Source organism: Colossoma macropomum, unplaced genomic scaffold, assembly GCF_904425465.1.
Source record: "Colossoma macropomum unplaced genomic scaffold, Colossoma_macropomum, whole genome shotgun sequence".
NCBI classification, from domain to species: Eukaryota; Metazoa; Chordata; class Actinopteri; order Characiformes; family Serrasalmidae; genus Colossoma; species Colossoma macropomum.
Genome location: NW_023494806.1, coordinates 20,670,753 through 20,814,931, shown reverse-complemented (window position 1 = coordinate 20,814,931; position 144,179 = coordinate 20,670,753). Strand labels below are relative to the sequence as shown.

Sequence of the window (144,179 nt, the reverse complement as noted above, 5' to 3'; positions counted from 1 at the left end):
CTAAAGCTAGGTCTAAGTTTAGGCCATAAAGGCCAAAGCTCTGTCAAAAAATACCCACCTTAACAATAATGCTAATTTCTAGCACCCATATGGGGTTTCCAATAGTATGTTAGTGCTAAGCAAACAGTGGTACACATTAACTTTTGAAAGACACTATGTTTTTACTTTGAGTTTATAACAGACATTAACGCATATTTGAGTTTGTATCAGTTTTAGAATTGCCACCAATGTTAGACTATGATATATCTAGAACTTGCAGAAAGCCTAAATCAAACTCTGAATGTTTGATTCTACGTTCACTTCCAAATGATGCTGGTAGTTAATCTAAGACTTTCGGTTCAGCTCCTGAAGTCTTAACCAGTGAGAGAATCTGCTTGGCTGTATCTACTGAGATACCACAGAGAACAAACATCCTGACTGGATAAATTTCCGGTGAGTATTTCAGTGAAATAAGGGCAACAAGCATGATGCTTCTATGGAATACAAATTAATTGAAAGTTGGAGGCCTTCTCTAAACACTCTTAGGCTTCCCCACTGCTCAGTTCTTTAATTAAATGAATAATAAACAAGCCAAAATAGATAAACACTATATATTCATAGTGGCTCCCTGTTTGCCCATGAGCCTCAATCAACTGCTTATACTCCTTATAGCAAGAAACGGCCCCATCCGGAACCATAAACAGAAACGAGACTAGTTTAAATTGTGTCTGAACGTGGTCTCACACTCCAAAAGGAGCATCCAGCATCCTCTCAACTGTAAACGATAGTTGAGATTGGCAGTCAGATTATTGTTATTCACTCCAGAGACTAGCATCCACTCTCACATGTTACCAAGGTCAGTTACAACGCTACTGTAACTCACTCCATCTGCAAACAGACAGCTTGCTGTCTAAACAGACTTCAGCATTTAAATTCGAGAATATAACTGGGAAATGTATGACTGTGTACAGAGCTTGAACAACAAAGCTAATTTATGTACCTCCCTGTTAACTCCCTGTTTTTTTTTACTCATTGCCTAATTCGCTGCCATATGGGTGCAAGCTCAGCGGGGGACTGCGTCGTGCCTGCCTGCCCCAGGCGAATCCACGGCTCTGTTTAGCATCCAAAATTCTCTCCGGCTCTTTCCATGGAGCTATGAGGTCATCAGCATGTACACATGGAGCGCCCGGATGGTGCTGGTGGAAACTGCTCTTTTCGGAGACCAGTTGGGTTGAGTTTGTAAAGGTTAACAGTACGGGTCATGGGGAGCTGCTTGCTCTGTAAACGCTCTTCAGGGTTCTGAGATTTAGGCCCAGATTGGGGACGAGATGACTTGCAGTCGACAGTTCCAGTGATTGAAAATCTAAGGCATTAACACCAGCTAACAGGAAGGTAGAAGACTCATACAGCTAATGAGACACGATACATTCTACCAGTTGATTTCTCAATTATGTTATATGATACTGTAGCATCAATATGTGAGGTAGCAGTGAACGGTGCTGATTGTAGCGTGTCTTGAGTAGGTAACACAACACAACAACTTTCCAATAAGCTCTCATTAGATCACTAACACAGCTAACTACAGAACCTGTAGCCTAAACTGAGCAGATATTAAAAGTAGTCTAAAGCTCATTCAAATAGCAACATGGTCTAAATAAAAGACAAGCTATGGGGTTAGCATTTTACAAGTGGCTGTGTTAATTACCCTCATGAACGCTAACATTTTTATCACAGCTCCATTGTATGTTAGCCTATAGTATGTGAGTCGCTCTGTTGTATGTTAGTCTATAGTATGTGAGTCGCTCTGTTGTATGTTAGCCTATAGAATGTGAGTCGCTCTGTTGTATGTTAGCCTATAGTATGTGAGTCGCTCTGTTGTATGTTAGTCTATAGTATGTGAGTCGCTCTGTTGTATGTTAGCCTATAGTATGTGAGTCACTCTGTTGTAAGTTAGCCTTTAGTATGTGAGTCGCTCTGTTGTATGTTAGCCTATAGTATGTGAGTCACTCTGTTGTATGTTAGTCTATAGTATGTGAGTCGCTCTGTTGTAAGTTAGCCTGTAGTATGTGAGTCGCTCTGTTGTGTTATCCTGTAGTATGTGAGTCGCTCTGTTGTATGTTAGTCTATAGTATGTGAGTCGCTCTGTTGTATGTTAGTCTATAGTATGTGAGTGGCTCTGTTGTATGTTAGCCTATAGTATGTGAGTCGCTCTGTTGTGTTATCCTGTAGTATGTGAGTCGCTCTGTTGTATGTTAGTCTATAGTATGTGAGTCGCTCTGTTGTATGTTAGTCTATAGTATGTAAATCTCTCTGTTGTATGTTAGCCTATAGTATGTGAGTCGCTCTGTTGTATGTTAGTCTATAGTATGTCAGTCGCTCTGTTGTATGTTAGCCTATAGCATGTGAGTTGTTACCTGTACATCTGAAGAAGTCACTCTGGGTAATGTAGTGTCTCATACAGAGATACCTCAGCTGACTGTCTCATCACTGTTTCCACACTGACTCTCATAAAACCCCTCCTGAAACTACTGAGGTCCAGACCTCGGTGTTCTCATGCTAGTTATGGCCATGGTAACGCTGGCCACTATGCTGTGTTTTTGTTGTTTTTGTTAGAGTTTCTGGACCATATGTTATCAAACACTATTCAGTTTGTTAGTCATCTTTCTCTTTCAAAACTCATTTTCTACATGCAGTTGAAAGTACTGACCACAACAGCTTGGCAAATAAGATGCAACAAGGCTCTTGTATGTTGTCCATTGTAGGACATTTTCAGACCTGAGAGTCAGTATTTAGACATCAGACACCACAAAGCAAATGGTTCCTCAAAGCAAATGGCTTCAGGCCTCAGGAAAAACACTGTCATGTTGGGCTTCACGACAAATGGACACAGACATTAAGGCCAAGTGGCGCAAAGGATGCTTATTTGTGTGAGGCGGTTTCACCTGATGCCAAAGCCATTTTACCTGATCCCAAATCTGATGTATTCAAACCACTTTTTAGTGTAAAATAGTGGCTGATATTAATAATCTCCCTGCAAACGGAAAGAAATGCAACTGGTTTTCCAGTATTATGCTTTCACCATAGCTACATTTATATGGCTGAATGCCACCATTGCGAAACGTACCGTGAATCTTACATGCTGCAGAAGTGATTTAACATCTTCTCCTCTGTACTCACCATGTACATAGAGATATTTTGACCAAAAGTGTGAGTTACTTTGTGGATTTTGCCAACATTCTCTACAGCTTGTCCAACCTAGCATCCGTTACTATGCAATATATTTGCTTGGTTGCTGTGTCCTCTGGAACTGCTGGAAGTGAAGGGCCTGGAAAAGAGGACATTCCATGCTGATTGTAATTAAGCTGATTGGGTTGAACGTCTGCAGCATTTGTGTCTCACTCTGGCAGCGGGTAGTAAGAGAGAGCGAGGAAATATAGGTAGCAGCGCATACTCGCTTCCAGGAAGCCTGGCTACAAACAAGCACACGCATACACATTAGAGCGCCCCACCACCCCCTTTCCTGCTGCCTCTCTCCCCTCTGTAATTAAGAAAAACATTTTGTGAGAGATTACAGGGGAACCCAGCGTGCCTTTGTGCCTCTCTGCCTGATTAATAAAAGGCGGCTAATTTCAGGCACGGACGGCAGCGCTCCAAAATGCTTCCTAATTACACATTAGCGGTGTGAAAGACCCGTCCCCCCCTCCCCAACTACTGCCCCCCGCTGGAGTGTGCTCACCGTCACCCTAATGCCTTCAGCAGCCAGATCAGGCCGGCCTCCCTCCATCCCCCCCAACGCATACCAGCAGCAGCTGTCAGAAACGAAGCATGATGAGTTATGAATGCGTCAGACGTGGCGATTACCGAGAGAATGATGGAGAGATGGCAACCTCAATGACAACCAAGAAAGCAAAGAGCACAGTGCTTTTCTTTTCACTCTGTTCCGTTCTGCGGTTATCTGCTAACCAGCGGCCAGATAAGGCAAGAGATCCAATTAATCTATCGTTTAGAGTCTTCAACTGGAAATGACTGACCACTCCGGGTATCACAGGCCCAGCGCTGTTGGGGAGTAGCCTGTGATAGAACTACTTAGCTTACATGCTGATAAAGATAGTAATTTAACCGTGACTGGTCAACGCGGCTAACAATAAAAGGGAGCTGGCGACGTATGAAAGCCAGCAATTAGCGAGGTCACGTATCTGTTGTGCAGCTTGTGCTGTCTTATTATCCACCACAGTGTTTTCAGTTTGTAGAGCTTATCATTAAACTCTAGCACATTTGCTAGTAATGCTTACTATATATTTAATTATTAGGGATGCGCATTTATCAGCATTATATCATTGCTGCCCAAAAAAGCTCATTTGAGCTACTGCTGAAAATTGCAGTATGAATGGATCAATAGAGACGCTCCAAAATCACTTGGAATAAAGTCTTTTATATTCACTTGCATTAAATGTTTGCCTTCTCTTGTAAAGTGACCATTTTGGGACAGCGACAATATCATTAGGACTGCTTAAAAACAACGGATAGATATTTAGATTTGACAGATATTTCAAACCAGGATTTGACAGTGTGTTTGTTGTACTGAAGAGCATAACGTTTAGGTGACCATGTGCCCTAAAACAGGGGTTCTCAACCTTTTCCACCCCAAGGCCCAGCTGTTTATACACACAAAGCCTAGCAGCCCACAGGAAAACTAAGATTGGCTTTTTTAAATACAAGTTTCTTTTTCTTTTCTTAAGTGCTGACACTGAAAACCTGAGAATTACGGTATGAAAAAGATTGGGCTGATTTAATCACAGAAACCAAAATTACAGTTATGTTTACAACCATAACGTACATGGTTACCGTGATGTTACAAAAAGTTTGGGGAATAGAAATGTACGAGGTAGATGTGGAGCTGCAGTCCATTGTGTTTTCACTGAAAATAATCCACAATCCACAAGTAATGTTCCTGAGATGTCTCTTTTGAGGGTTTTTGTGGTTTATCTGAAATCACAATCGCCAAATCACACTCCTGTGTGTGACATTGCTGGACCAGTACGGACTACTGCTTCCCCCCTGGTTACTGGTGGACGACTGGTGGTCTGAGGCCCACAGGTTAAGAAACCCTGCCCTAAAATATCCACTTTTTACTTGTTTGAATGCATTTGTAACCCTAAAGAAGCCAACATATTTCTTTGTAATGTGATTCAAGGTCCCAATTTCTACATTTTATAAATGTTTATGTATTAGCAGATATGCAAGCAAAATATATCAGATATCGGCATTGGCCCACAATTACCATATCAGGACATCCCTGTTAACTATGTGGTGAGTTCTGCAATGAATTGCATGTAGACATGATTCAGATTAAAGTTGGTCAATGACAATTGTGGCAAAAACATCAAGCACAATAATAACTTTTCATCAAGTTCAAATCATAACACAATATCTCCAATTCTAAGCATGAAGAGAAATTGAAAGATATGAAAGAATATGCGCTTTCCACACAATTTCTCCACTTGCTTCAGTGAGCATTGAGTGAGATATAATTCATATAAAATGCTTGTTATAACTAAAATTTCGAAGTGTGATCACCGCCCTTCGTTTCTCGTGCCCTCTGGTAAGCGTTTCAGTTCTAAAGGGTTTTATGAATCCAAAATGTGGCTGTTTGGCGAGTGACGTGCTCTTGCCTCATCTGACTGCGGTTTTAGGATAGCCTTACCACTCATCTCTCATCTCCCTCCCCGTGGGCGGTCAATCAACATGCACATACACACACGCACACACTTGAGTCCTGACAGCTGGAGATGATGCTGGTGATGTGGTTATGTGAGCCTCTCGCAGGGGCGTATTTGCATGGGAGCATTATTACATCTGAAAGGCGGGGGTGACAGGAACAGCTGTGGCCGAGACGAAAGCTCGTCTGAATTCCGCAGATGTGCATCTGCCTCGGCTTGGCTACAGCAGGTAGCGTCAAGGGAAAGCTATGTGTGTGTAATTAAAGAAGTAATTTCACAAAAAAAGCAGTACTTTTAAAAGCAAAGCAATTTACGTTTTGATGAGGGTGCTTGTGGCATTGGTGATTAGCATGACAGCTTTCGCTTTACTTTATACACCTGACCATCAAACATATGGGCATTTTGGACATCCCATTCAAAAACCATAGGCATTAATACGGAGCTGCCCCATTTTGTGGCTATAACAGTCTCCACTCTTCTGGGAAGCTGTCCACAAGATTTTGGAGTGTGTCTGTGGGAATTTGTGCCCATTGAGTCTCCATTCCAGTTCATCCCAAAGGTGTCCAGTGGGGTTGAGGTCAGGGCTCTGTGCAGGCCACCAGAGTTCCACCACACCAAACACATCAAGCCAATGTGGTACGATGAATGGAGCTTGCCTAACTGAATGGTATATTATAGCAGTTTACATTATGCTTTCAATAGGCACTGAACTTTGACCGTATTAAGCGAGCAAAAGGCTTCTTATCATTGATTGATATTGTCTATAATGGCTTTATCTATTTTTTTAATCTAACATCACAGTGTTTAAAAATGTCATGTTTGGATTAGTCTCCCCTGATTATTTAATATATATATATATATATTTTATTTTAGCACTTTTAGCTGTCTGTAAAAGCTACTGTAGCTATATACTATAACATGTGTCAGGCTCCAGTCCTCATGGGCCAAAACACTGCAGACTTCAGGGCACTGCATCATTAAACACACCTGATTCCGCTCCTTAGCTAATTAGCAAGGCCTTTGTGAACTGAATTCAGAGTGTTAGATGAGGGTAAACACTAATATCTGCAGCACTTTGGCCTGGGAGGTCATCAGTTTGACATGCCTGGACTATAACTAGGCTAAATTAAAGACTTAAAAATGCTAAACCTTCAGCCTCAGGGTTCTCAAAGACTGTGTATGTAAAGACGCACAGCAAATCTAGATGAGTTTTGGCTTCAGAATTTGTTTATATTGAAAAATAGAATACAAAAGGTTCATTAAATGTTTATGTTTAAAAAATGAATCCATTCAATTATGACCAGAATCTGTAAGCATGACTAGCTCAAGCACAGGTTACCCACATCCAACCTGCGGCCCACTACTATATAACGTGTTCATGCACTGCATATATAATCTAATGGTAATTGTACCACACAGTTTGTTAAATGATTGAGTGAATTTTAAATCAAAGTGAGCCGTTTCCTTTCTAGCATCTCACATATCAAAGAAGTGATGAGGTGGGTCTTGTTTCTGCTAGACACCCTTCTCCGGTCAAATTCACTCTGCTTCGCTGTTAAAGTGCCTGATGTCATTGCTTAAGTCAGTGACAGCTGGGACCGAGGCTGTGGTGTTCTTCGCAGTCATTTTCCATGAGATTCCCGCATTGTGCTGTGTTCTGGCAGGGGGGAGCAGTGACCGGCCGGCTGGATCACACCGCTCCCAGACTCTGCCAAACACGATGATTGGATCAGACACCTTGTCAAATCCAATGCCAAGCCCATGATGTTTTCTGATGGAGGGGCGACAGGTGGCTGCAGGTGTGTGTGTGTGTGGGGGTGTGTGTTTTCATACATTTTCAGGACAAAAAACATCCTGCCTACAATAAAACTAGCAAAAAAAACAAGGCTGACCTACAGAACCAAAATCTACTTCATAGATCTAAAGCACTCCACCAACAGAAAGGCACTGAATGTCTGATGTGAACTGCACGCTAAAATCACCACAGCTCTCTGAATCTCACCTCTCATAGAGAATGTAAACTGGCTCTGGCTATCTGTGCTTCCGTGAACTGGTCTTATCAGTCAAACGACTGTTTATTAAGCTAAATGCTAGTAGCAAGCAACTGCATCTCTACTGCATCTCTACCAGTAAGACTTTCAGAGTGAGATACAGGCCTTATCACTGAACCAGGAAACATCCATGCTGGCCTGTTTTAGAAAGTCATTCCTAAATTGTTTTTGAAGTTGAAGGTAGAAAGTAATCGAGATACCCTTGTGTGTTTGCTGGGCGTTACTCCACAAATGTGAGTATGCTTGTTATACAGACATGTTGTGCTAAACAATCTGTGATTGATCCATTCTCATGTCAGTCAAATGACTCAGTGAGATTCAGCAGTCCTTGAAACCTCCCCAGTCTGGCTTACAAGCCTGTATTTCAGTCCAATCATAAGCAGCTTGCAGTGGAACTGGATTCATTTCATGTAGTGCACAAAGTACTTTAGGCTTTGTGTTTAGCAGAAAACCTGATTTCTGTTCTGTCCTCCTGCCTGTTTACTTCAGTTTTTACTGGTGCTGTATTTCAGGCACTGCCCCCAAGGATTCGACTGCTGCCCACAGTGTCCACTAGAGGATTTATTAGTCAACTTGTTGACTAGTCCTAGTCTACACAACTCCTGCTACATATAGGTACTTACATATATACAATGCATGTATATACACACCTAATAACGTCCCGTATATGTATATATATATATATATACACACACACATACATATATATATATGTATATATGTACACACACACACACACACACACACACACAAATACATACATATATATATATATATATATATATATATATACACACACACACAGTTACTTACATACATATAATGCATATGGTACACATTATTACACGTAGATATTTACATATATAATACATATGGAGCATATTATTAATACATATAAGCAGTTTTTTATATATATCTATATGGATAAAATATAAACTAAATATTATATAGATAATACTTCAGAATGTATAGCATTACACATACATTCATAGCATTATACATACATGTATATAATACTTATGGGAGCAACACATATGTATATATACATAATACATATAAGAGATTTTATTGTTATTATTATTATATAAGTACTTACATATATATAATACACATGATTTATATGTATGAGCCATGACATTGCATGAAAACAACTCTGTGTGCAACTGGACATATTAGAGGTCACATAGAGGGTAGTACTGGCAAGAAAGAGAGGTCAACTTAACCCCTTGAACTGTATTCTCTCTCTCTCTCTCTCTCTCTCTCTGTCTCTCTCTCTCTTCCATCAGAGGAACATGACAGCTGGAATGGTGCTCTGAAGAGGCTGTAGGAAGCGGTGGATAATCTCTTTCTTCGCGTGTGCTGATAGACTGTGTGTTACTCCAGAGTAATGAATTTAGCTCAGGAGCGCTCGCAGGGAGAAAGAGCGGATAATTGCCCTTGTCTGTCACCGGCAGTAACACCTCTGCAGTCACTCACGCCTTCTGCCGTTTCTGTTCACTACTCTCGCTTCTTTAGTGCAATTTGGGTTCTTTTTTCTCTGACTGGGGGCCATTTCCAGCCTTCTTCAGACAGCAGACAGCAATTTTAGTTTGGCTTCAACTGTGAGAGGCTAAAAATAGTCAAAATACTGATTTTTTAACTTCCAGGCATTTGGCCTAGAATTGTTCACTGGGTGATTCCACAATAGTCGGGGCCAGATCTTTTTTTATGGGACCTGAGGTTATTTTACTCTTTCATCCTATATTATTCTATTATGATCTTAAAGCTCCACATCGCTGGTTCACAGTTAGAGACTGTAGCTCATCCAACGGTGCACAGTTTGAGTTTTGAGTTAGCCATCCTTTAACCTTTCATCAATGGTCAGTTTATGCTGGGAATTGTCCACCACACAATTAATATATCATCTACAGCCTTTAGACCAGACGCTGACCAATAGGGTGTACAGCAGGCTGATTAACTGTGCATATATAGTGGACCTCTAAGGTAATAAAGTGGCCAGTGAGTGGAAGCACAAGGTGGGTGTTTCTAATAAAGTGGCCAGTTTGTGGAAGTGCAAGGAAGGTGTCTCTAATAAAGTGGCCTGTTAGTGGAAGCACAAAGCAGGTGTTTTTAATAAAGTGGCCAGTTAGTGGAAGCACAAAGCGGGTGTTTCTAATAAAGTGGCCAGTTAGTGGAAGCACAAGGTAGGTGTTTCTAATAAAGTGGCCTGTTAGTGGAAGCACAAAGCAGGTGTTTTTAATAAAGTGGCCAGTTAGTGGAAGCATAAAGCGGGTGTTTTTAATAAAGTGGCCAGTTAGTGGAAGCACAAAGTGGGTGTTTCTAATAAAATGGCCAGTAAATGTACAGACTGGAAAAGAAGGGAACAGCGCGTCATAATGCTGCCTTTTAGCTTGATGTAATTTGCTGCGGGCTGCCGTGGCGAGTAGGTCAATGCTAACGCCTACATGTGTTTGGGTAAACAGCGTGGTCAGCAGTAAAGTGGCCCTCCTCACACACTTCAGCAAATTCTCCATCAAAAAAAGAACAAGAAAACAGCTTTCCTCAACACATTGTCTTTTAATTACATCTTACTGTGGGAGTGTGTCTCATGTCGAGGAACATCGAGTCATTACCCTTAGAAAAATGAATCAATTAGATGAATTATACATTCTCCCCTGCCTGCTCTTTCCTCCACGCTGTCTGGCAGAAGAATGATTTTATTTGAGTAAGTTATTCATTTTTTTCATTATTTTGCTCGCCCTTTAATTCCCGGCCATGTAGAAGTTATGAAGCTGCTGTGAAACCTGCGGCCACACAACTCTGAGATTATGACTTGGCATAGCTGTGTTATAGCAGTGACTAGGCCTGAGGGTGGGAGAACTGATGATATGCGATCATTATCATGATCAATTACATCACAATACACTTTTCTGAGTATGCGATGGGTAAGGTCAGTGTATGGGCATGGATCATTCAGAGCAATTATAGAGAGCCTGTGAACAACAACAACCAGTGTACAGCAACTGTGTAAACTGCATAGTAACAAGTAGCTGTAGCAAGCAGCCCATCTTATTGAATTTGTTTATTTTTACCAACTTTTTGATGTATTTTTCTCTTTTTATTTCTTAAATCGTTTGTAAATGTTCACTACATCTAAAAAGATATGTGCAATATGTGCCAATATATGTGATATTTTAGCACCAAAATGCCAAGTGTAGAAAAATATCGCTGCTGTCGAAACAATACTATGTATCTTAATTTTTGTTGTTTTTCAGTTTTTATCATAATTTGAAAACACCTGTTGCCCTTTACATTGTACATAAATTTCATGATGAACGGACCAAAAGAAATGGCCCAGAATTACTTGGAAAAAATCTGGCTCCATTGACTTACATTAAAAGTAAAGTAGTTTTTTATCTTCTCCTGTAAAATTACCATTTTGGAGATGCAAGGTTTTGTTCTGACAGCAGTGATATGTATGTATATTTGTTCACACCCAAAATATATGGAATAAATGCTAATATGTGATCTCCAATTTTGTCATTCTTATTTTTTTGCATCATTTGAAAACTTGTTACTATCTCATTGTGTTGAACTTCCATGATGACCAACAGAAATGGTCCAAAATTACTTGGAAAAAAAATCTTGTTACATTGACTTCCATTATAAAGTTATATTATGTTTTCCTTCTTCCATAAAATAACCGTTTTGGGGGTACAAGATTTTGTCCCAACAGCAACCGTATATGATGTCTTATATATGTACATATATATCTGTATATATAACCCTAAACACATATTTCTTCACAGTTCTTCATGTTTAAAATATGTCTATATTAAAAACTGGCACTACTACATTCACTTAATCTACATATATTTTAATATATTTGCATATATGTCTATAAATTTGCATACATTTAAACGCTATAAAATGACACAGGGCATGAACTCTACTCATGAGGAAAATGAATTAAAATTAAATTAACATTATAGCATTTAAATATATGTCACTAATAAGAGTCAGAAATATACATCAATATATTTTGAAATTATGTTGACACATATTTTGAAAACATTATGTAAAGCAGTTCCTTTTATGAAAGTATGACGCTGGTGCATTTTTGCCATATCGTTTAGCTTTAGTTAGCACCTCCACTGGTACATTTAAAGTGGACTTGCGTGTATATAAAACATCTTGAATTGAAAACATTTTAAAATAGGGGCACGTTGACCCAGAGGACACACACTCATATTTAGACTGCATCAAGGGTGTGTTCACACTTGTCTAAATAAACCATATTTAGCGTGCATGTACGTGCTAGAAAACATATCAGGTTTACCGTCAGCTTCACCTGAGCTCTGGTGACTGACCGGCCTGTTTGGGGTCATGTAAGTGAATGCACTTGTTGAATGTGTAAATACTGAAATGAGCCTGCGTGTCCAAATATAAAACCGTTGGTGGGATATTGTGGCCACATCAACACGTCCTAGGCTCATTAGCCTGACCTTTATAGTCCACTTTGAGCAAATCCGGTTTGCTGTAAACACTTTAACGGCCTCTGCTCCCACATCCTTCAGCAACTGTGAACTGACACCCAACAGCTTTGCGGATCTGTATGGAGTCAGTTATAAACAGAATATTGTGGCTGTCATAACAAAATTTGACTTAATTTGAAATGCTAGGGTTCCTTTATATTCAGCGTATGTTTCAGGATGGACAGACTGAAAGAAATGGACAAAATTTACTTGGAAAAAAGTCTGGTTACATTGACTTACATTACAAGTATGTTTTTCCTTCTCCTGTAAAGTTAGATGTGGGGTTTTCGCTCCGACAGCAGTGATATACAGGCCTGTAACCTTTCACAGTTCCATACACAATATGCATTTCTGTTAATTCAGTTCAGTTCCACTTCATCCAAAAAAAAAATATTGAGCTTCAAATCAAGTCACTACTAGCATTCAGTATTACACAGTTTCTGAATGGAATTTAAATGAATTGTAATTTAACACTGTAACACTTTATTTGGAGTGGTCCTTTGTAGATGACTGATAAACTTTTAACAGATTATCAGTAACATATCAAAGAAGTAGCAGTAGCATCTGAATACAGTAAATATCTTGTAGATGTTCTGTTGATACATTACTTACATTAAGTAGATGTGTTGTTAATATGTTACTTTCATTATGCAAAACTTAACCTTACCTAACCTTACCCAACACCTAACCCTAACCCTGGCTCTAATCCTAACCCTAACCTTAACCTCAACTCAGAACCTAATCCTAACCCTAACTTCAACCCAAAATCTAATCTTAACCCTAACCTTAAACTTAACCTAAAACCTAATCCTAACACTCACCCTGGGCCTAATCCTAAACTTAACCTCAACCCAAAACCTACTCCTAACCCTTATCCTGGCCCTAATCCTAACCTTAACCTTAACCTCAGCCCAAAACCTAATCTTAATCCTCACCCTGGCCTTAATCCTAACCTACCACAGTGAAGGCCCTGCGTGATTGTGCAGCTAAAAATGTCAGAAAAATGGCAAAAAAACTTTCAGTTGGTGTTTTCAGTCACCAAATGATTATTAATTGTTTTAAAATAAAAGTTGATGTAATACAGTGGTAAACAAACTCCTGTCTCAAATTTTTTGGAATGTGTTGCAGGCATCATATATTGAATGATAATGTATTTACAAAACAAAATGCTCCTTGGTTGAAACAATCATGGACGTTCCTGAAAAAGACGTCATCTAGAAGGTAACATGTTGCACCAAAATCTTGGGAGAGGCCATTGTTTGTGCTACAAGAGGTGCTTTATTATTGAAATCAAGCAGAAAAGGGGGCTTGAAAAACAGGACAGCAGGTAGGTCATCACTAGCTATATAGTTTAACCTTGTGGTAGACACACTAACCCTGCAGCCCAACACAATGACACACACTGACACAACACATACACACATGTCAAACCAACAACAAACCATATAAGCACCAACATAGCAACAGCAATTATCTTTTCTAATGGGGGAGGGGGCAGCGTGTGCCGCACTGCCATGACTCTGAGGCCCTCCTGAATTGTGGAGCATGTGGTGGACACCGCAATATTTTTGAGTGTTAATAGTGCTTTTACAGACATGCAAGTTACCCACTAATACGCTAGGATAGACCCTGGATTTTGAACTTTACGCTGGTAACATTCTGGATGGCCCTTCTATGTTTCATATTTACAAAAACCCCAATGTTGATAAGGTAAAACATCATTTTTGTCAATGTTGTTTTCAAGGTTTTCAATTGAATATAGGGCACACAGGCTTTATTCTGTTTTCATTGGCATTAGCATGGTTTGTACAATTACAGCATGTTTTTGCTTCCGCTGGTGATAAACGTCACAGTTAAGAGTTAGTCTGTGTGAAATCAAGGAGAGGTACATGGGAAGAGAGAAGAAGGAGGCCTCGTTTTTCTCCATGTTATGTGGCTGCTGTCCTCAGCCCCTCTGGATCATCTGACCGCACAAATAGCTACTACCCAACACACCAAAAACCCACCATCAGTGTCCCCACCAAGCCTGTGATTTATGGCCCAGTGTGTGCAGAGTGCTCCTGTCTGAGTAAGAGCAGTCCATAGTCCTGTCATGCTTCACCTCAGGCTCGTTAAAGCCAGTGGGCAGTCTTTTATTTCAGCAGGTGAAGATTGGTGGCCTTGGGTGAGGGACCATATATGTACAAATTGATTTTCAGCACAGAGCCCTGAGCCCCGGACTACACAGTCTTCTGTCTTTCTTTCTGTTTCCCACCATGAGCTGCCAGAACAGTGCTGATGTGCATTGGTATTGATCCCACAGGTCTGTGGAACTGTACCGGACAGATGAAACAACATTCTTCCAAAAGATGTTCCCTCAACTGGTATTTGAGTTGACATCTAGTGACGGTGGAGGTCATAGCATGTGATTTACATCATTTTCATACTCATCAAACCATTCAGTGACCCCTTGTGCTCTGTGGATGGGAGCAGGAGACCACTCCCATCAAGATATAAATATTTCATCATAGGGTAAAGGTGATCAATCAAAATAACTTTGTATTGATTTGTTTCCTCTAAGAGGAAAGGTGGACCCAAACTAGGCTGAGCAAAATGTCCCTCTACAGCATAACACAGCCATCGGACCCCCTCACTGTCGAGGTCAAGTCTTCAGGCCTGTCCTGTTCTCTTCAAGTACGTTGCACATGCACCCTCCCACTTGTGGAGAATGCAGATTTTTTTCTTTTTTCAGGTCTGTAGACAAGTGCTGATGATTTCTACTCCACTGCCCTCTCAGATGGTCATTCGTCTTTGGAATGCTGAGTTTAGGCACTGCTGTTCTTGCTGACAAAGTCTGATCATGCCTTGGAACAATTACTCTACATATCGTACAAATGCACAAGCATTACGATCACTAAACATGCCCTTTTGGCCACAACTGCCAGCCCTTTTACCAACGTCTTTCCCACAGATCCAGATGGCCCGTCAACAAGCCAGTAGAGCAGTCTTTGTAAATGAAGCTCCCGCTATCCATGCCCCAAGGATGTACCCTCTTTTAAAGTCTCTTGGATCTTTTCCTCTTGAACATATTGCTTTAAACTTGAGGTAAACTGGACCTGCTTAGTGTTTTTATACATCCCACAGAGAAGGGTAGGATATTAACTGCTAAATATCTTTTTGCAGGCCCCCTAGTGGCCATTTTGCCTATAAAATAAATAATAAATAAATATTCGTTCCCTGTAACTCTGTTATCAGATGAACTAGGACACTGTTAGCTCTCTGTGAAATGTTGTGAGTCTGTGTTGAGCTGCTAGTGAGCAATGAGTGGTGAAAGGGGAGGAGTGAGAACTATCTGCCTGCTATGAAAAATTAAGTACTATTAAAATAAATGTGACTCAGTGGTAAAGATGTTCCTCTCCCAACTTTTATGGAACGTGTTGGAGGCATTATCATATATCATATAGTCATATTTGCAATGAATGTATATTTACAAAAACAATGTGGCTTGGCATTGGAATAAGCATGGACGTCCCTGAAAAAGACGTCGTCTAGAAGGCTGCATGTTGCTCCAAAATGCGTAGATATCTTGCAGTGTTAATGGTGCTTTCACAGATGTGCATGTTACCCACTAATACCCGCCTCCATACCATGACAGACCCTGGATTTTCAACTTTACACTGGTAACATTCTGGATGGCACTTCACTTTTTTTGTTTCGAATGTTAAAAATATAAGATAAGATAAAAGATCATTTTTTTTCAATGTTGTTTTTTAGTGTTTTCAATTTAATTCAAATAGACTCACTGCTTTCTCTTTTTATTAGGATTGTGAATTGTCCTATTTTTTTTAATAGTTTGTAAAGTTACAGCACACTTTTGCTTTGTCATCCATCTGTATGCTAACATACTTTAGTCCATGTATAAACTTGCCATCAGCTCCTTTTTCCTTGTAGCTCCAGTGCTAAAACTAAAGAAGCATATTCAGACACCAAATGTGTCTCGGCTGTTGGGCTACATTTGAGGTAAGAAGGACATTTTTTTCAATTTAATTTTATCTCCAAATGTTTTCTTTAATCCATCCATCAGTTCCTGTAATATAGCTTTATCCTAACAGCATTCTCTCTCCACTCCCTCAATCTGTGAGTGTAATGTGACGTGACTATGTGGGCAGACTGGCCGCTGTGTGTCTGCCGGAGTCTGACCCCTATCGAGGCTGGGCAGGGTGCAGGTCGGGGCAGGCGAGGTTGCGTCCCGCTGTCTGGCAGGATTAGGGCTACGTTGCATGTTTGATTCATGAGGAGCCTGCAGCGGGGCTGGGGGCCGTCTGCCAGCGCTGGCCTTTTACTGCAGAGAGAGAGAGTGAGAGAGAGAAGCTCACAGCTTGGAGGATCACGCTAATGTGGATGTGAGTGGCCCCTGCGGTCACACACTCAGAGCGGCTCTCACTGTACATTACTGGGGCCGAGGCTACTGTCCACTTTCAGCTTTTCTTCATTCATCATCGAAAATCCACATTTAGCCCCGGATCAGAGTTTACTTTTGCTCCAGCTTAACCCTTCAGGCAGGGCTGCCTGTTTTTGCAGTTTTGAGAGACTCCAGCATTTGTTAATTGTTAATATTATTTAGTACTACATAGTATTACTGACAGAAAATACAGTCTTCCTATTTCACATGCTCACTTCTGTTGGTCCTAGTTGCACAATGGTCCTACTTTTATGATCACTATTTATGCAGTGCAATTTCATCTCAAATCTTATTAACATTGTCTGTCCGCTGTTGCATTGCAGAGTTCCAAACTGCTGCTATAAGCAACACTAGCACAAGAAATGGGAGCTTCATAAAATGGGTTTACATGGATGAGCAGCTGCACACAGGCTTCAGATCACTATGTGCAATGCCAAGTGTTGGCTGGAGTGGTGCAAAGCATGTCGCAACTGTGGAACAGTGGGAGCACGGTCTTTGGAGTGACGAATCAGGCTTCACTATCTGGCAGTCTGATGGATGAATCTGGGTTTGGTAACAGAATGCATAGTGCCAATAGTAAAGTTTGATGGAGGAGGGATAGTGGTCTGGCCCCTCTTGTCCAAAGTCAGTGTCTGACCTCACAAATGCTCTTTTGTCTGAATGGGCACCAATTCCCACAGACACACTCCAAAATCTTGTAGAAATCTGCAAAGAAGGGGGCATTCATATAGATGTGATGATATGGAGGTCATTTAGGTGTGAGGTCAGGTGTCCACATACTTTTGGCCATATAGTGTATATTTGTAAAAAGGGAAAGTTTGTAAATGAACTTTAAGTTGGCTTTACAAAGCCAGGTAATGCTTTGAAAGTTAAAACAGCTGCAGAACACCCTTGATTGTTAAATTGGGTTTTTACGGTAATTCCAGGTAGTTGCTATGGTATTCCAGCTTGTTGTTTGGGCTTTGCTTGGTGGTTGCTAAAGTGTTGGTAGGCTGTTGCTTTGGTGTCCCAGGTGGTGGTTAAGGTGTTGTTAGGCCATCGTTATAGTATCCCAGATGGCTGCTAAGGTGTTGCTAAGCCATTGCTATATCATCCCTAGTGGTCATTACGGTGTTGCTAGGCCATTGCCGTGGTATCACAGGTGGCTGCTAAGGTGTTGCTAGCATACTAGCATGACTTTACAGGTGTTCAGATTATTGTTAGACCTAAAAATGCATGAGAAATATCAAGTGTTGCATGAAACTATGAGATTAGGCCAAATTGCGTGTCATGTGGCCAATCCATCATTTGACATACTTGCCTTAAGGGTAGTGTAGCGTTATGTAACAGTCATGTCACTGAAAGATCTTTGATAACCATCAAGATTGTTTTATATACTATTTGTACAGATTTAATCGAATCAAATGTAAACGTGCTATTTAGCCATTTTACTTGTCACTGTCCATTTCTAAAACTGGAATTCTGAAGCCATTCCAGGCGTTTTTTCCCCTTTTCCGTATTAAAGACGACCCACCAGGAAGGAAAGGATATAGAGGGTCTTGGAAATTTCTGGTTCCGTCCTGTGTCTCCGCTCCAATTCCCATAGCATGCAGAGAAGGATTACACAGCTCTAATCCTGACAAATATGCCGTCGACTCAGGCAAACAGACCCACAGATCTGTTAGCATATGCAGAACTTCATGTGTGGAGCACAGATTTGGAGAATATTGTCTTCTATCTTTATCTCCAAACTCTCTCTTAGGCCAAAGCCTTTGTGTTGAAGGAATACTTAAGTCAGAATACTGTAAAAAATGAATGAAAGTGAATAGTCATAAGTTAGCACCATCCAAATGAGACCATGCTAATTGGTTATTACTAGCTTCCATTTGTTTTTAGCCACGTTAGAATATGTGGCTGAGCTGGTCCTGAAGTAAAATGGGTTGAGTAGGGCAGTACCCCTCTCTGAAAGGGTCTGCAAGTGAATTCAAGGAGCACAAGTGTAGCAGGACCACTAAAGAGTCTTCAAATGTCGATGAAAGCTCCTAATCAAGAGTGGAATGGTTTATTATTGGGGACGTCAAAATGAGAAGGCATGGTTGGGGCATTGGAGTCATAGGTGAACATTTAGGTGGATGGACCAAAATATGAAAGTAAGCATACGTGCTACGCTCCCTAAAGGTGTTATTAACAAACATCAAATAAACGAACATCATTCGCTGCCGCACTCTAAAGGTGTTATTAGCAAATATACAACAGTTAGTTCCGGCCATGCAAGCTGATTGGTTGAGAAGCGTTCTAACTGTGCTGATATTTCACCGTGACATCACAGGTTTTTCACAAACACTGTATCACTCCGCTGAGACGCCGTTGCTAAGCAACGACTTTGACAGCTGCCGGAGATGCTCAGACCATTTGAACGTTTTTACTTCTTACTTTGCCACAAACAGAAAATGGACACTTTTAAGATCACATTTGACCAACAGCCGATTTGGTCAGACTCTGAAAATGAGGCTACACTTAATTCCCAAACTGTCATCACCACTGAGCAGCTTTTCAGTCGGCAGCTGTGACAGAAGAACAGCTGAACAACCTGGAATCAGCCAGAAATGAACCCAACACCATTCGCCAAACTAAATGGGCTGTAAGATGCTTTACAGACTGGCTGGAACAAAACAACATTAATACTGATCTGGCAAAAAATGACAAAACTGAGCTAAACCTGATATTGCGGCAGTTTTATGGCTCAGTCTGCACTTCAGAAGGCGAGGTGTACAGCAGACTGAGCAGCGAGTGGACGGTGTTCATTACTCTGACGTAGCAACAAGCTGCTTGTTAAGGAGCTATAATTTGGAGGAAGGAATTGCGAACATTAAAACATATTAAACGCCGTGTTCACGACCCAATTTATTAATTTATCACTTTATTTATTTAACTGTTGTATAAAAGCATAGAACACTGGAGGTTGTGTGTTATCACACTCCCTCTCGTGTTCTATTGCTTAAACAGCAAATAAACAAACGTCACTCACCGCCGCCCTCTAAAAGCATTAACAAACCTTAAATAAACGAATGTCACTCACTGTCGCCTTCTAAAGGCATCATTAACAAACATCCAATAAACAAATGTCACTTGCACGACCTTCAAAAGGCATGATTGAAAACATCAAATAAATGAACGTCACACGGCGCCGCCCACTAAAGGTGCTATTGACAAACATCTAATCTCAGCGCTGCCCTCTAAAGGTGTTACCAAACATCACATAAACAAATGCTACTCATCACCACCACTCGTCATTAACAAACATCAAATAAACAAACGCTGAATGTGCTTTCTCCATTAGCTTACTTGTATTTTAACCATCTTAACTGAGTCATATCACACACTGCATGAGGTTACACAAGAAAACAAGCTCAACAAGCTGCTTAAATCAACATTCGAAAATGCTACTGTGTTGGTAGTTTTCTATGGACATTCAATATGGGCTCAAATCCTGCCGTTAGTGACGTGTCTGTGGTGTAAACGTCTTTGTAGTGTTGCCATGCTTTTCTGTTGACAGCCCCCATTCATCTGCATCTGCTCCTGTTATTAAATACACTCTGCTGCAGTCTAGTGTAATAGGCTTTGACCTCTGACCCTTTGTTCTGACTGCCGGTCCCGTAGAATAGGAGCTGTGACCCCTGAGTGCTAGAGGTTGGGGTCAGGAGGGTCTGTGTGTGAAAACATTCCTGCATGGCTGTGGTGTGAAGAGAAAGTGAAGGTCAGCTGACCCCATTAGAGCAGTGGAGAGCGAAGGAATCTGCAGCACATAGTGAGGCCAAAACGTGTATGGGAGACTGAGGGTCTTTATAGCTGTAGTAAAGAGTAAAGCCATAAACAATGTTATCATAAGAGATTTCTCCGCCAATATCAACTGACACAAATAATAATAATAATACAAATAATAATAATTCATTGTTATTAATAACTGAACTGAAGCAAGATGGGTGCTTGATTTTCTTCTCCCTCACAAAAATGAAAGCATAAAGTGCTGTTTAGTTGATGGGGTCAGTTTTTGTGTCTACCAAGTCTTCCAGGTGGTTGTTATGAGCCCCATTTTCTCTGAAGCTTTTAATAATTTTCCAAACTCCTGTTTTTTAGGGTTCAAGCATGCAGTGCAAGAACCCTATTGCTTTTGCTCTGATTTTTCTTCTTTTTCTCCTGAAAAACATGTTGTGGAGAAGAGACCGTAAGTCCTAGAAACACCAAACTTGGTGGGTAGGTGTATTTTGTGCGCATCTAGCCAGGCACCCAAAAATACCCCGAATGGCCAATTGGGGGTGCTATAGCGAAGCAAAACATGTTTTGCTATATAACTCCTAAACCAATTTTTTTGAGAGACAAAATTATTTTTTTCTGATTACTTGGCTCAAGACAAACTAATTTGCAATTTGGACCATTTAGCTCCGCCTACTTATATTAGTCTGTAAATTACTGTACATATTGGGAGTCTGATGGGGTCAAATTTTGGTCCCAACTGACCTTCAGGGGGCGCTTTTGCACTCAAAAACTCTTAAAAATCATTCAAAATGTTATTATAATGTCATTACCAAGTCTACCGATAAACAAATAGTGTCATTTGATTCAGTTCAATGAGCTGAATAAGTTTGTAATTACATGTTATATCAGAAGTTTCGCTTCTTGTCTGGTATTTTGGCTTAAATTTGTTTGGCACTTTGTACTTTTCACCATGCTTACCTATTAGGCCTAATTGGGCTGATGCATGCTTGGACCCGCTCATTGCCGCTTGCGGCTATACTTCCACTTATTCTTCTTTTGACTTTCTCCATCCTCACGCTAGTGGATTATCTTATATCTAATCTCCTCTTAAATATCTCCTTTAGCTATTTTAGATGCAGCATGAGAAAGAAAATAAGTGAAAAGGTGGTCTCTGACTTTTGCACAGTACTGTACTGGCGGGGGTCCTGTGCTGCCCTCGACCCGCCTCCGTTATCTGCAATCATGTCAGAACGTCTTTACAGTCTATTCATCTGAACACAGAGAGACCGTCTATGACAGTGATTTAAGAAAAATACCACCTGTGCCTCATGGGGGGGAGAGAGGGAGAATGGTTCTATATGAGCTCTAGGTCTCCCGCCCTCTCTCTCTCTCATCTGTCCTCATCAATGCAATTTAAATCGAAAGGCTTAGTCATAATTAAATTCCAGCGGGGCTTTTTTCTCTTTTTTGATGAAGGAGGTGGGGAGGGGTGGGGGGGCGCAGACATGTGAATGATGGGATGAAACGGGACGGGTTAAAGTGAAGGACACCGAGCGAAAGGTCAAAGTTCACAGCACAACCCCCCAACAACACCCCTACGGTACTCTATAATGGTACAGTCCGTCTGGCAGCACTAAAGCCTTCTGACATTTAAAGAAATGAATTAAAACAAGCAGGAGAGAGAGAGAGAGAGAGAGAGAGAGAGAGAGAGAGAGAGATGGGGAAAGAAAGAGATATATAGAGAGATAGAGAGAGAGCAAGAAAGTGAGAGAAAGAGAAAAGAGAAAAAGAGAGAAATCTATTATCCCAGACGTTCCCCAAACTGACCTTTTCTATTGAGCTTTTAAGGAATTTCAAAATAATTTTAATTAAAAAAATAAATTAAATCTGAGAGAATGAAAAGGAGAGAGACAGGCTGTAAAGGAGAGACGGAGAGAGCCAGTAAAAGAGAGAGAAACGAAAGAGAAAAACTAAAATAGAGAAAGAGATAAAAGAGATAGACAGAGAGAATGAAAGAGAGACTAAAAGAGAGCAAGAGAATGAATGAAAGAAAAAAGACAGACTTTAAAAAAGACTGAATAAAAGAGTGAATGAAAGAGAACAAAAAGAGAAAGACAGACAAAAAAAGACAGACTGAAGGAAAGAGTCTGTAAGAGAGAGACAGACTAATAGAGACAGTGACAGACTGAAATAGTGACAGACTGAAATAGTGACAAATTGAAAGACACAAAGACTGATAGAGAAAGACTGAGACAGACAGACTGAAAGAGACAGAAAGATTGATAAAGAGACAGACTGAGATGGAGAGACAGACTGAAAGAATAACAGATTGCAAGAGAGACAGACTGAAAGAGACAGTCTGAAAGAGAGACAGACTAAAAGAGAAAGAAACAGACTGATAGAGAAAGAGACAGACAATCGAAAGAAAAAGAGAGAGACTGAAAGCAAGAGACAGACTGAAAAAGAAAGAGAGGGGAGAGAGGAGACAACAGTAAGTGAGAGAGATGGGGGAGAAGAGGGGGAGAGAGAGAGAGAGAAAGACAGCCTGAGAGAGAAACAGACAGCCTAAAGACAGAGACAGATAGACTGAATGAGAGAGAGAGGGGAGGGGATAAAAGAATGAGTGAGACTAGGAAGAGAGGGGGAGAGAGAGCAAGAGAGAGAGGGAGAGAGCAAGAGAGAGAGGGAGAGAGAGAGAGAAATCAATTATTCCAGACTTCCCCAAATTGACCTTTCCTCTGCCAGCTGTTTGTTGGCTGAAGTTCAAAAGCGCCACCGAGGTCGAGCCTCATAGCTTGCCAACAGAGAGAGAGAGAGTGAGAGAGATAATCCCACACTTCTCTCTCTCCCTCTGTTCAAACCCATTCTCATCCGTCTTTCTTTCTCTCTCCGACTCAGTGTCACTCGCTTCTGCTCACACTAATCCTGTTACTGCATTCACAGACAGACCCCCCTCCCCCACTCCCACCGCCCCTCAGGTCCTTTCTCTCTCTTTCTCCCTCCGTCTCACATTCTCACCATCCCTCCTCCCTCGTCAGACCCTCAGAGACGGGGTCAGGCCAGAGTGACCGTCGAGAGGCCTTGACCTCAGCACAGAGTGCAGCAGACAGACAGTGCTGTGGTAGGTCTGTTCATTACATGTGACTTAGGACCAAAACCTGTAATCATAAACATCATAAACATAAACTGATATTATATTAATATTTACTTAGAAGAGCTTTTGGAAAGTTTTGCTCACGTAAAAGATCACTGACACACAAACACTCAAAACAATAGACACTTTCATTACATATGCTTTATTATGTATTAGTTAATACAGTTCATATGAAGTAGCAACCTTTTAACTTTTCACCACTCATAAAGGAGAATTCCACCACTTTTTAAAAATTTCTGCATAATTAAACGTTTAAGATGTAAACAGAGTCATTCAGAGTGGTTTGGTGGGAAACGCTCTGTTCTAGAGAAACTGACTGACTCAGAATTGTTCACAGTGGTGGTGATAGGAACCAGACGTCCACCTCTAAAAGCTCCCTCACAGAAAGTTGTTACATGAAATGGTTATGAAGTCTGAGACGATTGTTTGGAAAAGATTTTGGCCTAAAACAAAATGATTTAAACCCATTCATGGTGGAGGGATACGTGCAGGACATTGTGAGGCAAAATAGTCCTAAAAGAAAACTTTTTCAGATTTATCACTATTTTACCATCATCATCATCATTCCATACACAAACTCGTGTAGGTTCACTGGTGGTTTTGGATAGTAAATAAAATGTCTATATTAGTGTTGTAGTCATGGTGACCCCTGGTTCCTATCACCACCACTGTAAAGACATCTGAGTCTCTACATTGAACCATTTCACACCAAACCTCAAACTTCTGAATGACTCTATTTACATCTCAAGCTCGGAAATATTCTGTGGAATTTCCCTTTAAAGACATACTCCTAGTTTTGTATGCGGTGTGTTTATGTGAATGTGCAGAAACTGGACCTGAGTCAGAGACATTTCCTTCATTATTATGACAATATAAACATGTTCAAAATGGCCAGATTGTGTTGACCTGTGTATTAAAGAGTTTCCTCCAGGCCGTCACTGCTTTGTGCTTTATTTGTAATATTTTACCAAGAAAAGCTCCAGCAAAGTCCCCTCTCTGGCTGCGCTCTGTTAAGTGGTCCATTTCCACTCTGCAGTCCACAAATCAGCTCTGCTGGTCAACAGCCAGCAGACTCCCTCATTGCTCTCCTGGCACGCACTGACCGTAAATGATGCCGACTCACTGAATGACCAGCAGTTTATTAGCAGCACTGATAACTGAGGACACAGAGGCATGTTTACATTATAATGTAAGTGCCATAACCAAATGGTATTTTTGGTCAATATGTTCATGTGCATTGATACATATTCATATTTTATGACTGTGTTTTGTATTTACTATTTGTACTCTGTGTTGTCCATTCATGTCTCAGGCACATTATTCACACTTGGTCAACAATAAGAGAAATATTGTTGTCATTACAACAATTGCGCAAAAATATAAATTAAAACAATTAATTTAAGAATTTGTTCCATTACCGTTCATTGAAACCAAGATCAGCTCTGTGCATTTATGCGCTTGATCAGCAAATTAAAATCTTAATAATAGATTTTAATAGGCAATAATATCGTTATTGAGCTTCTGCTGCCATCTAGAGGCTAAACTGTGTCAAAGCAAGTCAGTTAGGATGGGGCACGATAAAAGGATCTAAATGTGACTGTAATCGTATCTGAACTTGAATACTACATATGTTAAAGGGGAATTCCACCAATTTTCCAAAATTTCCATACTGAGATTTAAACAGTCATTCAGAGTGGTTTGGCGTGAAATGCTCCGTTCTAAAGACACTTACCCACACAGAATTTTCAAAGTGGTGATAGGAACCAGACTGTAAAGCAAAATATATTCACTGGTGGTTTTGGGTAGTAAATAAATGGCTATATTTGTGTTGTAGTCATGGTGTCCCCTGGTTCCTATCACCACCACTGTGAAGAAATCTGAACCATTTCACACCAAACCACTCTGAATGACTGTTTACATCTCAACCACTGAATTCCGTGAAAATTTTGGAAAACCGGTGGGATTCCCCTTAGTTAAGTCTACAGTTTGTACTCTGCATTAACTAAAGGCTCTGGATACCAGTGATCCACTTGCCTTGGTGGATGACAAAACCTTTAGCAGTTCCTCTTCAGAGAATATGCCTGTAACGTGTAGCAGCAGTTTCTCTGAAACACATCCTGAGTGACTGGATTAAAGGTACACTCTGCGTTTACGTGTTACACCCATACATCACATTATGTCCATTTCTCCAGTGGCAGGATGCCCATGACCCTTCATAACCTAATGCTAACCATCACACGCTCCATAAATACCAGAAAACTCTCCAACACTCCGTCCGGTTGCAGTGGACCTTTCCCTCATTGTACCTTTAATGTCTGTGTTAGAGGTGCAGCTGCTCAGTAGCTGGTGAGGATGCTAAGTGTGTCCTGAGTGATTGAGTTAGAGGAGTGCAGTAGGACCCCCGGTCCGCCTAGGAGGGTCTCCCAGCAGTCAAACCCTGTTTCCTTCAGCTCCTGCACTGCCGCCTGCACCACCGAAGGCTCTGTTTCTAAAAAAAACAAAACAAAAAAAACAAACAAAACATACTTCAAGGTTAATGATGTTCCAGGTGGTTGCTAGAGTATTGCTAGGTGGCTGCTATGGTACCTTTGCTGGCTGATAAGTGATTGCTAAGGTATCCCAAGTGGTTGCTAGTAAGTATGTGAATTTTAATGTAACATCAATGAGGGTCAGTGTTGGAGGTGTCTATAGTGAAATTTCGGGAACATTCTGGAGTTTCACTTCCTCCATCAGACTAAAAGCAGAGTTTTAATGTACAAACCCCTGCTGTCGTGTCTCGCTCATCATCTGTACGTGACAGCCAGCCTCTTAACTGCACTGGTGCTCCCGAAATGACAACCGTGTATGTTATTGACAGCGTGCAGGTGGTCCTACAGTTTCCAGCCTGCAGCCCCCAGAGCCCATGGGACAAAGCACTAAATGTCTGTAAGTGTCTCTGCAGTCGTCTGGGAGCTTTTAAATGCACAAAGAAGTGTGTCGTTGTCAGGGAAAGCTCTTAAAGCCTCCTGCTGAGTTTGTTGAAAATGTGACAGGTGCCAAGCTTGTTTCAGTCTGAATACAAAAGCACTGAGAAACAGTTTGGATGAGCACGAAGAAGGAAACCACAGATCGATGGAGAAGGGCAGAACTGACGTTGTCCATTTTTTGTCCAGTTTGATGAAATGAACATTACACAGTTTCTGCTCTTACCCCAAATGTAGTTGATCAGCCAAGACATGACTGGTGTCTGAAGCTTCTGTAGTTGAGCTGGAGCTACAAGGCTAATGTAGCTCATAAATAATGGAAGCTATGACACATGTAGGCCAACAACAAGGAGAAGGTTTGTGGACAAACAGTAAGTTGGCTTGACTAAGCCAGATAAAACGCTTGAAAAGTTAAAGCACTTATACACAGCTGTTGATTCTTTAATTAACTTAATTGGGTTCATATAAAAATTCCAGGGGGGTTTCTAGGGTGTTGCTATGTAGTTGCTATGGAATTCCAGCTAGTTGTTAGGGCGCTGTTGCTAAGTAGTTACCAAGGTATCCAAGGTGGGCGCTGGGATGTTGCTAGGTGATTGCCATGTTATCCCAGGTGGTTGCTAAGATAGGGTGTTGCTATGGCATCTTAGGCCTCTATGGTATCTTGGGTGGCAGTTAGGATTTTGTTGTGTGTTAATTAACTTGACTGGGTTTATATAGAAGTTTCAGGTGGTTGCTATAGTGTTGCTAGGTGGTTGCTATGGTATTCCAGGTAATTGCTATGCAGTAGCTATGGAATTCCAGGTGGTTGTTAGGGCGTTGTTGCTAAGTGGTTACTAAGGTATCAAAGGTGGTTGCTGGGATGTTGTTAGGAGATTGCTATGTTATCTCAGGTGGTTGCTAAGACAGGTTGTTGCTATGGAACCTTAAGTTGCTATGTGTATCCTATGTGGAGGCAATGGTTTTGCTGTGTGTTCCAGGCTGTTGTTTCAGTATTGTTAGATAGTTGCTATGGTATCTCTGGTGGTTGCTAGGGTGTTGCTATGTGGTTGGTTTTTTCCTGAAGTTGACTGCTAGAGTAGCTATTCTGGTTTCTCTCAAGGTTGCTAATTGGTTGATACGGTGTTCCAGGTGGTTGCTAGTGCATTGCTAGGTGGTTGCTATTGTGTTTCAAGTGGTCACTAGTAAGTATGCAAATTTTTACTAAATGTCTATGAGAGGTGTATATTATGAAATAATTTGTGGCAGTTAGATTAAAATGTTCTGGACAGTCCACCTTTCATTTTCTTTCACTGGGGAAAATATTGTGAACAAATGTTGTATGAAAACATCTGATTCGTTCAAAAATGAAAAGCACACCATTGAATGGGTCTAGCTCACAAGCTGAAAGAGAATAATAATAACAATAATAATAATAATATGCCAACTTAATACTGAGTTTAAAAATGAGAACAGAAAAATGCATTTCAGACTTTGACAATGAACACATGTATATTAATGGCATCTTTTAAATAAAGAATGAAAGTGACAGCCTGCAATGTTGTGTAAAATTAGGCTGAGTTTTTGTTTTACAGAGGCATTAAATCAGACAAATGAGAGCTCTGTTGTCATGGTTGCAGTCCAAGCAAATCTGAATGATGGTGAGTACCCTAATCTAAAATAGCGACTGCTGCATTGGACTTGATGTGAAGCTTCCACTGCGTTAAAAATCAAGTTGTTGTTTTTTTTCATTAAAAAAATTGGTGTGAAGAGGCCTTCAATCATTACATTTTTAACAGACTTTAATAGACTTAATTATGTGATTTCTGACATGCTAGTTGGTGGAGCATCATGCTTTGAGAACATCGGCTTGTTTGAGATATAAAAATTGTAAGTAAACAAAGCAAATTACATTGTCATTTTTGTATTCATGGAAACTTTTTTCAATTATGCCATTGGTCATACACCAGAGACAACAATGATTAGTCCAGAAAGTTGATATCACCTGTGAAAGTTCACAAAGATCAAACAAGCTGATGCTCTCAAAGCATGATGCTCCACCAACTAGCATCTACTGCTACCCTAAACGTTCACATCACACTGGCTTTTTAAGATCTCAGACGTATAAATAAAGAATGTACGATGTCAGTTCTGCCTGGATAGTACAGATCAAAGTTGGTGAGGTATGTTTTAAAGAACTTGGATCTTTCTGAGAGTCAGTGTCAGAGTCTGTCAGTCTATACATGATAATGAGGAACTTAGGGGGCTCAGTTGCTCCGGCCCCCTCTGCGCGATGGGCCCCAGTGCCCCCACTGCAAGCCAAAATTTCTGACAGATGTCAAAAAGGGTAAAGCAGAAACTCGTTCTAAATTTTTATTTACCAAACTATGATTTAAAGCTTAATGGCGTGTTCTGAAATGACAGCTGTACATGCAAAGCTCACGCCTTTCAAACTTCACACTCCCTCGGCCCCCCGCCACTCCGCGCTCCACTCTAGACTTCTCCTGATTATAATTCCTCATACTACTGCCTTCAGGCATAAACAAAGAGAAATACAGCCTGTTAGCTCCATCAGTCGAGTGACAAACAGCAGCTGAGTCTCTGCTGGGTGCCACCTTAACGTGACACACACTCCAGACAATAAACAATCAGTCAAAAACCCATTAACACCTGCTAATCTGCTGTCAGCGTCTAATATCGGACAGTCATGAGGCCACCACGCTACATGCTAGAACATTTTTTATGCTAGAATGAGAATAGATGACTTGGTAATTAAATCTCAGTAATAGAATTTTAAATTAGTCTGGCCACTTTATTAAAAACACCTACCTTGTACTTCCACTTACTGGCCACTTTATTAGAAACCCCTACCTTCAGCGGCTCTGTGGTCAGAAACTGAGCCTTGATGAAGGACTAGAGGATAGCAAACACAAAGAGCGCATGACCAGATGAATAAGAAGAGGTTTCTGATAAAGTGGCCACTGAGAGATTATGTTTGTTCACATTATGATTCTCCTATGAATGCATTGTGTGCGAATATATTATAGTGTGAATAAACGATTAGTATTTATTATAATGCAAATGTTTAAGATATTAAAATATATGGTGCATATGTTGCTCATGTTGTGAATACACATGGCAGCTAACATTACCTGGTCGAAGGAGGGTGATGCCGCAGCCCCCTCCGCCCGCTCCGGTCAGCTTGCTGTGCAGCCCGTGGGCGAGTGTGACCCGACACAGGGTGTCCAGAGACGAGTGACCCACGCCCATCACGTTCAGGTGGTGCTGGTTGATGTCTATCAGGTCCTGAGGGAGAAAAATGCACATTCTGTCGCTGATACAGCTGCAAATGATTATTCTACAGCTAGCACACATGCTAACAGCTACGCTAAAGCTAGCAAGTCAATAACCAACAAGGCTCGTTCTGAATTAAACAGATGCGATGGCTCCTTTAAGCTAGCTAACAAGCTGGCTAATGTTAGCAGCGAAAGAAGGTTTTCCACAGAATAAACAACTACCTAAAATCTGACCATATAGGAGCACTTCGTAGTTCTACAATTACAGACTGTAGTCCATCTGTTTCTCTGATACTTTGCTAGCCCCCTTTGACCTTCCGGGCCAAAGTACTGCAGAGATTAGCTTTTACCCTCATCTAACGCTCTGAATTCAGTTCATGAAGGCCTTGCTAATTAGCTAATGAGTGGTTTTAATGCTATGGCTGATTATGTGTATCTTATAATTTCTAGACCACAACATGAAATAAACAAAACATAAGTGTTTAAAAGATGGCACTATGAGGGCGTGCAACACTTCTAACAATGCTAACTTTGTATAGTGGCGTATTTGTACCTCCAGGGTGTTGTAATGTTTGGCTGAGGCTCCCTCCGTGGCCATCTCAGCCAGAGTCTGCTCACAGGTCTGAGACACAGCGTCCACCGAGTCCAGCACCGGGGTCATTATAGAGGGATACTAGGGATTAAAAGTGGAGTGACTTATAACAACATTCATATACACATCGCCCAACATTTAAAGTGAGGAATAGTTGATAGTTGATCAGCCAGTACACATTTGGCTTCTTTTAGTTTTAGCACTGGCGCTAGGAGGCTAATGTAGCTAATAAGTAATGTAAGCTTACACACCACCAATTAGCATGATGCTAACTGCAGGCCTAAATCATCACACTTGCCTCAAACCGTGTGGAGTTAAGAAATCTTTACTGCACTTCCTGACACTGTACGACAGTGTTCTCTGTATAAATGGACTGAAGTATGCTAGCACTGCTAAAAACAGTAGCGGCAGCAAATAGCCTGAATTTTGTCTGTACTTCTGTCCATATTTATCGATTTTTGGTTTCATCAATTAAATAAGCACATCTGTTAAGGATTACTGAGCAACTCCACACGGTTTGAGGACAACGTATGATGATTTTTGCTCATTTGTATACAGGCTTCTGTTACTTGTTAGCTACATTAGCCAAACTACTGAAGTAAACTGCAGACACCAAACGTGTCTTAGGTTACTGGCTACATTTGGAGTTAGGGTACAGTTGTCTATATGTGATTTTTTGGGCAAATTATTGTTTAAAGGAATGCTAAATGGTATTAAACTCTGATTACTGGGGACGTTGTTCAGCTAAATACACAAAACGTGTAGTAAATAACTACTTCTCTGCACTGGTTAAATAAAGACTTGAGATTAACACATACTAACTACCAAACCATGGCAAACAGCACAGACCAGTGTGAATTCCATGCTGGTTTAAGCTGTTTTTTTGCGAGTCTAAACCTGGTGCTGGTTTAGCTGGACACCCAGCATGGTCATGCTTGTTGACCAGCAGACCTGCATCCAAAACACAACATATGCTGATTGCACTGCTGACCCTCCATGCTGGTCCATGCTGTTTTTTCGAGCAGGGAAGGCTGGGGCGTCTGATTTAGTTATTTATTTATTTTTCTTTCTCCACCCCAGACATCACAGAAGCGAAGTCGACCCGCAGACTACCTGCTGCTGTTACCAGGGCAACAGGGCACAGGGGGCTCTGTCTGGAGCTTTTCTAAAAGGCACACAGGAGCCCCTGGAGTGCCCCCCACCCCCCCGCTCCCCACCACACACACACAGAGCCGCAGGTGATTATGCTAATTGCAGTGTAAGGGTGTGAAATCACAGGAGGAAGCTCGAGGGTCTTCAGCACCTTGTTAATTTTGTCCTTCACTCCAGAAACCAGAACCTTGGTGCTGCGTGGCACTTTAGTGTTGGTGAGGAGGATCCTGAGCGTGGGCACCCTGAGGACGGAATTAAGAGCGATTATCAGGAGAACATGCTGAGGGTGAAATGATGTCAAAACAGAAACAAACTGCAGTGAAAATCAGTGTGTGGAACGGTGGACTGAAGCCCATCACTCTCTGAGGAGGGCCATTTACTGGCCTTCATCGAAAAACACTGTCAATGATAAAAACTAGTTATCTGGCTGCAGCCTATCAGAGTTAAGTGAGCTGTTAGGGGGCGGGGCCTAAGCTGTGGACACAGCCACACTCAAATGACTACTTTTTTCTGAAGAGCTTACAAATGATACAGGTTGTGATTTTTGAGGTTTATTTTTGAAACAAGACATTTTTAACAAACAAAATATCAACAATTGAATCGAATTTCAACCTTTATGATCAGTAAACGTATCAAACCTGAGGTGATGTATTGTTACATCACTAATACACACACAAACACACATGCACGCATACATACATACACACATGCAAAGGTTTTGACACCCCATGTCAAATTACGTGTTGTTGAGTTTCTAAGTGTAAATGAGTTTCTCTACACATTCTCTACAGAGAACACACTTCTGCACATTTTAATACAGGATTGCTTTTTATTTACTGAATTTAACAATGTGGCCTGTGCAAATGTTACGGCACATTTTATATTTTATATATTTTTCCAGCAAATAGAAATTGTGCTGAACATTTGCAGAAAACTCATATTTAAGTTTGTCCCTTGTGGAACTTAATTTCCCTTAGCAAATCAAAAAAACATGTTATTTGACTAGGCTGTTCAAACTTACGCATACAATCAGATATTAGAAACATTTTGGCTTATTCTGAACAGAAACTGTATTTTTCAGTACTCCTCTCCATTTGTTGGAACATAATAATAATAAATAATACATACACATCCAGAGTTCTTAGTGCTGTTCTGCTTTACAATTTAAATGTAATTACCGATTTAAGCCTCTTACCTGCTCAGTGGAGTTATCATCCCAGCATGGTACCTCAAAACACCCCCTAAAACACACACATACAAACACACACACACACATACAGCATGAGGCATCGGCACACTTTCCAAACACACATAATGCTGACATAATTATTACAGCAAATCACAGCATATTACAGCATAGTTGCTGTTATTATATAAAAAGTTGCTGTTTCAGATTCAACAGCAATAAATAGCAGCCTTAAAAGAGCTGCACCAAAGCTCACGCCTCACCAGCTGTTCAAGACTGCCTGTTGGTCAGGGCAGTTCAACTGATGTTTTACTTTTAAGATGCTTGTTTTGTAAATGAACTCACACATAGGCATTAAATCCACCATTTATATTTTAGATATCGCTGCTGTCCGAACAAAACTTTGTATCTCAATTTTTGTCATTTTTAAGCCAACTGACCTTTATAATGTGTTAAAATTTCAGGATGATTGGACCCACAGAAATGCTCCAAAATTACTTGGAAAAAAAATGCAAATGGTGGAGCACAAATTCTATTTATTTGCTGAGTTTGACATATCAAATACCAAATTTGCTTAGAAAATCAACTAAATATAATTTGACCTGATGCACCCAAAGTTTTGCATACAAATATATAATTAAACTGGAAATTAATAACTGATTGTTTAAATCAGTATGTGCAGCTTTATTTTATCCATTTTTAGTGCATAAGATGCCCACTATGTCTGTAATAGGAACCTCTGGGACAGCTGGGACCACTATATAGCCTTCCGTATCAATCCTGGTATTGTGCACATGTTTGTGCTGTGCCTACTCTACAACATCTGATTCATGAAGAGTTCAACCAAAGATCTAAACATGCAAAAACATAGCAATATGAATTGAAGGAGTTCCCCAGGGTTTAGTACTAAGAACCCCTGAGTTATTATGCTAGCAGCATGCAGCCTCACCCCATGTGCCCACTGCATTATCCACTCCAGACGGGTTCCCGTGGATGATCTTCTCGCCCTGAAACGCCCACTTATTGATCAGCTCCAGCTCCGCATCGCTCCACCTTCAACATACACAGCCAACAGGACCACATCACACACAGCCAGTCTGAATCTGCTTTTGTGATGGTCTTTTGCAGCCGGATTAGTTTGAAATGGGGAGGATCTATATTCAAACTTATATGTAATAATTTGAACGATTAATAATACGATACATAATTTGATTAATATTTGTAGAGTAATTTTAATCCAGTATGAATCTGCAGTGTGTGTAGTTTTACAGTCTGACAGTAATAATTGTGGAGCGATTTTAATCCAGTATTAATCTGCAGTGTGTAGTTTTACAGTCTGACAGTAATAATTGTGGAGCGATTTTAATCCAGTATGAATCTGCAGTGTGTGTAGTTTTTACAGTCTGACAGTAATAATTGTGGAGTGATTTTAATCCAGTATGAATCTGCAATGTGTGTAGTTTTACAGTCTGACGGTAATAATTGTGGAGTGATTTTAATCCGGTATGAATCTTCAGTGTGTGTAGTTTTACAGTCTGACGGTAATAATTGTGGAGTGATTTTAATCCAGTATGAATCTTCAGTGTGTGTAGTTTTACAGTCTGACGGTAATAATTGTGGAGTGATTTTAATCCAGTATGAATCTGCAGGGTGCAGTAATAACTGTAATGTGTGTTACCTGGCTGTGTTCTGCTGCTGGATGAGGGGGGTGGAAATGGTTCCTCTGGCTGAAAGCAGAGCAGCAGAGAGACACACACTGAAAGCGGCACTGGAGCCCAAACCTGCACCTGTGGGCAGCTCTGACCACACACACACACTCAGACTGGGCAAAACCCTCAACACAACACACACACACACACACAACATACTGCATAAGTATGACACATTTACATTTATTCAGAACTATTACAGAAGCAATGTGTCTTTTTAAACTATATAAACTGAGTCTGTTCTACAGTTTCTCGTTAGGTTGAATGAATAACTGACTCTAAATGTAGGTATTGTGATATAAACTGAGTCTGTCCGACAGTTTCTCATTAGGTTGAATGAATAACCGACTCTAAATGTAGGTATTGTGATATAAACTGAGTCTGTTCTACAGTTTCTCATTAGGTTGAATGAATAACCGACTCTAAATGTAGGTATTGTGATATAAACTGAGTCTGTTCTACAGTTTCTCATTAGGTTGAATGAATAACCGACTCTAAATGTAGGTATTGTGATATAAACTGAGTCTGTTCTACAGTTTCTCAAGATTTTGTAGCAGCTCATTCAACCTCAAAACAGCAGCTATGAAAGAGCACATTTTTGGATGGAATATGGTTGATTATGCTATACCTGTATAACATAACAACATAACAGTTTAATTATTTCCATCAACCACTTTATTTTAATGTACAGTGTCATGTAATAAGCATTGCAATGTATTAGTATATTAATACTTTATAGCGCTTTATATACTTTCAGTGCATACTTTTATACCCAATCTGTGTTTTTTGATTTGCTCACAGTTGTTGTGTATTTGTGGCCATTTGCTATCATCATTGCGGAACAAACGACAAAACAAAAACTCAGGAACAGAACAAGATATGGACTAATACTTACTCTGTGTCTGCAAACACTCTCAGGTAGATGTAGAGGAAGGCCAGAACTGCCATGCTTCTGGTGTCGGTGGAGCCTTCAGTGATGGCTGTAAACTCTCGCAGCCTCTTCACCAGGTTTAAATCCAGCTCACAGGAGCTGCAGTCAGCTTAGATAAAAAGTAAGAACAAACTATGAGTCAAGAACATGGGAAGGTCTTCAGCTTCGGGCTACTGAAATTTTCAGAAGGATATCAATTAAACCTTCTTTTTCCCTCTGATTGCCCTGGATGGGACCTCTAAAGGGAAATATGGCTGTGGGACTGTGGGAATCACATCCTGGGACATCCTTACCTTTCCAGCCAGACAGTAAGGACTTCAGGGCTGTAATGTCCCAGGACAGGAAGGTGTCGATGTTAGGAAGATTGATGCACACTTCACCAGCGGACGTGGCCTGCAGGCGCAGATATGTGCGCAGGTTCAGGCTTACGGCCAGGGCCACCTACAAACACAGAGGTCAAAAACTTTACCAATTTAATTATTGATCACTGATATTCTGACATCGTGATACATTGTTAAGCATGTACTCACCTTCCCATGAACGACTGCATGCTCACCATGCAGGATGGACTTGCCTGGGGCCGAAATGAAGCATTCCCTCACGTGCATCTTCAATATTAATATTTATGAATGTGCAGTGCTGGAACAGAAGTGAAGTTCATCAGTTAAGAGTAGATTGAACCAGTTTGTTGAACTGAACTGTAAAGTTAAGAGGTTAAGAGGCTAACATGCATAGTTACCCTACCATGATAGTTGAGGGGAAACGCCACCAATTTTTCAAAAATTTTTGCGTAATTAAACAGTAAACAGATCAGGAAAGTCGTTCAGAGTGGTTTGGTGTAAAATGTTCCGTTTTAGAGAAACTTGCTGAGCCAGAATTGTTCACAGTGGTGGTGATAGGAACCAGACGTCCACCTCTAAAAGCTCCCTCACAGAAAGTTATTACATGAAATGGATGCTGTTTTATGATAAAGTTTTTGGTCTAAAACGTTTGATTTTAATTCATTTATAGTGGAAGGATACATGCAGGGTGTTGTGAGGCAAACCAGCCCCACACACACACACACACACTCCCCCAAGAACTTGTTTCATCAGATTTATGACTATTTTATCATCATTAACTTTACATATAAAAACTCAGAAAGCACATGCAGGCTAGAGGCTAGAGTTTGGATAGTAAATAATGTCTATATTAGTGTTGTAGTCCTGGTGACCCCTGGTTCCTATCACCACCACTGTAAAGACATCTGAGTCTGTACGTTTCCTACGAAGCCCCTCTGGTGACATCTTGCATAAATAAAAATAATGCGTGGCCACGACTTAGTAAGGCGCATGAATGAGATGATTAAGTCGTGACCACGACTTAGTAAAGCATGGGAATGAGATCCTAATGCGCGGCCACGACTGATCTCGTTCCCGTACTTTATCATCTCATTCCCACGCCTTACTACGTCGTGGCCACGCATTAGGATCTCGTTCCAACGCGTTAATAAGACGTGGCCGCGCATTATTTTTATTTACACCGGATGTCATCATCAGGGCTCCGTACGTTTCTCTACAAATGTAGAATTTCACATCAAGCCACTCTGAATGACGATGTATTTACATCTCAAACACTGACCATTAAGTAATTCTATAAAATCGGTGGAATTCCCCTTTAACGGTAGAATCATGGTTATCTACTCGAGTCACAGTGACTTCCACAGTAAAACCAGCATTGAAATGACTTGAGACAACATGAGTACGAGCTCTACAACCAGACCAATGTAGTTAAAACTCACCACACAGTGTCTTTGTGTCGAATTGATCCTGAAATAGCGAATTTACACGCATAAAAACGTAAATAAGGTAAGGAAAAGCCAGTAACCGCGCGCAGATCTTTACTCTGTAGTCAATCTCACTCCGCAAACTCTCTTTGCCCGCCTAGTGACGTAAAACAGCCTGCCGAACAGACCAATCAGAGCGCGACTCTCCGTGTACCGACCATCCAACATCCAATCAAAAGCCACGTTTCCCGCTCGTGCTGTCGTCGGGCGATGGAACACCCCGGCCAGCCCTCCTACGGGTAGCGACGGAGGCCAAACATAGTGACTTGTAAACACAGACGGCTCTAGAATGGCGTTGTGAAATTGAGCTGAGAGGATCATGGCAGCGGCCGCGGCTCGCTGTGTGCAGCTCCGCTGTGTCCTCCGACCAGCCGCGTGTGTGCGGGCGATACAGCCTCCCTGTGGAAGCGAGAGAAGGTAGCTCGATATCTGACTTCAGAGAGTGAAGCTAACCTTCGCTGCTGTCAGTCTACGGCGAGGCTGGAGTGGGCCTTTCCGTTCCACCTTAAATGGGGCAGCAGTCGCACAATGATGCTTGGACAGGCGGTAGACTGAATGCGACTGTTGCAACATTTAAGGTGGAACGGAAAATTCGAAGAGACGCTAACGCCAGCTTCGCCTCTACACTAGTGATTTCCTTGCTTGCTCCTAGCCAGAGACATTACGGAGCACATTTGGGTGTTTTTTTGCTCCAACGTCTCAACTTTATCCTCCAGAACGGCTTGTAAATGAGCTGAAGAGGTGAATTGGGTGCGTTATAGTAGGAAAACACTGAAACATGCAGGACAGATGGCCTTCAGCATCAGGAAACTGAACTAATTACTGAATTGTTCTGTACTGTTTGTGCTTTAGACTAAATATACCGAGTTTATATGTCTGCCTATCTGTCTGTCTATATCTGTATACATGAACTGACCACTTCATTAAAACCTCCTTCTTGTTTCTACGCTCATTGTCCATTTTATCAGCTCCACTGACCATATAGGAGCACTTTGTAGTTCTACAATTACAGACTGTAGTCCATCTGTTTCTCTGCATACTGTTACCCTGTTCTTCAGTGGTCAGGACCCCCATGGACCCCGACAGAACAGGTATTAATTGGGTAGTGGGTCATTCTCAGCACTGCAGTAACGCTGACGTGGTGGTGTGTTAGTGTGTGTTGTGCTGGTCTGAGTGGATCAGACAAAGCAGTGCTGCTGGAGTGTTTAAATACCTTAGTGTCGCTGCTGGACTGCGAACCAGAAATACCCAGCCAACAGCGTCCTGTGGGCAGCGTCCTGTGACCACTGATGAAGGACTAGAGGATGACCAACACAAACTGTGCAGCAGCAGATGAGCTATCGTCTCTGACTTTACATCTACAAGGATTGTAGGACTGACAGGTAGGAGTGTCTAATAGAGTGGACAGTGAGTGGACACTGTTTAAAAACTCCAGCAGCACTGCTGTGTCTGATCCACTCATACCAGCACAACACACACTGACACACCACCACCACGTCAGTGTTACTGCAGTGCTGTGAATGATACATCACCCAAATAGTACCTGCTCTGTGGGGGTCCTGTGGGGGTCCTGACCACTGAAGAACAGGGTAACAGAGTATGCAGAGAAACAGATGGACTACAGTCTGTAAGATATATAACAGTCTGTTATATAGTAAGCGGAGCTGATAAAATGGACAATGAGTGTAGAAACAAGGAGGTGGTTTTAATGAAGTGGCTGATCTGTCTATATAAATATGTCTAACCATTGATATTCTCCTACTTTTCTGAGGCAGCTATACCACAAAATCGGAAGACCGAATTCCGAAGATATACACCAAAACAGGAGATAAAGGTTTTTCATAACATCTTTTGGCCTTATACATTCATAACCTGCCATAAAACCTTCCATTTTAGAACATTTCTGAAAAACGGTTCACAGTCTGAAGCAAAGTGGGTTCTGTTGTTTCCATTTCATCAGGATTTTCCAGCACGTTCACCGGAGAGAGGAGGCCGAAGGAGGACCACATATTTGAAGCCTTGGGAACAACAGATGAGCTGTCATCAGCCATAGGGTGAACACTACAGCCGTGCATGGTTCTGCATGTTCTACTGCTTACCTGTTTTATGATGACCACTCTGATAAGCCGAAATCCAAGATAAAGCCCTGTATGTGTCCTCTTTCAGGCTGGCCAGAGAGTTTTGCCTTGAGAAAGGACATTCCTTCACAGATCAGCTAGACAAGGTGTGTATGTATTTAAGGTGTGTATGTATTTAAGGTGTATGGATGTGTTTATGTGTTTAATGTATTATAGCAGGTTGGAGGGCAGTTTCTTGGGTGTGTTCACACTTTGTCTTTTCCTCATACAGATCCAGTGTGTGCTGCAGGATGTAGGCTCCAACATCGCAACTCCTCGCTCGTCAGCCAGAGAGAGCCACATCAGTATGTAGGGCTTAACTTGAAGCAATGTTTTACACAGTGCAGTTGTGAGCTGTTATATCTGATGAATATTAATATGTGATTAAGCTGACCGGTTTAATGCTGACTGATGAAGAAGACAATGGAAGATCAGTAAACATCAAAATCTGAGGTTTAACAGTACAAATGAATGAGGGGTCACTATTAGACAGACAACAGGTCACTGTAGCCCTTTTTATTCATGTTATAAATTCTTATGAATGATTTTAAGATCTTTATTAATTAAATAACCATTAATAATCTCATTTTAAACCATTACACCAACATTTAAAGTGGTATCACTTTATTATATTAGCTTGTGCTGACGTTTGGATGGTCAGTACATCATCAGTGACATGATTGATTACATTTGTGTCAGTTTGATTTTTTTGGTAAACCATTCTTTAAAGTGAGAGTTTTGGCCAAACATCAGATTTACCCAGTTTTCTTGCTTACACGATATGTATATAGCACCAAAAGGGTTCTGCTGTTGTTATGATGTTAAGCTTGTAACAATAGAAAAGGCTTTTCGGTGCGGTATAGAACCATTTTCAAAAAATGTCCTATACAGAACCATGTACAGCGCATTCTCCAACAATCTGAGGAACCATTTCACCATGCAAAGAATCACCATGTAAGCATGAAATTATTCTATATAGAACTCATGGTTGTAAATAGAACCATTACCTTGAAGAACCAGCCAAGATGGTAAAATGGGCATTAAATGTTGTGGCTCCTAATATGGTTGATTTTTATTGGAAGGACAAAATGGCTCCTCTTGACATTTGGGTTGCGACCCCTGAACTGGCCGTATAACCCACGTATTTTTTCAAACCCTGTTGGAAACAGCTAAGCAATGAAGGCTTGCACAGCGTTTGTTGTTGTTTCAGTCAGTGTTTTTTTCTCATTCTAATCCAGAAAAGACGAAGTTCAGCAGTCAGCCTGTGGCAGAGCTGGAGAGCTGGATTGATTCCTACACAGAGGAGCTTCCTCCGCTCACCAGCTTCATACTACCTGTGAGTTTGTTTGCGCCACCAGATTATCTGTAGCGTGAGTGTGAACTGTGCATGTTTACTGTGGTGAATTTTGGAGTTTATAACCCTGTAACTAACATGGTGAAAAAATGTGACAAACTATTCCGTACAAGCATTTTCCTGGACAAATATTATTATTATTTTTTAGTTTAAACCTTTTTTAGCCGAGGCTTAAGCTTAAAGGGGAATTCCATTGATTTCTATTGACAAATTAGTGAAATTGCCCTTTATTATGAGTCTGAGGAGCCAGCTCTTAATATAATCACAGTAGGTGTCTCTGACTGAGGTTTAGCAAGTTGTAGCAAACAAAAAAAGCACCAGCAGTGCTAAAAAAACAATATCAAAATTAAATTATTTAGTATTCTGTGTTTCACAGTGTTCACTACACTAAATGCAATTATAAATGACTAATTCTGCTCTCAGCATATTGTGATAGTTTATCATTATTGTTGAATCATATCATAGTGTCCAGCACTAGTGATGCAATTTTAAGGTGGGAAATGCATGTTTTGGCTGTATTTGCTGTTTTATGGCTTTAAACCAATGAGAAAATATTGCTCAGTGTGTCTTCACAGCGTCTCAGTTTTCTCTTGTCCTCTAACTGTGGTTGATGTTCTGCAGTCTGGAGGGAAGAGCAGTGCTGCACTGCATGTTGCCAGGGCTGTGTGTCGGCGGGCAGAGCGCTGGTCAGTCTCACACACACACACGTTTTTACGAGTCCTTGTAAATAAAGTAGGTAACAGTAAATTGTAGCTCCACAGTGCAGGCCAAACAGTGCTTTACTTCACCGACAGTGCATTGTTTTGTATTCTGTTTGATGCAGTGGTCAGTTCCACCCACATAATCTGATTGGTCGATCCGTGTTGTTACATCAAATAAAATAACATGACCTTTTCAATCATAGCTGTATCGCTCTCCTGACCGCTGGTCGCTAAGTGAAGTCGCTTTACTCTAAGCGGCTGGAACTGCTTCTTTAGGTGGAAACTTGTCAGTTTAAAAATACATATTTGAAAATACATGAGAGAAATATTTGGGCTTCTTTGCTTTATTTTTTATTTATGTTGTAAAATTGATGTGTAACAGCAATAAAACTCTGGAGGTCTTAGTTTTGTGGCTGTAGAACAGTCTTTATTCAGTAAATACTATGAAACTAACACAAGTTATATTGTTAGGAGAATCCCTAAAGGCCAGGTTCTCAGACCCAGATCAAGCCTAAGACTAGACTGAAATTGATTTCCAGCAGTGAATTGCCATTAGTGCTGCAGTTTAGTCCAAGACTAGGCTTAATCCATGTCTGGGATCCTGTTCATTGAGTTTAAGGGGTTAAATGTGATCACTAACTGTAATCAGCATCATCTCTGAAGATCCTATGAATCACCACTGTGACATGTTTAACCCTTTTTCTCTGTGTTTCTCTGCAGTGTGGCTCCTATAATCCGCTCCGGTGAGGCCGACCCTGATGTTGGGAAGTATCTCAACAGGTAAACCACTGAAAGGAGATCAAACTGGGTCTGAATTCGTCCCACTGACACCTTTTTCTATATTTACTTTAGCAGTAAGCTAAACTAGTCACACTGCTGGTACAACCGTATACAGTCGAGTGCAAAGGTCTGAACTCCCCCAGTCAAATGACATGATTTTGCTGAGTTTCTAAGTGAAAATGACAGATCCTCTACAGAGAACATGCTTAAATATAGCATTTTTCTATGTAAATATGGCATTTCATAATGTGCCATAACTTTTGCATAAGCCTAATACATTAAATTCAGCAAATAAACAGTTATTGTGCATTGAAACGTGTGTCTGTAGAGAACGTGTTCACTTAAATTCACTTAGACATGCAGTTTGACCAGGGGCGCCCCAACTTTTGCACAAGACTCTATTTCACATAGTCTACACTCTTAAAAAGATGGTTCTTCAAGGGTTCTCTAGTAAAGAAAATGGTTCTGCATAGAACCATGAACACTCAAAAAACCCTTTGCATGATTAAATGTGCCATATATGGTTCTATATAAAACCTTTTTGCATATATAGTCTCTGTATAGCACCAAAGAGGGTTCTTCTATTATTACAAGCTTGACATCATAACTGTAGCAGAATCCTTTTCAAAAAGGTTCTATATAGAACCATCTACAGCACATTCTCCATCAGTCTGAATAAACCTTTCATGATGCAAAGAAGCCTTTAATCATGCTAAGGGTTCTTTGAGTGTTCATGGTTCTATACAGAGCCATTTCCTTCACTAAAGAACCCTTGGAGAACCATCTTTTTTTAAGAGTGTAGTGTGCAAAGGTTTACAGACAACATGCAAGAGTCACAAAGAAAACTGGCATTAATTTTAATTTGAAATGAATGTGAGATTTGATGATCATCGCTTTGTGCAGCTGTTATTTTGCTGCATTTCAGTCAAAGAGCTGCTAAACTAGTTTATTACTGCATGCATGATTTAATTTTTGACACAGTTCTGTATTTTTGGAGTGCAGTGACTGTTACATGATGGCTGTAAACTGTGCAGATTTGAATGAACTGAATGCTAAAGCTCTGTCCTGCTGTTCTCCGTTCAGGCTGAGTGATTACCTCTTCACTCTGGCCAGATACGCAGCGCTGAAAGAGGGAAACAGCGAGAGGATCTACACGAGACCTGAATGAGGACGTGTCTGAAATACGGTTTAAAATCCTGTGTATTCTTCTCCCGTCCTCTTAACATTTATCGGTGCATTAAAACTGCAGCGATTCGCTGATCAGCTTCTTCCAATAAATGAGAAATAAAGGTTTTTTTTAATAAACGTTCTGGTGTAATTTTATTAATTAATACTATTAGCTGACTGAATTTTGTATCTATACATATATTGGAGGTCCTCCCCAGCTGTCAGATGGTTTAGTCCACACCTTCACTGTGATCAGATAAATGTAGAAAGTGCTGCTGGTAGAAAAGGAGCATAAACAGTAATTTATTACAGACTACAGTAAGACTACATAGATTTCAGGAGTTGATGAGGGTCCATAGAGAATGTAAGGTCAATGTTCGGGGCATGAAAAACCAGATAAATAACATGACATAGTGTTTCAACGTTAATGAATTAAGTTGGAAATGTAGAAATGTTATTTTGCACAACTGAAAAAAAATAGTATTTAATGTCCAAATTTCTAACATATCCAAATTTTGAATGTAGAGATTATATATTTTTTCAGGCAAGATTTCAATTACTAGTAAAAATTCATGAATTCTACCTTTAGTTTTAATGTAAGAAACCAATATGAGTACTATTTATTATGTTCTAATATGTGCTAATTGTTAATTACATTCTGACATGTTGGAATTCCAACAGTACATGTTCAAATGTATGTCTCACTGGTGAAAATTGAATTATTACATGCAAAACATTTATCGCTGTTGTTGGGACAAAACCTTGTATCTCCGTTTTTGTTGTTCTTTTTAATATTGCAATGAGAAAATACTAAAGTATGACTTGTATGCTAAAATATAATTTCTCTTTAATAATATTTGAAGCTAAACCATCAAACAAGTTGAGGTATGGTGGAGCCACTAGGAGGTGCTCCAGGACCAAGGACTCCACTCTTTATTTGAGTTTGCATTCCCACTGTTGATATATATATATATATATATATATATATATATATATATATATATATACACACACACACACACACACATATATATATATACACACACACACACACACACATATACATATATATATATATATATATATATATATATATATATATATCAATTATTGATAAATGATGATAATTAAAAAAAAAAGTAAAGACTATTAATAACTGAAATGAGTGAACAACAGCAAAAAGTACAGTAGCAGTGTTAAAAATGAGGACAGGTAGACGCCTTACATAGAACGCTTCCTGCTTTGTAACAATGCTTATACACGGTTTATAAACTCGGATAATGCTTCATAAATTCTTCTTTGGTGACTTATAAACATGTAGTATCACAAATGCCACTTTTCATTATATTGCCTTTTAAATGGATAATAATCTGTGCATAACTATAAAGCACCTATAAACCTCATTAACAATTATGAAAACATTATAAACATTCCAAATCATTAAAACTACCGAGTACATCAAGTATGGTAATCTTTATCATAAATCAATTATGTATCAATAATGTTTATTTTTGGGAACACAAAAGACACATACACACAGACACATTATTATTATATTGTTATTAAAATGTTTCATTTTTTAATTTCTGTAAAATAAAAAAAGGTTGTAGTACTTTTCTTGTCTTATCTTGCATTTGTTATGCAGCGATGATCAGTGTTTATCGCCAGACGTTGTTCTTGAGGACAGGTGGTGATATGCATCACAGAAGCATGCTGGGTTAATGCAGTGCCATCTGAGGGGTCGAAGGTCACATGCATTCAATTGTTGGCCTTGTTTTTTTCCAGATTCTCTGAATATTATGCATCGTAGAGAGTTAATTACCTAAAATCCTTATAAACGCTTCTTGTTCTTAAACTGTTGGGTTTTTGCTGATGTGTTTTTGGTAATAAAAGGACTTCCTTTTATACACAAGCATGATTGCATCACGTCTTTTAAAATGTTTTCTGAACATTTCACAATGTTTCTAGTCTTAAATCGCTCCTGTCTCAACTTTTTTGGATTGTGTTTCCAGCAAATATTTCAGAATGAACATATTCTTTACAAAAATTAAAGGTAAGGTGATAAGGTCATTGGTGAGTTCGTATCTTGTCTTTATACTGTGTTTATTTAAATACATCTCAAAGTGAATTTACAAACTTCTTTCTGATTTACATTTCATGAACTATCTTGGGTTTATATGAAATAGTCATCAAATGCTACTTGAGGCTAAATAATAATACTTTAAGTAACAATAATTTACCTTCTGTGTTATTTTCTGGCCTTCAGTAAGATTAGAAGAGCGTTGAGTACCACAGTGGCAACACCGAAGATCACAGTCAAGATGAAGAAGACATCAAAAGAGCGGCCTTCTGTTTCTTCATCTGCTTCTTCATCTAGATAGAAAACATAATTATATAACTATCCATAAAATCACATGACCTTGGATTTGATTCCTGTAATATTCCTTATTAACACAACTTTCTCAGAGACTTTCATGAAAATTCCAGCAGCTGCTTTGTCTGGGTTTTTAGAAGGTATTCTTAGAATAGGAAGAACTGGACTTACTGTAAGCACTCCAGCATAATACGTAGAGCTGTAAGTGTTCAACAGTAGAAAACAACAAAAAGACTGAATGAAACAGAATCAAACACTACAAACCTTTTGATCTGTTTGTTTCCCTCTAAAACATTGAAAAAACAATTAATACATTTACATGATAAAATTCAGTATTCATTAGTTCTACTTTTAGTTTTTAATTGAACATATACGCTTTTAAAGAAGATGGTTCTTCAAGCGTTCCTTAGTACAGAATATGGTTCCATATGGACCGATGAACACATCTTTAAAGGGTTCTTCAGATTCTATTTTTACACGCTTGACATCGCAACGATAGAAGATCCCTTTCGGGTGCTGTATGGAACCATTATGAAAAAGACTCTAAATAGAACCATCTATAGAACATTCTCCATCAATCTGAAGAACCTTTTGAACCCTTGAAGAACCATCTTCTTTAAGAGTGTAGTATGAATGTTTTTTACAAGAAATCTTTACAAGGTAACTAATTGGAAATGACCTTTAACTTGTAGAAGTGCTGCACTGCTGAAGGTCATGTGGTCACACATCCTCTCACTGTAGCAGAAATCAATCCTGAATCAGCGGAATCGACTTTATATTAGAGGGACAGCCGTGGAGTTGTTCTCCTTGTAGGAAGGTGAAGAGTAATATAGAAGGACAAAGAACTCAGGCGCAGAAGTATTTATCTGCCTGAACCAGTGTATAGAGGACGGTGTATATGTGAGGTTGTTGTGGCACCAAAGAGTCACGTTATCTCCAGGTTCTGCCTCCAACATTAAGGTGGTCTGAGAGCCCCCAGACACTGAGAGTAGACCTGCAACACACAACACACACAAACACAGTTAAACACTGTTTCAGCTGACAAATCTGTTAAATATTCCACTGAATAAGATGAATAACTCATAGAGCCTTTACAGCTCTGAGGTGTTTTCAGGCCTTGTCAAGTACACAACTGTACAACTACACAACTGTACAACGACACAACTGTACAACGACACAGCTGAACAACTACACAGCTGTACAACTACACAGCTGTACAACTGCACTACCAGTTTATTGGGTGTGGCTTAAACAAGAGCTAAACTAACGTAGATCTGAGGGAAAAGTTCATGCAGTATCTTCTGCACCTCCTGTGAAAGAAAAACTTAAGTGCTCTTTTCAAAAGTGTATTAAATATGGAAAATACATATGTTTAATGTTTATATGTTCATGTTTAAAGTATATTAAGTGCATTTAAATTGTAATTAAATATATTGTGGTTAAACATAAATTATATACAGCTAGTTGTGCTTTTGAGTGCTGACTTAAGTTGAACGTGTGCAAATTATAGACATGACATGGAATGTATTACATACATACTACTGGATTTACTGATACACTTCAGTGCTAAACACCTAAGAAAAAGATGGTTCTTCAAGGGTTCTTTAGTAAAGGAAATGGTTCTGTATAGAACCATGAATGCTCAAAGAACATTTGCCTGAGTAAAGCGTTCTTTACATGGTGAAATGCTTCTTCAGACTGATGGTAAATTTATTGTACAACCCCATTTCCAAAAAAGTTGGGACGCTGTGCAGAATGTAAATGAAAACAAAATTTAATGATGTGCAAATCATGTAAACCATATTTTTAAAGGAAAATACTACAAAGACAACATATCAAATGTTGAAACTGAGAAATGTGATTGTTTTTTTAAAAGTTTTTGCCCATTTTGAATTTAATGCCAACAACATGTTCCAAAAAAGTTGGGACGGGGGCCTGTTTACCACTGTGTTTCACCACCTCTTCTTTACCAACACTCTGTAAGTGTTTGTGAACTGAGGAGACACTGCTGTGGTTTTGAAAGTGAAATGTTTTTCTGTTCTTGTTTGATACAGGATTTCAGCTGCTCATCAGTTCAGGGTCTCCTTTGTCCACCCATGGTTGTTTTGTTTTTGGACAGTTGTATTGTTTTTTCACTGGTTTTTGTTATTTTGTTTTGCAGTGGTATTTGAGGGGGCAGCTTCTCTCAGTGGAAGCACAGCATGCTCAGCAGGGTGGTGTATTCACAAATGCTCATGCAAGTTGGTCGTGTTAGAATCGCAGGGATGCAACACGCATTTGATTGTGAACATGAAATGCAATAGAAACCATGCATTGGACCAAGTTTCCAGGAGCATAGATGCATTTTACTCTTGCCGGGGCGGGTCCCCACAGGAAATGTTGCCAGCGGAAACACTGCACTATCGTCTTGCCAATGTTTACTTGTTTTGTGTTTATGTCTTGAACATTGATAAAACATTGACTTCTCAATAAAAGGTATAGCAAAGTGGACAACTCTAGAATAATAGACGTCAGTGATATCAAACATGGTCATTTCCTTCTGGATGATTAGGTGTTGTATCTTAATCTTAAGTGGAATATTTCTAAGACAATATTGGGTATAGTACATATGCTTCAGCCCACATGCCGTTTCACCTGGTTAACCAGTGTGTTCAGCAGAGCTTTATTGCTTTCTCTAGGTAAATACTGTAGCTTTTGTATTGTGAATCTTGCCTAGACTTTACATTTTGTAACTTAAAGAAAAAAAAAAACAAAAAAAAAACCTTGTTTATGCTATATGGGCATGTTTTCTTGCAAGTAAAATTCCAGTTAAATGTGGCTGTTACAGCTGGACCAGTGTTGGTCTACAATACACTTGCAATTGCCATAACTGACCTGTACGTGCCTTAGCTGGGCCATATTTGGCCCACAGTCTATCTGCTCAAATGAAAGACATTATTTAGGAATGATTTCTGAGGTGGGACTTAAAAGTAGTCAAAGAGGCTGATCTAATTTCCTTTTGTGTCCAGCACTCTGACAGCAAATGTATGATCACCTTTCATTTTCATCATGGATCTGGGGATGGTAAGCGTTGTGAGACAAGAGGATCTAAGAGGCCAAACCTTAGTGTGTGGTTGTAAAAGTTCAGAGGGTCAGTTAAAACTTTGCTGTGCCAAAGGTAAGCCTTATGTTAACCATGTCCAGAAATGCTGTCGACTTCTCTGGGCTCAGAGGAATCTGGAATGAACCATCACACAATGGAAATGTGTACTGTGGTCAGATGAATCATTATTCCGAATGTTTTTTGGAAGTAATGGATGCCATGTGACCCGGACAAAGGATGAAAAGGACAATCTAGACTGTTAGCAGGAACAAGTCCAAAAGCCGAATCTGTCGTGGTGTGGTTGTTGTGTCAGCGCCCTCGGCAAAAGTAACTTACACTTCTGTGATGCACCATTAATGCTGAAAAGTACATAGACGTTCTGGAGCAGCATGTGCTGCCTTCAAGATGACATCTTTTCCAGGGACGTCCATGCATATTTCAACAAGACACTGCAAAACCACGTTCTGCACACGTTATAAACGCATGGCTGCGGAAAAAGAGGGTGCGAGTGCTGGACTGGCCTGCCTGCAGTCCTGACCTGCCCCAAACAGAGAATGTGTGGCACATTTTAGAAAGCAGAATGCGACAAAAACCCCAAACTTTTGCACACCTGAAACGCTTCATCAGTTGATGTTTTTAGTCTTTTAAGTGTTTTTAAGTGTTAAGTGTATACAGGAATGGAAACATTATGGAGTGGTAAATGCTTTACTGTCTCAACAGTATAGAATCAAATTTGAAAAAAGTTTATTTTGAAAAAAATCTAAAATTCATGAGGTGCAACATCAAATAATATATTGTTTTCACTGTAGTACAGGTCAAAATAATTAACAAATCACTGTTTTGAGTTTAATTTTAACATACCGTTCCAACTATTTCATAAGCATGCACAGACACATTATTGTATTATTATTAAAATGTTTAATATTTATATTTCTCTAAATGCTAAAAAACAAAATGTTACAATAAAAATAATTGTTTTTTGAAAAGTTAGAACAAGTGTTTTGTCCAAATATGACCAGAATACATAAGTGACACCTAATTACCCTTGGCAGGAAACAATAATAAAAGATAGAATAAAAAATCACAGTAAAATTACAGTGGCTGCTAGTTACATTACTTTCACAGTTATTTACTGAACCATGTCAACAGTAAATAACATTAAAATAAACTGTACACTGTGTCTGTACAGCCACCTGAACCACAAGTTCACTGTGACGTAGCTGCACTCAACTGTTTACTTACAGTAATAAACTGTAATCAAAATATGGTCAGGTCCTGTATTTTTACAGAACAGCTGCAACTAGCCTGTAATTTACTGTAAATGTATGTATGGAAAAATTCACCTTTTTCTACACCTTTAAATGTTGATTAATCTTAGATTTAATGTAAATATAGAAAAAGATAATATCAAAACAATTTACATATTTATTTACATTCTTGTTTTGCACTGTACATGCATATAAAAATGTTAATATCTCATTAATATATACTTTATAGTTTAACTCAGGTCATGTAGTACCAATAAACAATCATATTTTTTGTCAATATGTCAGTTTTCCAGCATTTAAAAAATCCAAAATAAAGCAAAATGTTGTAAAAAAAACATTTTTACTGGTTGTAAAGTTGTCCTGCGATGGACTGGCGACCTGTCCAGGGTGTATCCTGCCTTCCGCCCAATGACAGCTGGGATAGGCTCCAGCACCCCACCACGACCCAGAAGGATAAGTGGTTTAGATGATGAATGGATGAATGGTTGTAAAGTTATAAGCATATTTATAACAATGTATGAATGCAGGCTTCATAAAATGTGTGTATAAAAAAGCGTTTAAAACAATACATTAAATGTCCTAAAATAAACAATGTAAGTTAAATGGTTTCTTCATCTTTTGTTTATAGCGAGCATTTAGCATAGTTTATTGCAACTCTTGTACCTTTATTTATATTTTTACTCCATGGTCTTCTTGCACTTTAGAATCAGCTTCTGTGGTAAAACATAAAGAGAAAATAAATAGGCCATTAAATAAACTAAAAACATATTTAAGGTGCTTCTCTTCTCTTTTTTGTAATTCCATTTAAACATTCTCCATATCCAATACCTCAATACAGAGTCTGTACATCATATATAAATAACATGCAATATTATTATTAAAAAATAAAGAAGAAAAGGACCCATTATTATACAAACCCAATTCCACGTTGGGACAGTGTGTAAAATGCTAATAAAAATGAGTCTTTTACTTCTTTGGCCCAGAGAACACAACATCCATTAATCTCATAAACAGTCTGAAAACTTGACTCGTCAGATCACAGCACACGTTTCCACTGAGCATCAGTCCATTTCAGATGAGCTTGTGCCCAGAGAAGTCGGCAGTGTTTCTGGACTTCCACTGTGCATAGTACTTTTCTTGTCTTGTCTTGCATTTGTGATGCAGCGATGATCAGTGTTTATTGCCAGACGTTGTATTTTTCAAGTTGGTGGCCTTGTTTTTTTTTCAGAATCTCTGAATATTATGCATCGTAGAGAGTTAATTACCTAAAATCCTTACAAACGCTTCTCGTTCTTAAACTGTTGGATTTTTGCTGATGTGTTTTTGGTAAAGTGGCGAGTCCCATCCTCGCTATAAAAGACTCTGCGGTTCCTGCAAGCTTCCTTTTATACCAAAGCATAAATGTATCACTTTTAAAATGTTTTCTGAACATTTCACAATTTTAGCCTTAAATGTCTCCTGTCCCAACTTCTTTGGATTGTGTTGTGGGCATCAATTTCAGAATGAATGTATTTTTATAAAAATTAATGACAAGATGATAAGATGATAAGGTAATGGCTAAGATAAATCATTACCATCTTATGTTTGTACTGTTTATATGTAAATACAGCTCAAAGTGGATTTACAAACCGTACTTTCTGATTTACATTTCACATACAGTCCCAATGTTTTTGGAATCAAGTTTTTATGAAGCAGCCATCAAAATAATAACAATACTATAAATAACAATATTTCACCTTCTGTGTTATTTTCTGGCCATATGAAAGATTAGAAGAACGATGAGTAGAATCACAGTCGCAAAACTGAAGATCACAGTCAAGATGAAGAAGATATCGAAAGGACGGCCTTCTGCTTCTTCTGGTTCTTCTATTTCTGCTTCTTCTGCTTCATCATCTATATAGAAAACACATTTCTGGATCTTTAAAACCTCAAATGTGCAGTTAAAACTACACACAATCACACGAGCTCTTCTCTATGAACACCACTTTCTCATGAACCTTCATGCGAGTTCCAGCATTAGAAAGGGTTCACATGCTTTGTTCTGTGGTTTCTGAAAGGTGTTGTCAGAATAAGAACTGAACGTACTGTAAGTACTTCAGCATAGTAAGGAGAGCTGTAAGTGTTCAGCAGTGATAAACAACAAACAACAAGACAGAATAAACACAGAATCAAACATGACCAACCTTTTGATCTCGGTGTTTCCTTTCGCTCTACAAACAGTGAAAAACAATGAATACATTTACATGATTGAATTCAATGTTCCTTAGTTCTGCTTTATAGAGATCTTTTTAACTGGACATGTAGTGTAAATGTTATTTACAAGATCTAAGGTAACCAGTCTGAATTACCTTTAACTTGTAGAAGTGTTGCACTGCTGAAGGTCATGTGGCCATGCATCCTCTGAAAGCAGCAGTAATAGAGTCCTGAATCAGCGGAATCCACTTCATTTACTATGAGAGAAACAGTCGTGGAGTTGTTCACAAATATCATCATTCTATGTGTTCTTTTGGGTTGCCTTCTGTAATATTGTGAAATAAGGAACTCTGGAACAGAAATATTTATCTGTCTGAACCACTGTATAGAGGACAGTAGATATGTGAGGTTGTTATGGCACCAAAGAGTCACGTTATCTCCAGGTTCTGCCTCCAACATTAAGGTGGTCTGAGAGCCCCCAGACACTGAGAGTAGACCTGCAACACACAACACACACAAACACAGTTAAACACTGTTTCAGCTGACAAATCTGTTAAATATTCCACTGAATAAGATGAATAGAGCCTTTACAGCTCTGAGGAGTTTTTAGGCCTCGCTAACTACACAACTGTACAACAACACAGCTGTACAGCTACACAGCTATCCAACAACACAGATATACAACTACACAACTACACAGCTATACTACTACACAGCTGTACAACTACACAGCTATACAACTGCACAGCTATACAACTACACAGCTATACAACTGCACAGCTACACAACTGCACAGCTATACAACTACACAGCTGTACAACTACACAGCTATACAAGTGCACAGCTACACAACTTCACAGCTACACAACTACACAGCTATACAACTCAACCAGCTTATTGTGCAGCTATTTTTTCATCAGTTTAACAGGGACCTGAATGAAATACTAACACTCACCCACAACACAGAGCAGCAGAGCCAGAACCATCTCTGTACTGTTACCAGGAGAAACTGACTTCAAAAACTATTCCAGGCTGTGGTAGAGTTTAGTGGGTGTGGCTTAAACAAGAGCCAAACTATTGTAGATCTGTTAGAAAAGTCAGTATCAGTATCTTCTGCACCACCTTGTGAAAGAAAAATACATTGAGGTGCTCTTTTCAAAAGTGTATTAAATATGAAAAATAAATATATTTCTCAACATAAAAGAGCAAAGAATTTTTACTTTTTGTCATCTACAGTGCATGATATCATTAAAAGATTCAGAGAATCTGGAGAAATCTCTGGACTCAGAAACACTTCTGAAAACCACTGTCTGTGAAAAAAGATTGTAGCTGCATCCACAAATGTATGCAGCTGGAAGTGGAAAAGTGTCCTGTGGTCCGACAAATCAACATTTAAAACTCTTTTTGGAGATCATGGACACTGTGTCCTCCGGACTAAAGACCGCTCAGCTTGTTATCAGAGCACAGTTCAAAAGCCCGTTTTCATGATGGTATAGGGGGGCATTAGTGCACATGGCATGGGTGACGTAGACATCTGTGAAGGCACCATTAATGCTGAATGATATATACAAGTTTTGGCAACATATGCTGCCATTCAGACGACGTCTTTTTCAGGGAAGGCCCTGCTTTTTTCAGACAGTATCGAACCAAATTCTTCATGTATTATAACAGCATTGCTCCGTATTCAAAGAGTCTGGGTGCTAAACTGACCTGCCTGCAGTTCAGACCCGTCACCACTGAAAACATTTGCTGTATTATGAAATTACAAGAAAGGAGACCCTGAACTGTTGAGCAGCTGAAATCCTGTATCAAACAAGAACAGGAAAACATTTCAATTTCAAAACTACAGGAGTGTCTCTTCAGTTCCCAAACACTTACAGAGTGTTGGTAAAAGAAGAGGTGATGAGACACAGTGGTAAACAGACCCCTGTCCCAACTTTTTTGCAATGTGTTGTTGGCATCAAATTCAAAATGCACATATATTTTTCAAAAAACAATCATATTTCTCAGTTTCAACATTTGATATGTTGTCTTTGTAGTATTTTCCTTTAAAAACATGATTTACATGATCTGCAGATCATTGCATCCTATTTTTATTTACATTCTGCACAGTGTCCCAGTTTTTTTGGACATGGGGCTATATATGGTTCTATAAAGCACCAAAAAGGCTTCTGCTATTTTTACAAACCTGACATCGTAACAACCGTGACGCATCCACACTCCAAAAGCCAGGATCTGTCATGGTGTGGTTGTTGTGTCAGCGCCCTCAGCAAAGGCAACTTACACTTCTGTGATGCACCATCAATGCTGAAAAGTACACAGACGTTCTGGAGCAACATGTGCTGCCTTCAAGACGACGTCTTTTCCAGGGACGTCCATGCATATTTCAACAAGACACTGCAAAACCACATTCTGCACACGTTATAAAGGCATGGCTGCGGAAAAAGAGGGAGCGGGTGCTGGACTGGCCTGCCTGCAGTCCTAACCTGCCCCAAACAGAGAATGAATGGTGCATTTTAAAAAGCAAAATGCGACAAAAAAGACCCTGAACTTTTGCACAGCTAAAACGCTTCGTCAGTTGATGTTTTCAGTCTTTTCAGTGTTTTTTAAGTGTTACGTGTATAAAGGAATGGAAACATAATGAAGTAGTAAATGCTATACTGTTGAAATATGTTATATGCAATGTTAAAGGACATTGTTTTTTAAAGTAATACTCTTTTTATAATCTTATATAATCTTATACTATAATCATATTATAATCTTATTATGAGGTATATAAATAAACAAAGCCCACTTGTGTTCCTATACACTCACTCATTTTTAAATCCATCCATGGATTAATAACAAATATGTAAACTGAGATCTATAAATTAAAACGTTATTAAAACATAAAATATAAAACATGCCATAACTTTCGCACAGGCCACATTCAATGTTTCTTTTTTTCCAATATGTGAAATTCAGCAAATGAGCAGTAATTGTGGATTAAAATGTGCAGAACTGTGTTCTCTGTACAGAATGTTATTCTCACTTAGAAAATCTACAAAAATGTGGAATTTGACAGGGGCGCCCAAAACGTTTGAACACAACTGCATGTCAACATTAAAATACAAAAACAAATAATGTTGTTGTACTATATTCAGTATAGAGAGTCGATTACAAGTGCACTTTTTCTTTCCTTTGTAAAGCTTCCATTATAACAATTTCAGCAAAAGTATTGATAAATATGATGATAATTGAGAAGAAAAAGTAAAGACTGTTAATAACTCTTATGAAATGAGTGAACAGCAGTCGCAGCACAGCAAAGAAGTGCTGAGAATGAGGGCAGGAAGATGCCCTGCGCAGAGCGCTTCCTGCATGGCACACCCTGGTTTCTTATTACCTTTACTTTGTGGTGAAGCTGCAACTTTTGCAAAAGTTTTTCCCCCAGAACTGTTTCCATCATAAAGTCACATCAGACACCAGCTTTAAACAAACAGACATAGTTTTCAAAACTTTGATTCACTTCAATAATGTGGAGAATTCCACAGATTCCAAATCACTAAAACCACCAAGTGCATCAAGTATGTTAAACTTGTTTATGAATCAAATATAAACTATTATTATTAAAATGTTTTTTATTTAATTTCTCTAAAATTCTAATAAAATTATAAACTGTTAATAAACTGTTACAATAAACAGATTTTTTAAAGTAAGAACACCTGTTTTGTCTGAATATGATCAGAATACATAAGTGACACCTAATCAATAATTAAACATACACAGTAAAAAAAAATCACAGTAAAATTACAGTCAATTTCTGGCTGCTAGTTACATTACTTTCACAGTAATTTACTGAACCATGTCAACAGTAAATAACAATAAAATGAACTGTACACTGTGTCTGTACAGCCACCTGAGTGCCACTGTGACGTAGCTGCACTCAACTGTTCACTTACAGTAATAAACTATAATCAAAATACGGTCAGGTCCTGTATTTTTACAGAACAGCTGCAACTAGCCTGCAATTTACTGTAAATTCGTGTATGGAAAAATTGACTTTTTTCCACACCTTCAAATATGTTCATTAATTAATATTAGCTTTAATGTAAACAGAGTAAAAAGATCATATCAAACAATTTACATATTTATTTACATTCATGTTTTGCACTGTACATGCATAGAATATCTCACTAATACATGCTTTGTAGTTTAATTCAGGTCATGAAGTACCAATAAACAATCACATTGTCAACATGTCAGTTTTCCAGCATTAAAAATAAAATCCAAAATAAAGCAGCGAATAAAAAATGTTGTAAAAAAAAAAACATTGTAACTAAGTTCTAAAGTTACAAGCATATTTATAACAATGTATGAATACAGGCTTCATAAAATGTGTGTATAAGAAAGCATATAAAACAATAAACATTGTAAGTTAAATGGTTTCTTCATCTGTTGTTTATAGCGAGCATTTAGCATAGTTTAATGCAACTCTTATATCTTTGCTATTAAATTTGTATTTTTACTCTATGGTCTTCTTGCACTTTAGAATCAGCTTCTGTAGTAAAACATGAAGAGAAAATAAATAAGCCATTAAATAAACTAAAAGCATATTTAAGGTGCTTCTCTTCTCTTTTTTGTAATTCCATTTAAACATTCTCCATATCCAATACCTCAATACAGAGTCTGTACATCATGTATAAATAACATGCAATATTATTATTAAAAAATAAAGAAGAAAAGGACCCATTATTATACAAACCCAATTCCACGTTGGGACAGTGTGTAAAATGCTAATAAAAATGAGTCTTTTACTTCTTAGGCCCAGAGAACACAACATCCATTATTTTATGAACTTTTCACAATTTTTCTAGCTTTAAATCCCTCCTGTCCCAACTTTTTTGGATTGTGTTGTGGGCATCAGTTTCAGACTGAATGTATGTTTTATAAAAATTAATACGGTGATAAGGTGATGAGGTAATTGGCCAGATAAAACATTAAATATCTTGTCTTTGTACTGTTTATATTTAAGTACAGATGAAAGTGGATTTACAAAAACCTCTTTCTGATTTACATTTCACATACAGTCCCAACATTTTTGGAATTGAGTTTGTATGAATTAGCCATCAAAATAATAACAATACTTTACCTTCTATGTTATTATTTTCTGCCTATTAATAAGATTAGTACAGCAATGAGTACCACAGTCGCAACACCAAAGATCACAGTCAAGATGAAGAAGATATTGAAAGAGTGGCCTTCTGTTTCTTCTGCTTCATCATCTAGATAGAAAACACATTTCTGGATTTTTAAAACCTCAAATGTGCAGTTAAAACTACACACAATCACACAAGCTCTTCTCTATGAACACCACTTTCTCATGAACCTTCATGCGAGTTCCAGCATTAGAAAGGGTTCACATGCTTTGTTCTGTGGTTGTTGGAAGGTGTTCTCAGAATAAGAACTGAACGTACTGTAAGTACTTCAGCATAGTAAGCAGAGCTGTAAGTGTTCAGCAGTGATAAACAACAAACAACAAGACAGAATAAACACAGAATCAAACATGACCAACCTTTTGATCTCAGTGTTTCCTTTCGCTCTACAAACAGTGAAAAAACAATGAATACATTTACATGATTGAATTCAATGTTCCTTAGTTCTGCTTTATAGAGATCAGTCTTTTTAACTGAACATGTAGTGTAAATGTTATTTACAAGATCTAAGGTAACCAGTCTGAATTACCTTTAACTTGTAGAAGTGTTGCACTGCTGAAGGTGATGTGGCCATGCATCCTCTGAATGCCGCAGAAATAGAGTCCTGAATCAGCGGAATCCACTTCATTTATCATCAGATAAACAATCATGGATTTGTTCACAAACGCCGTCATTCTCACCAGACCTTTCGATACAACATCCTCGGAATATGTTTCAATCTGTGCTGGGTAATATATGAGAATAAGGAATTCTGGCGCAGAAGTATTTATCTGCCTGAACCAGTGTATAGGGGATGATGTATATGTGAGGTTGCAGGGGCACTGAAGAGTGACATCATCTCCAGGTTCTGCCTCCAAGATTAAGGTGGTCTGAGAGCCCCCAGACACTGAGAGTAGACCTGCAACACACAACACACACAAACACAGTTAAACACTGTTTCAGCTGACGAATCTGTTAAATATTCCACTGAATAAGATGAATAACTCATAGAGCCTTTACAGCTCTGAGGAGTTTTCAGGCCTTGTCAACTACACAACTGTACAACTACACAGCTATACAACTGCACAGTTATACAACTACACAGCTGTACAACTACACAGCTATACAACTCAGCCAGATGACTGTGTAATTACTTCTTCATCTGTTTAACAGGGAGTTAAATGAAATACTAACACTCACCCACAACACAGAGCAGCAGAGCCACAACCATCTCTGTACTGTTACCAGGAGGAAACTAACTTCAAAAAACATTCTGCTATAGTTTATAGGTGGGTGTGGCTTAAACAAGAGCCAAACTAATGTAGATCTGTTAGAAAAGTCAGTATCAGTATCTTCTGCACCCCCTTGTTAAAGAAAAATGCATTTGAGTGCTCTTTTCAAAAGTGTATTAAATATGAAAATACATACTTTATGCTTTAGTACATATTCAGTGTGTTACTTATGGCAATGTAAGTGTATTTAAATTGTCATTAAATATATTGTGGTTAAATATATATTAAATGCATTTCGTTGTGCTTTTGAGCTCTTGAGTGAACACATTTTAAGTGTATACTGTTGGATGAGCTGATATTTAATTGCTAGTTTGAATTATATTGCATTTAAAATGTACTAAAGCAAATTTTAAAAGCAGTTGCTTCTAGTTCTAAATAATACACTTAAGTTCAACATGGTTTTGTTTAAACATTCTGTCAAATTCACCATTTTATTGTAAAATTAATTAATCTTAAGATTAAGTTTTCTGTAATAACACTGCAAATTACTGTGATGTTTATGTTGTATAAGCGCACATCATCATAAAAAGGTGAAAATATGTAAAAATAAAAAAGAAACATTGTTTTTATTCTGCCAATTTGTTTTTCAATTGATTTTGTTTAAAGCTTTGAACATTGACATGTTGAAAAAACAACTATTGTTTATTAATATTGCCAGATGTAGGTTTTTGGTCAAGTTTGTGCAGATTAAACACAAGCTTAAACTGTAAATTGTGTATTTGCATTAAAGAATGCATACTATTGTGCATATAGACTGTGAATATGTTCATTGACATTGTATTGATATTAGTTATCTTTTACTTTCCTTATTTAAAAAAATATTTTCATAGGTGTGAAAGAAAATGTAAAGATTTAGAATAAATAAATGGCTACTAAATTGCATTACATTTACAGTTGTTGAAAATATGCCATATTTTAATTATAGCTCCGTCACAGCAATGTTGTGACGCAGGTGGCTGTGCAGTCACTGTACACAACTGTTATTTTACTCTTATTTACTGTTAATATGATTCAGTAAATTACTGTGAAAGTAACTAGTAGTCAGTGATTTACAGTATCTTTACAGTACATTCTTTACAGCGTGGTTGTCCTAAATTTGTACCGCTGTAAGTTGATTCTTTGGTTTGATTCTGTTGCTAATGTCTTGGTTAGCAATTGGCCCCTGGGTACCACAGGGCACCTTCAGGGGTCTTTTTTCAGAGGTTTTGGTGGTGCACAGAGAACAGACAGCATATTTGGCAGGCGGATATAATGTTTTAGCACATCAGTGTATTTAGAAATTGTTGCATTTTGGTTTACAATTTATGACAGAATATTTTTAATGTAATCTAGTTATTATACTGGCAAAGTGTAAGTAAACATTCTCCCTTTGAGTGACTCTATACCTTCATTAAGTTCATTTTATAAAAACAAATGATTGATCATTCCATTTTATCACTACCAAAACAATCATAACACTAAACTTGTTTCAGTAGTGACTGTTTCGGTAGTGACATGTAATAAGAAGGAATTGAAAACTTGGAACTTCTGTGAAAACCAAAAGCATCAGCTTAGTAACTGCTGATCCCACACATTTAGCTTCTTTTCCCTGGCTACAAAAGTCACAAGGTTGTGCTGGGTGGGTTGCCATGTTGAGGAGAATATACACCTTACTGAGGAAAAATGGGAAAAAGCATGAAAAGTGAAAAGTGTTTTAAAAACCTGTACATTTATATCAAAGTCTTACAGCAAATCTCCCACTTTTCTGTATATATGAATATGTATTTTTGGAGAATATATATAATACAGTCAGTACATTTATAGTACAGTCCATACATCACAGGGGGGATTATCTGGCAACCCATTTCCTCACAGAAGAAGTGAAAGTAAGATATGGATTTTTTCTAAAGTCATTCTGTATATGTAATATTTCTGTATAGAAATGGGTAATGGATTACATACATGGTGTGAAGAAATGGCTCCTTTTACTGCTGTTCAGCGTCGAAGCAGGTAAGTTTAGTGAACTTACTGATCTGTATGCTGGTACAGGAATATAAACTAACTCACAAGTTTGGATAAAAAATCTGTAAAAATGCTATTTTTGTGGCATTCTCACTGTTATGAGGAAACAGTGGAAGCCATTATTTTTAATATTAGGCAGGAAATTAAAATACATTGGACTTTGACTCCGCTGCACTGACCTTTCAAACCAGTAGCCAATAATGGGGGGCTATTGTCCAGAATTCTGTTGCTATAGAATTTCAAAGAACAAGTTCATGTTTTCTGGAATGGATAATCAGTTAAAAACATGTGTTTTCATTCGTTTCGGCGCCAGGCCTGGCTGGAGCAGTTCAGGACTTGTCGCTGTACATGGCTGGTTTATAGTGGAAATCATCATATAAGCATAACCGCTTAACTGGTTTTGGTGGTGACCAGCATACTAACTTCCATTGCTGCTGACCAGCATAGCAGCATACAAAACACAACATATGTTGGTTTCCCATACAGAAATCAGATATATGGCAATATATGGGTTTCAAACATACACTGTTAGAAATAAAGGTTCTGTGCAGGTGCATTTTTCATTCATCATGGTTTAAACAATGTAAAAGTTCCCTCAAAGGTTCAACAGTGGTTTTAAGGTCCAGCTGTGAACCTTAAATAAGTTTTTTCCAGGTGAAAAGTATGTATTTATACCTTATGTAATGTAATATTATAATATAATAATGTAATATTTAAAAGCAAACAGATAACATAGTAATAATTACAACCCCATTTCCAAAAAAGTTGGGACATGGACATAGTGTCCATGATTTCCAAAAAGGATTTCAAAGTTTGATTTGTCAGATCACAGGACACTTTTCCACTTCCCCTCAGTCCATTTTAAATGAGCTCAGGACCAGAGAAGGTGGCAGCATTTCTGTATCCTGTTTATATTTGGCTTATTCTTTGTGTTTTAGAGTTTTAACTTGCATTTGTGGATGCAGTGATGAACTGTTTTCACAGACAGTGGTTTTCAGAAGAGTTTCTGAGCCCATGCAGTGATTTCCACTACAGAATCATATCTGTTTCTTATGCAGTGCCACCTGAGGGCCCAAAGATCACAGCCAGCTATTACTGGTTTTTGTTCTTGTCCCTTACATACAGAGATTTCTCCAGATTCTCTGAATCTTTTAATGTTATTATGTACTGTAGATGATGAAAAGCAAAAGTTCTTTGCTATTTTATTTTATTTTTACATAAGTAATTTTGGACTGTCTCTACTGGTCCATTTACAGTGAAATTTGAACACAATGTAAAAAGCAGCTGAAAAATTCTAATGATGTCAAAAATGAAAAAAAAAGACAAACATATGTAGACATATTAGGTTATGACAGCATGCTGTGTTTTGGGTGCTGGTATGCAGGCCAACCAGCATTGCATTGAAGAAACAGATGCTATTATGCATTAATATCTCAAGAAGCTGAGGTGATTCACAGGCCCCAAAACAGGGGCCCATACCCAGCATGACCCTTGCATATCCAGGGATTAAAGCAGACATTGGATTTTGGTAAAGTCACTCCAGCACCTTTAGCTTTCTGTTTTAAGCTGCTCCAGTGGAGCTTCTGATGCATGTTTCATTGTCCTGTTGGAAAGTGAATTGAATTCCAAGTCCCTCTGGGTTTGCAGATTGTTGTGCTCTAGCATGTGTCCGTACAAATGTCAAATGTTCTGTTTTGGCCTCATCAAACCACAGAATGTCACTGACAAAACCTGAGCCTCTCACATGTCTCTAGGCTAGATACTTTTGTTTCCCTTTTTCATGCCAGATTTGCAAAATGTGCATGTTGTTGTCTTGAGTCTCATTAATGGTGGGCTGTAAACTCTTTCAAGCTGCCATGGAAAGATTCTTTCCACTTTGCTTTGTGTTGAGTAAAAGACAAATTAAACATCTCATCATCGTTGCCCATATCGGTACACAGTAATATTCCATGCCCTAACAGTGGTTACCATTTACAACGGTGACGGTTTTTGCCTGAACAGCGTCCCACTCCCTCCAATACATCATCACTGCAACCACTCCAGGAAGAGATTTCCCAGAATACACTGTGGTTGGTCTGGTGGATGGAGAGCAGTTTGTGTACTATGACAGCAACATCAAGAAGATGGTTCCAAAGACGGGGTGGATGAAGAAGAATGAGGGTGAAAAGTACTGGAACAGAGAGACACAGAAGCAGGACGGAGCTCAAGAGATCTTCAAGGCTAATCTGGATATTTTAATGAAGAGATTTAATCAGACAGACCGTGAGTGAAACTTCAATTAAAGATCACACCAGTAAAGACAAGCTTAACAAAGTGACTAAAACCCATCTGTGAAAAGTGTTTTGAATTGCTTCCTTGCATTACAATTATTTTAACTATTTAAATTTTAGTTATGTCTCAGACTTACCCACAACCCACAGTAGTCTGTAAACCCCAGTATGTACGCTATACAGACAAAAGTATTGGGACACCTACACATCACACCTACAGGAGCTTTTACGTCACCCCATTCTAAACCCATAGCCATTAATATGGAGTTGGTCCCCCTTTGCAGCTATAACAGCTTCCACTCTTCTGGGAAGCTTTCTTCTGCTGAAGCATTAAGATCCCTTCACTGGAACTAAGGGTTCTAGACCAAACCCAGAAAAACAACCCCATATCATCATCCCTCCTCCACCAAACAGTTGGCACAGTGCAGTCAGGCAGGTAACGTCCTCCTGGCATTCGCCAAACTCAGACTCATCCATCAGACTGTCAGATAGAGAAGCGTGATTCGTCACTCCACTGTTTCCACTGCTCCAGAGTCCAGTAGCAGCGTGTTTTACACCACTGAATCCGACGCTTGGCACTGTGCATTTTGATATTAGGCTTGTGTGCAGCTGTTCGGCCATGGAAGCCCATTTTGTGAAGCTCCTAAAGCTCAGTTTTTTTGCTGATGTTGCTTCCAGAGGCAATTTGGAACTCTTTAGTGATAATTCAACAGAGGACAGTCACTGTGCGCTTCAGCACTTGGTGGCCCACTCTGTGAGTTTGTGTGGTCTAATGCTTCATGGCTGAGGTGTTGTTGTTCCTAGATGCTTCCATTGCACAATAATAGCACTTACAGTTGACAGGGGCAGATCTAGCAGGACAGAAATTTCACAAACTAACTTGTGGCTGAGGTGGCATCTTTAGTGTCATGTTTAAAGTCACTGAGCTCTTCAGTACGACCCATTCTACTGCCATTCTACTGTCTGTGGAGACTGCATGGCTATGAGATTAATTTTATTCACCTATTAGTAGTGGGATGCCTGAACTCAATCATTAGAAGGGGTGTCCCAATACTTTTGTCCATATAGTGTGTTACTTATTGATATTGCTTACTACTGTAACACACTGTCATATATTATTGGGTATAAGGACTCCCACCAGACAGTACTATGTGGCGTCCATATAATAAAATTCATGTTCTTGTGTGTCTCTGAAGGGGTTCACACGTTACAGAGGAGGTCTGGCTGTGAGCTGGGTGAAAATGGCTCTGTCAGAGGATACTTCCAGTTTGGTTATGATGGAGAAGACTTCCTCATTCTGGATAGGAGCACGTTAAGCTGGACTGCAGCTCATCAGAAAGCTGTTAGTACCAAACTCAAGTGGGAGGCTGCTGGAGATCCAAATTTCAGGAAGCACTATCTGGACAACGACTGTGTCGACTATTTAAAGAAGTATGTGGAATACGGCAGATCCACTCTGGAGAGGAAAGGTACAGTACTGGTATTTTAACTGCAGCACAGTTATTTTCAACAACTACCAAACTCCCTCTCGCACCCCAAAACTGAGCATTTGAAAACACGTGCCATCTCATACTAGCTACATGAAGTAGAGTGGTTTGTGGAAGGGTGAGCTGATTTCCAAATTTATAAATGTGCACTATAAGAACATACTATAATGTATGACATCAAAGTTTACACCAAATAAGGTGTATTTCCATAACACTGGTTACTGGACAGTATAACAGTATTTTAAAACTAAGATGTGAATATTATGAATTGTTCATTAAATAAATTCAGTGTGGCACAGTGTAATGTAACCATCCCCTCTCCAGTCTCTCCTGAGGCGTCTCTGTTCCAGAAGGACTCTTCTTCTCCAGTGGTGTGTCATGCTACAGGTTTCTTCCCCAAAGCAGTGATGATCTCCTGGCAGAAGAATGGAGAGGATCTGCATGAGGACGTGGAGCTCAGAGAGACGCTACCCAACCAGGACGGAACCTTCCAGAAGAGGAGCGTTCTGACTGTCTCACCTGAGGAGCTGAACAAACACGACTACACCTGCATCATTCAGCACAGCAGCCTGGAGAAGGAGATGGTGCTGCAGGTGTCTATTCAAGCCCTGCCAGGAGACAGAAATCCATTAGGTAAAAATGTCATCTTTGAGTTACTTTTATTCATTTTATTTATGATGCAGGTAATGGAGTCTACCTTGACGTAACACTGTGGTGTTTCAGATGGTGTGTTAGTCCTGGTCATCATTGTTGTTGTGGCTGGTCTTCTCCTTATCTGCATTGTCCATTTTGGAGTTCTCATTTGGTCTGGTAAGTCTGGTAAGGGAGAAAGGAGGCAAATGTAAAGTTAAATATCTAAATTAACACATTTTAAAGCTTTACTGAAAGTTTAACTTCAGGCCTATAACTGTACCACATTTTTAATTGATGTTAATTATTGTCACATCATTAATGGGAATGGGTATACAACTGTGGAGAACCATCAGGGCCTTCAGGGCCTTCTCTGAAAGCCCAGTTACTTTGGGAAAAGTCATATTTCATCTGAAGTAATTCACTTTGAAATCACATTAGCAATTGTTTGCATTTTTCTCAAAATCTGTATTCAGTTCCATTTTTCATTTTTATGACAGAAATGCTAAATTGAACAAATCAGATTTTTTACGTCTCTAGGGAAAATGTAGATCAGCGATTGCATGTAAATCTCACTTTAAACACTGTACATGATGTGGCATACTGTTTTTGATTCATTTGAATGATGAGACAATGGTGTAGACTGTACACTGAACATTACACAGTGACAATGGTATGCAGTTACAGTGCATTACAGTGATTTATATTTCCGCGATGTCCAGTGAAAGCCCAAGCTCAATAAGTAAGGCATACACTGAACTGTAACAAGCTATATGTACAGTAATTTCATATCCATCATCTGTTTTTCAGGCTTCAAACAGGTTTCAGAAAACTTTGAAACACATAAGTGAGCCTAAAGTATAGACTTTGTATTGATCAAAAGATAAACCCAATAAGGTGATAATATAATGATAATTTAATGTGCCCAATAATGTAATAGAATGATGTAATATTTTCTTTAGAGATAATGCAATACTCTGTTACAATACTGGATTTATTTCACTTTTTTCCAGTTTTTCCCCGATTATATTATATCTATCCATTAAAAAAGTAAATATAATAAATTTTTGACAATGTAATGAAGTGTTATATATGATCAATCTAAAAGTGCATTAAAATCCCAACAATGTAATACAGTATTACAATATCAGTACAAATATTGTTACTTTATCAGTAAAGATATATCCTACATTGCTGAGAAAGTTTTATCTTATTGGGTTTTATTACATTTTTGAAATAGTTAAGTGCTAAATATTATCACACTTCTGAGTGCTCTAACATTATTGGGTTCTGCCATGAATATTTGAGTGATTAAATGTTTTTCATGTTTTACAGCCTCTGGAGGCAACTCCAGGAGTCTTCATGCTGCTTTGACAGAGTGAATCTTTCTTATCCGGTGATATAGAAGCTATTTCAGTGTCACATATCAACATTCAGTATGTGGTCACTTAGTTAATCGTCCTCATGGTCATAGAAAATCATGATGATGTTAACTCTGTAGTACTGCACATCTGTCTAATCTGTATTTTCAGATTGAAGGAAAATTGTGCTTCTGTGATACTGTAAGCCCTACGCATACTCTGCATACAATGCAGCCTGATGTGCACCTCCCCCAACTGATTGGTCTGCTTGGTAGCATTTCCTCCTATGCATGTCTGGTTTCTTTTTCTTTGCCTCTGTGTTTAAATTCGGTTGAGAGTAACAGGTGCTCTGCTATCACAAGTATAAATGATAAGACCAAACCTGTTCTGTAGTGTTTTAAGCTGTAGCCTGCTAGGCTAAGCTAATGTGAATGTAGCAAGGCTTCCACTGCAGTACATCAGTTCCAGTGAACTGATGCCTAAAAACACTCATTTAGGATATAAATACTCATGTCTGAGAGCACAATTTTGAATGTGTGGTGTTGAAGTGATAGAGATGTCATAAAATATAGAATCGGTGTAATTGCAGAGTTATACAGAAACACCAATGTACAGGTGTAAACAGTCACAACGGTGTAGGCCACCTCTGTAGGCTACAATGTAGACTCTGCATTGATTCAAGGGGGGCAAATTGGCCTTGAAAATCTGTGAAAATCACTGTGAAATTCACTGTGTTTGTAGAGTGCTTGATCCTTGGAAAAGCAGCACATCACCTTTGTGGACTGAACCGCTGGTGTTGTGTCTGGGTGCAAGTTTGTTTTGTCTGTAAGATTTATGGAAGGGGCGGGGTAAGCCTTTACTAGGAGAGGTTTAGCTACTTGGTTCCTCAGGAGAACCAAAATGTCTGTTGATAATAATGTTTTGAGTAGTAGAATGTGGAAAATTGAGTCTATTCAGTTAAGTTGGCACACAGTAGATCTGTCTTTTAATAGTTTGCAGGCACAGATGTAATATTAGATACCAGATTAGGACCTGGTCCTTCAGCCCTGAGTCTCTCCCTCTCCTACTCTAATCTAAGGCCTCTACTGGTGTAACTGTTTTGAAACATGTTTGAATGCAAAATGTTTCTGAACGCATTTACATTCTTATATGAGGTACAGAAAAGTGGCTAGGCTATACAGCTAGCTGACGAGCCAACTATTTAAAAAAACTGTAAAGGTCTCTATAGTGTGCATGAGAGAAAGAGATAAAAAGATACATAGAGAGAAAAAGAAATAAACAGCTCTTTAAAACTCAGCACGTTGCACTTTCAACTTCTTGTGTTTTTGAGGCCTAGTGACGCCCCGTCAGCTGTTAGTAATGGTTTAAATGTTGTATCCACTGCTGAATTGGTGGGGAGGGACCTGTGATGCTGTCTAATTCTCTTTCTTTCTCCACTGTCTCTCTTGTATTTTACTCACATATTTCTTTTTATTATTCTCAGTTATTGTTACTTAACTTGTTTTTTTTTGGTTTACTCTGCAGAGAACACTGCTCTGCACATTTTATTTCACAATTACTGTTTATTTACTGAATTTAACATACTGGAGAAAATAACACTTATTTAATAGCAACACCAAAATGATGCAGAGAACAGATAACATGTCTTTGTTTATTTGACGGCTTGTTTGTCTAATATTTACTTCTGTGGATGTTTGTGATCTGAGGCAGTCAGAGGCCCCTGGGCACCGGCCTCATTGTCCTGGTCTGTGATCCACCTCTGCTCTTTGTTGATGTTATTTGTAATAGTTCTTTCTAAGTAAATTTTCGTTATAATATTGTATGTTTGTGATTAAAAGTATTTGAATCCTGATGTTTAGCCTCCTTTTTTTTCCATCACCATTGGGATTTTGGTCAGATGCTTTTGTTTCTGTCCAAATGTACATATTGGTCAGCTTTTTTCTTTTAGCTGTGAGAATTTACCCAGCTCTTTTTTATGATCTCCATATAGGGCTGAGCGATAAAACGATAACGATAAATATCGCGATTTAACTTTTCCTCGATAGAGCGATAAGACAGGTTCGATAAATGTTCGATATAATACACCACTCTCACACTTCCACGTTCAGCGAAAGCCTTGGTGGCGTTTTCTACTGCAAGGAAAGCGACACTACTCTGCTGTCGCCAGGAGAGGGCGCACTTCCGAGTTTTTCTACATGATTAGAGAGGGAGGGGGCCACGAGTGAGATGAGTCTTTAGCAACGGCTGAAACGCAGAGTTATACACTCCCTGTTTGAGTGGAGCGACCGGCGATCTGTTCTCCTGTGACCGAGTGTGAGTGACGAGGTCAGTGGTGTAACTGTACTGTCCTACAGTGAACTCACCTCTTTCTGTACATCCTAACCAGCTTTAGCAGCGTTAAATCACAATCCTCACAACTACAGCGCTGTTACAGCGCTCAGTCAGTCATATTTAAGTATGAGTGCATTCCCAAGCAACGAAAGTGAAAGAAGAAGTGGGTTCATGTAAATTACAGCCCTGATTTAAACGAAAGTAAACTGAGGAAGCTGTGAGGCATTGGAGAGCGGGAGAGCGCTAGCTTTCCAGGCTAGCTGTTTTTAGCAGCTGGCTAACTTGAAGCAGCACTACGTCACTCACACAGCGGGGTGAATTGATGATACTGTAGATCAAACACAACAAAAAAAGCACCGCTTTCTGTTTAAACGTACCTAAAAAGAGAACTCTGCTTGTCTGGTGTTCATATTTTGCGGTTCACCATTTAAACTACTACGATAGTATAGAGAAATCCAGTCGTCGCTAGCTGGTGTCTGAATACTGTGATGTCATTTGTAGCGGGGTAGCCGAGCGCTCGGCACCAGCTAAAAATAATCTGTTTTCTATCTTAAATTATGACTACTACAAAAATAGCCGTGCTTTTCCAGCTGGTAAAAACAGCTCACCAGACACTTTCTCCCACTCTCCCATGACAGATCTGTGAAATGTTCCACTGTTTGGCGAGTGTTTGTCGTGTTCCGACCATAAAGGATAGTTTAAAACAGCAATTAACCACCCAGGAGCAAAAATCAGCCTTCAAACTTGAAAGAAATAATGATTTGACATTTTTCGTGATATGTATCGATATCGAACGATATGAATTTTGTTTATCGTGATAACATTTTTGGCCATATCGCCCAGCTCTATCTCCATAGCTTGAAACTATAAACGTAGCCCCATGTACCTTCTCTCTGACTGTTTTCTGAGTAATGATTTGAATAATTTTGCCCCCCTTCAGAACAATATCCATTTACTGTAAAGCTAAAGCAGATCAGTTTATCATATTCAGAATGAGCTTATAAACTTACACACAGTTAGAGCAAATCAACTGGAGGAGCAGACGGTTCTGGTCAGCTGATGTCTTGGAGCCAGAAACCACGGGGACCCTTATAAGTCCATGCCTAGGCGGGTTGAAGCTGTTTTGGTGGCACTAGGAGGACCAGCAGCATATTAGGCTCATCGGTGTATTTAGAAAATGTATTTGGGTTTACTAATTATGACACAGAATTAAAAATTTTAATATTTCATTTATCTGTTTTACTGGTGTCTTAAATCTAAACCTCTGTTTGAAGTGTGGAGTTTAAGTATAAAAGCCTCCTGTAATAAGAAAGTGTAACCAGTTAAACAAGCAAATGTAACAATATAACAACAAAAAACATAACTATTGCAGTTGCTGTAAAGGAAGATTTTGGGATTTTCAGCTTTTATCAAAACATCGCTTTTCTATGTGTAAATGCTACTCTGTTTATTTTGGGTATTGTTTTATATACCAGATTGAAAAGATGATCGATTACTTATGATTGTTTCAGCCTCAGACAGGAGAAGCGTCTAGCAGAGAACTTGTAGAGAGGAGAATTACCAGAGCCGGTTTATGAGGAGCCTGGCCACTTCCTATTTCCCCCGTTATTTCAAAAACATGACTGCAAAACAGCAGAGGGCGCCTGCGAGTGAGCGCTTAATGAATGGGGGTGAATGGAGCAAAACGGCTAAAAACGAAAAGTTAAAATAGTGTCTAATCACTTACCTAGAACGTTTCTTTAATTTTAGAAAGTAGAAGAATGTATTTCACTAAAAAACAAAGAAAACTCACCTGAATGTTTCCTTTTTTCTACAGCACACTGACATCATGAACGTACGTTTTAAACTCCTATAACTCGAGTTTAAAAGCTCTTAAAAATACGAAAGTGGTGTTAAAATGTTTTATGCTGTTCAGCGTTCAGGAAATGACTGTACTATTTTACATTAAAAATGTTGAAGCATTTATAAACTATGATTTTGCTCAAATGCTCCATCTTAGCCCATTCATTTTGGACTCGCTCGGGAGCGCCCTCTAGCGTCTGAGAAACCCGAAGACATTACGGAGGACATCTCTACAAGTTCTCTGGCTACCGCTCTCAGCCCCGGATATGATGTCACGTGTAACATGGAGAGCGTGGGAGACATACGTACAGATGCCTACGAGAGTGTATGAGTTCAAAACACGAGTAAAACAGGCCAAAACTGATACCAGCAAGCTAATAAACACCTATTTCAAACCTCAGCGTTCTGTTTATCTGTCACAAAAAACACCTGAACCCTCAATGTAGGTTAACGAGTTCTTCCTCGTACAAAACTAGCGCCTCACTTGCACATGAAGGCAGAGTTACTATACTGTGTACAAATAAACAAAAACATCACGTTAAAATTCTCTCTAAGGGCAGGAAAGTGTGGCTGCAATTCTGAAGTGAACCACCAGAGGCGCTAGAGAACCACTAGAGGCGCGCTTGTACGGAGCTGATAGGGCGGGTCTGAAAGTGTGGCCGTGTTCTGCCCAGTGACCTTGAAGACGCAGAGGAGACCGCAGAGTGGAGAAAGTCTGTCCTTTATCTGTCTCTCTCTACAGGTAAAAACACTGAAAACGAATACTGCTTCGGGATCCAGGTGAATCCAGGGTATAGCCGTAGTTAGAAAAGCGCTCTGTGTGTAGTTAAATGTGTTTGCGGAACGGCGAAACGCACAAACCGTCCACGGTTAGCGAGAGACCACGAGGGTCTTTACACACCTAGCCTGATTAGATATAGTGAACTAGTGTGTGTGGCCATTTACGATGAGGTAAAAGGTAATAATGTCACTGAGGGGACCTACATGCTTCAAAACGTCGGATTAAAGTTATTAAAACAACATTTTACACGTGATTGTAGCTGTATTTAAAGGGGAACTCCACCGATTTTTCAAAATTTCTACAAGTAAGTTGTAAATAAAGTCGTTGAGAGTGGTTTGGTGTGAAATGCTCTGTTCTAGAGAAACTTACTGAGTCGGAACTGTTCACAGTGGTGGTGATAGGAACCAGACTCTGCTTATATCTTGACCATTGAATTAGGGGGGAATTTTGAAACATCGGTGGGGTTGCCCTTTAAGTTAATGAGAGTTGAATGTGAATGGAGAAAAGAAAACTAATAATTAATGTTGGTGCAATAATGTAGTCTTTTCTGTTATGAAACTACCTGTTTTTGATCGAATTGGATTATTGTAAAGGGATAGTATGAATGGAAAATAGTACCGGTCATTCATCTCCCTTTACAGAACTACCACAAATGCACCTACATTATTTATTGATTGATTTTAGTTATGTATTTTTATTATTATTATTAATGTATTGATGTTGGTCTTTACTTTTAGCTCTCTCTGGCGTTAGTTTGCTAATATTTCTAATTCTAAGTTGATTACTTTAAAGTATTACTGTAATTAACGTCTACAACAAGAAATGTACTATTTATACTAATAATAAAGACTTAAACATTAAACGCTGTGTTATTCATTCTTTGTCCAAGGATGCACTGTTTATTACCAAGTTATAATCGACCCTCCTGCAGAGTGAGACTGCAGGCCCTGAAAACCTCGAACATCAACTTCATCTTGGCAACTGCTGACGCCACACGCTTAGCTTTTTTCATTGGCTGCTCAATTTTTTTCATGTCTCAGGGCTGTGCTGGACGGGTTGCCATGTTTACGCTAATATACACTTTACAGACGAAAATGTGAAAATGCATTAAAACTGTAGAAAGAACTAAGTAACATGTCTGTTAGAGTGTATAGAAGTAGAGATGTTAATAAAGTAGTGCTCTGCACATTTACACGGTAATTAAACCATCAGGCTCTTCATTTTCACCAGTTTAGTGAAGCAGCTCTCCACTGTCTTATTCTCACTAACCAGCTCCTATAGAACCTGTGAATCCATATCGAAGTGTTACAGCAAATGTCCCACTTTTCTGTATATATGAATATGTATTTTGGAGAATATATATAATACAGTCAGTACATTTATAGTACAGTCAATACATCAGAGGGGCATTTTCTGGCAACCCATTTCCTCACAGAAGAAGTGAAGGTAGAAGATGTGTACGATTTCTAATGTTATTTTGTATATGTAATATTTCTATAAAGAAATATTACATATACAAAATGACAAACCTCAGCGCTGGTTAATGGATTGCAGACATGATGTGAAGAAATGGCTTCTTTTACTGCTGCTCAGCGTCGAAGCGGGTAAGTTCAGCGGAGCTCCTAATGCAGCGCAGACCGACCTGCACGCCGGAGCCGTGTTTGTAAACATCAGAGTTTCCGGGGGTGGTAAACGGATCCAGTAGAAGCAGCGATAAATGCAAACAGAACAGACTGAACTAAAATGTAGTTAATACTGGTAAAACTATTGTGTTTGAGTCGGTAATGTCGAATGTATTCGGAGTAAATAGTGTTCATATGAATTACAGAAGTGAAGCAGCCCCACCGTCAGCTACTGCGGAGAGAGTTTAAACGCGAGAAGTCCTTATTTTGAAGAATAAACTAAGACAACATACACGATGAAGAAGGAAACAAATAAAAACTACATTTAAAATGATTTTGCTGGGTTTTATGCTGTACCAGACTTAATGAAGCTGAATGACCGCCTGTTCTGAAGAAGCGCGTCACTGTAGTGAAGCTGATGGGCCGTTGAGGGAGCCGCGCGCCGCGCAGTTTGTGTTTACAGATGAACTGACGGGTCAGAAGACGGCGCCCCAAATACAGTCTGAATACAGACATGGGCCTCCCGAAGTGGCACAAACAACAGGGGGCTAAACACACTTACATCTCCTCTTACCTGCAGCTGTAAATATTATAACGGCTGTATTTTAATAAAATCATGAGAGTCTTGCTGGAGTTGAGTCGCGCTCGCTCCACCTCGATCGGTTAGTGTGAGGTGGTCAGGACGGCCGTCTTAGGTCAGTCTTTTTCTCGTCGCGACGCTGCGACAAAAGCAGCCGTGTTTAATATTATCGTAAGTTTTTAATCGGCTCATGCAAATACTGACGGGCCAGAGCCGGGCGAGGGCGAGCGCATGCGCGCGCGAGAGAGGGAGGGAGAGATGCGCGAGAGCCTGAAATCTCTAAAAAAGGCAAATCTGCTCCACTTTAATTCAGTAATCATTCTAATCTAAAAGTTGAAGCTGGCTGCTTTACTGTTCCAGGCTCTCTGAGTGTAGCAGTGATGTAGGGACGCGTGCAGAGGACTTTAATAACAGCACTACTGAAGAAGCATCGTTTTTTTTTTTTGTCTGTTACGGTGATTTCTTATTTTGTTTGTTGGTTTTTTATGGTTTAGTTCATAATGTCCAGTAAACGATGCTGAATCGCTGCAGGTTGTGTTGATGTGTGAATCTTTATATCAAATTAAAAAGTAGCTGCACATTTTACAGGTTAAATAAAAGATTTTGGGTGATGATCTGCCAGAGTAAACAGCTCTACAGTGAACTGGGCTGAGTCTCAGATCTTTACATGCTCAGCCAACGCGTCTTTCCATTTGTGCTACTTTAGAGTGAAGAAGGAAAAAGGGTTTCTCTGCTTGTTAATTTCCAGGTGCATGATGGGAAATATACTCATAATATAAAAAATCTAGTTGCAGTCTTTCCAATAGTGACACTGCAGGATCCCCAGTCTTTGTAAAATCATAGTCTGTGACTAAAAGCTCTGATATTGTCTTCAGGTGTGAGAGGGTCTTTGAAAGTCTTCTACTGTATGTTAGTATAAAATAGACCACACCATTTATTAACCCAGCCGTTAGTTGTAAGTCTCGTCTGTCTGCCTCGTGTTTATGGATGAATATCCAGTTTCCAACTTTTGCCTCAAGTAATTTTAGCTAACTAACCAACAAAGCTAATGTTTGCCTTACCTAACATTAGCGTTAGCTAACTAATGGTAGCCAGCTGATAGCCCACCGGTTCATTCCCAGTGTTGGTATTTCATTACCAATATAAAACATCATATCATATCTAATGTTAGCTAAAACTGGCACCGTTGATTTAACTCATCTCATGCATTACGAAATATATTTGACTTAATTTCAAAGTTATTTATTTAAGTTCATTTACAACGGATTGAAAAAAGGCCAAATAAGTGAAATCAGTAATACCTGGAAATTGTAAAACTTTGTGTCCCCCAGAGAATCTCAGAAAATGATGAACGGGGTCAGATCCAGGTTTCATGACGTGTTCTTAAAGCGCAGAACCGTTTAATTCTGTGCTCTTGAATGTGTAGATTCTGTTCTACACATCCCAAATAAGAAAACAGTGGTGAATGTCAGAATCTTAGTAAAGACTCTGTCAGTAGGTTTTAAGAAGAAATTTCTTGTTAAGAATGGTTGGTAAATGAGGCTCAATATCCTGCTGGAAGATGAATGATATTACAAGTCTCGTTGATTTTGCAGATTTTTGTTCTACAGGACGTTTCTGTGCAAATGTCATGTTCAGTTTTAGCTTTATCAGACAACAGAATGTCAAATGATGAATCTCTCGGGTGTCTCTGGCAAAGATATATTGAGTTCAAGGCCTGGGCGGATATTTAATTTCACTGTTGAGGGGGACAATAAATAAAAAATGTCTCAAGAGCAATGAAAAAGTTTCTGGGGGGTCACCAAAGGTGCTGCCAAAAGAACTGCTGTATGAAATATATATAGAAGAAACACTTATATATACATTGGATAATTGATAGTTAAATAACTTCAGGGTTGTACCAACATGTTCAGATATTTTAAGTAATTGTATTAATAGTAGTAATAATAATAATTATAGCAGTGTTCCTCATCAGTCCAATAACCTACAGACAGGTTTTTGCATGTTCAACCGGCAGTACCAAGAATGGCCTGTAGGTGGCACTATTTATGATTAGATGATGAGTGAGTGAGTGTTTTGCGTCTGTAATTAACACAAGTTCTTTCAATGCATATTATTATGTTATTTAATATTACACAGTTATGTTTACAATTATATATTGAGGGAGGATAACTCTCTGTTTTTCCTAGGAAGGGGGGTCAGGACTCCCTTGTCCCTCCCCGTAATTCCCTCCTATGGTTCTTTTCCTTCCTCCAAGCCAGATTTTCAAAGTAAACTTAGACAGATCATCTGATCATCATTGCCCATGCCTTTATATGATAATGTTCCATGCCCTAACAGTGGTAACCATTTACAGTATTGACTTTTTTGTCTCAACAGCGTCTCACTCCCTCCAATACATCATCACTGCAACCACGTCAAGAATACATTTCCCAGAATACACTGTGGTTGGTCTGGTGGACGGGGAGCAGTTTGTGTACTATGACAGCAACATCAGTAAGATGATTCCAAAGACGGAGTGGATGAAGAAGAATGAGGGTGAAAAGTACTGGAACAGAGAGACACAGAAGCAGGAAGGAGCTCAAGAGATCTTTAGGGCTAATCTGGATATTTTAATGAAGCGGTTTAATCAGACAGACGGTGAGTGAATGCTTTAATTAAAGATCATACCAGTAAAGACAAACATAACAAAGTGATTAAATTAAGGTTACCAGATTTCTGAAATGAAAACTGGCGACATTTCCAGTTCGGCGGTCAATATATCGTTAAAATATCCAATGTTTTTATCTAAGTAATAAAGAGTGGAAAGTTCCAGTTTCATGTATTTTGACTATGATAACTGCTGTACTGTAATAAACCATGGTGAAGGCTGCCTGATAAAACTGGGAACTAAGTAACTTTGTAAATTGTGTGAGGAAATCATACAGTAGCTTAGTATAATGAGTGAAGCTATGGTGAACTGTGACCTGTGGCTAAAGCCCAAAAGCCAGACCCTCAACACACGTCTGGGTGGCTCCAGTTCTGGAGAGACAGAGACGGCTGCTACCAACACAGCCATATATAATATATGGATGGCTCAAAAAGTAACGCAGGTTAAAAAAATGATGTGCTATTTGTAGATTGCATGGTTGCTACATTCAAGTAGACTGTATGTCTATACAAATCAGATCTATACCTATTAGCTGGTAGTAAGATTCAAGTCCCACCCCTGCTTTTAAACCCCAGCGTTACCTCATGACTTTAAGAGACATTTGTGGTGGTAGACAAGCAAGTAGTGTAAGTGGTCAGTAGATAGCAGTAGCAGCCCCCTCTGTTGGCCAAAATAAGCACAATGCAAGACATCTGCCTGTCTGCTGCAGGTCTTTCTTAGGACTTTCCGGTGTGTTTTTAATTTGCATTTCCGAGGACAGCTCCAGCCAGGGACAGGCCACCAAAAACAGGAAAATTTTTCTATTTAAATACGTTAAATTCGTATTTGTTTTCTCTCAGCACACAGTAGCCCATAAACCCCAGTATGCATAGTGTCGCTGTCAGACCAAAACCTCACCAAAAAAGGTAAATTTACATGAGATGGGGGAAAAAATTCATGTTTTTAGTGGAAGTTGTGGAGGAATTATTTATTCCAAGTAATTTTGGACCATTTCTATCGGTCCATTTATCATGAGATTGTGACACAATGTAAAGAACAGTTTCAAAAATGAAAAACTGAGATACAACGTTCTGTCCTGACAGCGACGATATGTTGAATGTTATTTGAGTGTAAGGACTCCCACCAGGCGGTCTGTATGACATGTTCATGTTCTTGTGTGTCTCTGTAGGGGTTCACACGTTACAGAGGAGGTCTGGCTGTGAGCTGGGTGAAAATGGCACTGTTACAGGATATTTTCAGTTTGGTTATGATGGAGAAGACTTCCTCATTCTGGATATGAGAACGTTAAGCTGGACTGCAGCTCATCAGAAAGCAGTTAGTACCAAACTGAAGTGGGAGCCTGCTGGAGATCCAAATTTCAGGAAGCACTATCTGGACAATGACTGTGTCGACTATTTAAGGAAGTATGTGGAATACGGCAGATCCACTCTGGAGAGGAAAGGTACAGTACTGCTACTGTAACTCCAGCCTCTGCTTCTTAAAGACCCAGCACAGTTTTAATATTTATAAAAAATAATTATTTTTCATATAATTGCCTAAATATATCATGTTATACAGTTCCTTGTGCCACTGTGTTGTGTGGGCTGGTACCTCAGTGCATTGCATATTCATTAGAAGCTAACGCAGTGTCACAATGCAGCTTTAATGTATTAGGACGCTGCATTCGCTCTGTCGGACTTAAAAACACACAAAGAAAAGATGCTCCATCGAGTGTCTAAAAAAAGTTGAGACTTACCTGAAACATCTATCTATATGTATGAGTCAAAAGAAGACGATTCCGAAAGCAAACTTGAGCCTGAAAATTCTCACATCCTTGTAGCAGCTTCACAGCGGCTGTTTAGGGTCAGATTCTACTCTCATGTTAGCTAGTCATGCCTCCATGAGCTGGTTATCAACGCATTTATGAATAAGTTAGCCTGCATGGTATCCTGCAACTAGGCCTGTCACAATCATTACATTTTAGCTAATGATTAATTGGCATATAAATAATTGTGATTAACAATTTGTTTTATTTTGTTCATTGTATGCAACTATTAAAGTACAAACCTAAAGTAGATTGGCTGATTAGATATCTTACTTTCTGGCTGTCAGCTGGCAACAGATACAGAGCTAAAGTAAGATTACTCACCGCTGCCCCCTAAAGGTGCCATACCAGAAGTTTACTAATTGTTTTGCAAAGACGTCTAATAATTTGATAACCTCTCTGAAAAAATGGTTGTATAGTATAATGGGTAACACCTTTGCCTTCTACACTACAGACTGGGGTTCAATCCCCCACCTGGGTAAACACCCTACACTATACCAATCAGAGTCCTTGGGCAAGACTCCTAACACTGCCTTCACCTACCTGTGTAAAATGATCAAATTGTAAGTTGCTCTGGATAAGAGTGTCTGCTAAGTGCTGTAAATGTGTTTTCTCCCTTTTTTACATGTATTTGGCTCAACCTGACGGAAGAAAATGCACCATCCTGTTTGTTGTGACATAAACATACAATTGTGAAACTGTGGAAAATTAATAATTTCAATAAAGTAATTATGTAATAACTATGACAGGCCTACTTGCAACAAAACTGAGACAAAGGTTTTTTTTTTAATCTGTCAGTAAACATAGTATGTGCAGTCGGTACAACTGTAGTTTGTGACTTTTTGTTAGCTGAAAGTTTTGCTGCTGAACACTTGCTGGTTTATGGCACATTGGCTGTTTATGTCTCTTTTGCCATGTAGACCTAAAAGAGCCATGATAGCAATTAAAAAATAAATAAAAAAGCTGTATTTCCATCCCCATTGCATGCAATAACATTTAGTGTCAAGAAAGCCATTCCTTTCAAAACCTGAGCTGTACTGATCCCAGTGTTTAAATGAGTCCCATAAATTATCCCAGTGTTTGGCTTTTGCTCTGAGTGACCTCACACACCCTAAAACTGAGCATTCAAAAATGAGCACAGTCTTCTACTAGCTATGTAAAGAGGAGTGGTGTGAGGGAGGGTGAGCTGACTTCAGAATTCTTGAATTGGCATTAATTCACTGTAATCAGTTAGTGTAATGTACGACATCCAAGATTACACCAAAAAATCCCTCAACACTGTTTAGGGGGCAGTATACCAGTATTTTAAAATCTATGGTTGTTTTAGAGGCTCATCAGTGCAAATGTTGTGCTGAAGCATAATCATGAAGATAATCTCAACCCCCTGAATTGTTCATTAAATTAAATTAAACTAAATATTCCACAGTGTAATGTAAACCCTCCCCATATATCTCTCTCTCTCTTTCTCTCTCTCTCCCTCCCTCTCTCTTCTCTCTCTTTCTTTCTCTCTCTCCCTCTCTCTTTCTCTCTCTCTCCAGTATCTCCTGAGGTGTCTCTGATCCAGAAGGACTCTTCTTCTCCAGTGGTGTGTCATGCTACAGGTTTCTTCCCCAAAGCAGTGATGATCTCCTGGCAGAAGAATGGAGAGGATCTGCATGAGGACGTGGAGCTCAGAGAGACACTTCCCAACCAGGATGGAACCTTCCAGAGGAGGAGCGTTCTGACTGTCTCACCTGAGGAGCTGAACAAACACAACTACACCTGCATCATTCAGCACAGCAGCCTGGAGAAGGAGGTGGTGCTGCATGTGTCTGAACGCAGAGTCCTGAAAGGTAATTCTGCTTCCTAAAGGTAAAAATTAGTAAATAAGTTACTGTTAATCATTGTATTCATGATGCAGCTCATGAAGGTCTACAGAGATGTAACATTCTTCTATTTCAGATGAAGGATCAGTTATCATCATCTTTAGCACAGTGGTGGCTGCTCTTCTCATTGTCATCATTGTCTGTGTTGGACTTCTCATTTGTAAGAAGAAGAAGCAGAATAAGTCTGGTAAGAAAGGAAGGACGCAAAAATCCAGCTTGGGAACCCCTACGCCCGTAAGTGAACTTACAGACTATGTATTTAGCTCTCTTGTAGAACTCTGGTGTTGTAATAATTTCCCAAAAAACTTAACTTAAAAATGTAATCAACCCAAGAATGTAATAATATAATAATAATGCATGTACCCAATTATACACTACAGTTAAGTAGTAATATTTTTACAGATAATGTAATCATTTTTATTACTGGGAATTTATCACATTTTAAAGGTGATCTTTTTTTTTTTTTTTACTTTGCTCTCGAATAGATGATAATGAATTTTCAATAATGTAATAAGTTACAACACTAACAGTACAAATATTCTCACATTATCACTTGACACATCGTATTACATTGTGGGGCAGGTTTTACTTTATTGGCTTATTGGATTTTATTACATTTTTGAGCTAGTTAAGAGCTGAATTGCTATTTTGTATCTCATTACATTATTGGGTTATACGTCTCTTAATCATGTGCACTTAAGTGTTTAACTTTAATTGTATTACATGTTTTACAGTTTCTGAGGGAGCCTCGTCATCCATCAGCTCCTGACGACCAAAGGTCTACATGTTGATTACAGAGAGTCTTTCTTACACCATATGAAGCTGTTTCACTGCTGCATATCAAGTCCTTTCAATGTATGCGGCAACTCAGTCGAGTGTCTTCATGGTCACAGTATTATTTTTTTTATTTTTTTATTTTTTATTGTCAAATCTGTACTTTCAGACTTTTTTGTGGAAAACTTTTGTGGAGAGTTTGTATGGTGATGGTTTCTTGAGAAAGGCTGTTCCTGCCCTTACAGCTGCGTCTTGAAACGCTGTTCCTGTCACATTCCTTTAATACCCTTTAAAGACGGGGCCAGAACACAGCTGTTGTTTTTTAGGTAATAGATTCATGGATAGTGTGCTGAGTCTTCACTAGAGGAGTTTTAGCAACTTGGCTGCTCAGGAGGAATTAAAAAAACTCAAGTGTCTGTCCATCATGAAGTTTTTGAGTAACAAAAAAAACTATGGAATCTACTGGGTTTAGTTGGCATTCAGACAATCTGTAGTTTAATCAGATGTATGCACACATCTAAAATGGCTTAAATTATCCAATTCTTCAAGTAGGAGTGGCGATATGAACTCAAATTCATATCATAGTACTTTATTTTATTCAGACTATAACAGTATGATATTACAATATAGAAAAAAGAGAAAACATAATAGCAACAGTAATAATAACAGTAACAAAATATTGCAAAAATAATAACTATTATTATTGTTACAGCTAGTACTATTGTTGGTATGATGCCATTATTATTATTATTATTATTATTATTATTATACTGGCAACTAAAAGTATTCTTCATTGTGTAAATACTTGCTTCTTCAGAATGGAAGCAGGTTTTAGTCTCTCCTGCAGCCTCTCCTCATGTTTGTTTTTACCTCTTCACTCATTCTCAATCCCATTTTGCACCTTGAATTTGGAGTCTAGAATAATATTTTACAGCTTGCTGCATCTAACAAAGCTCACTATTCCAGGCTTCAGCAGCACAAATGCGGCATGTGTGAGGTAGTTGTAAACCAAGCAGGAAAATGCCATATCTGTGTGAACGGTCATCAGGCGAGGGCTGTAGCAGAAACAGCGCATAACAATACAACATATTTATTAAAATAGTAGTGTAGTTACAAATTAGTCCAAACCTAGACGTCCCACACCACTGTATAATTTCTACCTGCACTACTCTTTAGTCTTAACTAGTCTGGCACAAATTCTATCCTAACGTCTTTACAGGCTTTAGCCACATTGACTGCTCCTCACAACTACAACACTGTTGTACAGCGCTCAGTGATATGTTTGGTGAGTGTTTGTCGTGTTCTGATCATAAAGGATAGTTTAAAACCACAAGTAACCACCCAGGAGCAAAAATCAGCCTTCAAACTTGAAAGGAGTAATGATTCGACACTGTGAGTTTGACTGATATGAACATTTTTATCAGGATAACATTTCTGGCCATATTGCCCAGCTGTAGCTGGAGCCTATCCCAGCGGTCATGAGGCAGAAGATAGGAAACACCCTGGACAGGCCGCCAGTCCATCAAAGGCCAGACAGACAGACATATGCACTCACACACACACTAACACTTAGCGGCAATATAGCGTGTCCAATTGGCCTGACTGCATGTCTTCGGACTGTGAGGGGAAACCGGAGCACACAAAATGTGGCCTGAACAAAAGTAACACATTATATATTATATATTTTTTTCAAATGTGTCAAATTCCGCAAATAAATGTAGCTGTGCATTAAAATGGGTAGAAGTGTGTTCTCTGTAGAGGACATGTTCATTTGTTTTCACTTAGAAATAACAATGCAATTAGACCATGTTCAGATTTTACACACAGTTGTATACATGTTAAAAATGGAGATATAATACTGTATATTTTTATATAGGCTTTGTTGAAAACAAAACGCTAAATAAAATTAGCATTATATATGTGCAATATTCTATTGTAAAATATTTTATATGTAATGAGTCTTTATTTGTACAGTTTGTGTTGGAAATGCTGTATGTTTGTGATTAAAAGTTGTATTTTAACTTTTAAACTTTAAAGGCTAATTTTTTCTTGGTGTATCATCATCATTGGGATTTTGAACAGATGCTTTTTTTATTTCTAAATGTTTATCTTGGTGAACCTTGCTTTTTTAGCTGAGCTGTGGGAATTTAATCAGTTCTTCCTTTATGATCTCCACAGCTTGACACTATAAACAAAGCACAATATCCTTTCTCCCTGACTGTGTCTGAGTGATGACTGCAGGTGTACTGCAGGTGAACTGGATCCTGCATACAAAATTCCAACTTAAGCTGAACTAATTATAGTGATAGAAATGACAACCTGCAGTGACTGTTTAAAGTATGATGGGATTTAATAAAATTATTTTCTAATATTCTTCATTTAATGTAGCCTGGCTCAGTTAGTTAGTTATGGGCTGTTAGGTGTAAGCATGTATTTTAACAGGTGTACCTGCTCTGCAATCAGTCATGTGAGGAGGACCTCTGACCAATCAGAGGCCTGGCTGGTGTAGTTGGGGGAGGAGCTTATGCTTTAAAAGAGGTCTTCAAGCTGGCTGATGACAGATAGAGAGGCCTAATTATCTGTGCTGTAGTTTTTAAATCTCTTGTGTTGCTTTAGTTTTGGTGTTTTTCCTGCACACTTTAAACTTGTGATTGATTATTTGTGTCTTTCGAGTGAATCTCCCTGTACATAGCAACAAATCTGCACATCTTTTCATGAGAAGCACAAAGTCTTAAACACTCAGCCTGGTTTGGTACGCAGTGACATGGCTTTTTCCATGTCTTCACTAGGAGGTTGTACTGACAGGACACTAGTATGTGAATGTTTCATTTGCATGTCTCTAGTTGGTAGCTTTAACGATGTTGCACAGTGTAATTGGTTGGTTTTAGAAACAGAAATGTGGGGAATCACCCCTTCTTAAGGACAATGTCCATGTACTGTAAAGATAAACCAGATCACTATCATGTACAGAATGCTAATTTATAAGCTCTCAGACTCTCATTGTTAAACTAGCCAGTTAGGCTCAATGTTGGTATTTATGCCAGGTTTAGGTCTAAGGTAGAGGTTAGTGTTAAAGCCAGGTTCAGGGTTTGGGAAAGTCTAGCTGAATAAAGAGTGCAAGTTAAATGTAAGGTAAGCATCTACAGTAAACAGCAACATAGTAGAAGCTTTAGTTCTCATTCTGCATTTCTTTTGAAAATTCTTAAGCTTGTGTGAAGTCTAGCCTGTTTTTATTTTAAGTGATGTCTAACTCAAGGTTTTGCTATTAGCATCTTTACAGCCTTTCAGGTGAGATTGTCTCAGCCAGCCATTTGGAGGAACGTCCTTATGTGTCGTGCCCTCTGCATCCATACCTGCTACAATGAGGCTGCTCCACCTGATCTGTACCAGCAAACATGATTTTGTAGATACTGTGAATCAGTGGGGGTCATGGGTATCTGCAGTGTGCAACCAAGACACCTTCCAGCAAATCATACAGGAGCAGGTAATTATACTAAGCCTATACTACAGCAGTGCTTCTCAACCCTGGTCCTGGAGGCCCACTGTCCTGCTTTAACACACCCACTCTACCTTAATAATGGGCTGATAATCAGTTGGATCAGGTGTGTTGGGAGCAGGGAAGACACTTAAAGTGCAGGGCAGTGGGCCTCCAGGCCTGGGGTTGAGAAACACTACTAGAGGTTTAGCTACTTATTTCAAGAGAAAGAGGCACCAAAAGGTCTGTTCATGAATTTGAGTAGCAGTAGCTAGAAAATTGAGAGTTCAGTCAAGGTGCCACACAGTAGATCTGTGCAGGCACAGATCTAATAATTATCCATCCACTCCAAGCAGTGTAATCTCCTCCCTCCTTGGATAACTTACAGGTCCTAAATGTTGTTCAAATACGGATTAGGACCTGGTCAGACCTGCTCCTTCAGCCCTGAGTCTCTCGCTCTCCTAACATAATCTCCTACTAATGTAAACTGTTTTGAAACATTTGAATGCAAAACTGGGCATTAACATTTTCTCTCTCTGTATTGTTTATCTCTCGACATTCTAGGTTTCTTTAGTTTTCTTATAGTTGGCTTGTCAACTAGCTGTACAGCCTAGTAGATGTTGTAACCACTTAGTTTTTTTTTTATTTGCTGAATTTAACAAACTGGGTAATACAATCCAATGTGCCTCATAAATGTACAATACTCTATTGTGAAATTTCATTAACAGTGCTTTGTGTAAAATTTGTACACCTTAAGACAAGCTTCAGTGATTTCTAGACACAAACTACTATTATCACATGCTGCCTAAAACATTCCATTTGAATGGCAACAAGTGAGTATAGCAGAGAACAGAACACACCTTTGAGTTTAGTCAACTGTAGTTTCAGTGGCTGCTCACTCAGCTAATATTTACTGTGGACCTCTGTGGTCTAAGCCTTCTGAGGCTCCTGATACTCGGAGGCCCCTGGGCACTGGCCTCATTGTCTTACTCTGTAATCAATCTCTGCTCTTTATTTGTAATGGTTCTCTTAGTACAATTTGTTAGAAATGCTGTATGTTTGATTAAAATTGAGTCCTGATTTTTGGTCTGAGTTTTTTGGTGTCTCATCTTTGGGATTGTGAACGGATGGTTTTGTTGATTTTCCAAATGTACATCTTGGTCAACTTTTTCTTTTAGCTGAATTCCAATACTTTATCATCTCCACAGCTTGAAACTATAAACATAGCACAGTATACTTTCTCCCTGATTGTGTCTGAATAGTGACTGCAGGTGGACGTTTGACATTTTACCCCCTTCAGAACCGTTTACTGTAAAGCTTCAACAGATCAGTTTATCATGTACAGAATGCTGACTAAAGTAAATGCTGACTAGAGTAAATCAACTGGAAGAACATAGTTTTGGGTCCCACAGACAAGCTGGTGGAGGGCATGTGATACTCTGCCCAAGGTTCTGCTGGGAAACTCTGGGTCCGGCATTCATGCAGACACCAGTTTGACATGTGCCACCTACTGAAACATCGTTGTGGACCATGTAGTGCCCCTAATGGTGATGGTATTCCCTAATGGCAGTGGCCTCTTCCAGCAGGACAGTGTGTCCTGCCGCATTGCACCTATTGTTTGGGAATTTTAAAGGAACATAGTGAAGTGAAGGTGTTGCCTTGGACAAATAGGTGTTTGTGTAAAGACACAAACACCTGTTCATTGTTGAGACGTTATGTTGATGGGAAATGCTTAAACATTTAAACAAAATTAAAAATATTCATGTTTAATACGTTGGTTTTCTTATATCTGTTGCAGCTGGCCTTAAAAAGGAAGATTTGGGTTTAAAAAAAAAACACTGGTTACTATCAAAATATGGCTTTTGGACATGTAAAAGCTGGTCTGTTTTCTTTGGGGACTGATTTATATGCTGGACTGAAGATGCTCATGGCTGTTTCAGGAGGTAAGGTTGTGGTGGAGAGCGCATCCTGTAATCATCTCTCTTTACAGGTAAACACACAGAACACCCATAGTGCTTTGTGAATGAGCTGAATTCATTGTACAGCTGTACTTAAAGTATGTTCTGTTGGTAGAAAAGCGCTCTAAGTGGAGTTAAATGTGTTGGTGGTCGTGAGCGGTGAAACGGCTGAACACACAAACCCCCCATAGTTTGACAAGGACCACGAGGCTCTGAACACACCGCATCAAAACAGTGCGTGTTCACTACGGTCGGGTAAAAGGAAATGAAGTTACTGAGTTAACGTTAACTTACATTCGTCTAATGTCGGATTGGAGAGGTTAAAACACGTTTACACGTTATTGTAGCAGTATTTAAAGGGGAACTCCACCCATTTTCAAAATTTCTGTGTAATTAAATGGTTCAGAGTGGTTTGGTGTGAAACTCTCTGTTCTAGACAAACTTAGTCAGAATTGTTCACAATGGTGATGATGATAGGAACCAGACGTCCACCTCTAAAAGCTCCCTCATAGAAAGTTATTACATTAAATGAACGCGCTGTCTGATGCGCGAGACATTGTTTTATGGTAAAGGTTTGGCTTGAAATGCGTTTTAATCCATTCATGGTGGAGGGGTGCATGCAGGGCGTGGTGAGACAAAATAGTCCCCAACGAAAACGTATTTTTTCAGATTTATAACTGTTTTACCATCAACATTACATATAACACTCAGAAGACTCGTGTAGGTTCACTGGTGGTTTTGGATAGAAAATAAAACGGCTGTATTTGTGCTGTAGTCATGGCGACCCCTGGTTCCTATCAGCACCACCGTTAAAAAAAAGTTGGTAAATTTCCCTACAAATGAATTACTGAACATCAAATCACTCTGACTGACTGATTATAGCTTAACCATCGAATTACTGAGGAATTTTAAAATAAAAAGTGGTGATGTTCCCCTGTAAGTTTGAGAGCTGAGTGTGAATGGTCTAAAAGAAACACTAATAATTGACATGTTGGTACAATAATGTAGTCTTTTCTGTTATGAAGCTCACTGTTGGTCTTTACTGTTGCCTTTGGCGCCCTCTGGCGTTGGTTTGCTAATATTTCTCTAAGTATTACTGTGATTTAATGTCTTTCTACAGTAAGAAATTCACTTCTACTGTTATTAATAATAAAATCTTAAACACTAAACGCTTTTATTCAGTCTTTGTCCGATGATGAACTGATTTTACCAAGTTATAATCGACCCTCCTTCATCAGAAGAGAACCGCGGCTTTCGAGAACCATGAACATCAGCTTCGTCCTGGCAACTGATGACGCCACACGATTAGCTTTTTTCATTGGCTGCTAAAGTCTCAGGGCCGTGCTTGACGGGTTGCCATGTTGAGGCCAATATACACTTCACTCAAGAAACGTGGGAAAAATGCATTAAAAGTGTGAAAAGAACTAAGTAACATGTCTGTAAGAGTGCCTAGAAGTAGAGATGTTTAGAAAGCAGTGCTTTGCGCTTTTATACAGTAATTAAACCATCAGGTTCTTCATTTTCACCAGTTTAGTGAAGCAGCTCTCCACTGTCTTATTCTCACCACCCAGCTCCTATAAAACCTGTGCATCCATATCGAAGTGTTACTGCAAATTTCCCACTATTTTGCGTATGATAATATATATTTTGGAGAATATATATAATAATATATAATCAGTACATTTATAGTACAGTCAAAACATTACATGTTCTGGCAACCCATTTCCTCACAGAAGAAGTGAATGTAAGATTTCTCATGTCATTTTGTGTATGTAATATTTCTGTATAGATGTTTCTATACAGGAATATTACATATACAAAATGACAAACGTCATTGTAATGCATTACAAACATGATGTGAAGAAATGGCTCCTTTTGCTGCTGCTCAGCGTCCAAGCAGGTAAGTTTGGTGAACTTCCTGACCTGTATGCTGGTACAGGAATATAGTTAACTCTCAAGCTTGGATAAAAAAAAAGGTCAACATGCTCGTATTCTGTTGGTATTCTGCACTAACTGTGTCGTAAAAATCTGTAAAAATGCTATTTTTGTGGTATTCATACTGTTGTGGGAGCTGTTGTTTGCGGTCCTGGGTGGGGGGTAAAAATACTGAATTTGACTCCACGCTGTTAACCTTTTAAAGTAGCAGCCAAAGATGGTAGACTACTGTTTGGCATTCTGGTACTGTAGCATTTCAAAAAACGAGTTCATGTTTTCTGGAATCAATAATCAGTTAAAAAAAGGTGTGTGTCTGTCTGTTGTTCTCTATCTGAGGCGGTACGTCTGCGTGTCCGCCATGTTGGAGAGGTCAAGATCCGCTTGTGAACAAATTCACTTGTATTGAGAGGCGATGAGTCTCAGGATTAAATCGACCACAAACTTCTCATCACTCAACCGACTTTCACCAAATTTGTCTTGTTATAATCCTCAGACACAGAGTAATCTAGGCTGCACGGGCTGCTCTCGGTAGCTTTTATTCCTTTAATGACTGATCGTGATGATTAGCCGTCTAGACCAGCAGAAAAGTATTCAGTCTGCACCGGACATTAAAAACCGAGTTTAGCACGAGAAACACACACACACACCAGCAAATCCATCAATGTGTGAATCAAACATCACATAGACATGAGAGTGGACTGCGTTCCCTCCGTTATATAATCATATCCTGCTTCCTGAGTGTAAAATTCTTGAAATAGTGTAATTTTAGACAGTATCTTTCTTAAACCAAAAATGGCGGCGCCGTTGACGGGCCTGGCTGGACCCATCGCGGCATCTAGGTATGGATATCTATGGGTATAGACCACTGTAGTTGTGTCGTCATTTTGTAGTCGGCGCCGTGCTCTTAAGCCCATATTAGGAACTCCGGGTCTGAGCTCCATTTCTCTATGGGCAGAATGAATAGGGTTTTCGAAAAATCGCCTCTATCGCCCCCTGTGTTAAATAAAAATGTTCAGGACCCGATGCGTTTTGTCCTGTGTACATGTTTCTCCTGAATACCACTGGTTCCTCTGAATTACGAGGTCGTAAAGAGCTATAATACTAATTTCGCTATAAGCGAGCTAAAGCTACTGCGCCTCAATTTGATGGTCACTAAGCTACACGACACTAAGGCGGGCTGTGGTGGTGCCCTGACGCGCTGTGCTACCTTATCGAAATGTTCTACTGTCGCGCTTATTTACAGATATACCCGTAAATAAAACCTCTGGGTGGGATATTTTGATAGGCTGAAACTCCTTATACGACCCGTGTTAAAACTACGAGGCTGAACTTAGCTTCTTGTTTGAATGTTCCCATTATACCTTAAATGGTGCAGCAGCTGTGACTAGCCATCACAAACATTAGCAAACGAGACAAAATACTGACCTGTCGGTTCTGTGAAACAGCAAAATAAGTTAATGTTACTCAGCTGTTAAGCGGAAATAGAGAAACCTCATCATACCAGGCCTTTCAACCCTCCATGAAGCTGAAGTCAGCTTCTTTTTCGCCGGCTGCTTACTCAAATTTTCCCGTTCCCCCTTAAATGGCGCAGCAGTTCAGAACGCGACTGCTGCTCCATTTAAGGCGGAACGGGAAAAGTCGAACAAAAAGCTGGCGAATGTCCTGAGAAAATGCCCTCAGAAAAATGTTACCAGCATTAAAATAAAAATCAGGATATCCCGAGAGCCGAAATCAATTTATCAGGGGTCAGCAGTGATTATTAAGTCTGTACTGGATTAACCTGAGTGCAGGTTCGTTTGTAGATCTTTTCAAATCAAGCTAAAAGCAGAGATCTATCGTGTTTCAATGAGAGTCAGATGAAGAACAGAGAACTGCAGGGAAACCTGCTGATTTTGTTCTAAATCCTTTTCATCTGCCCTCAATCTGTATATGGAAACGTTTACTGCCAAAACCCGCTTAAGGAGGCTGCCAGTCTTCTGTACACAGGACAAACCGTGTCGGGTTCTGAACATTTTTATTTAACACAGGGGGCGATAGAGGCGATTTTTCGAAAACCCTATTCTTTCTGGCCATAGAGAAATGGAGCTCAGACCCGGAGTTCCTAGTATGGGCATAACGAGGACTACAGAATGACGCACGACCACAGTGGACTATAGAGCACTGTAGTCGTTTCATTCTGTAGTCCTTGTTATGCCCATATTAGGAGCTCTGGGTCTTAGCTTGATTTCTGATTAGTTGTGCTACCTCACTAAAATGTCCTACCATACTGCATATTTATAGATCTCTAGGTAGGATATTTTGATTGGCTAAAACTCCTTGTCAAAAATACTGTCAGTGTTAAAACTATGAGCTGTCAAGCGGAAATAGAGAAACCTGCTCATACCTTTCAACTCTCCATGAAGCTTGTCAGCTTCTTTTTCACCAGCTGCTGCACCATTTAAGGTGGGAAGGGAACATTCAAACAAGCAGCTGATGAAAGTCCTGAGAAAATGTGTTCAGAAAATGTTACCAGCATAAAATAATAAAAGGATATTCTGATAGCCTAAATCAGGGGGTCAGCAGTGATATTAAGCTGAGTCTGTACTGAATTAGCTTGAGTGCAGGTAAGTTTGTGGAGCTAGGGCTGGGCGATATGGTCAAAAATGTTATGACGATAATAAAAAATCATATCAGTTGATATGCATATCATGATAAATGTCATCATTATTTTTTGCAAATTTGAAGGCTGATTTTTGCTCCTGGGTAGTTAATTGCTGTAATTGCTAGGCTGTCTGGTTATCTGGTTACAAATGGATCCACGAGTGGATCAGACACAGCAGTGCTGCTGGAGTTTTTAAATACTGTGTCCACTCACTGTCCACTTTATTAGACACTCCTACCTTGTCAGTGCCCCTTGTAGATGTGAAATCAGAGACGATAGCTCATCTGCTGCTGCACAGTTTGTGTTGGTCATCCTCTAGTCCTTCATCAGTGGTCACAGGACGCTGCCCACAGGACGCTGTTGGCTGGATGTTTTTGGTTGGTGGACTATTCTCAGTCCAGCAGTGACACTGAGGTGTTTAAAAACTCCAGCAGCCCTGCTGTGTCTGATCCACTCAGACCAGCACAACACACACTAACACACCCCCACCACAGCAGTGTTACTGCAGTGCTGAGAATGATCCACCACCCAAATAGTACCTGCTCTATGAGGGTCCATGGGGTCCTGACCACTGAAGAACAGGGTGAAAGGGGGCTAACAAAGTATCAGAGAAACAGATGGACTACAGTCTGTAACTGTAGAACTACAAAGTGCACCTATATAGTAAGTGGAGCTGATAAAATGGACAATGAGCATAGAAACAATGAGATCTCCTCTTGATCTCAGGTTTCTTCTAGACACAATTAAGTCCAGTTTGGAATCAGAGTGAGACTTGAGCCATTTTGTCCTGCTTCTGAATTTTGGCTCCTGAAATTGAAATTGGCCATTTTCAAATGGGGCATATCTTTCAGGCATATATCAAGATATACAAACATATATGTATAACACACATAATGAACAATATATGATACAAAACATTAATCATATATGGACAACATACAACCCCATTTCCAAAAAAGTTAGGATATTGTGAAAATTGAAATAGAGTGCAATGGTATACAAATCATTTAAACCCTATTTAAAATTTTAAAAAGTAAAAAGACAAAATATCAGAAGCTGAAACTGAGAAATTTATTTATTATTATTATTTTTTAATATTTGCCCCGTTTTGAATTCAATTCCAGCAACACGTTCTAAAAGTGTTGGGACGGGGGCCTGTTTACCACTGTGTCTCATCACCTCTTCTTTTACCAACACTCTGTAAGTGTTTGGGAACTGAGGAGACACTGCAGTAGTTTTGAAAGTGAAACCTTATCCCATTTTACGCTGATACAGGATTTCAGCTGCGCATCAGTTCGGGGGCTCATTTGTTGTATTTTTCATTTCATAATGCGGCAAATGTTTTCAGTGGTGACAGATCTGGACTGCAGACGGGTCAGTTTAGCACCCGGACTCTTTTAATACAGAGCCATGCTGCTGTAATGCGTGCAGAATGTGGTTTGACATCATCTTACTGAAATAAGTTCTACTCTACTCTTGTAGAGATTTTTTATGACTTCAGGGAGTGCTTTGTTTGTAGTCAAATATCTCATCATCATTGCCCATGCCCTAAAACAATAATATTCAATGTCCTAACAATGATTACCATTTACAATGTTGACTGTTTTTGTCTCAGCAGCGTCCCACTCCCTCCAATACATCATCACTGCAACCACATCAAGAATACATTTCCCAGAATACACTGCGGTTGGTCTGGTGGATGGGGAGCAGTTTGTGTACTATGACAGCAACATCAGTAAGATGATTCCAAAGACAGAGTGGATGAAGAAGAATGTGGGTGAAGATTACTGGACCACAGAGACACAGAAGCAGGAACGAGCTCAAGAGATCTTCAAGGCTAATCTGGTTATTCTAATGAAGCGTTTTAATCAGACAGACGGTGAGTGAAACTTCAATTCAAGATCACACCAGTAAAGACAAACATAACAAAATGACTAAAACCCATCTGTGAACGAAGCAATAAGCAATGAGAGGCCTGTGATTTTATCATGGGGTTTACCCTTCCCTGTAATAAAATCGCAGTAAAGAATGCTCTCAAGTGGCTTTTTGCTTTTTTAAAACAGCAGCCAACATGAAATATGATAAAATACACAATTGTTCTAAAAATATTTTGAGTTATTATTAATAAAAATCAACAGAACAAGCATTTTGCCAAGAAATGTAGTTCCTTTAGACTATGGTATCATTACCATGCAACCACGGACCGCTGAATGAAGAGAACGTTCGGTCACCCATCGCTGTATACTGCGGTCATTTCATGAATTTTTTAACTTTTTGTCGTATAACAACGAACATAAGATAACACAGCATTGTTTAATCCGCAAACTCTCTCTTTCTAAGTACTTTGTGGTCACTAAATTACCACCGCGAGTCTTAGCACCAATCCAGCAGCGCCCTCTTCTCACACTGGGGCTGAATCTCAAACGGCTCCCTTCTCCCTACGTAGTGCACTACGAACAAGTTTAAATACTGGATCCTGCAGCCCAACAGAGCAAAAAATAGGTAAGAAACGGTCATGCGGGATTCAGCCATATACATACTGCATAAATGATGCACTTTTTGGCTGTAGAGGTTAAAATTTCTAAACTCTTATAACTAGAACACTATTTAGGGAGTACGGAGCCGTTTGGGATTCAGCCTGGGTTTGACGCTGCTTCTGAATTAGACACAGACATTTGAAGTGTGTAAAGCATTCAAGTGACTTTTTTAGACTTTTATACTGCAGTTTTACAATTAATGATACCGTAAGTGTTTCTTACTTCTTCAGTACACTCGGCGGTCCATGCAAGCAGCATTAGAGTCAGAGATTATTCCATTAACAGCACAAGGGTTTTTTAATGCTGTGGCACAGTGCTATTGATATTGTGGATTTTACAATGGCTTCGAACGCGGATCAGATTTTAGGACTGGAACTATCTGTTTTATGCAGTGCTATAAATTTCTTCTTTGTATTACAATTATTTTTACTATTTAAATCTTAGTTTTCTCTCAGACGTAGACATAGCGCACGATAGCCTATAAACCCCTGTATGCATATGTGAAATAGGTTCTTGTTGATGTTCCTTTCTATTATACGCTCTTCAAGGTTCTTCAAGGGTTCTTTCGTTAAGGGGAATGGTTCTATTTAGAACTATTACAGCACCATAAAGGGTTCTTCTATGTCACAATGTCAAGCTTGTAACAATAGAAGAATTGTTTTTGGTGCTTTATTGAACCACAACACATTCTCCATCAATCTGAAGAACCATTTCACCATACTAAGAACAATTTAAGCATGGAAATGGTTCTTTGAGTGTTCAAAGTTCTATCTAGAACCACTGTCTTCACTAAAGAACCCTGAAAGAACCTTTTTTCTTTAAGAGTGTAGCTCAGATATTCAAATCCTGGCTTATTTGGGTGTGAGGACTCCCACTGGACAGTGCTATGTGGAGTCCAGAAGAAATGTTCATGTTGTTGTGTGTCTCTGCAGGTGTTCACACGTTACAGAGGAGGTCTGGCTGTGAGACGGGTGAAAATGACACTGTTACAGGATACTTTCAGTTTAGTTATGATGGAGAAGACTTCCTCATTCTGGATATGAGCACCTTAACCTGGACTGCAGCTCATCAGAAAGCTGTTAGTACCAAACAGAAGTGGGAGACTGCTGGAGATCCAAATTACAGGAAGCACTATCTGGACACCGACTGTGTCGACTATTTAAGGAAGTATGTGGAATACGGCAGATCCACTCTGGAGAGGAAAGGTACAGTACTGCTACTGTAACTGCAGCCTCTGCTATTTAAAACCCAGCTCATCAGCCCCAGTGATGTCACATGCACTCTATGCCACAATGGCAGAATCAGCCCAATGGCACGGTAACTTTTTGCTGCTGCTGTTTAGCGACATCATCGTTACCTAATGGTTTCTAATGGTAATCATCAAGCCAAATACCATTAGGAAGCTAAACTGTCAGTTTTATTCCTAACGGTTCTAATCGTCTTTAGGATGGTTTTCATGAGTTTCAGTGGTAGCCTGTTCTGCTTTTTTATGTCTCATCGTCTTATTTATTTATCGTTGTTATTTATTTCAGTTTCCATATTTAATTACTTTATTATCAGTACAACAACGTTATTATATGCTCAGTGTGACTTGTTGCCCAACATTACATGGTACACTGTTTTTTCTCATAAAACCGACAAAAATACTGTCGTGGCAGAGCAGCACTGACGTCATTAATAGGCTGCGGGTGCATCTCAGACGGAGAGTGAATGTCTGCAGCCAGACCCTTCTTGGACTCAGGCCACACACATACTCACAGCTACTGTATCTGCGTAAATAGGTGTTTAGTATGAGTTTTTATATGTATGTTTTAGGTAATACAAAATACCCTCCATAACTGCCCACTCCTTAATTACCAGCTCAGTCACCTAAACTGTTCCAGATTTTTTGATACACTGACTTAATGGTGTAAATAATGCAGTGATCGTACAGTACTTTAAATACTTGGATATATGAAGTTTTGCTGAAATAACTACATTTAACAGTATCGCCATAAATACACTGGGTACCCCTAATGCACTGCATTTATACACTTAATTATCAATTTAAATGCATTTTTTTTCTCAAGTATCTAGCACTATATAGCTTCACCAAAAAAAAAAAACAAAAAAAAATACTGTATGATTTATTAAAAAAAATGGATCTAAATCAGATCCAGAGTTGTTTTATATAACGTTTGCTTTTGAAACATCCGTGAATGAGCAATTGTGCCTCAGCTGAAAAGCACACTTTTTTCATTCTAATCACAAACCTCAAGACATGTCACAAATAATCAAACTGCTGCGTACTGATAGTTAGTATATTATAGCTAGTTAGTTAGCTAACGTTAAGATGCTGTAGGCTACAAAACACAATTAAAGCAAACTTAAACTAATGAAATGCTATAAGTGAGATGCTATAAGCACAAACTCGCTAGCTTTATTGCATGCGCATGAGCAGGTAATGTGTTTTTTTTTCATGATGTGTCACGGAAGAAGGACGTGATTCGTGAAACAGGACTACAGAGACAGTGTGTGTTCACAAGCTGCACTGTGTTGTTTAGTTCATCATACGTGGTAACATCATCTAGCCAGGCTCTCCTGGCAAGCTGACAGACCAGGCCACTGGGAAATCTTCCGTTTCCCCCGACAGCCAGTCCATTTTATTTTATACTGGTTCTATTTGGCTTCACCCCTATATTTTCCATCGTACTTGACAAAATATATGTAATCTACATTTTTCTACTAGTCTGAGGTTTTTCAAGATAGCTACACAATATTGGTCTCAAATTGGTCAGGGACGTTTGAAGGTCAATAATTATTTTTAAAAATTGGACATTTGTAAACAATATGGCTGCCTTGTTCAAATTAAACCCTTTGGGATTTAGCTTAAATCACAAAAATTGCTACAGATCTGGATTACTTTGGCCAATTCTCATGAAACTTAGAAGTCTAATACTGTACATGATTTTGAGGAAGTCCACCAAGGTTGACACCAATTATTCAAAAGTGGGTGCTATAACATTCAAAAAAACTGTTTCTCAGTAACCACTTGGTTGATTGAGCTGAAAGTTTGCATGCTGAATTGTTGTGCTACTTTATAACTGTGATGTTAATGACAACTCATTAATTGGACAAATATGGCCACTATTGGCCAATAAGCTTTCAACAGGCATTTGGCAGGCTTAGCCCTGGTCGATTCGATTATGATTCAGAGGCTGCAATGCAATTAATAAACTGATTATCAATGCATCTTTTTTTCTATACAGGATCTCTTTTTTTCTCACTGTGTGAGAACTTGGTAGTGTTAAAGCAAAGTATTTGTAACAGTCCGTAATGAATTTATTTCCAGTATCTTTTATTAATAAAATGAATGGAAGTGATGAGGCAAGTGAACTAGAAGGCTCTCATTCACTACTTTTGTTTGGAGCACATCAGATGCTGATGGCACTCATCTGTGAGAAAATTCACAGTTACGGTGAAATAAGATCCTGTAGTAATGAGTGTCCACGCAGCACATGTTACAGCCGTCCTACCTGTTTAACTCAGTGATTCTATAACTTCGGTTTGGGTCTTGTTGTAGAGATTTTGGGGGGTCGCTGTGTCAGTAAAATATCTTAGAGACTGGACGCTGTATCTCGGCTCCAAAGTGTGCAACATAGCGCGAAAGCCCTGGTTCTCAACGACTGAGAACTGGTGTGCAGACTGAAGATCACATAGCAACGCAGTCTCGTCTAGCTAGTCGCTAACGAAAAGGCAAAGAGAGAGAGATTTAAGATGAACATTTGGAGACGAATGGACTTACTCGCGTTTATAAGCAGCGTAGTTGGTTTCCTGATATATTAAATCTGCAACGAGAGACTCTCAAACACTAAAAAATTGTGAAGATGAAGTCGCTTCTCTTTCGAATTCTTCCGTTCCACCTTAAATGGTGCTGCTTTTACATTCAGTGCCTCAGTCAGAATGTTCCAGAAGGTGGAATGGGAAAAATTCGAACAAGAAGCTGGAGAATGAGAAGAGACTTCAGCCTCGTAAAACAGTCAAACGTTGACAGACATTTTACAAAAAGCTGATCTACTTTTGAGGAAAAGTTTCCTGGAGATGGGAGGAAAGCGGCTACAGCTAAAGCTTAAAGCAGAGTAAAGTAAAACTGCGCTTTCGTTAATATTGTTTAGTCTGTACTAGGACATTAACAAACTGAGACATATTAGACATTAAATGTTGTGGCTTCCAAGGTGGTTTGATTTTTGTTGAAAGGACAAAATGGCTCTTCTTATCATTTGTGTTGTGACTCCTGATCTAACCTGGCTTTAATGCAGAGGGAGCCGGTCAGATTTCTGACTCCTCCAGTGGTGTTTTTGTTATGTGCTGCACAGACTGTCCGGGCGCTGCACTTCCGCACTTCCAAGTTCATTCCAAGTTGATTCAGAATCGTCCACATCCGCATCGCGTTGCATCTAAAATCTTGACTTTATTGCAAAGAATAGCCACGGGACATCAACTACTCTGTAGAGCATTGCTTTTTCTTAAATAATAGGCTACAAATCCATCAGTATGTGAAGTTAAAACAACTGTAGTTTGTGACTTCTGAATACTTGTTGGATGCTCGGCACTCTGGCTGCTTGTGTATCTGCCACATGGAGCTAAAAACTAGCAGTATTCTCATCCACATTACATGCCATAACATTTAAATGTCAGGAAAATCATTCCAAACTCGAGCTGAACTGATCCCAATGTTTAAATGAGTCTGTAGTCAAATTCTCACTTCACACTTGAGCAATTTTGCTTTTGCTTTGAGTGATCAAACTCCCTCTCGCACCCCAAAAATGGGCATTTGAAAACGAGCGCCATCTCATATTAGTGAAGTGGAGTGGTGTGTGGGAGAGTGACCTGACTGATAATCAGTTAGTGTAATGTAGAATATCCAGGATTGCACCCAGCAAAGTGTAATTCCTCAACACTGTTTAGGGGTCAGAATAACAATATTTTAGGAACTTAAGAGTAATTTAGGCACTCATCAGTGCACAGTAAAGTACATTCATTAAAATAATCTTAAACTCCTGAATTGTTCATTAAATTGAACATTGCACAATGTAATGTAAACCACTCCCCCCATCTCTCTCTCTCTCTCTCTCTCTCTCTCTCTCTCTCTCTCCAGTCTCTCCTGAGGCGTCTATGTTCCAGAAGGACTCTTCTTCTCCAGTGGTGTGTCATGCTACAGGTTTCTTCCCCAAAGCAGTGATGATCTCCTGGCAGAAGAATGGAGAGGATCTGCATGAGGACGTGGAGCTCAGAGAGACGCTACCCAACCAGGATGGAACCTTCCAGAAGAGAAGCGTTCTGACTGTCTCACCTGAGGAGCTGAACAAACACAACTACACCTGCATCATTCAGCACAGCAGCCTGGAGAAGGAGATGGTACTAACAGTGTCTGATTACAGAGTCCTGCCAGGTAATTTTGCTTCCTAAAGGTAAAAATTAGTAAATAAGTTACTGTTAATCATTGTATTCATGATGCAGCTCATGAAGGTCTACAGAGATGTAACATTCTTGTGTTTCAGATGGAGGATCAGTTATCATAATTATTATCACAGTGGTGGCTGCTCTTCTCATTGTCATCATTGTCTGTTTTGGGTTTCTCATTTGGAAGAAGAAGAAGCAGAATAAGCCTGGTAAGGGAGGAAGGAGGCAAATATCCAGCTTGGAAAAAGAAACACAGACACTTTTGGATTCCTATACACTTTATAACATATAGCATAATTTTTAAATATCTAAACAAATTTGAAAGCAGGAGAGTTTAGTTTAGTCCTACAACTGTAAGTCATTTTAAAATTATCTTAATTATTATCATGTCATTAATGGACAGTGGGTATACAATAAACTGTAATCAGTTGTTTTTATAATAACTCATATCCATCATCTGTCTTTCAGGCGTCAGAGCTGTTTCAGGAAAAGATTAAGCCCGTAAGTGAATTTATAGACTACATATTTAGCTCTCTTGTAGAACCCTGGTGTTGTAATAATTTCCCAAAAAAACTTAATGTAATCAACCCAATAATGTAATAATATAATAATAATGTATGTACCCAATTATACACTACAGTTAGGTAGTAATATTTTTACAGATAATGTAATCATTTTTATTACTGGGAATTTATCACATTTTAAGGGTGATCTACTTGCTCTCGAATAGATGATAATGAATTTCCAATAATGTAATAAGTTACAACACTAACAGTACAAATATTCCTACATTATCACTTGACACATCGTATTACATTGTGGGGCAGGTTTTACCTTATTGGCTTATTGGGTTTTATTAGATTTTTGAGCTAGTTAAGAGCTGAATTGCTATTTTGTATCACATTATATTATTGGGTTATACGTCTCTTAATCATGTGCACTTAAGTGTTTAATTGTATTTAATTGTATTACATGTTTTACAGCTTCTGAGGGAGCCTCATCATCCATCAGATCCTGACGACCAAAGGTCAACATGTTGATTACAGAGAGTCTTTCTTACAGCATACAAAGCTGTTTCACTGCTGCATATCAAGTCCTTTCAATGTATGTGGCAACTCAGTCGAGTGTCTTCATGGTCACAGTATTATTTTTTTTATTGTACATTCATCAAATCTGTATTTTTTTGTGACTTTTTTGTGGAAAACTTTTGTGGAGAGTTTGTATGGTGATGGTTTCTTGAGAAAGGACGCGATCTATGAAGGCGTGTCCTTCGAAGGCTAGTCGGCTCTATGGTGGATTTCCTGTTTGCGTCACAGCACCGCTGTTCCTGCCCTTACGGCTGTGTCACGAAACGCTGTTCCTGTCACGTTCCTTTAATACCCTTTAAAGACGGGGCCAGAACACAGCTGTTGTTTTTTAGGTAATAGATTCATGGATAGTGTGCTGAGTCTTCACTAGAGGAGTTTTAGCAACTTGGCTGCTCAGGAGGAATTAAAAAAACTCCAAAGTGTCTGTCCATCATGAAGTTTTTGAGTAACAAAAAAAACTATGGAATCTACTGGGTTTAGTTGGCATTCAGACAATCTGTAGTTTAATCAGATGTAGGCACACATCTAAAATGGCTTAAATTATCCAATTCTTCAAGTAGGAGTGGCGATATGAACTCAAATTCATATCATAGTACTTTATTTTATTCAGACTATAACAGTATGATATTACAATATAGAAAAAAGTGAAAACATAATAGCAACAGTAATAATAACAGTAACAAAATATTGCAAAAATAATAACTATTATTATTGTTACAGCTAGTACTATTGTTGGTATGATGCCATTATTATTATTATTATTATTATTATTATTATTATTATACTGGCAACTAAAAGTATTCTTCATTGTGTAAATACTTGCTTCTTCAGAATGGAAGCAGGTTTTAGTCTCTCCTGCAGCCTCTCCTCATGTTTGTTTTTACCTCTTCACTCATTCTCAATCCCATTTTGCACCTTGAATTTGGAGTCTAGAATAATATTTTACAGCTTGCTGCATCTAACAAAGCTCACTATTCCAGGCTTCAGCAGCACAAATGCGGCATGTGTGAGGTAGTTGTAAACCAAGCAGGAAAATGCCATATCTGTGTGAACGGTCATCAGGCGAGGGCTGTAGCAGAAACAGCGCATAACAATACAACATTTTTATTAAAATAGTAGTGTAGTCCAAACCTAGACGTCCCACACCACTGTATAATTTCTACCTGCACTACTCTTTAGTCTTAACTAGTCTGGCACAAATTCTATCCTAACGTCTTTACAGGCTTTAGCCACATTGACTGCTCCTCACAACTACAACACTGTTGTACAGCGCTCAGTGATATGTTTGGTGAGTGTTTGTCGTGTTCTGATCATAAAGGATAGTTTAAAACCACAAGTAACCACCCAGGAGCAAAAATCAGCCTTCAAACTTGAAAGGAGTAATGATTCGACACTGTGAGTTTGACTGATATGAACATTTTTATCAGGATAACATTTCTGGCCATATTGCCCAGCTGTAGCTGGAGCCTATCCCAGCGGTCATGAGGCAGAAGATAGGAAACACCCTGGACAGGCCGCCAGTCCATCAAAGGCCAGACAGACAGACATATGCACTCACACACACACTAACACTTAGCGGCAATATAGCGTGTCCAATTGGCCTGACTGCATGTCTTCGGACTGTGAGGGGAAACCGGAGCACACAAAATGTGGCCTGAACAAAAGTGACACATTATATATTATATATTTTTTTCAAATGTGTCAAATTCCGCAAATAAATGTAGCTGTGCATTAAAATGGGTAGAAGTGTGTTCTCTGTAGAGGACATGTTCATTTGTTTTCACTTAGAAATAACAATGCAATTAGACCATGTTCAGATTTTACACACAGTTGTATACATGTTAAAAATGGAGATATAATACTGTATATTTTTATATAGGCTTTGTTGAAAACAAAACGCTAAATAAAATTAGCATTATATATGTGCAATATTCTATTGTAAAATATTTTATATGTAATGAGTCTTTATTTGTACAGTTTGTGTTGGAAATGCTGTATGTTTGTGATTAAAAGTTGTATTTTAACTTTTAGACTTTAAAGGCTAATTTTTTCTTGGTGTATCATCATCATTGGGATTTTGAACAGATGCTTTTTTTATTTCTAAATGTTTATCTTGGTGAACCTTGCTTTTTTAGCTGAGCTGTGGGAATTTAATCAGTTCTTCCTTTATGATCTCCACAGCTTGACACTATAAACAAAGCACAATATCCTTTCTCCCTGACTGTGTCTGAGTGATGACTGCAGGTGTACTGCAGGTGAACTGGATCCCGCATACAAAATTCCAACTTAAGCTGAACTAATTATAGTGATAGAAATGACAACCTGCAGTGACTGTTTAAAGTATGATGGGATTTAATAAAATTATTTTCTAATATTCTTCATTTAATGTAGCCTGGCTCAGTTAGTTAGGTGGGCTGTTAGGTGTAAGCACGTATTTTAACAGGTGTACCTGCTCTGCAATCAGTCATGTGAGGAGGACCTCTGACCAATCAGAGGCCTGGCTGGTGTAGTTGGGGGAGGAGCTTATGCTTTAAAAGAGGTCTTCAAGCGGGCTGATGGCAGATAGAGAGGCCTAATTATCTGTGCTGTGTTGTAGTTTTTAAATCTCTTGTGTTGCTTTAGTTTTGGTGTTTTTCCTGCACACTTTAAACTTGTGATTGATTATTTGTACCACCTGGGGTTTCAAACAGGCACGAAGGACACCTAAACATTCTCACCATGTCTGTCCACTCTGTCTAGCTCTCAAGGTCAGAGGGCACTACCACATGTGCTTCTGAATGCTGGAGAGTGTAGAGTAGTTGGCTTTTGTTTCTTCTTGTTGGTTAGTTAAGTGCTTCTTGTTTGAGTAGGCAAGCTTGGTTAGGTCTTTTGTAACCATTTAACAGAGGTTAAATGTCGTGATGGCTGTCCTACCTCATCGCTCAGACACAGGGGCATCCCAGCTTGTTCGACGCTCCATATACTGAGGAGCTCATTGCATGTTTTGTTCAGATTGATTCATCCCAGAATATTTGGGGTGTCTTTCGAGTGAATCTCCCTGTACATAGCAACAAATCTGCACATCTTTTCATGAGAAGCACAAAGTCTTAAACGCTCAGCCTGGTTTGGTACGCAGTGACATGGCTTTCTATTTCTTCACCAGGGGGTTGTACTGACAGGACACTAGTATGTGAATGTTTCATTTGCATGTCTCTAGTTAGTAGTTTTAACGATGTTGCACAGTATAATTCGTTAGCTTTAGAAACAAATGTGGGGAATCACCCCTTCTTAAGGATGATATCCATGTACTGTAAAGATAAGCCAGATCACTATCATGTACAGAATGCTAATTTATAAGCTCATAGACTCTCATTGTTAAACTATCCAGTTAGGCTCAATGTTATTTATGCCAGGTTTAGGTCTAAGGTAGAGGTTAGTGTTAAAGCCAGGTTCAGGGTTTGGGAAAGTCTAGCTGAATTTAATAGTGTAAGTTAAATGTAAGGTAAGCATCTACAGTAAACAAACAGCAACATAGTAGAAGCTTTAGTTCTCATTCTGCATTTCTTTTGAAAATTCTTAAACTTGTGTGAAGTCTAGCCTGTTTTTATTTTAAGTGATGTCTAACTCAAGGTTTTGCTATTAGCATCTTTACAGCCAAGCAGTGTACTCCAGTGTACTTTACAGCCAAGCAGATTACACTCCAAGCAGTGTAATCTCCTCCCTCTTGGATAACTTACAGGTTGTAAATGTTATTCAAATTCAAGTACAGATTACAGATTAGGACCTGGTCAGACCTGCTCCTTCAGCCCCGAGTCTCTCGCCCTCCTAGCATAATCTAAGGTTTCTACTAATGTAAACTGTTTTGAAACGCATTTGAACGCAAAACTGGGTATTAACACTTTATTTCTTTCTCTCTATGTATCGTTTGTACCTTTTCTCTTGTTGACATTCTAGGTTTTAGTTTTCTTATAGTTGGCTAGCTGTACAGCCTAGTAGATGTCTTATTAGTATGTGTCTGTGATGCTAATTCTTGTATTTTACACACATTGTTTTATTATTCTCAGGTAAATTCCATGTTAGTTTTCTAGGTAAAAATAATGAACATATGCTACAGAGAGGATTAAAACACACATTTTAATGCACTTTTTTATTTGCTGAATTTAACAAACTGGGTAATAAAACCCAATGTGCCTCATAAATGTGCAATGTTCTATTGTGCAAAATATTTCATTAACAGTTTGTGCTTTGTGTAAAATTTGTACACCTTAAGACAAACTTCAGTGATTTCTAGACACAAACTACTATTATCACACGCTGCCTAAAACATTCCATTTGAATGGCAACGAGTGAGTATAGCAGAGAACAGAACACGCCTTTGAGTTATTCAATCAATTGTGTACTCAGTGGCCACTCATTCAGCTAATATTTACTGCAGACATTTGTGGTCTAAGCCTTCTGAGGCTCCTGATACTCGGAGGCCCCTGGGCACTGGCCTCATTGTCTTACTCTGTAATCAATCTCTGCTCTTTATTTGTAATGGTTGTTTATTAGTACAGTTTGTGTTGGAAATGCTGTATGTTTGATTAAAAGTTGTATGTGAATCCTGACTTTTGTGTTTTGGTGTATCATCTTTGGGATTGTGAACGGATGGTTGTTTATTTCCAAATGTACATCTTGGTCAACTTTTTCTTTTAGCTGAATTCCAATACTTTATCTCCACAGCTTCAAACTATATACACACACAGCACAATATACTTTCTCCCTGATTAAGTAGTGACTGCAGGTGGACGTTTGACAAATTTTGCCCCCTTCAGAACAGTTTACTGTAAAGCTTCACCAGATCAGTTTATCATGTACAGAATGCTGACTTATAAACTTACACACAGAGTAAATCAACTGGAACAGCAGACAGTTCTGGGTCCCACAGATAAGCCAGTGGAGGGCATGTGATAGTCTACCCAAGGTTCTGCTGGGAAACTGGGTCCAGCATTCATGCAGACACCAGTTTGACGTGCCACCTACTGAAACATCGTTGTGGACCAGGTTGAGCCCCTAATGGTGATGGTATTCCCTAATGGCAGTGGCCTCTTCCAGCAGGACAGTGTGTTCTGCCACATTGCACCCATTGTTTGGGAATTTTAAAGGAACATAGTGAAGTGAAGGTGTTGCCTTGGCCTCCAGATTCTCCAGATCTCAATCTGATCCAGTGTGTGTAGGATGTGCTGAACAAGTCTGATCAGCTGATGTCTTGGAGCCAGAAACCACAGGGACCCTTCAGAGGTCCTGTAGCATCCATGTCTAGGCAGGTTGAAGCTGTTTTGGTGGTGCAAGGAGGACCAGCAGCATATTAGGCAGATTGTTGTATTTAGAAAATGCTGAACTTAGGTTTACTAATTATGACAATTTAAATATTAAATGTTTTGATTTAATCTGTTTTACTGACAAAGTGTAAGGGGCTCAAATTTAAACCTCTTTTTAAGTGTGGAGTTTAAGTATAAAAAGCCTCCTCTAATAAGATTGAAATCAGTTAAACATGCAAATATAACAGCACCTAAATTAACCTTTAAAATAACTACATCTCTAAATGGATCTTGGAAGAATAGGTGTTTTGTGTGTGTAAAGACACAAACACCTGTTCATTGTTGAGACGTTATGTTGATGGGAAATGCTTAAACATTTAAACAAAATTAAAAAAATATTCATGTTTAATATGTTTTTCTTATATCTGTTGCAGCTGGCCTTAAAAAGGGAGATTTGGGTTTAAAAAAAAACATTGGTCACTATCAAAATATGGCTTTTGGACATGTAAAAGCTGGTCTGTTTTCTTTGGGGACTGATTTATATGCTGGACTGAAGATGCTCATGGCTGTTTCAGGAGGTAAGGTTGTGGTGGAGAGCGCATCCTGTAATCATCTCTCTTTACAGGTAAACACACAGAACACCCATAGTGCTTTGTGAATGAGCTGAATTCAGTGTACAGCTGTACTTAAAGTATGTTCTGTTGGTAGAAAAGCGCTCTAAGTGGAGTTAAATGTGTTGGTGGTCGTGAGCGGTGAAACGGCTGAACACACAAACCCCCCATAGTTAGACAAGGACCACGAGGCTCTGAACACACCGCATCTAAAACAGTGTGTGTGTGTGTTCATTACGATCAGGTAAAAGGTACTAATGTTACTGAAGTAACCTACATGCTTCTAATGTCGGATTAGAGAGGTTAAAACAACAGTTTACACGTTATTGTAGCAGTATTTATAGGAGAACTCCACCAATTTTTCAAAGTTTGTGTGTAATTAAATGGTTGTGAGTTGTTTGGTGTGAAATGCTCTGTTCTAGAGAAACTTACAGAGTCAGAATTGTTCACAGTGGTGGTGATAGGAACCAGACGTCCACCTCTAAAAGCTCCCTCACAGAAAGTTACTACATTAAATGAATGTGTTGTCTGATGCGTGAGACATTGTGTTGTGATAAAGGTTTGGCTTGAAATGTACTTGAATCCGTTTATGTTAATCCATTCATGGCGGAGGGGTACATGCACGGCGTGCTGAGACAAAATAGTCCCCAACAAAAACGAATTTTTTCAGATTTATGACTGTTTTACCATCAACATTACATATAACACTCAGAAGACTCGTGTAGGTTCACTGGTGGTTCTGGATAGTAAATAAAATGTCTATATTTGTGTTGTAGTCATGGTGACCCCTGGTTCCTATCACCACCACTGTTAAAAAAAAAGTTGGTAAATTTCTCTACAAATGAATTACTGAACATAAAATCACTCTGAATGACTTTGATTATAGCTTAACCATCGAATTACTGAGGAATTTTAAAATAAAAAGTGGTGGTGTTCCCCTGTAAGTTTGAGAATTGAGTGTGAATGGTCTAAAAGAAACACTAATAATTAACATGTTGGTACAATAATGTAGTCTTTTCTGTTATCAGTCATTTTTGGTCTGTTGCCTTTGGCGCCCTCTGGCGTTGGTTTGATAATATTTCTCTAAGTATTACTGTGATTTAATGTCTTTCTACAGTAAGAAATTCACTTCTACTGTTATTAATAATAAAATCTTAAACAGTAAACGCTGTTATTCAGTCTTTGTCCGATGATGAACTGATTTTACCAAGTTATAATCGACTCTCCTTCATCAGAAGAGAACCGCGGGCTTCCAAAACCATGAACATCAGCTTCCTCCTGGCAACTGATGACGCCACACGAGTAGCTTTTTTCATTGGCTGCTCAAGTCTCATGTCTGTGCTGGACGGGTTGCCACTTACACTTTACAGACGAAACATGTGAAAGTGCATTAAAAGTGTGGAAAGAACTAAGTAACACGTCTGTAAGAGTGTCTAGAAGTAGAGATGTTTAAAGTAGTGCTCTGCACATTTATACAGTAACTAAACCATCAGGCTCTTCATTTTCCTATAGAACCTGTGCATCCATAGCGCAATACATCACAGAGAGATTATGTGGCAACCCATTTCCTCACAGAAGAAGTTAAAGTAAGATGTGGACGATTCTTAATGCGATTCTGTTTGTGTAATATTTCTATAAAGAAATATTACATATACAGAATGACAAACCTCAGTGCTGGTTAATGGATTACAGACATGGTGTGAAGAAATGGCTCCTTTTGCTGCTGCTCAGCGTCCAAGCAGGTAAGTTTGGTGAACTTCCTGACCTGTATGCTGGTACAGGAATATAGTTAACTCTCAAGCTTGGATAAAAAAGGCCAACATGCTCGTATTCTGTTGGTATTCTGGACTAACTGTGTGCTAGTTGTAAAAATCTATCAAAAATCTGTAAAAATGCTATTTTTGCGGTATTCATACTGTTGTGGGAGCTGTTGTTTGCAGTCCTGGGTGGGCGGTAAAAATACTGAATTTGAGTCCGCGTTGTTAACCTTTTAAAGTAGCAGCCAAAGATGATAGACTACTGTTTGGCATTCTGGTACTGTAGCATTTCAAAAAACGAGTTCATGTTTTCTGGAATCAATGATCAGTTAAAAAAAAACGTGTGAGGGGTGTTGGCTGTTGGCTCGACTTCCTTTTGTTCTGTCTGGGGTGCCTCGTGGCGTCCGCTCTGCAATGTCTTCCGGTTTTCTCAGACGCTAGAGTGAGTGAGTCCAAAATGAATGGGTTGATATGGAGCATTTGAGCAAAATCATAGTTTATAAATGCTGAAACATTTTTAATGTAAAAGAATACAATCATTTCCTGAACAGTGAATATCATAAAACATTTTAACACCGCTGTTATATTTTTAAGAGCTTTTAAACGGCGCCTCATGTACGTTCATGACGTCAGTGAGCACGAACAGCCAATGAGCTGCTCCGCTCGCCAATCAATCATCACGCTCTAGCAGTAAAGCCCGCCTCCTGCTGCCCAAAACCCGTTTACTGTAGAAAGAAGGAAACATACAGGTGAGTTTTCTTTGTTTTTTATTGAAATACATCCTTCTACATTATAAATTAAAGGAAAGTTCTGGGCGAGTGATTAGAAACTATTTTAACTGCTTGGTTTTTTAGCGTTGAGCTCCATTCACTCCCATTCATTGAGGACTCCCTCGTAGGCGGTCATGTTCTGACCATAAATGATAGTTTAAAACAGCGATTAACCACCCAGGAGCAAAAATCAGCCTTCAAACTTGAAAGAAATAATGATTTGACATTTATCGCGATATGTATCATTATCAAACGATATGAATTTTGTTTATCGTGATAACATTTTTGGCCATATCGCCCAGCTCTAATTCTAAATGAGATCTCCTCTTGATCTCAGGGTTCTTCTCCTAGATACAGTTAAGTCCAGTTTGAAATCAGAGTGAGACTTGAGCCATTTTCTCCTGCTTCTGAATTTTGGCTCCTGAAAAAATAAAACTCACTTTGATCAAAATGTTGTCACACATGTGGATTAACTCTTTAGTGTCAGACTCGTCTCAGCCCAGTGTCAGCTGAATAATATCTCTGTAGAAAAAGTATAAGATCTCATCGTCATCTGTCAGTGCAAAAGGAGAACTCATGCTTTTCTCCTTCATCACCAGAACTTCTCACAGTGAAATGCTGATGTTAATCTCCTGTTTTCTCCTAAGGGGGGGTTTAGGAGAAAGAATTCAGAAATTAGTGATCCTTCGTTAACATAATGCTGAGATATGCTTTATTTCTCTGAGACAATCTTAAGAAATATTTTTTCCCCATGGGATATGCCATGTTATATGAAATTGGCCATTTTCAAATGGGGCATATATTTCAGGCATATCACCATATACAAACGTATATGTATAACATAATTAACAATATATGATACAAAACATTAATCATATATGGGCAACGTACAACCCCATTTCCAAAAAAGTTAGGATATTGTGAAAATAGAAATAGAGTGCAATGATATACAAATCATTTAAACCCTATTTAAAATTTTAAAAAGTAAAAAGACAACATCAAATGCCGAAACTGAGAAATTTTACTTTTTTTTCAAATATTTTGAATTCGAATCCAGCAACATGTTCCAAAAAAGTTGGGACGGGGTCATGTTTACCACTGTGTTTCATCACGTCTTCTTTTAAGAACACTATAAGTGTTTGGGAACTGAGGAGACACTGCTGTAGTTTTGAAAGTGAAATGTTTTTCTGTTCTTACTTGATATAGGATTTCAGCTGCTCAACAGTTCAGGGGCTCTTTTATTGTATTTTTCATTTCATACTGCGCCAAATGTTATCAGTGGTGACAGATCTGGACTGCAGGCAGGTCGGTTTAGCATCCGGACTCTTTTAATATGGAGCCATGCTGTTGTAATACGTGCAGAATGTGGTTTGGCATCGTCTTGCTGAAATAAGTAAGTTCTGTGCACTAATGCACTCCTGTACCATCACAGATCCTGGCTTTTGAACTTAGCTGATAACGAGCTGGGTGGTCTTTAGTTTTAACTTGCATTTGTGGATGCAGTATTGAACTGTTTTCACAGACAGTGGTTTTCAGAAGTGTTTCTGAGCCCATGCAGTGATTTCCACTACAGAATCATGTCTGTTTTTAATGCAGTGCTGCCTGAGGGCCCAAAGATCATAGCCACCCAATATTTTTTTTAGGTTTTCAGCCTTGTCTCTTGAATACAGAGATTTCTCTGGATTTTCTGAATCTTTTAGTGTTATTATGTACCGTATATACAAGATTTGCAAAGTGTAGCTGTTGTTTTCTCTATTTTCTCCAGTGTCATTAATGTAGGGCTGTAAACTCTTGAAGAGATTTTTTACACAATAATATTCCATGCCCTAACAACAGTTACCATTTACCATATTGACTTTTTTGTCTCAACAGCGTCCCACTCCCTCCAATACATCATCACTGAAACCACGTCAAGAATACATTTCCCAGAGTACACTGTGGTTGGTCTGGTGGACGGGGTGCAGTTTGTGTACTATGACAGCAACATCAAGAAGATGATTCCAAAGACGGAGTGGATGAAGAAGAATGTGGGTGAAGATTACTGGACCACAGAGACACAGAAGCAGGAAGGAGCTCAAGAGATCTTCAAGGCTAATCTGGATATTTTAATGAAGCGGTTTAATCAGACAGACGGTGAGTGAAACTGATATAAAAGATCATATCAGTAAAGACAAACATAACAAAGTGACTAAAACCCATCTATGAATAAAGCAATAAGCCATGAGAGGCCTGTGATTTTATCATGGTTTATCTCTGTGATTTTATCCCTTCCCTGTGATAAAATCGCAGTAAAGCACGCTCTTAAGTGTCTTATTGCTTTTATAAAACATGAAATATGATAAAATACACAATTGTTCAGAAAACAATTTGAGTTATTATTAATAAAAATCGACAAAAACGTGTTCTGCCAAGAAATGTAGTTCCTTTACGGTATCGTTGCCATGCAACCATGGACCCCTGAATGAGGAGAACGTTCTGTCATTCATTGCTGTATACTGCGGTCATTTCATGAATTTTTAAACTTTTTGTCGTATAACAACGAACATAATATAACACAGCACTGTTTAATGGAAAAACTCTCTCTTTATACGTACTTTTTGGTCACTAAATTACCACTGTGAGTCTTATTGAGCACTAATCCAGCGGCGCCCCTCTTCTTACGCTGGGGTTGAATCTCAAATGGTTCCCTGCCCCCTACATAGTGCACTACATAGGAGCTTAAATACTGGATCCTGCAGCCCAACAGAGCAAAATACAGCTAAGAAACAGTCATTTGGGATTCAGACACATCCATGTTTGATAAATGATGCACTGTTTTGGCTGTAGAGGCTAGAATTTCTAAGCTTTCATAGCTAGAACAGTATTTAGGGAGTACAGAGCTGTTTGGGATTCAGCCTGGGTTTGACGCTGCTTCTGACTGAAACATGAACATCTGAAGTGTGTGAGACATTCAAGTGACAGTTTTAGACTTTTATACTGCTGTTTTAAAGTTAATCATACCATAAGTAGTTTAATTCAAGCCTGTGATATTAATGACTGAGTTATTTAGCCTGTTTGCTATCTTTTAGCCTGTTAGCTAGCTGACCAGCCTAGTTCTAGTTAAGAACATAAGTTTTCTCACCCCTTCGGTTTAAACAAAAACTGGTTCTTTCTTCATCAGTACACTCAGTGGTCCATGCGAGCAGCATTAGAGTCAGAGATTATTCCATTAACAGCACAAGGGTTTTTTTAATGCCGTGGCGCAGTGCTACAGAGTTCAGCTGATATTGTGGATTTTACAATGGCTTCGAACGCGGATCAGATTTTAGGACTGGAACTATCTGTTTTATGCAGTGCTATAAATTTCTTCTTTGTATTACAATTATTTTTACTATTTAAATCTTAGTTTTCTCTCAGACGTAGACATAGCGCACGATAGCCTACAAACTTATGTATGCATATGTGAAATAGGTTCTTATTGATGTTCGTTTCTATTGTACGCTCTTAAAAAGATGGTTCTTCAAAGGTTCTTTTGTTAAGGGGAGGGTTCTATGTAGAACTATTGCAGCACCATAAAGCGTTCTTCTATGTCACAACGTCAAGCTTGTAACAATCAAAGAATTGTTTTCAGTGCTATATTGAACCATTTACAACACATTCTCCATCAATCTGAAGAACCATTTCACCATACTAAGAACAATTTAAGCATGGAAATGGTTCTTTGAATGTTCAAAGTTCTATGTAGAACCACTGTCTTCACTAAAGAACCCTGAAAGAACCTTTTTTCTTTAAGAGTGTAGCTCAGATATTCAAATCCTGGCTTATTTGGGTTTGAGGACTCCCACTGGACAGTGCTATGTGGAGTCCAGAAGAAATGTTCATGTTTTTGTGTGTCTCTGCAGGTGTTCACACGTTACAGAGGAGGTCTGGCTGTGAGACGGGTGAAAATGGCACTGTTACAGGATACTTTCAGTTTGGTTTTGATGGAGAAGACTGGATCAGCCTGGATATGAACTCTTTAACGTGGACTGCAGCTCATCAGAAAGCTTTTAGTACCAAACAGAAGTGGGAGCATACACGTGATACAGTTTACAGGAAGCGCTATCTGGACAATGACTGTGTTGACTATTTAAAGAAGTATGTGGAATACGGCAGATCCACTCTGGAGAGGAAAGGTAAAGTACTGCCACTGTAACTGCAGCCTCTGTTACCTAAAAACCCAATCTCTGCTACCTAAATATCTATAAAAAGTAAATATATCGTTAAACAATTTAATATATTTACCTATATACATATCATGTATTCACCTTTTACTGTTTTGCCAAGGTGATGGGCAGGGCCGGACTTGGACAGTTATTCAGGCCAGGAATCATGGCAGGACTCGGTAGATAGAGTCTGGCTGCAGACATGAACTCTCAGCCCCAGTGACGTCACATGCACATGCACTCTCTGCCACAATGGCAGAAGCAGCCCAATGGCACGGTAACTTTTGGCTGCTGCTGCTTAGCGACATCATAGTTGCCTAATGGTCTCTAATGGTAATCATCAAGCCAAATCCCATCAGGAAACAAAACTGTCAGTTTTATTCCTAACGGTTCTAATCATCTTTAGAATGGTTTTCATGAGTTTCAGTAGCCTGTTTGTTTTTTTTTCTGCGAATAAACCTGACATTATGTCTTATCGTCGTGGTAGGCTTTATTTATTTCAGTTTCCATATTTAATTACTTTATTACCAGTACAACAACGTTATTATATGCTCAGTGTGACTTGTTGCCCAACATTACATGGTACACTGCTTTTTCTCATAAAACCGACAAAAATACTGTCGTGGCAGAGCAGCACTGACGTCATTAATAGGCTGCGGGTGCATCTCAGGCGGAGAGTGAATGTCTGCAGCCAGACCCTTCTTGGACTCAGGCCACACACATACTCACAGCTACTGTATCTGCATAAATAGGTGTTTAGTGTGGGTTTTTATATATATGTTTTAGGTAATACAAAATACCCTCCATAACACTCCTTAATTACCAGCTCAGTCACCTAAACTGTTCCAGATTTTTTGATACACTGACTTAATGGGGTAAATAATGCAGTGATATATGAAGTTTTGCTGAAATAACTACATTTAACAATATCCCCATAAATACACTGGGTACCCCTAATACACTGCATTTATACACTTAATTATCAATTTAAATGCATTTTTTTTCTCAAGTATCTAGCACTATATAGCTTCACCAAAAAAAAAAAACAAAAAAAAATACTGTATGATTTATTAAAAAAAATGGATCTAAATCAGATCCAGAGTTGTTTTATATAACGTTTGCTTTTGAAACATCCGTGAATGAGCAATTGTGCCTCAGCTGAAAAGCACACTTTTTTCATTCTAATCACAAACCTCAAGACATGTCACAAATAATCAAACTGCTGCGTACTGATAGTTAGTATATTATAGCTAGTTAGTTAGCTAACGTTAAGATGCTGTAGGCTACAAAACACAATTAAGGCAAACTTAAACTAATGAAATGCTATAAGTGAGATGCTATAAGCACAAACTCGCTAGCTTTATTGCATGCGCATGAGCAGGTAATGTGTTTTTTTTTCATGATGTGTCACGGAAGAAGGACATGATTCGTGAAACAGGACTACAGAGACAGTGTGTGTTCACAAGCTGCACTGTGTTGTTTAGTTCATCATACGTGGTAACATCATCTAGCCAGGCTCTCCTGGCAAGCTGACAGACCAGGCCACTGGGAAATCTTCCGTTTCCCCCAACAGCCAGTCCATTTTATTTTATACTGGTTCTATTTGGCTTCACCCCTATATTTTCCATCGTACTTGACAAAATATATGTAATCTACATTTTTCTACTAGTCTGAGGTTTTTCAAGATATCCACACAATATTGGTCTCAAATTGGTCAGGGACGTTTGAAGGTCAATAATTATTTTTTTAAAATTGGACATTTGTAAACAATATGGCTGCCTTGTTCAAATTAAACTCTTTGGGATTTATCTTAAATCACAAAAATTGCTACAGATTAGGATTACTTTGGCCAATTCTCATGAAATTTAGAAGTCTAATACTGTACATGATTTTGAGGAAGTCCACCAAGGTTGACACCAATTATTCAAAAGTGGGTGCTATAACATTCAAAAAAACTGTTTCTCAGTAACCACTTGGTTGATTGAGCTGAAAGTTTGCATGCTGAATTGTTGTGCTACTTTATAACTGTGATGTTAATGACAACTCATTAATTGGACAAATATGGCCGCCATTGGCCAATAAGCTTTCAACAGGCATTTGGCAGGCTTAGCCCTGGTCGATTCGATTATGATTCAGAGGCTGCAATGCAATTAATAAACTGATTATCAATGCATCTTTTTTTCTATACAGGATCTCTTTTTTTCTCACTGTGTGAGAACTTGGTAGTGTTAAAGCAAAGTATTTGTAACAGTCCGTAATGAATTTATTTCCAGTATCTTTTATTAATAAAATGAATGGAAGTGATGAGGCAAGTGAACTAGAAGGCTCTCATTCACTACTTTTGTTTGGAGCACATCAGATGCTGATGGCACTCATCTGTGAGAAAATTCACAGCTACGGTGAAATAAGATCCTGTAGTAATGAGTGTCCACGCAGCACATGTTACAGCCGTCCTACCTGTTTAACTCAGTGATTCTATAACTTCGGTTTGGGTCTTGTTGTAGAGATTTTGGGGGGTCGCTGTGTCAGTAAAATATCTTAGAGACTGGACGCTGTATCTCGGCTCCAAAGTGTGCAACATAGCGCGAAAGCCCTGGTTCTCAACGACTGAGAACTGGTGTGCAGCGCAGTCTCGTCTAGCTAGTCGCTAACGAAAAGGCAAAGAGAGAGAGATTTAAGATGAACATTTGGAGACGAATGGACTTACTCGCGTTTATAAGCAGCGTAGTTGGTTTCCTGATATATTAAATCTGCAACGAGAGACTCTCAAACACTAAAAAATTGTGAAGATGAAGTCGCTTCTCTTTCGAATTCTTCCGTTCCACCTTAAATGGTGCTGCTTTTACATTCAGTGCCTCAGTCAGAATGTTCCAGAAGGTGGAATGGGAAAAATTCGAACAAGAAGCTGGAGAATGAGAAGAGACTTCAGCCTCGTAAAACAGTCAAACGTTGACAGACATTTTACAAAAAGCTGATCTACTTTTGAGGAAAAGTTTCCTGGAGATGGGAGGAAAGCGGCTACAGCTAAAGCTTAAAGCAGAGTAAAGTAAAACTGCGCTTTCGTTAATATTGTTTAGTCTGTACTAGGACATTAACAAACTGAGACATATTAGACATTAAATGTTGTGGCTTCCAAGGTGGTTTGATTTTTGTTGAAAGGACAAAATGGCTCTTCTTATCATTTGTGTTGTGACTCCTGATCTAACCTGGCTTTAATGCAGAGGGAGCCGGTCAGATTTCTGACTCCTCCAGTGGTGTTTTTGTTATGTGCTGCACAGACTGTCCGGGCGCTGCACTTCCGCACTTCCAAGTTCATTCCAAGTTGATTCAGAATCGTCCACATCCGCATCGCGTTGCATCTAAAATCTTGACTTTATTGCAAAGAATAGCCACGGGACATCAACTACTCTGTAGAGCATTGCTTTTTCTTAAATAATAGGCTACAAATCCATCAGTATGTGAAGTTAAAACAACTGTAGTTTGTGACTTCTGAATACTTGTTGGATGCTCGGCACTCTGGCTGCTTGTGTATCTGCCACATGGAGCTAAAAACTAGCAGTATTCTCATCCACATTACATGCCATAACATTTAAATGTCAGGAAAATCATTCCAAACTCGAGCTGAACTGATCCCAATGTTTAAATGAGTCTGTAGTCAAATTCTCACTTCACACTTGAGCAATTTTGCTTTTGCTTTGAGTGATCAAACTCCCTCTCGCACCCCAAAAATGGGCATTTGAAAACGAGCGCCATCTCATATTAGTGAAGTGGAGTGGTGTGTGGGAGAGTGACCTGACTGATAATCAGTTAGTGTAATGTACGATATCCAGGATTGCTCCCAGCAAAGTGTAATTCCTCAACACTGTTTAGGGGTCAGAATAACAATATTTTAGGAACTTAAAAGAGTAATTTAGGCACTCATCAGTGCACAGTAAAGTACATTCATTAAAATAATCTTAAACTCCTGAATTGTTCATTAAATTGAACATTGCACAATGTAATGTAAACCACTCCCCCCATCTCTCTCTCTCTCTCTCTCTCTCTCTCTCTCTCTCTCTCTCTCTCCAGTCTCTCCTGAGGCATCTATGTTCCAGAAGGATTCTTCTTCTCCAGTGGTGTGTCATGCTACAGGTTTCTTCCCCAAAGCAGTGATGATCTCCTGGCAGAAGAATGGAGAGGATCTGCATGAGGACGTGGAGCTCAGAGAGACACTTCCCAACCAGGATGGAACCTTCCAGAGGAGGAGCGTTCTGACTGTCTCACCTGAGGAGCTGAACAAACACAACTACACCTGCATCATTCAGCACAGCAGCCTGGAGAAGGAGGTGGTGCTGCATGTGTCTGAACGCAGAGTCCTGAAAGGTAATTCTGCTTCCTAAAGGTAAAAATTAGTAAATAAGTTACTGTTAATCATTGTATTCATGATGCAGCTCATGAAGGTCTACAGAGATGTAACATTCTTGTGTTTCAGATGAAGGATCAGTTATCATCATCTTTAGCACAGTGGTGGCTGCTCTTCTCATTGTCATCATTGTCTGTGTTGGACTTCTCATTTGTAAGAAGAAGAAGCAGAATAAGTCTGGTAAGAAAGGAAGGACGCAGAAATCCAGCTTGGGAACCCCTACGCCCGTAAGTGAACTTACAGACTATGTATTTAGCTCTCTTGTAGAACTCTGGTGTTGTAATAATTTCCCAAAAAACTTAACTTAAAAATGTAATCAACCCAATAATGTAATAATATAATAATAATGTATGTACCCAATTATACACTACAGTTAGGTAGTAATATTTTTACAGATAATGTAATCATTTTTATTACTGGGAATTTATCACATTTTAAAGGTGATCTACTTTGCTCTCGAATAGATGATAATGAATTTTCAATAATGTAATAAGTTACAACACTAACAGTACAAATATTCTCACATTATCACTTGACACATCATATTACATTGTGGGGCAGGTTTTACTTTATTGGCTTATTGGATTTTATTACATTTTTGAGCTAGTTAAGAGCTGAATTGCTATTTTGTATCTCATTACATTATTGGGTTATACGTCTTTTAATCATGTGCACTTAAGTGTTTAACTTTAATTGTATTACATGTTTTACAGTTTCTGAGGGAGCCTCGTCATCCATCAGCTCCTGACGACCAAAGGTCTACATGTTGATTACAGAGAGTCTTTCTTACACCATATGAAGCTGTTTCACTGCTGCATATCAAGTCCTTTCAATGTATGCGGCAACTCAGTCGAGTGTCTTCATGGTCACAGTATTATTTTTTTTATTGTACATTCGTCAAATCTGTACTTTCAGACTTTTTTGTGGAAAACTTTTGTGGAGAGTTTGTATGGTGATGGTTTCTTGAGAAAGGCTGTTCCTGCCCTTACAGCTGCGTCTTGAAACGCTGTTCCTGTCACATTCCTTTAATACCCTTTAAAGACGGGGCCAGAACACAGCTGTTGTTTTTTAGGTAATAGATTCATGGATAGTGTGCTGAGTCTTCACTAGAGGAGTTTTAGCAACTTGGCTGCTCAGGAGGAATTAAAAAAACTCCAAAGTGTCTGTCCATCATGAAGTTTTTGAGTAACAAAAAAAACTATGGAATCTACTGGGTTTAGTTGGCATTCAGACAATCTGTAGTTTAATCAGATGTAGGCACACATCTAAAATGGCTTAAATTATCCAATTCTTCAAGTAGGAGTGGCGATATGAACTCAAATTCATATCATAGTACTTTATTTTATTCAGACTATAACAGTATGATATTACAATATAGAAAAAAGTGAAAACATAATAGCAACAGTAATAATAACAGTAACAAAATATTGCAAAAATAATAACTATTATTATTGTTACAGCTAGTACTATTGTTGGTATGATGCCATTATTATTATTATTATTATTATTATTATTATACTGGCAACTAAAAGTATTCTTCATTGCGTAAATACTTGCTTCTTCAGAATGGAAGCAGGTTTTAGTCTCTCCTGCAGCCTCTCCTCATGTTTGTTTTTACCTCTTCACTCATTCTCAATCCCATTTTGCACCTTGAATTTGGAGTCTAGAATAATATTTTACAGCTTGCTGCATCTAACAAAGCTCACTATTCCAGGCTTCAGCAGCACAAATGCGGCATGTGTGAGGTAGTTGTAAACCAAGCAGGAAAATGCCATATCTGTGTGAACGGTCATCAGGCGAGGGCTGTAGCAGAAACAGCGCATAACAATACAACATGTTTATTAAAATAGTAGTGTAGTTACAAATTAGTCCAAACCTAGACGTCCCACACCACTGTATAATTTCTACCTGCACTACTCTTTAGTCTTAACTAGTCTGGCACAAATTCTATCCTAACGTCTTTACAGGCTTTAGCCACATTGACTGCTCCTCACAACTACAACACTGTTACAGCGCTCAGTGATATGTTTGGTGAGTGTTTGTCGTGTTCTGATCATAAAGGATAGTTTAAAACCACAAGTAACCACCCAGGAGCAAAAATCAGCCTTCAAACTTGAAAGGAGTAATGATTCGACACTGTGAGTTTGACTGATATGAACATTTTTATCAGGATAACATTTCTGGCCATATTGCCCAGCTGTAGCTGGAGCCTATCCCAGCGGTCATGAGGCAGAAGATAGGAAACACCCTGGACAGGCCGCCAGTCCATCAAAGGCCAGACAGACAGACATATGCACTCACACACACACTAACACTTAGCGGCAATATAGCGTGTCCAATTGGCCTGACTGCATGTCTTCGGACTGTGAGGGGAAACCGGAGCACACAAAATGTGGCCTGAACAAAAGTAACACATTATATATTATATATTTTTTTCAAATGTGTCAAATTCCGCAAATAAATGTAGCTGTGCATTAAAATGGGTAGAAGTGTGTTCTCTGTAGAGGACATGTTCATTTGTTTTCACTTAGAAATAACAATGCAATTAGACCATGTTCAGATTTTACACACAGTTGTATACATGTTAAAAATGGAGATATAATACTGTATATTTTTATATAGGCTTTGTTGAAAACAAAACGCTAAATAAAATTAGCATTATATATGTGCAATATTCTATTGTAAAATATTTTATATGTAATGAGTCTTTATTTGTACAGTTTGTGTTGGAAATGCTGTATGTTTGTGATTAAAAGTTGTATTTTAACTTTTAAACTTTAAAGGCTAATTTTTTCTTGGTGTATCATCATCATTGGGATTTTGAACAGATGCTTTTTTTATTTCTAAATGTTTATCTTGGTGAACCTTGCTTTTTTAGCTGAGCTGTGGGAATTTAATCAGTTCTTCCTTTATGATCTCCACAGCTTGACACTATAAACAAAGCACAATATCCTTTCTCCCTGACTGTGTCTGAGTGATGACTGCAGGTGTACTGCAGGTGAACTGGATCCTGCATACAAAATTCCAACTTAAGCTGAACTAATTATAGTGATAGAAATGACAACCTGCAGTGACTGTTTAAAGTATGATGGGATTTAATAAAATTATTTTCTAATATTCTTCATTTAATGTAGCCTGGTTCAGTTAGTTAGTTATGGGCTGTTAGGTGTAAGCACGTATTTTAACAGGTGTACCTGCTCTGCAATCAGTCATGTGAGGAGGACCTCTGACCAATCAGAGGCCTGGCTGGTGTAGTTGGGGGAGGAGCTTATGCTTTAAAAGAGGTCTTCAAGCTGGCTGATGACAGATAGAGAGGCCTAATTATCTGTGCTGTAGTTTTTAAATCTCTTGTGTTGCTTTAGTTTTGGTGTTTTTCCTGCACACTTTAAACTTGTGATTGATTATTTGTACCACCTGGGGTTTCAAACAGGCAAGAAGGACACCTAAACATTCTCACCATGTCTGTCCACTCTGTCTAGCTCTCAAGGTCAGAGGGCACTACCACATGTGCTTTTGAATGCTGGAGAGTGTAGAGTAGTTGGCTTTTGTTTCTTCTTGTTGGTTAGTTAAGCGTTCTTGTTTGAGTAGGCAAGCTTGGTTAGGTCTTCTGTAACCATTTAACAGAGGTTAAATGTCGTGATGGCTGTCCTACCTCATCGCTCAGACACAGGGGCATCCCAGCTTGTTCGACGCTCCATATACTGAGGAGCTCATTGCATGTTTTGTTCAGATTGATTCATCCCAGCGAGAGTCATCACAGAATATTTGGGGTGTCTTTTGAGTGAATCTCCCTGTACATAGCAACAAATCTGCACATCTTTTCATGAAGCACAAAGTCTTAAACGCTCAGCCTGGTTTGGTACGCAGTGACATGGCTCTTTCCATTTCTTCTCCAGGGGGTTGTACTGACAGGACACTAGTATGTGAATGTTTCATTTGCATGTCTCTAGTTGGTAGCTTTAACGATGTTGCACAGTGTAATTGGTTGGTTTTAGAAACAGAAATGTGGGGAATCACCCCATCTTAAGGACAATGTCCATGTACTGTAAAGATAAACCAGATCACTATCATGTACAGAATGCTAATTTATAAGCTCACAGACTCTCATTGTAAAACTATCCAGTTAGGCTCAATGTTGGTATTTATGCCAGGTTTAGGTCTAAGTTAGAGGTTAGTGTTAAAGCCAGGTTCAGGGTTTGGGAAAGTCTAGCTGAATAAAGAGTGCAAGTTAAATGTAAGGTAAGCATCTACAGTAAACAGCAACATAGTAGAAGCTTTAGTTCTCTTTTGCATTTCTTTTGAAAATTCTTAAACTTGTGTGAAGTCTAGCCTGTTTTTATTTTAAGTGATGTCTAACTCAAGGTTTTGCTATTAGCATCTTTACAGCCTTTCAGGTGAGATTGTCTCAGCCAGCCATTTGGAGGAACGTCCTTATGTGTCGTGCCCTCTGCATCCATACCTGCTACAGTGAGGCTGCTCCACCTGATCTGTACCAGCAAACATGATTTTGCAGATACTGTGTTGAATCATTGGGGGTCATGGGTATCTCTGCAGTGTGCAACCAAGATACCTTCTGGCAAATCATACAGGAGCAGGTAATTATACTAAGCCTATACTAGAGCAGTGCTTCTCAACCCTGGTCCTGGAGGCCCACTGTCCTGCTTTAACACACCCACTCTACCTTAATAATGGGCTGATAATCAGTTGGATCAGGTGTGTTGGGAGCAGGGAAGACACTTAAAGTGCAGGGCAGTGGGCCTCCAGGCCTGGGGTTGAGAAACACTACTAGAGGTTTAGCTACTTATTTCAAGAGAAAGAGGCACCAAAAGGTCTGTTCATGAATTTGAGTAGCAGTAGCTAGAAAATTGAGAGTTCAGTCAAGGTGCCACACAGTAGATCTGTGCAGGCACAGATCTAATAATTATCCATCCACTCCAAGCAGTGTAATCTCCTCCCTCCTTGGATAACTTACAGGTCCTAAATGTTATTCAAATACAGATTAGAACCTGGTCAGACCTGCTCCTTCAGCCCTGAGTCTCTCGCTCTCCTAACATAATCTCCTACTAATGTAAACTGTTTTAAAACATTTGAATGCAAAACTGGGCATTAATATTTTCTCTCTATGTATCGTTTATCTCTCGACATTCTAGGTTTCTTTAGTTTTCTTATAGTTGGCTTGTCAACTAGCTGTACAGCCTAGATGTTGTAACCACTGTTTTATTAGTATTTTTTTTTATTTGCTGAATTTAACAAACTGGGTAATACAATCCAATGTGCCTCATAAATGTACAATACTCTTGTGAAATTTAATTAACAGTGCTTTTGTGTAAAATGTGTACACCTTAAGACAAACTTCAGTGATTTCTAGACATTAAAACTATCACACACTGTCAAACATTCCATTTGAATGGCAACAAGTGAGTACAGCAGAGAACAGAACACACTTGACTTTAGTCAACTGTAGTTTCAGTGGCTGCTCATTCAGCTGTGGACCTCTGTGGTCTAAGCCTTCTGAGGCTCCTGATACTCGGAGGCCCCTGGGCACTGGCCTCATTGTCTTACTCTGTAATCAATCTCTGCTCTTTATTTGTAATGGTTCTCTTAGTACAATTTGTTAGAAATGCTGTATGTTTGATTAAAATTGTATTTGAGTCCTGACTTTTGGTCTGAGTTTTTTGGGTCTCATCTTTGGGATTCTAAACAGATGGTTTTGTTGGGTGTTTTCCCAAATGTACATCTTGGTCAACTTCTTTTTGTCGAATTCCAATACTTTATCATCTCCACAGCTTGAAACTATAAACATAGCACAATGTACTTTCTGCCTGATTGTGTCTGAGTAGTGACTGCAGGTGGATGTTTGACAAATATTGCCCCCCTTCAGAACCGTTTACTGTAAAGCTTCACCAGCTCAGTTTATCATGTACAGAATGCTGACTTATAAACTTACACACAGAGTAAATCAACTGGAAGAGCATGGACTCTGGGTCCGGCATTCATGCAGACACCAGTTTGACATGTGTTGTTGGTTTTTTTTTTTGGACATGTGGCTTTTGGACATGTAAAAGCTGGTCTGTTTTCTTTGGGGACTGATTTATATGCTGGACTGAAGATGCTCATGGCTGTTTCAGGAGGTAAGGTTGTGGTGGAGAGCGCATCCTGTAATCATCTCTCTTTACAGGTAAACACACAGAACACCCATAGTGCTTTGTGAATGAGCTGAATTCATTGTACAGCTGTACTTTAAGTATGTTCTGTTGGTAGAAAAGCGCTCTAAGTGGAGTTAAATGTGTTGGTGGTCGTGAGCGGTGAAACGGCTGAACACACAAACCCCCCATAGTTAGACAAGGACCAAGAGGCTCTGAACACACCGCCTCTAAAACAGTGTGTGTTCACTACGATCAGGTAAAAGGACAAAAAACAACAGTTTACACGTTTTCAGAGTGGTTTGGTGTGAAACACTCTGTTCTAGAGAAACTTGGTCAGAATTGTTCACAGTGGTGGTGATGATAGGAACCAGACGTCCTCCTCTAAAAGCTCTCTCACAGAAAGTTACTACATTAAATGAACGCGCTGTCTGATGCGCGAGACCTTGTTTTATGATAAAGGTTTGGTTTGAAATGTCTTTTAATCCATTCATGGTGGAGGGGTGCATGCAGGTTGTGGTGAGACAAAATAGTCCCCAACAAAAACGTATTTTTTCAGATTTATAACTGTTTTGCCATCAACATTACATAGAACACTCAGAAGACTCGTGTAGGTTCACTGGTGGTTTTGGATAGAAAATAAAATGGCTGTATTTGTGTTGCAGACAGGACCACCCCTGGTTCCCATCACCACCACTGTTAAAAAAAAAAAGTTGGTAAATTTCATTACAAATGAATTACTGAACATCAAATCACTCTGACTGACTTTGATTATAGCTTAACCATTGAATTACTGAGGAATTTTAAAATGAAAAAGTGGTGATGTTCCCCTGTAAGTTTGAGAGTTGAGTGTGAATGGTCTAAAAGAAACACTAACAATTAACATGTTGGTACAATAATGTAGTCTTTTCTGTTATCAAAGTCATTTTTGGTCTCTACTGTTGCCTTTGGCGCCCTCTGGCGTTGGTTTGATAATATTTCACTAAGTATTACTGTGATTTAAAGTCTTTCTACAGTAAGAAATTCACTTCTGCTGTTATTAATAATAAAATCTTAAACACTAAACGCTTTTATTCAGTCTTTGTCCGATGATGAACTGATTTTACCAAGTTATAATCGACCCTCCTTCATCAGAAGAGAACCGCGGGCTTCCAAAACCATGAACATCAGCTTCTTCCTGGCAACTGATGACGCCACACGATTAGCTTTTTTCATTGGCTGCTAAAGTCTCAGGGCCGTGCTGGACGGGTTGCCATGTTGAGGCCATTGTCCCCCTCACTGGAGAAACATGGGAAAAATGCATTAAAGTGTGAAAAGAACTAAGTAACATGTCTGTAAGAGTGTCTAGAAGTAGAGATGTTAATAAAGTAGTGCTCTGGACATTTATACAGTAATTAAACCAGCAGGCTCTTCATTTTCACCAGTTTAGTTAAGCAGCTCTCCACTGTCTTATTCTCACCACCCAGCTCCTATAGAACCTGAACATTCATATCAAAGTTTAATAACAAATTTCCCACTTTTCTGTCTATATGAATATATATTTTGGAGAATATATATAATACACTCAGTACATGTATAGTGCAGTCAGTACATCAGAGGGGGGGTTTCTGGCAACCCATTTCCTCCCAGAAGAAGTGAAGGTAGAAGATATTTGCGATTTCTAACGCGATTCTGTATATGTGATATTTCTGTATAGAAATATTACATATACAAAATGACGAACGTCAGTGCTGGGTAATGGATTACAGACATGATGTGAAGAAATGGCTCCTTTTCCTGCTGCTCAGCGCCGGAACGGGTAAGTTCGGCTGAGCTCCTGGTCCGGTGCAGACAGACCTGCATGCCGGAGCCGTGTTTGTAAACAAAGGGGTTCGCTGTACTTCCGGTGACTCATTCGGTCTGCGGTTGAAGCAGCTCGTTTAAAGTAGCGATAAACACAAACAGAAGCAAAATATGGACAGTAACGGTAAAGTACTGTTGTGTTTGAGGCTGTAAAGTCAGAAGTTTGGGGGTAAACAGTGTCCGTATGACACTGAAGTGTGAAGGAGCCCCACTGTTTGTGCTGAGAGTAAAAGCAGAAAGTCTGTTGGGGAACCTAACGGTACCTTGTGCTTTCCTCGCTCATCCCACAGTTCCTCTTTTACATTAGGTTTAATTTCAGTGCATTAAACTGCAAGTTAATGCTGCGTGTTTTGCAGTTTCGCAGTTAGCACTGACTCCATCTTTTACTGCGGTTAAGTTGTTTTAATATTAAAGTGATAATAAGTAATTTTAATAGTTATATCATAAATAAAGTCAAATCAGCTCAGTCCTATATATGCAATGCCCTCTTTAAAGTTTGGGACAAATCTTTTTTTATCCACCTTTGTGCTTCTCTGCACCTGTGTGTTATAAGTTTGTAGCCAACCAATTCACTTATGGTTAAAATGCACATTCTCAGTTAATGTCTGGGATGCAAGGCATTACAGGTGTTTGTGATTACTCAGATGAGTTTAGTTGGATCAGTAGCACAAATATACGAGTGCTTTCAGCCTCTAGACTTGATTCTAGGCTTTTGGTCACCTTTGCAGTTTGATTTACTGTCTGTTAACATGAGAACCAGAGTTGTGCCAATGAAAGTCAAGGAAACAAAGGCTACACAACAATAACAAACAGCCAAACCTTAGGCTTACCAAAAATTGGAACATTATTGGAACAAACAGAGATATGTTGTGAGCTTAGTAACCATAATGGAACCAATAGGCCAAGAAAAACCTCCACAATCCCATCATACACCTGTAGAACAGATCATAAACACTCTTCAGGAGGCAGGTGTGGCTCGTCAGTGACTGCTGTCCGCAGAAAACCTCATGGACAGACATACAGAGACTACACTGCATAACGCAAACCAGCAGTTAGACACAAAAACAAGATGGCCAGGTGACAGTTTGCTAAAACGTACCTAAAAGAGCCTGCAGAGTTCTAGAAAAAGCTCTTGTGGACAGATGAGACCAAAGACTAACATATCAGAGTGACAGCAAGAACAAAGTGTGTAGGCAAAAAGGAACTGCCCTAGATCTAAAGCAGACAACCTTATCTGTGAAACATGGTGGTGGGGGTGTTATGGCCTGGGCCTGTATGGCTGTCATGGCCTCATCTTCACTGATGAAGTAGCTACAAAATGAATTCTGTAGTTATAGAAACATCCTATCAGCCCAAGTTCAAGAAAATGCCTCCAAACACATTGAGCGGTGCTCCATCCTACAATACAATGATCCCAAACATACTGCCAAAGCAGCAAAGGAAAACTTGAAACTTCTTAACTGACAAATAAGACAGATAACGTTATAAACAATGAAGAGCGGATCAGATCCACATATATGTGCAGCTGTAATATGTATAACTTGTCTGTCTACACACTCAGATATTTTGGGGGACTTTGACCCCACTGTGCTGAACCTTTAAACGAGTAGCCAATAATGGCAGGCTATTTTTTTGGCAGGAGGAAGGAGCTCGAGATCTTCAAAGCTAATTTAGCTACTTTAATGGAGTGGTTTAAGAAGGTTAGTGAATGCCTTAATTAAAGACCATACCAGTAAAGGCAAACCTAAAAACACATACCAGCACCCAAAACACAACATATCGTTGCTGTCGGAAGAAAACCTTGTATCTCCATTTTTGTTGTTTTTCAGTTTTTGACATGATTTGAAAATGCATGTTGCTCTTTACATTGTGTGTCAATTTCATGAAGAATGGACCAAAAGAAACGGCCCAAAACGACTTGGGGAAAAAAAGCCTGGTTCCATTGACTTACATTAAAAGTGAAGTAGGATTTTTCTGTCCCCTGTAAAGTTAGCATTTTGGAGATACAAGGTTTTCTTCCAACAACAAAGATATGCTGGTTTTAGAGGTAGTAACCTCCAGCATTAAAGAGAAGTAAATATCCTGGTTATCACAGAAACCAATAAATGTTGTGTTTTTGGTTCTGGTTTGCTGTTCAACCAGCACTGCACTGAAAAAGCAGAGGATATAATGCATTTATAACATAAGAAGCTTCACAGGCCCATTTGCATATCCTTACGCCGCTGCTTATCCTGTATAAGATGTGGTGATTTTAAGGAAGCTTGAGATTGGAAGACATTGGATTGTAAATCGGGGTTTTGCTCCAGTGGACCTTCTAATACATGTTTCAGGTCATTGTCCTGTTTGAAAATGAATGGTAAACCAAGTCCCACTGGTTTTGCAGATTTTTGTCCTCCGTACATTTCTGTACAAATGTCCAATGTTCAGTTTTGGCCTCATCTAACCAAAGAATATCACTGCCAAATGCTGAGCCTCTCACATGTCTCTGGACTAGATATGTTGAATTCAAGGCTTTCTTCTTTTCCCTCTTCTATACCAGATTTGCTAAGTGTGTATGCTGTTGTTTTGTGTACAGTTTCTTAAGTTTCACTAATGTGAACAAAAAAACTGTGAACTCTTTTAGAGCTGCCATGTAAAGATTCTTTCTACTTTGACTTTTGGGAGTGCTTTGTGTTGAGTCAAAGACAAATAGATCATCTCATCATCGTTGTCCATGCCCTTAGATAATAACATTCCATGCCTTAAAATGGTTACCGTTTACAATATTGACTATTTGTGTCTCAACAGCGTCCCACTCCCTCCAATACGTCATCACTGAAACCACACCAGGAAGAGATTTCCCAGAATACACTGCGGTTGGTCTGGTGGATGGGGAGCAGTTTGTGTACTATGACAGCAACATCAAGAAGATGATTCCAAAGACGGAGTGGATGAAGAAGAATGTGGGTGAAGATTACTGGACCACAGAGACACAGAAGCAGGAACGAGCTCAAGAGATCTTCAAGGCTAATTTAGTTATTTTAATGAAGAGGTTTAATCAGACAGACGGTGAGTGGAAGCATCAGTTAAAGATCACACCAGTAAAGACAAGCTTAACAATGTGACTTAAACCCTCAAAACCTATTGATGTTTCTTACTACTGTAACACTGTCACAACCTACCTCTTCCTGGGCCTGTGCAGTAGTGCACATGGCTTGGCCATGTGCTCTAGTTTTTCTCTTTTCAGCTCCTTCCTAGCTCCTCCCCTTGCACACCTGTGGATGATCCTTGACGTGTTACCTACCTCATATACATCCCTGTGTGTTTGCAAAGTCTCTGTGTTTCAAACCTAAGTACCAAGCTGTGGTTTTGCTTTGTATTATTTTCTTGTTTTGACCCTCGTTTTGTGTCTTTGTTCTGTTAATATGGATCTATTGCTATTGCTTGCTTGTGTTTTGACCCCCTTTGCTTTTGCAACCTGCTTCATCACTTATGTTACAGAAGGCTTTGTGATCAAGGCCGCAGCAAGAGACTTCACACAGCCCCAACCAGAGCGGGGTTCCAAGGCTCTGCCCGTTGCTACAGAGAGAGCACTGGCACATTGACGCCTGCCCTCATCATGCCACCCCAAGGTACCATGCCTTTGCTGATTCTCCGAGATACCTCACCTGTGGTGGATCCTCTAACCGCCCCTACTGGGGTGACAACCAAAACTGGAGTTGACCCTGCCCCTGTGCCTGGACGGCTACAGTTCCTGCCCCCTGGACAGCTCCTCTTCCAGCTTACAGGTCTCCTGTGCTGGCTTCTCACAGGGCTCCAGTGCTGGTTCCATGCAACGCTCCTCTTCCAGTCCTCCAGGCTGCTCCAGTTGTGGTTCTCCAAGCAGTGCCAGCTGCCCGTTTTGATCCACTACCGGCTACCTGAGCTGCTCCTCCAGTGCTGTTTTGACCCTCACTTTGTCTCCTGGTTTTGTTAACATGCGTCTGCTTTTGCTATTGTCCCTAATAAGACCTCTTATTTGCAACCTGCTTATTGCAACCTGCTTCAGCCCTTGCGTTACAATCACCTACAGTTTCTCAAATATTAAAATCTAAGGGTATTTGGCTGTGAGGACTCCTACCAGGCCGTACTATGTGTAGTCTGTATGAAATGTTTTTTTTTTGTGTGTCTCTGCAGAGGTTCATATATTACAGAGGAAGTCTGGCTGTGAGCTGCATGACAATCACACTATTAGAGGATATTTCCAGTTCAGTTATGATGGAGAAGACTTCCTCATTCTGGATCTGAACACTTCAACCTGGACTGCAGTTCATCAGAATGCAGTTAGTACCAAACAGAAGTGGGAGGCCGCTGGGGATCCAAATTTCAGGAAGCACTATCTGGACAACGACTGTGTCGACTATTTAAGGAAGTATGTGGATTACAGCAGATCCACTCTGAAGAGGAAAGGTACAGTACTGCTGCTGTAACTGCAGCCTCTGCTACTTGCAGCACCCAGCTCTGTTCTTTATCATCTATGAAAAAGAAATCTTTTCTACACAGCTCTATACAAACTAATTTGTTGCATTTAAACGTTTCAGACCCTCCAGCTCATTTTAATATAAGATAAAGACAACATGAGTAAACCCAATAACTGGTTGTACCACCCTTGGCAGTAACAATCAAACGTCAATAGCGATAACTTGCAATGAGTCTTTTACATTGCTGTGGAGGAGTTCTGGCCCACTTTTCTTTGCAGAACTGTTTTAATTCAGCTACACTGGAGGATTTTTGAGTATGAACTGCCAGTTTAAGGTCTTGTCATAGCATCTCAACAGGATGCAAGTCAGGACTTTGACCCGGCCACTCCAAAACCTTAATTTTGTTTCTTTTGAGACATTCAGAGGTGGACTTGCTTCTGTGCTTTGGATCGTTGCCCTGCAGTATAACCCAACTGGGCTTAAGCTTTAGGTCATGCAGCCCCAGACCATCACACTACTACCACCATGTTTGACTGTTGGTATGATGTTCTTATGGTGGAACGTGGTGTTAGCTTTACATCAGATGTAATGGGAACCATTAAAAAGTTACACCTTTGATTCATCAGTCCACAGAACATTATCCCAAAAGTCTTTGGGGGTCACCTGGATGTTTTTGGCAAGTGCAAGACAAGCAAGTGTCCTTCTTATTGTGGAATTGTGTACATTAACTAAGGCAAGTATGGACTTGCAGTTCTTCAGGTGTTTGTCTTTGGTGGATTCTTTGGTGACCTCCTGGATGAGTCATCAATGCACTCTTGAGGTCATTTTGGCAGACTGGCCAATCCTGGGAGCCGCTCCTCCACTGCTTGTGGAGAAAGAATACTCCACTGAGCGTCAAAAAAGTTGAAAGCTGCTCTGGCTGGGCACACTTCGCTTAGATGGCCAAGATCTCCATGCATTTGGAGATGTAGTGTGTAGTGTGTAAGCTGTTTGAGTCAGTTGACAAATCCTAAACTGTACTGGTACCATTGAGTCCACAGTCTAATGTTCACTACAAACCTAAGCCGCTTTGCTAAACTTTGAATGACCACATTCCCTCACGCACCCCAAAACTGAGCATTTGAGAAAAGGCGCCATCTCGCACTAGCTTCGTAGAGTGGTGTGTGGGAGGGTGAGTTGATTTCAGAATTCATCGATGTCCAATGTAGGAATTTGCTGTTCTCAATTAGTGGAGTTTACGACATCCAGTATGACACCAAATAAGGTTGAGTTCCACAACATTGGTTAGGGGGCAGTATAATAACATTTTCAAACATCAGAGATTATTTTAGTGACTCATCAGTGGACAATACATTTTTGGTTCATATAAAATTTTAGGGAAGAAGAAAAAATTATATGCTGGACTGATTACATAATTAAAGTGGTACCATGTTCTCTACTCAATGTGAATATTAGGAATTGTCAGTTAAATGAATTCAAATTAAGTGTGGCACTGTGTGATGGAAACCACCCTCTCTCTGTCTCTCTCTCTCTGTCTCTCTCTCTCCAGTCTCTCCTGAGGTATCTCTGTTCCAGAAGGACTCTTCTTCTCCAGTGGTGTGTCATGCTACAGGTTTCTTCCCCAAAGCAGTGATGATCTCCTGGCAGAAGAATGGAGAGGATCTGCATGAGGACGTGGAGCTCAGAGAGACGCTACCCAACCAGGATGGAACCTTCCAGAGGAGGAGCGTTCTGACTGTCTCACCTGAGGAGCTGAACAAACACAACTACACCTGCATCATTCAGCACAGCAGCCTGGAGGAGGAGATGGTGCTGCATGTGTCTGATCTCAGAGTTCTGTCAGGAGGTACTCATCTGCTATCTTTAAGTTACCGTTATTCATTGTATTTATGATACAATTAATGGAGTCTACAAAGATGTTCTCGTGTTTCAGGTGGAGAGTTATCATCATTTGTGCGCATGTGGCTGTTCTGCTCCTCATTCTCTGTGCTGGAGTTCTCAGTTGGATAAAGAAGTATGCATTTACCCTTTGTGTAGAATGCAATATAGTAATAATTTCCTAAAAATGTAATAAATTTTTATAACCTATCGTAATCAAAAAATGTAGGTACTGAAGTTTGGGGGGAGAAACAGGCCTGAAACCCCTCCTTCTTCCAATCTAACGCCCTGTAAATTCACATCCTCACCTTCCGTTCCCATGGCGAAGGGTTCACAGTCCCCACTGCCACCCCATCTCCTCCCTGTTCCTCAGTTATACATCAGTCCTACTACAGCTATGAGGGGGTCTGGTCTTCTAGCTACAAGCAGAAGCTACCCAGAACTCCAGCCCAAGTTCTCAGAGTTCTTCCCTCCCTCAATCAATCTTCCCTCATACTACCACCACCATGTTGAAGGCATGGTCCAAACTCACAAAGTATAACTAACCCAGTAACATGTTAATGTGCTCAATAGTGTAATACAATGAAATAATAATATTTTTACAGATAATGTAATATCTTATTACATTATTAGGAGTTTATTACATTTTCAGTTTTGTTGAATGGATGATGTAATATGTATCCGTTTAAAAATATCAACTTCTAAATGTAATATGCTTTCAGTAATGTAATACGATATTACACTATCTGTAAAGCTATTATTACATCATCAGTTAAGACATTGTATTACATTGCTGAGAAGATTTTACCTTATTGGGTTTTAATACATTTTTAAAAAGGTTAAGTGCAAAATGTTATTACATTTCTAAATGTTATTGATTTACTGGGTTAAATGAATATTTGAGTGATTAAATATTTTGCATGTTTTACAGCTTCTGAGGGAGCCTTATCATCCAACAGCTTCGAAATTCGAAGAGTCTTCATGTTGATTTGACGGAGTCTTGTTTAAGTGATGATATGGAAACTCTGTGTTGTGTTTTTGTTGTGAGGATTTTATTCTCATAACTGTAATAATATAGAGTTTAGTATTGGTTAGGCAGCCACTGTTTCTCTCTCCTCTCCTCACCTCCTCATACGAGACAAGAGTCAAAAGGGCCGCAACAAAGCTTATAACAAAATAACATGACATGCAATGATTATAATTCAAAAACAACAGCTGATTAATGATAATAATAACTTGGCTTTGTTTATACAGGCAAGGCAGGCGCCATACAGTAATGACATGACTCTACTGCACTCTGCTGCGTTACCATAACCATAGTATTTAATAGAATATGTCAAGCTTTAACTTTATTCATTTTTCTATATATTTCTATATTGTATATAGATTTTTAACCCACAAAAGTATTAACATTATTTCTTTTCTCTGTCTCTTTTTTCTGGTTTACACTCTAAATTCCTTTACAGTTTCATTAAGGGGCATCTAGCTGTTCAGTCTAGCAGCTTTTCTGTACCTTGTATAAAACACAGCTGTATAAATTCAGTACTTTTGCACTTTCAACTTTTTTTCTACATTTTTTGCTGCCTAGTGACGCCCCTGTCAGCTGTAAGTATAGTTTGCCTGATTTGCACATTCCTTGTATGGAGCTATAAATGTTGTATCCGCTGTTGTATTAGTGGGGAGAGACCTGTTGTACTGTCTAATTCTCTTTCTCTCTCCACCATCTCTCCTTATATTTAACTCACACATTTCGTTTCATAGAATATTGTGCAGAATATTTTGTATTGCAACAGTTTGTGCTTTTACATCTAACACAAGACAAAACTTCACTCAGAATTTTAAAAAGCTGTCTAAAACATTCTATATTAATGTCAACAACAAAACGTAGCCCAAAGTAGGCCAGAGACCAGATAAGCTAAAACTCATCATATGCTGTCTAAAACATTCTATATTAATGTTAACAACAAAACGTAGCCCAAAGTAGGCCAGAGACCAGATAAGCTAAAACTCATCATACGCTGTCTAAAACATTCTATATTAATGTCAACAACAAAACGTAGCCTAAAGTAGGCCAGAGACCAGATAAGCTAAAACTCATCATACGCTGTCTAAAACATTCTATATTAATGTCAACAACAAAACGTAGCCTAAAGTAGGCCAGAGACCAGATAAGCTAAAACTCATCATATGCTGTCTAAAATGTCCTATTTCAATGTCAACAACAAAATGTAGCCTAAATAAATGTTGTTTATTTGATTTTTTTAAATAATTTGTATATACAGTAGTTAGTGGCCATTCATTCAAATAATAATAATAATAACAATAATAATATGATAATAATAACTATTATTGTTATTAGTTATAACATTCTTATACTTCTGTTTACTTCTGTGAATATTTGTGGCCCAAGGCAGTTAGAGACCCCTGAGCACTGGCCCTATTGTCCTGCTCTGTGATCCATCTCTGCTCTTTGTTGATGTTATTTGTAATGGTTCTTTATTAGTACAGTTTCTGTTGAGATTACTATATGTTTGTGATTAAAAGTTATATTTTCTCTATCAGAATTCTGACTTTTAGTCTCCTTTTTTTCTTGGTGTGTCTTCATTTTTTGAAGATGCTTTTGTTTATTTCAACATGTACATCTTGGTAAGCTTTTTCCTTTTAGTTAAACTGGGAATTTACCCAGTTCTTCCTTTATGATCAAGTGTAGATTTCACTAATTTATACCTTGTACAGCAATCCACACGCTCTGAAGCTCACTGTGACTGTGACTGAGTTTCTGTTTGGGTTTATAGTTTCAACTGTTTGCACATATTTTTTTTTACTATGGACACTGAACACAAAACTCTAAAGGACCAACTGCTGAGCTGATGCTCCTAAAGACAGGCCTGTCCTGTTTGAGACACTGAGAACTGGGTGCCACAAGCAAAACTCCAACTTAACCTGAACTAATTGTAGTGATAGAAATGACAACCTGCAGTGACTGTTTAAAGAATGATGACATTTAGTAAAATTATCTTCTAATATTCTTCATTTAACGTAGCCTCAGTTAGTTAGTTATAGTCTGTTATCTGTAAGCACATATTTTGCTTCTCTCTGTCTCTGTCTGTCTCTCTCTCTCTCTCTCTCTCTCTCTCTCTCTCTCTCTCCTGGTCTCTCCCTTAAAAGGTGTACTTGTTCTTCAATCAGTCATGTGAGGAGGACCTCTGACCAATCAGAGGCCTGTCTCGTGTAGTTGGGGGAGGGGCCTATGCTTTAAAGGAGGCCTTCAAGATGGCTGAAGAGAGACAGACAGAGGCTGAGGCTGAGGCTGAGGATGAGGATGAGGATGAAACCGAAACGTGTGCTGTGTTGTAGTTTGTGTTTTTCAGTCTCTTTTATTGGGAGGGGCTTTAGTTTTGGTGTTTTACCTGCACACTTGTGATTGATTGTTTATACCACCTTGGGTTTTAAACAGGTAAGAGGGGCACCTATACACTCACACCACGTAGAAGTCCACTCTGTCTAGTTCCCCAGGTCAGAGGGCACTACCACATGTACTTTTGATTACTGGTCAGGGGAGTGTAGTGTAGTTAACTTTAGTTTCTTTTTGTAGGTTAGCTAAGTGCTTTTTGTTTGAGTTTGCAAGTAGTTTTAGGTTTTTTGTTCTTTTTTTGGTTCTGTCTACAGTTTGACTGTTCCAGTATGGTACTAGATATCATAGCACACTATTTTATTGTAGTTGGTTTTACTAAAATGGCTCTATTGGCCTGTCCTTCCAGTTTTTAATCCATCATCACCAGTTCAGTCTTGATGCCACATGTTACTGATCCCACAGTGCCCTAGACAAACAGTGGGGTTGTAACAAATAAACTGATTCTTTTCTTTACTTATGAAGCTGCTAAGTAACCTCAGTAAACAAACTATAAAAACTAAAACTTTAGCTTGGTCAGGCTCCTTAAACAAATGAGTCAACTAGTTATGGCACCTTGGAAACGCCTTTGGCAATTTCTACATAGTGTATAACAACAAAGCTGCAGATCTTTTCACTAAATTCTTCAAAAACATTCAGCCTGGTTTGGTACACAGTTCCATGGATCTTTGTTTTTTCACTAGTGGCCTGTACTCACAGAACACTAATGTTTAAAGGTTATTTTGCATTTGCATGTGTCTAGTTACCAATGTTCCACAGTATAATCATTGTTAATGGCATTTAAAAACAAAAATGTGGGGAAACACCCCCCTTAGAATGATACCCATGTGCCATAAAGATAAACCTGATCAGTTTATCGTGTACAGAATGCTATTATATAAACATTTCATGCACATAAATTGAAATTATGCATTTATTTTGATGTGAAAAGTTATGTGAAGAGTCTAGCAAGTGCCTTTTTTTTATTTTAAAGTGATTATTTTTAGCTCCACTCATACATCCTGCTGTGCTGTGGATGGTACTCCATCAAGAAGGGTAGCAAATTCTACCTTCACTTGGTAAAATGTGCAATAAAGGATTTGAAACCATACTGATCTGTACTTCACTGCCTGGTGGAAAAATGCCTTCATACTCGCTGTGAACTTTGGATTGTGATGCTACAGGTCTGTTCTCCTTTCAAATACACACAGACCTTGTTAGGATACACAACATTGTGGACCTCCATCTCTAATTTGGCTTTCAGCCCTGGCTCATGGTTGGATCTTCCAGCAGGACAATTCAGAGACAAGCTTTTGCAGTGGTAGGCCTGACCTGAATCCCACTGAACACAAGCTGCAGAGAACAGAAGAGCCATTTTAAAATGTTTTGATCAGAATTATGCTCAAAAAACAAGAGGCATCAAGTTTGCTTTTAATGTCATCACTGCTGTGGTTCCAGCTGTTTCTCAAGCAAGTGGGAAATGAACTACTGTCTTAAAGATGATGGTTCTTCAGGGGTAAAGAAAATGGTTCTGTATAGCACCAAAAAGGGTTCTTCTATTGTTACAGGCTTGACATCATAACAGTAGAATCCTTTGCAAAAAGGTTCTATATAGAACCATATGAAACAGTCCTTTTGTGATGCAAAGAACCCTTTAATCATTCAAACATGTGTTCATGGTTCTGTATAGAACTAATCAACATATTTTTAAATTTTTGTGTAGGATTAGAAACATAAGTTTCATTGACTCCTGTTTTCCGTCCGCTCTTGTTTTTGAATGTGCCGTGGGAAACTAAGTTTCCCCTCTGTCCTGATCAGAGACCTTGCTGAACATAATCACCCTCATTTGCCAGTGGCCTCTTTGGAGCCTTTCTGGTGAGCTTTCCTCTTGACCAGTCATCAGTTTGAGGAACGTCCTCATTTGTCATGACCTTTACATTCATACCTGCTACAGTGGGGCTGATCCACTTGATCTGCACCAGCGAACAAGATTCTGTAGATTCTGCGTTGGATCATTGGGGATCACGGGTATCTCTGCACTCCAAATCTTAGAGTAGCAGTTAATTATGGCTTTTTAAAATAAATTGTGTGTGTAAGACAAATTACACTTGTACTTTTAGTTATCACTTCTCTAAATGTATTATGTTTTTTCAGTAGTGCTTCCTAAAAGGGCTACTTTTGTACTGAAACATTGCTGATTATAAGATTTTGGTTGGACAAAAGTAAGACCTTTACTCTAAAACCTATTTGACAGTTTTTTTTAAGGTACTACAGGATGCTCTCTGCACGAGAGGTGAGACCTGCCGTTGGATCTTTTTGATCTTCCCATTATGCTTTCACACTAACAGGTACACAGCAAGCTGTGAAAAACTGCCAGAGGTTAACACTCACAGTGTAACCACCAAACTTCTACTGTTTACACAAAGAACAGGCACGCAGCGAAACTTCATGAGACGTCCTTAAAAAAAGTGGCATGAAAAACAAATGTTTTTAACAAATATTGTGACAAAAAATAATAATGGTGGGAAGTAGAAACGTCCAGTAGTGTTTGTGTTCAGTCAATGGTTTATATAAAGTTTATTTCTGTAAATGTTCTGTTAATAGTGTTTCTTTCTCACTGGGCTTCTAATTGATCTTTTACTTGCTGTTCTACATTTATTGTGCGTTCTTTCACTGCACAAGTACAAATGTGCTGCGTATGCTAATGTGTTATGCATGTTAATGTAGTTATGATGGTATTGACTTGTCGGTAAACCTTTTAAAACGTAATTTAAACATTAAACCAGGTTCATCTATGAACATTTGTTGCATGCTATGCAAAATGATACCTGATTTTGTTGACAACCACACAGACTGTGATTTAGTCAGTCACTCACACATGTACTACTGACTGCTGTGTGTGTGTGTGTGTGTGTGTGTGTGTGTGCGCGCGCCAGACATAGGACAAGGACTCGAGTCACACTGGTCTTACGTGTTGACTCACAGCGCGACTCAGCTTGGACTCTAAGACTTGTGAAATGTCAGTGTGAGGGAAAAAAAACTGATTAAACAGGGACCACAAACCTTAACACAGTAAACGCACAAGCGCTTTCATTTTCAGCCTTACGTGTCTGACTTTGCCACTTTGCTACAGTCATCTCATCAGTCTGATGGACTAAACGAATCACTACATGCAGTGAATTTCAAAGAAAGAAGCAACACAACTTAAAATGGCTGTTTAGCCTGCAGTTTGTATAGTATATAGTTTGTATATAGTAGGTTGTATAGCTTATATATGAAACAGTTAAAAGGGCTTTTAATTTGGATAGCAGGGCAGCTAGAACACTAAGTAAGTAGAGTTTTAGTATTTTACCCATCACATTCCTTTAAAATGGACCAAAACATCAATTGGATAAGCTATTATGCTAATTAGCTAACATATATGCTATATAACAGACTATCCAGGAGTGTATCTATGCTCACAGGGTACTATGTTACAATGATGGGCTGTGGAAACATATGAGAGCAGGAATATGGGACGCTGGGAATAGAGGGCCATGGGAATAAAGAATACTGGGAATGTAGGACCCTGGGACAACAGGATTTTGGGGAAAAGGATCCTGGGAATATATGACTTTAGGAATACAGGACCCGCCCTGCGATGGACTGGCGACCTGTCCAGGGTGTATCCTGCCTTCCGCCCAATGACAGCTGGGATAGGCTCCAGCACCCCACCGTGACCCAGAAGGATAAGCGGTTTAGATGATGGATGGATGGATGGATGGAAAATCAAAAATGTTCATGTGTTTATCCTCCTGGGGAACGTAAAACAAGCTGAATGGTGATGCACAACATGTTTGGCTATGATTGTATATGAATAATGTGGGCTGATGGCACAGCTGGGTGTAAACCTACATTACATTATAGTAAGATTATTAAAATGTTTCACACAGTGTGATTAACGAACCATTTGTACTGTTATGGATGAACTATTGCATTGCCATAATTACTAAACAGCCCTGTTTTCCCCACACCCACACCCACACACGTGCAGTTTCAGTTACTGCTTTCTTTGTTCTTTTTTTTTGTATTGGAAACAGATTAATTTCAAGACTACTTGAAAATGAAACTGAAGATAAGATACAAGTTAGTTTCAGGAAACCGTATAAATTACCGTATAAATTAACCGTATAAGTTACGAATTCATACCATTTTTTTTATAATTAATCAATCATTATTATTTAGCCAAGTTAATGAAGTTATCCAGTCATGTTATTCCAAGTAAATTGCTTATTAATTAATTCTTAATGTAACTTGGTGTTTAAGCTTGGTTTGAAAGTCAACACACAAATGATTTGTCATAATGTCACCTCAGAAAATCTCATATTAATCAATAAATGTGACCACAGGATTTAATACCAACAGAAACATGTGGCGGACGTTTACAGTAACAGAAATAAATGATGAGATCAGCCAAAACACATTAAACACACAGCCGGTCATTTATTCTCCACTTTACTCACAGCAAACTTACAGGAAACTTACAGCCTGATATTTGAACTTTTTACATCAGATATCTGTATCAGATATTACAGTAAATCACTGCATGTCAACAGCATAAAAAATGATCAATTAGCCATCTATACAAACTAGTCTATACAAACACTAGACAAATTATTCAGCTGCATTTAAACTATACAAATTATTCAGCTGCATTTAAACTATACAAATATACAGTTATATAAATATAAAGAAACATACAGTTAAGTATCTTCACATTATTAAACAACTACATGGTCACTTTGTACATACAGGTAGGTTTACTGTTAATGCCCACATATGTTTTATACGTTTTCAGCATAGAACTTGCTGAAATGACTCGTATGATACTACTGTTATAACATCGTTGAGATCATTAACAACTTCCACCATTTTTTTCAAAATTTCTGCATAATTAAGTGGTTAAGATGTAAACGGAGTCATTCAGAGTGGTTTGGTGTGAAACACTCTGTTCTAGAGAAACTTACAAAGTCAGAACTGTTCACAGTGGTGGTGATAGGAACCAGACATCCACCTCTAAAAACTCCCTCCCAGAAAGTTAGTTTGAAGCTGTTTGAAGACAGTTTTGAAAAGATTTGGGTCTAAATGATGAATATTTTAAAAAATGATCATGGTGGAGTGACATTGTGAGGCAAAATAGTCCCCAAAGAAAATTAATTTTTCCAGATTTTCCAATATTTAACTTTTTTTTAAAAATTTTAATCAACATTCCATATAAAAAGTTCACTGTCGGTTCACTTATTAATTATTACATAAATCATGCCCTCCTTACTAATTAATGATTAATTCAATATTAAAAACTGTGATCTTAGTGAGCTAATGAGGGTCCTCTGACTCAATATTCTGTTCTTGGTCACTAACCTACAGATACACTACAAGTCCATCTGATGTTTAGAGATACCTGCTTTAAATATTTGAAGTTGTGCAGATATTTTTTTTCCTAAACATAACTCACTTTTCGTTCCTGCACTGAGCACAAACTCACAAAATAACACAGGGGGTCTCACTGACATACAGTCAGCACATTTTAGTACACAGTTACTGTTTATTTACTGAATCTAACAAATTAGATTTTATATTCAAAATATATTGTATATTTTATGATTTTTTTTTCCAATACGTTTCAGTAAAATGAGCAGAAAAATGCCATATTTGAGTGTGTTCACTCTAGAAGACGTGTTAAATTATTTTCACTTTTTAATCAACACATTAATTGACTATGGGAGCACAAACTTTTGCACACTGCTGTATGCTAACTCTCCTTAACAGCTTTAGCTGTACATAATAATGAATTGTGTAACACCCTTCTAAACAGTGAAAAATATGGAAGCTTGCTGTATTAAAACACAGGATTAATGTCTTACTGAAGAATACAGGACTCGGGGGTCTTCATTGTGCCCCCCTGATCTCCTGTTTGTCTTGCTGGAGAACTGTAGAGCAGCGTAGTTCACCTGTTCAACATCCTGATCCTGCAGTTATGCAGACCAAGAATAAACATGAAAAAAGGGAATAAATAAAAATAGAGCATATTAAAATTGAGGGGAAAAAAAAAAAATAAACAAAATCATACACTAACAGAAAAAAATGAGTAGGCATTAAATTATGTAAAATCTGCCAGTAAGAGGATTTGATAACAGTCATAATCATTATGTGCACATTATACATGTTTAGAGTATATTTAGAATGCGTACGTGTACAGAATTGAATATGGTAACTTATTTTATTTTTGTTTTTTTGTATGTGGTTACATATTTTATTTTAGTTAAGCAAAAGGTTGAATAACTCTGGTCTAATGACGTGTTGTGTTGATTTTCTAGGTGAAAATAAGAATCTTCTACAGAGACCCACTTAAATATGGACATAGTCTGCAAATTGTAGTGCACAATTTCCATAATTTCTATTTATTTTTACTTCTCTCTCTCTCTCTCTCTCTCTCTCTCTCTCTCTATATATATATATATATATATATATATAGGACCAGATTTTTTTCCAAGTAATTTTGGGCTGTTTCTTTTGGTCCATTCATGTTTAATTTACACACAACATTTTCAAAATATGTCAAAAACTGAAAAACAACGGTTTTGGTCAGACAGCAGCGAGATATATATATATATATATATATATATATATATATATATATATAAAATATATATATATATATATATATATATATATATATATATATAACGACGGATAACAACGGTTTTATATATATATATATATATATATATATATATATATATATATAGTTTGAAGTATATTGCAAGACAATATTAATACATATATCTATTTACCTTACATATTTACTAATTACCTTTTTCTCTTCTTTCACTTCAGATCCAGCATCTGTAATAGAGAATTGTATGAATTTAACAAAAAAGTTATTATATTTATTGTAGCATCGTTTACATATGCTTTCATCTTTAAACTGCTTTTATCTTTGAAATGTGTTTTTGTCTTTAGATATTGTCTTTAAATACTGATAAACAGAATAAAATTCACACTGATCATTTTCTCAGCTTTCTTTGGGAAATGCTGATTTTGAAGTAGTTAATTCAGTTTAAAGAGTGTCAGCGGTACCATCTCTGCGCTGTTTCCTGCCCTTCAGAATGATGATAAGGGCACTGAGGAGAATCATGATCACAGCACTGAAGACCACAGTCAGCATGAAGAAGAGATCTGAAGAGCAGGAAGATTGAATAATAAATTAAAGTCATACATAATGCAACGTATATAACAGTAAAGCTGAAACAGTAACAGTAAAGTGGAGAATTTACAGAATAAAAACAGAATTAAAGATGACAAACCTCTGGAACCGTTACTGAGGAGTGATTCATTTCTCTCTAATGATGATGGAACATCTGTATGATAGAGTTTAGTATTGTTTATTTCTACTTCACAGTGAAAGTAAGACAAATATAAGTGTAATAGAAATGTTATTTAAAGTTGCCTGGAGTATAAAGTTACCTCTCACTAGTAGGAAGGTTGCGTTGCTGAAGGTTATGTAGTTGCTCCTCTGAATGCAGCAGTAGTAAAGTCCTGAATCAGTGTAATTAACTTCAGTTATACTGAGAGACGTTTTCTCAGAGTTCACAGTCATCATCATTCGGCTACTCTGGGGAACAAAACTACAAGATACTGGTGAAGAATACAGTTTGTACTGCTGGCAGGTCAGCAGATCTGGAACAGATGCATTTGTGTGCTTGAACCAGTATATATGAGCTGGTTCCTCCAGAGTGTGATTGGACCAGATGGTAACATTATCTCCAGGTTCAGCCATCAGCGTTAACAGGGTCTGAGAGCCCCCAGTCACTGACAGTAAACCTGTAACACACAATACAAACAGCTTTCTACACAACACACAGACTGTCTGGGGTTAACAATAAAACATGAACATTACAGCTTCAGCACTTACCAGCACTGTGGAGCAGCAGAGCGAGGAATAAAACACAACCCATCACTCTTATCAGACTAGACTCACGGACGAAATGCAGTGCTTTATATAGCTGAAGGCGTGGCCTGTACAGCTGGCCTTTACATTGTGTTCAAATTTCATGATGAACGGACCAATAGAAACGTTCCAAAATTACTTGGAAAAAACCTGGTTCCAATAACTCCCCATTCAAAGTTAAGAAGGTTTTTTCCACTACTGTAAAGTTACCAATATGGAGGTGCAAGATTTTGTTCCAATGACAACAATTTATATTAAACTGCTACATATGTTGAAATATATTTGCACATACGTTTTATACGTTTTTAATACACATATTTTTCCACATTTGGAATTTCGGTGCCAGTACATCTCCTATATTGGCACATATTTCACACGTTTTAGTGGGTTGTCATGGGATCATATCTGGCTCTGCAAGACCAGGCCTCCCCAGGACTGCTCTACACCATCCAGTAGAGACCTTACATGTCATCAAGGTCCACTACTGTTGCTTGCCAAAAGCATAAAAGTCCTGGGCGAACCATCTGTGGATACTAACTTATGAAAATGCTTGGAATCCAGTTTTTTCCCTGGACAGGCAACCAAAATTCCGACTTCTTGCACCTTTTTGAGTCTTTGAAGAAATTCAAAGCAGGCCTGTTGGAGGACATTTTTCAGCATTTTTCCCTCATATGATGCAACTATCTTGCACTGCTCTCCAGTGCTCAGATGATGCACATAAACAGTATATTAACAAAACAGAACAGTGCTTAAAGACAAATGGTGACTTGATAACTGCACTGTACAAACTTCCACTGTCAAAAAATCTACCAGTTTAACTATAATTCACCGACTGAATCTTAGTGGAACTGGACTTGGTAGTGGACTGGAGGCTGACTTGGAGGTGACTGCACTAAAATACTGAAAAACATCTTTTCATCTTTGTACTCATCACTAAAAATTCCATAGAAAGAGGAACTAGTGACACATGACTGTGGAGACACTGTAGGTGTGAAGGAGTGAACTAAGCTAGATGACCTTTATGGTTAACACACAGCCCACACAGCTAACACCTCTCCTGACCAAGCCGCAGTAGGCCAGTTAGAAAGTGTATAGGAGGCAAGAAATCATAAATGACACCAAGTTATGCATGTTGATGCATCAATGAAATTGAAAAGATTTATATGTGTATCAGCACCTACCATGCTAGAAAAACCAGCACAGACCAACACGGTTGGTCATTTTTTGACATAATTTTGCAGAAATTGGCAGCTGCCATTTACATTGTGTCAAAATTTTGTTTCAACAGTGATTATGTGTTTTGGACGCTAGTATACTGGTCAGCAGCAGTGGAAGTTAATATGCTGGTCTTCACAAAAACCAGCATATGTTGTGGATGCTGGTATGCTGGTTAACCAGCATGACCATGTTGGGTGACCAGCTAAACCTGCACCAGACCATGGCGTTCATGCTGTGCTGTTTTTTTAGGCCGGGCAGGCGTCTCAGTCATTATTCTAAATACTGTTTTTTGGACAGCACATACAACAAGCCTACTTCAAGCAAGACAACACCCCAAACACTAAGATTAAGATTAAGACTAAGATTTGGTCACAGGTATGGGCTCAAATTGAGTACAGCAGATCATCACAGCCTTATGTTATTCACCATAACACCTAGCCTCCAGGGTTCTATTACTTTCACACAACTACTACTTTTT

The 144,179-nt window shown here is 39.0% G+C and overlaps 8 protein-coding genes and 1 long non-coding RNA gene across 14 annotated transcripts; 6 read left to right on the top strand and 3 right to left on the bottom strand.

Annotated features, from left to right (window-relative positions):
• Positions 1–23,717: 23,717 nt before the first annotated feature.
• Positions 23,718–37,351, bottom strand: mvk (mevalonate kinase). Its single transcript, XM_036599252.1, has 11 exons — positions 37,180–37,351; positions 35,930–36,038; positions 35,693–35,840; positions 35,364–35,508; positions 34,438–34,593; positions 33,709–33,812; positions 32,769–32,814; positions 31,725–31,815; positions 30,383–30,502; positions 29,686–29,839; positions 23,718–26,082 (listed from the first exon to the last, which is right to left on the bottom strand). Exons 2-11 carry the CDS (start codon positions 36,005–36,007, stop codon positions 25,931–25,933), a joined length of 1,194 nt encoding a protein of 397 aa, XP_036455145.1. The 5' UTR covers positions 36,008–36,038; positions 37,180–37,351; the 3' UTR covers positions 23,718–25,930.
• Positions 37,352–37,449: 98 nt separating this feature from the next.
• mmab (metabolism of cobalamin associated B) lies at positions 37,450–43,481 on the top strand. Its single transcript, XM_036599268.1, has 9 exons — positions 37,450–37,641; positions 39,000–39,058; positions 39,185–39,278; positions 39,391–39,448; positions 39,574–39,646; positions 40,580–40,677; positions 41,317–41,381; positions 42,117–42,176; positions 43,260–43,481. The coding sequence occupies exons 1-9, from the start codon at positions 37,544–37,546 to the stop codon at positions 43,342–43,344; spliced, it is 690 nt and encodes a 229-aa protein (XP_036455161.1). The 5' UTR covers positions 37,450–37,543; the 3' UTR covers positions 43,345–43,481.
• A 7,189-nt stretch (positions 43,482–50,670) lies between these two features.
• Positions 50,671–62,776, bottom strand: LOC118827800. Of its 4 annotated transcripts, none has more exons than XM_036599273.1 (5): positions 62,693–62,776; positions 57,982–58,350; positions 52,251–52,277; positions 51,804–51,960; positions 50,671–50,780 (listed from the first exon to the last, which is right to left on the bottom strand). In XM_036599273.1, exons 1-4 carry the CDS (start codon positions 62,748–62,750, stop codon positions 51,812–51,814), a joined length of 603 nt encoding a protein of 200 aa, XP_036455166.1. In that variant the 5' UTR covers positions 62,751–62,776; the 3' UTR covers positions 50,671–50,780; positions 51,804–51,811. The 4 variants fall into 4 exon arrangements, with proteins under 4 accessions (XP_036455166.1, XP_036455168.1, XP_036455169.1 ...); XM_036599275.1 differs by lacking the exon at positions 62,693–62,776 and adding an exon at positions 58,632–58,666; XM_036599276.1 differs by lacking the exons at positions 57,982–58,350; positions 62,693–62,776 and adding exons at positions 52,416–52,757; positions 53,216–53,265.
• On the top strand, positions 60,587–68,324 carry LOC118827787 (H-2 class I histocompatibility antigen, Q9 alpha chain-like). The gene is made up of 6 exons (XM_036599259.1): positions 60,587–60,712; positions 62,726–62,986; positions 64,191–64,463; positions 64,806–65,114; positions 65,205–65,291; positions 66,447–68,324. The coding sequence occupies exons 1-6, from the start codon at positions 60,652–60,654 to the stop codon at positions 66,491–66,493; spliced, it is 1,038 nt and encodes a 345-aa protein (XP_036455152.1). The 5' UTR covers positions 60,587–60,651; the 3' UTR covers positions 66,494–68,324.
• Positions 64,799–73,798, bottom strand: LOC118796665. Its single transcript, XR_005005903.1, has 3 exons — positions 73,623–73,798; positions 65,179–65,297; positions 64,799–65,089 (listed from the first exon to the last, which is right to left on the bottom strand). It is a non-coding gene; the product is annotated as an uncharacterized LOC118796665 (long non-coding RNA).
• LOC118827783 (class I histocompatibility antigen, F10 alpha chain-like) lies at positions 72,832–82,447 on the top strand. The gene is made up of 6 exons (XM_036599254.1): positions 72,832–73,030; positions 76,008–76,268; positions 77,447–77,719; positions 79,621–79,914; positions 80,024–80,181; positions 80,682–82,447. The coding sequence occupies exons 1-6, from the start codon at positions 72,970–72,972 to the stop codon at positions 80,736–80,738; spliced, it is 1,104 nt and encodes a 367-aa protein (XP_036455147.1). The 5' UTR covers positions 72,832–72,969; the 3' UTR covers positions 80,739–82,447.
• A 5,438-nt stretch (positions 82,448–87,885) lies between these two features.
• Positions 87,886–101,836, top strand: LOC118827786 (class I histocompatibility antigen, F10 alpha chain-like). Of its 2 annotated transcripts, none has more exons than XM_036599258.1 (7): positions 87,886–88,054; positions 92,349–92,609; positions 94,200–94,472; positions 98,405–98,698; positions 98,808–98,918; positions 99,178–99,210; positions 99,693–101,836. In XM_036599258.1, exons 1-6 carry the CDS (start codon positions 87,976–87,978, stop codon positions 99,204–99,206), a joined length of 1,047 nt encoding a protein of 348 aa, XP_036455151.1. In that variant the 5' UTR covers positions 87,886–87,975; the 3' UTR covers positions 99,207–99,210; positions 99,693–101,836. The 2 variants fall into 2 exon arrangements, with proteins under 2 accessions (XP_036455151.1, XP_036455150.1); XM_036599257.1 differs by having other exon boundaries at positions 92,346–92,609.
• A 5,186-nt stretch (positions 101,837–107,022) lies between these two features.
• LOC118827784 (class I histocompatibility antigen, F10 alpha chain-like) lies at positions 107,023–119,272 on the top strand. The gene is made up of 6 exons (XM_036599255.1): positions 107,023–107,429; positions 110,087–110,347; positions 112,096–112,368; positions 116,467–116,760; positions 116,870–117,027; positions 117,514–119,272. Exons 1-6 carry the CDS (start codon positions 107,369–107,371, stop codon positions 117,568–117,570), a joined length of 1,104 nt encoding a protein of 367 aa, XP_036455148.1. The 5' UTR covers positions 107,023–107,368; the 3' UTR covers positions 117,571–119,272.
• A 5,281-nt stretch (positions 119,273–124,553) lies between these two features.
• LOC118827792 (class I histocompatibility antigen, F10 alpha chain-like) lies at positions 124,554–133,618 on the top strand. Of its 2 annotated transcripts, none has more exons than XM_036599263.1 (6): positions 124,554–124,741; positions 127,573–127,833; positions 128,941–129,213; positions 130,774–131,070; positions 131,158–131,238; positions 132,034–133,617. In XM_036599263.1, exons 1-5 carry the CDS (start codon positions 124,681–124,683, stop codon positions 131,232–131,234), a joined length of 969 nt encoding a protein of 322 aa, XP_036455156.1. In that variant the 5' UTR covers positions 124,554–124,680; the 3' UTR covers positions 131,235–131,238; positions 132,034–133,617. The 2 variants fall into 2 exon arrangements, with proteins under 2 accessions (XP_036455156.1, XP_036455158.1); XM_036599265.1 differs by lacking the exon at positions 124,554–124,741 and adding an exon at positions 126,470–126,485 and having other exon boundaries at positions 132,034–133,618.
• Positions 133,619–144,179: the final 10,561 nt, after the last annotated feature.

Coding starts and splice junctions, on each gene's coding strand:
- mvk (XM_036599252.1), bottom strand. CDS start 36,007: ATGCACGTGAGGGAATGCTTCATTTCGGCCCCAGGCAAGTCCATCCTG. Junction 35,841..35,929: donor ATGCAGTCGTTCATGGGAAG/GTGAGTACATGC, acceptor CTGTGTTTGTAG/GTGGCCCTGGCCGTAAGCCT. Junction 26,083..29,685: donor CATCACCCTCCTTCGACCAG/GTAATGTTAGCT, acceptor TGTTTTTTTTAG/AAACAGAGCCTTCGGTGGTG.
- LOC118827783 (XM_036599254.1), top strand. CDS start 72,970: ATGGATTGCAGACATGATGTGAAGAAATGGCTTCTTTTACTGCTGCTC. Junction 73,031..76,007: donor GCTGCTCAGCGTCGAAGCGG/GTAAGTTCAGCG, acceptor TTGTCTCAACAG/CGTCTCACTCCCTCCAATAC. Junction 79,915..80,023: donor TGAACGCAGAGTCCTGAAAG/GTAATTCTGCTT, acceptor CTTCTATTTCAG/ATGAAGGATCAGTTATCATC.
- mmab (XM_036599268.1), top strand. CDS start 37,544: ATGGCAGCGGCCGCGGCTCGCTGTGTGCAGCTCCGCTGTGTCCTCCGA. Junction 37,642..38,999: donor CCCTGTGGAAGCGAGAGAAG/GTAGCTCGATAT, acceptor TTTCTGAGGCAG/CTATACCACAAAATCGGAAG. Junction 39,059..39,184: donor CACCAAAACAGGAGATAAAG/GTTTTTCATAAC, acceptor CCATTTCATCAG/GATTTTCCAGCACGTTCACC.
- LOC118827792 (XM_036599263.1), top strand. CDS start 124,681: ATGGATTACAGACATGATGTGAAGAAATGGCTCCTTTTCCTGCTGCTC. Junction 124,742..127,572: donor GCTGCTCAGCGCCGGAACGG/GTAAGTTCGGCT, acceptor GTGTCTCAACAG/CGTCCCACTCCCTCCAATAC. Junction 131,071..131,157: donor TCTCAGAGTTCTGTCAGGAG/GTACTCATCTGC, acceptor CTCGTGTTTCAG/GTGGAGAGTTATCATCATTT.
- LOC118827786 (XM_036599257.1), top strand. CDS start 87,976: ATGACAAACGTCATTGTAATGCATTACAAACATGATGTGAAGAAATGG. Junction 94,473..98,404: donor ATCCACTCTGGAGAGGAAAG/GTACAGTACTGC, acceptor CTCTCTCTCCAG/TCTCTCCTGAGGCGTCTATG. Junction 98,919..99,177: donor GAAGAAGCAGAATAAGCCTG/GTAAGGGAGGAA, acceptor TCTGTCTTTCAG/GCGTCAGAGCTGTTTCAGGA.
- LOC118827800 (XM_036599273.1), bottom strand. CDS start 62,750: ATGATGTATTGGAGGGAGTGGGACGCTGTTCAGGCAAAAACCGTCACC. Junction 52,278..57,981: donor AACACTTCTACAAGTTAAAG/GTAATTCAGACT, acceptor CACTGTTTGTAG/AGCGAAAGGAAACACCGAGA. Junction 51,961..52,250: donor GGAAACACCGAGATCAAAAG/GTTGGTCATGTT, acceptor TTTTCTATATAG/ATGATGAAGCAGAAGAAGCA.
- LOC118827787 (XM_036599259.1), top strand. CDS start 60,652: ATGGATTACATACATGGTGTGAAGAAATGGCTCCTTTTACTGCTGTTC. Junction 60,713..62,725: donor GCTGTTCAGCGTCGAAGCAG/GTAAGTTTAGTG, acceptor TTGCCTGAACAG/CGTCCCACTCCCTCCAATAC. Junction 65,292..66,446: donor TGGAGTTCTCATTTGGTCTG/GTAAGTCTGGTA, acceptor CATGTTTTACAG/CCTCTGGAGGCAACTCCAGG.
- LOC118827784 (XM_036599255.1), top strand. CDS start 107,369: ATGGATTACAGACATGGTGTGAAGAAATGGCTCCTTTTGCTGCTGCTC. Junction 110,348..112,095: donor GCGGTTTAATCAGACAGACG/GTGAGTGAAACT, acceptor GTGTCTCTGCAG/GTGTTCACACGTTACAGAGG. Junction 117,028..117,513: donor GCTTGGGAACCCCTACGCCC/GTAAGTGAACTT, acceptor CATGTTTTACAG/TTTCTGAGGGAGCCTCGTCA.